This window comes from Perca flavescens, chromosome 12, assembly GCF_004354835.1.
Source record: "Perca flavescens isolate YP-PL-M2 chromosome 12, PFLA_1.0, whole genome shotgun sequence".
Lineage (NCBI taxonomy): Eukaryota > Metazoa > Chordata > Actinopteri > Perciformes > Percidae > Perca > Perca flavescens.
Genome location: NC_041342.1, coordinates 12,147,068 through 12,289,571, shown reverse-complemented (window position 1 = coordinate 12,289,571; position 142,504 = coordinate 12,147,068). Strand labels below are relative to the sequence as shown.

General features: G+C 40.8%; 10 protein-coding genes and 1 long non-coding RNA gene across 22 annotated transcripts in view; 9 read left to right on the top strand and 2 right to left on the bottom strand.

Moving 5' to 3' along the window:
* The window catches only part of gdf15 (Growth differentiation factor-15), a 15,970-nt gene extending 5,021 nt beyond the window's left edge, over positions 1-10,949 (top strand). For 2 of the 5 annotated variants that reach the window (XM_028594028.1, XM_028594027.1), the window contains exons 4-5: positions 8,934-9,214; positions 9,728-10,949. In XM_028594028.1, coding sequence (XP_028449829.1) covers positions 9,052-9,214; positions 9,728-10,515 — 951 coding nt within the window. In that variant the 5' untranslated portion in view covers positions 8,934-9,051 and the 3' untranslated portion in view covers positions 10,516-10,949. Of the gene's footprint in view, positions 1-5,489; positions 5,612-8,865; positions 9,215-9,727 lie in introns of those variants that run through there. The other 3 variants (XM_028594029.1, XM_028594026.1, XM_028594025.1) reach the window with 3 other exon arrangements.
* Positions 10,950-19,158: 8,209 nt separating this feature from the next.
* On the top strand, positions 19,159-37,226 carry crtc1a (CREB regulated transcription coactivator 1a). 5 transcript variants are annotated; one of them, XM_028592700.1, is made up of 15 exons: positions 19,159-19,351; positions 21,954-22,070; positions 24,398-24,523; positions 24,824-24,885; positions 25,893-25,987; positions 27,350-27,435; positions 27,538-27,578; positions 28,031-28,221; positions 28,414-28,559; positions 28,894-28,956; positions 30,151-30,249; positions 31,609-31,713; positions 33,936-34,019; positions 34,130-34,307; positions 35,209-37,226. In XM_028592700.1, exons 1-15 carry the CDS (start codon positions 19,226-19,228, stop codon positions 35,412-35,414), a joined length of 1,725 nt encoding a protein of 574 aa, XP_028448501.1. In that variant the 5' UTR covers positions 19,159-19,225; the 3' UTR covers positions 35,415-37,226. The 5 variants fall into 5 exon arrangements, with proteins under 5 accessions (XP_028448501.1, XP_028448500.1, XP_028448499.1 ...); XM_028592699.1 differs by having other exon boundaries at positions 28,864-28,956; positions 30,154-30,249; XM_028592698.1 differs by having other exon boundaries at positions 28,864-28,956.
* Positions 37,227-43,440: 6,214 nt separating this feature from the next.
* On the top strand, positions 43,441-47,697 carry crsp7 (cofactor required for Sp1 transcriptional activation, subunit 7). The gene is made up of 3 exons (XM_028592697.1): positions 43,441-43,844; positions 45,202-45,276; positions 45,366-47,697. The coding sequence occupies exons 1-3, from the start codon at positions 43,773-43,775 to the stop codon at positions 47,055-47,057; spliced, it is 1,839 nt and encodes a 612-aa protein (XP_028448498.1). The 5' UTR covers positions 43,441-43,772; the 3' UTR covers positions 47,058-47,697.
* Positions 47,698-52,507: 4,810 nt separating this feature from the next.
* cnn2 (calponin 2) lies at positions 52,508-59,367 on the top strand. Its single transcript, XM_028594000.1, has 7 exons — positions 52,508-52,755; positions 55,326-55,447; positions 55,563-55,629; positions 56,296-56,433; positions 56,533-56,649; positions 57,422-57,568; positions 57,970-59,367. The coding sequence occupies exons 1-7, from the start codon at positions 52,702-52,704 to the stop codon at positions 58,270-58,272; spliced, it is 948 nt and encodes a 315-aa protein (XP_028449801.1). The 5' UTR covers positions 52,508-52,701; the 3' UTR covers positions 58,273-59,367.
* Positions 59,368-61,083: 1,716 nt separating this feature from the next.
* On the top strand, positions 61,084-64,491 carry rps15 (ribosomal protein S15). Its single transcript, XM_028592960.1, has 4 exons — positions 61,084-61,192; positions 61,583-61,668; positions 63,062-63,296; positions 64,328-64,491. Exons 1-4 carry the CDS (start codon positions 61,190-61,192, stop codon positions 64,439-64,441), a joined length of 438 nt encoding a protein of 145 aa, XP_028448761.1. The 5' UTR covers positions 61,084-61,189; the 3' UTR covers positions 64,442-64,491.
* A 532-nt stretch (positions 64,492-65,023) lies between these two features.
* LOC114565050 (dipeptidyl peptidase 9) lies at positions 65,024-85,611 on the top strand. The gene is made up of 21 exons (XM_028592864.1): positions 65,024-65,251; positions 66,816-66,906; positions 67,069-67,307; positions 67,560-67,672; positions 68,123-68,296; positions 71,343-71,514; positions 71,757-71,867; positions 72,025-72,153; positions 72,261-72,322; positions 72,409-72,509; positions 76,405-76,582; positions 76,718-76,877; positions 77,005-77,084; positions 78,414-78,566; positions 79,268-79,406; positions 81,146-81,291; positions 81,414-81,560; positions 81,980-82,132; positions 83,003-83,145; positions 84,062-84,173; positions 84,521-85,611. Exons 2-21 carry the CDS (start codon positions 66,851-66,853, stop codon positions 84,611-84,613), a joined length of 2,661 nt encoding a protein of 886 aa, XP_028448665.1. The 5' UTR covers positions 65,024-65,251; positions 66,816-66,850; the 3' UTR covers positions 84,614-85,611.
* Positions 85,612-86,969: 1,358 nt separating this feature from the next.
* angptl4 (angiopoietin-like 4) lies at positions 86,970-93,898 on the bottom strand. Its single transcript, XM_028594266.1, has 7 exons — positions 93,260-93,898; positions 92,006-92,116; positions 91,791-91,878; positions 89,176-89,289; positions 88,932-89,027; positions 88,397-88,681; positions 86,970-88,276 (listed from the first exon to the last, which is right to left on the bottom strand). Exons 1-7 carry the CDS (start codon positions 93,791-93,793, stop codon positions 88,092-88,094), a joined length of 1,413 nt encoding a protein of 470 aa, XP_028450067.1. The 5' UTR covers positions 93,794-93,898; the 3' UTR covers positions 86,970-88,091.
* Positions 93,899-105,783: 11,885 nt separating this feature from the next.
* On the top strand, positions 105,784-107,669 carry LOC114565924 (uncharacterized). Its single transcript, XR_003694004.1, has 2 exons — positions 105,784-105,854; positions 107,391-107,669. It is a non-coding gene; the product is annotated as an uncharacterized LOC114565924 (long non-coding RNA).
* An 8,582-nt stretch (positions 107,670-116,251) lies between these two features.
* Positions 116,252-120,107, bottom strand: rps28 (ribosomal protein S28). Its single transcript, XM_028593243.1, has 4 exons — positions 120,016-120,107; positions 119,684-119,731; positions 118,149-118,271; positions 116,252-116,376 (listed from the first exon to the last, which is right to left on the bottom strand). Exons 1-3 carry the CDS (start codon positions 120,052-120,054, stop codon positions 118,149-118,151), a joined length of 210 nt encoding a protein of 69 aa, XP_028449044.1. The 5' UTR covers positions 120,055-120,107; the 3' UTR covers positions 116,252-116,376.
* A 1,401-nt stretch (positions 120,108-121,508) lies between these two features.
* On the top strand, positions 121,509-125,925 carry si:rp71-39b20.4 (potassium voltage-gated channel subfamily V member 2). Its single transcript, XM_028593196.1, has 4 exons — positions 121,509-121,891; positions 122,024-122,657; positions 123,403-123,528; positions 125,596-125,925. Exons 1-4 carry the CDS (start codon positions 121,509-121,511, stop codon positions 125,923-125,925), a joined length of 1,473 nt encoding a protein of 490 aa, XP_028448997.1.
* A 3,026-nt stretch (positions 125,926-128,951) lies between these two features.
* On the top strand, positions 128,952-132,619 carry insl3 (insulin-like 3 (Leydig cell)). 4 transcript variants are annotated; one of them, XM_028593935.1, is made up of 3 exons: positions 128,952-129,062; positions 131,304-131,526; positions 132,158-132,619. In XM_028593935.1, exons 1-3 carry the CDS (start codon positions 128,979-128,981, stop codon positions 132,358-132,360), a joined length of 510 nt encoding a protein of 169 aa, XP_028449736.1. In that variant the 5' UTR covers positions 128,952-128,978; the 3' UTR covers positions 132,361-132,619. The 4 variants fall into 4 exon arrangements, with proteins under 4 accessions (XP_028449736.1, XP_028449737.1, XP_028449739.1 ...); XM_028593936.1 differs by having other exon boundaries at positions 132,136-132,373; XM_028593938.1 differs by having other exon boundaries at positions 128,976-129,062; positions 131,348-131,526.
* The last annotated feature ends 9,885 nt before the right edge of the window (positions 132,620-142,504 follow it).

Genomic DNA, 142,504 nt, shown 5'->3' with positions numbered 1-142,504 from the left:
ACAGACACAGAACGCGCCTCTTACCTGAGGTAACCATGCAGAAACAGTAATGTAGTAATGAATTAGGTGTGGAAGGTCACATCATTTCTACATGTTATCTCGCAAAGCTGTTTAGATTTTTGTTTGTTTTTGTGAGATTAAAGTGAGAAAGAAACTGAAAGCATGATGAACCCTCACTTGTTGCTCTGTGTCTGATTTCACTGGTTAGTGCGGATTAGGTTGTTTAGCTGAGAGGAAAGCCGAAAATTCAGAACTGAAATGACTATTTCTCTGATTTGAGAACTGACATGCATGTTGAAAAACAAGATGGAAAAAGACAAGTTAACCCTATATTAAACTTTTGAGAGTGTATTTTTTTACGTAAGCTGTTTTATCGTGGTTACTTATTCCTTATATATAAAGTTCCCTTTCATGAATTCCGAGTTTGGTGATTTCTGCCACAGTGGCATAATGAGCAGGCCCAAACAAGAAGCTTAGTTATGCTGAATATGATTTGGATTCTGACTGAGTTTGAGAGCGTTACATCTTCTAAGGATCAGATTCCAGACACATAGACACCATACTAAGTACAGTACAGGCCAAAAGTTTGGACACACCTTCTCATTCAATGTGTTTCTTTATTTTCATGACTATTTACATTGTAGATTCTCACTGAAGGCATCAAAGCTATGAATGAACACATATGGAATTATGTACATAACAAAAAAGTGTGAAATAACTGAAAACATGGCTTATATTTTAGATTCTTCAAAGTAGCCACCTTTGCTTTTTTTGATAACTCTGCAAACCCTTGGTGTTCTCTCAATGAGCTTCATGAGGTAGTCACCTGAAATGGTTTTCACTTCACAGGTGGGCTTTGTCAGGGTTAATTAGTGGAAGTTTTTCCCTTATTATTAAAAAAGCAAAGGGTGGCTACTTTAAAGAATCTAAAATATAAGTCATCAGTTATTTCACACTTTTTTGTTAAGTACATAATTCCGTATGTGTTCATTCATAGTTTTGATGCCTTCAGTGAGAATCTACAATGTAAATAGTCATGAAAATAAAAAGGAAACGCATTGAATGAGAAAGTGTGTCCAAACTTTTGGCCTGTACTATATGTCGGAGGTTTATAATACATACATTTGTTCCAGGTGTTTGTGTTCATTGACAGTTAAAAATAATTTGTCTGTCTAATTTAACTGTGCTATTTGTTATCGTGCTTTCCAGAATGTGACATATACAGTGTTGCCCACATACATTCTCAATCTAACACTTTAAATTTCAAATCCACATGAAGCACTCTTCACATTGGCATGAATTGGATCCGGTGCACAGCACTTGTTGACAAAGAAATATACGTCCCTTTTAAAGCTGGTTCTCCCGTTATTTCCTTACAAGTGATGTAAAATGTAAAAGGCTCTTTGTTTTAAACGGTAATGCTTACTCCACATAAAACCCTACGTTACATCACTTCCAGCCAACTTGACGGAGCAATATGAGCATCATTGAGAACGGCATCATCCAACTGTTTAAACCAGATATTCTCTAGGCCAGCTCAGCTGACTACACATACACCAAATCCGTCAGCATGCTAGCGTGTCGTTCATTACAGAGCCTGTTTGTAGCAGTTAGGCTACCGACAACGTTATCTTTGCTTCACCTGTTCTATCTACTGACTTTAGCATTTTGGACATGCTAGCTGTTACAGACGTGAACTAATCACAGACTGTTGCCCCGCTCATGGACTCATGGCAGTGTGTCGCTGCATAGTGGATACAATGGATATTTTCCATTATTTGTGGCATTAAAAAAAGACGTATAATTTTAGTCGCATTTTAATTTGAATATAAATCTTTTTTTTCCTCCCTTTCATAAGATGAATAAACGCACCTAACTTCTCTCTGTATTATTGTAGATTTTTGACAAAGAGGATCTTTGTGAAGGCAGTCTAATTAGCCTTGCATTTGTGAATGTCCAGCAATATTCCCAGACTGCTTGTACTTGACTCATACACAAGCATGTACTGTCTGCATTTCACATTATTTTCAAGTAAGCAAGTAATAATACTATTATATAATACTAATTAGTTGAATAAGTGGTTAGATGAACACCAACTACTCAACATCCAGCATAGTTAAACAATTGTTTATTATGGTCCAGTCTGTAGTAACCCATTTATAAAAAGGAGATACTAATTGATAAATACGTGATATAGTGGAGAGCCATTTAAACTGACGTTCACTTACTGTGCCCTACAAAGAACGGCAAAGTGCAACCACGGGCTGGGGGTGTGTAACAACTGCACCTACACACCGATACTGTGTGTGTTGGTGTGAGTTTGTGTCTGTGCATTTAATGCGGTCAAAGCAGAGTGAATGGTATGCATGGGTAGCAAGCTGTTATATACCAACCGGTCTGACCATGTCTGGGCTGTTTAGTAAACATAAATCCTTCCTGAGCACTTTTTCTTGTCACTATCTTCAGTGGTGCCCTCATGCTGCATTAGTGGGTAGAACTAAAAAGTCAAACCAACTGTCCACTTTACTGCCTGTCCCATTAAACCAAACTCCACTTCTCCCTATAACTAATAGCTCTTTGGGTTCCACATAAGACCGACCACTCACTGTCTAATGTCCTCTACATCCTTTTTCAAAAAGGACATTTTATCATATGACAATATTTGATTGCAGATGTATATCAGTATTCTTAAACTCTCCCCTTAAATGTTACTGTTGTAAATTAGGGACCAGCTCAGATGACCATGACTACAGTACTATACCTATGATATCACTTTAAAGTTGGTGATCCACAGATTAAAGCTTGATGGCAGCAGGGCTGCAGGAGGAGAGCTGTATTTTCAAATTCTGGCTTTGAAAAGTCTGGTTTGCCTTTTCCAGAAAACTGCCTACCCCAGCTATAATGTCTACATATGAGCCATTAGAAAAATACTACAACTACCACAACTTCTACTAAATTATATATTAATTTATTTATTTAAATTAATTTATAAAAACGTGCTTTTCTAATTAAAAGACCAAAACTTACAATATGGGATTATAACAAATTGACAAATACATACAGTACAGGCCAAAAGTTTGGACACACCTTCTCATTCAATGTGTTTCTTTATTTTCATGACTATTTACATTGTAGATTCTCACTGAAGGCATCAAAACTATGAATGAACACATATGGAATTATCTACTTAACAAAAAAGTGTGAAATAACTGAAAACATGTCTTATATTTTAGATTCTTCAAAGTAGCCACCCTTTTTTTTTTTTTTTTTGATAACTCTGCAAACCCTTGGTGTTCTCTCAATGAGCTTCATGAGGTAGTCACCTGAAATGGTTTTCACTTCACAGGTGTGCTTTGTCAGGGTTAATTAGTGGAATTTTTTCCCTTATTATTAAAAAAGCAAAGGGTGGCTACTTTAAAGAATCTAAAATATAAGACATGTTTTCAGTTATTTCACACATTTTTGTTAAGTACATAATTCCATATGTGTTCATTCATAGTTTTGATGCCTTCAGTGAGAATCTACAATGTAAATAGTCATGAAAATAAAGAAACACATTGAATGAGAAAGTGTGTCCAAACTTTTGGCCTGTACTGTATTTAGAGATTAATGATGACTGATACATCTTTAATATTAAGATTGTGTCCAGTTCAAGAATAAGGATGTGACAAAAATATCAGCATAACAAATGAATAAACGAGGTTTCAACTTGAGCATAAAAGAATTATTTGACAAAAAGAAAACTAGTCAATGTCCACGGTCTTTCACCCTCAGCAGTCTGTGCTCGCTCAGTTGTCATGGAGCTGCTTATCACCGTGATAGATTGACATGGGGTTGATTAGCTGTGGAGATACAGTAGCGATCTCTATGATAAGTGAGCAAACTTCATTTTCTGAGGAAGACCATCCAGATGCAGTCGAAGGCTCCAAAAAAAGCTACTAAATGAAACCTTAAATTGAGAGTACTTTTTGTCAAAAGTTATACCTCCTCCCCCACAGGAGAAACCAAACAATGTAGTTTAGAAGTATGGTTTAAAAATCACAACAACATTTTACTCTTTCATGGCATTTCATGTTGTAACTGATATTCACAAGTCTAATAATAATATTACACAATACTAATTAGTTGAGTGGTGGTTAGATGAACACCAACTACTCAACATCCAGCATAGTTAAACAATTGTTTATTATGGTCCAGTCTGTAACCCATTTATAAAAAGGAGATACTAATTGATAAATACGTGATATAGTGGAGAGCCATTTAAACTGACGTTCACTTACTGTGCCCTACAAAGAACGACAAAAGTGCAACCACGGGCTGGGGTGTGTAACAACTGCACCTACACACCGATACTGTGTGTGTTGGTGTGAGTTTGTGTCTGTGCATTTAATGCGGTCAAAGCAGAGTGAATGGTATGCATGGGTAGCAATCTGTTATATACCAACCGGTCTGACCATGTCTGGGCTGTTTAGTAAACATAAATCCTTCCTGAGCACTTTTTCTTGTCACTATCTTCAGTGGTGCCCTCATGCTGCATTAGTGGGTAGAACTAAAAAGTCAAACCAACTGTCCACTTTACTGCCTGTCCCATTAAACCAAACTCCACTTCTCCCTATAACTAATAGCTCTTTGGGTTCCACATAAGACCGACCACTCACTGTCTAATGTCCTCTACATCCTTTTTCAAAAAGGACATTTTATCATATGACAATATTTCATTGCAGATGTATATCAGTATTCTTAAACTCTCCCCTTAAATGTTACTGTTATAAATTAGGGACCAGCTCATATGACCATGACTACTGTACTATACCTATGATATCACTTTAAAGTTGGTGATCCACAGATTAAAGCTTGATGGCAGCAGGGCTGCAGGAGGAGAGCTGTATTTTCAAATTCTGGCTTTGAAAAGTCTGGTTTGCCTTTTCCAGAAAACTGCCTACCCCAGCTATAATGTCTACATATGAGCCATTAGAAAAATACTACAACTACCACAACTTCTACTAAATTATATATTAATTTATTTATTTAAATTAATTTATAAAAACGTGCTTTTCTAATTTGTCTGCTGGTAGGACTTTCTTAGTCGGCTCTCTTGTAGAATCTCTGCAGAGCGCCGCCTCTCAAGGAACACAGACAGCAGTCCTGAGGAAGAGGAAGAATTTCTAAATCCTGATGTTTGAATATATGATGGGATACCCCAGTCTCCTCTACTTGATAACATGGATAAGCATTAGCAATTAAAGCTCAATCTATTGCTAATCCTTTGTTTCTCTCAAATCCACAGTGTACCTGGTGTGGCAGCTTTCTTAAAACCTTCCAACGTACAACACTGCAGATCAGCGAACTGCCGAGTGGCACTAATATATAAAGAGAAGCTGACAGGTTCAATGAGGAGGACACTGTCAGGGAGTGAAGTGAAGAGACCACGTGTCTCATTTATAAACGTGGCGTACGCACAAAACAGGGCTGAAAATGTGCGTACGCCACTTCCCACGCAAAGGTTGTAAAAAACTAATTTGACGAGAGAATGTGCGGCACTCCACGCAAACTCTGACCCATGCGGACGCACGTCTTGGAGACAATGGGAGTTGGCGACGCAGATGGTGAGGTGGTGAACTGAAGTCAAGACGGCAGAAAGTAAATGTGGGAAGAACGATTACTAGTAATATGTTCAAGTATTGATGCCTCACCCACATTTCTTCACCCCGTATCATCCACGTTCCAGCAGTGTTTTTTGCGCTTGTACTGAGTGATACTTGTTCCATAACACCTTGTAAAATCAAACTCAAATCTTTAAGAAATATTTGGCACTGTCTCACCATAACTTTGTCCGCTACGGAGCGCAGGAAGAGGAGACTGCTTGACTGCATGGAATACAGGATAGCATCAAATACCCTAGCATTAGATAACTGCAGAACACAGTGTAAATAACTAAATATATGTCTTTAAAACTGTGCATATATCATCAAATGTCTGGAAAGTCTGGAAACACAGCCGTTAAGTTCTGGCGCAATCGTTACACTTAATGTCCTCGTTATCGGTCCGAGCTTTAATACTGTTTGTGACAAAATCTGCATGAAGAAAAGTGTGTTTGCCTATTAGACTTTCTTTTGTCTTCAGACTGTATCTCGGGGTGGGGGATACCACTAGTTGATGCTGTTATTTTGGCAAGGTGTTAACGATCACAAATTGTTGTAAACATATAAATACTGTGGGGACCCCCCGTGCGTAATGCTGCATGATGGCACTGCTGGCCCTGCAGGAGGACTACGCCAATGGAAGAATCAGGAGAGAAAGAGACTTCAGGGACCATGACGATGACTGGCTAATATGGCGATTTAGATTCCCTAAAGCTGAGCTCTTGGATCTATGTACTGAATTGGGTCCAGTAGAGAGGGCAACGTGCCGGAACCGTGCCATCTTATCATATAGGTCTGGTATATCGAAGCTGTCCCCGAGTGCCGTAATGCCTGCCGTTTTGGACGGTATTATTAATAGAGGTAGTCTATACATCAGGTTTACCTACACTATGCGAGAACAGGCTGCAATTATAATTCAATTTGCCTCAATTCCTGAACGTCTGAGAAGTTTTTTGCTTTTTCCCCGCCAGTCGTCATGATTCAGCGTAACGAAAGAACAACTGCCAGGGTCATTAACATACTGATCAGCATTCGTGAGGTGTTTTGCATTGACTATTTATGGTTAAAAATGGTTGGTAAAGCCATTTTTGGCTTTTGGGCATTCGTACACTTTTAGTAAGGATCCTAGTACACGCAGTTTTATAAATGAGACCCCTGGTTTTGACTTGTCACCCTTTGTTTTACCCATTATGTAATGAAGGTCCTCTTCATAACTAATATTTGTCAGCATTCGTATGCTGTAGCTCATTATGTTGCTGGTAAATTAAAAAAGGCAAAAACGCAAAGTTGTGAATGTTTATTAAAATATATTAACAATCTGTCTTGTGGATGTCACAGCTGTGTTGATTGGAGGCCGGCCCTGTTTAAGGCTTTCCATTTAGGACATTATTCTTCATGTGACAGGTGCAAGACCCTATAAAGTTCTGGTTTTTAACCATTTATGCTTGTGACCCTTTGTTTTACCCCCTATCACATGTTACTTATACAGTCTGTCTGAGCTGTGAGAGGTTCCACCAAAGAGTGATGTTCCCTTCTCAGTTTGTTTCATCTGAATACCTAAAGAGGAAGTCTGGCATTTCACATGTAAAGAGAGAAAAGTCTGTAAAAAAAAGCAGTCATTTTGTGCAACAGAACTGTCACATCTATCTTGAAACCCGACCCTACATATATTACAGGAGCTTGGAATTACGACAGTATCGGTAATGTCATTCAAATTTGCAGAAGCCATCGCATAGTAAGTTTTACGGTTATGTGGTAATCATTTTTATTGTTTTATTATATTATGATGTACATGTTATCATTTAATTACATTTGTATTACTGTAACCCTCTTATGGCTTAACAGTTTTACTATCTGGTTGCTGAAAGGTTATGTTATACTTCCAAGCTCATAATTTGGCATGAATGCACTTTCATGGACATTTTCCATAAAATCTAATCTTCATCAGTCAGCAATCGCTTCTGTGGTCAGGGAATGCCCTCATGTGGAAAGAATAGGGTCAATGACACAGACGCCCATGAAACTATTACAGTAAGCGGTGTGCTAACCCTATTTACTGATAGAAGCGAGGGACTTTCACGTGCTGATAACGCTCCACAGTGCAGACACAGCCGTAGCCTATCTTTAGCTCTTTAGTCCGTCCCAACAATTCTCTTGTTTTTCAGTCTATTTTAGTCATAAAGAGAGCGCTCCTTACGTCAGTGGTTTTCAAAGTGGGGTGGTCCTTAAAGTTTGGGAATAACTGCCTTCCATCACATGATGATGCTTCTGCAATAAAAGACTGAAATAATTGACTTTGAAGTTGAAGTTCCCTCTTTCAACAGACAACTTCCTTATCTATTCTTTTTTTGTTTTTTTTTTGTTTACCTTGAAGCATTTCCTCTGTGGGCTTGTCTACGGAGGGAGGGGTAACACACAGATACTTTACTCTTTCCACATTTTCCTGTCTTTGTTTATTGTATGTTGTCACAGACAGCTGATAGAAATGTACATGGCAAGGCTGGACTGTTCTCATAGTGTCTTGCAGTCTGTGGCAGGAAGGTAGTCTATGGGCCTTCCCAGCTTTCAGCGTCTAGTCAGCGAGTGAACAAGACTCTAAATGCCTCTTTGGTCTGTACCTGTTCCTGACCTCTGACCATACTTGGCACAGATTTGCAAGGGAACCGAGAGACAGCCTTATATGGCTCAATAAACTATCACATTATCATTATTAACCCCGGCAGGAGCTAATGTAATTCCCCATTGTCTGCCTCCTTAGAACTAGTAACTGTAAGCCATATGGCCATTTATTTGATTAAGTGACGCATAACTGGACAATCATGGTGACGTAGAACGCTGAGGTACACACCATGTACTTGTGACGAAACCAAATCTCATCCAGAAATCCCTTTATTTTATGTCTCTCCTATCTCTGATGTGTCTACCTTCTAATTGATGCGCTAATAAAACTGGAAAAAAAGCTGTAAATGTTGACATTAATGGCACAGATTTCTAATTTCATAAGTCACGTGCTGTAAACACATAATACTATGCTGCAAAATGTTGCTACATCATGACATATGGCCTTAGCTGAGCCCATCAAAGGCTCACCTGACTAACCAGGGGTGTGGCAACACAGAAGCTCTATAAATAAAAGCATGTCAAGAATTTCATTCATTACGTGGACAAACCCCATCCACTGAGCTGCAGCACTTTTAAACCAGTTCTACCTGGCAGGCTCACCATGCTCATACCACGCACACTTCAGCAGCTCATCTCCTACATGCTGTTGCTCCTTGCCTCCCTCTCCAGATCAGGGGAGAGCCGGCCTCACGTGGCCCACCAAGGCACACCTGATGTGGACAGGACGGACAGCCACAGGGTCCTGCTTCTGGAGGCGGTGAAGACGGGGATCCTCGGCTCGTTGGGTATGGACAGGGAGCCCAGGCTAACCCAAAAAGCCTCTGAGGAAGAGCTGAGAAAGATGTATCAGCTCTACAGGGAAAAACAGAGAGAGATGAGAGGAAATTCCAGCCAGCCGATGAGGGAAACCCGGCAATCCACCATGTCTACTGTGCTCTTTCCAGCTACAGGTGAGATATTTGTTAGCCAGGGAGACATCAGGAAGACACTTAGGCCTAATTTAATCATTGTCACGCCTAAATGACTGATGTGAATAGCCAATTTGGAAAGTTTGAGTGGGAGTAGGAAAGAACGTTACATGACGAGATCTGCAGATGCAGACAAAAGCTTTTGTGCCGTTGTGGTTGTAAATAACTTTGAACTTGCAGAGTTTGAACCTATGCGAATGGTTGGAAATAGAATCAAACAGTCGTGTAAACAAAGCAAACACATTCCTACAAGCTTTTAGAAATCATGAGCGTGACAGACACACCTTGTACTTGATGTTACACTTTAAAAGTGTTTGTATCTGTCAATGTCATCAATGATAAGCCAAATGATGACTTTGAGAGCATTGGAATTCAAATTTAAAAAACGTTATCTTTGTTTTCCCGCACCCAGTCGTTCCAGATGTTCCCTACTCGGTCAAATCATTGTAGGATGTTGCCAACTTTGGTTCTAATTCTCTTCTTTTCCCGTTTTAGTGGAGCCAATGAAAGTGGTTGGGAGGGGAGCGCACCCACAACGCATGTATTGGTACAGAGCTGTTTTCCACAAGAACCCCAATATCCAGAGTGAACTGACACTAGCTCGGGCCGAGCTCAAGATTTCCAGGCAGATTTTAAATAAACCCACCTCAGTTCAGCCTGAGGTAAGACGAGAAATTAAAGTTAAAGTCAACCGGATGAAGCCGACGAACTCTGCTGCATGGACACATGGAGACTTGGCGAGTGCCAATGCGTCACGCACTCAGGACGTGGAGCTGGACGTCAGCCCTGAGGTGGAGAGGTGGATGAGGACTAATGATGGAGAGGCACTGTTAGTGGATGTTGGGACAGTTGTGGGTGACAAAGATGCCGTCAAGGCAAATCCAAGCATTTTTCTAGAGTTAGGCCTCACGCAGCCCAAACCAGCCGGGAAGACGAGGCTGCCTCGCTCCAACAAGGAGGACGTCTGCGACGAGCGAGGATGGTGCTGCCGGAAGTCTGTCACCGTGTCCTTTAGAGACATTGGCTGGACGGACTGGGTGGTGGCCCCAACTGAGTACACCATGCATTTCTGCGACGGCACCTGCCCCCACAACTACAAGCCTGCAAGCATGCACACGCAGGTGAAGTCTCGGCTGCATCAGATTACCAAAGGAGGGTCACCACGCCCCTGCTGCGTGCCGGCCGCCTATGAGCCCATGGTCCTCATGCACTATGACAGTAAGGGAAAGTTGAAGCTGACTGCTTTCGACGACTTGATTGTCACTAAATGTCACTGTGCCTGAGGAACTAGGCTTTTTTTTTTTTAACCTTTGGGTGAGCCACTAAAAAATAAATGCTACATGCTGATTATGTACTCAAAGAATCGTGTATCACAGCTGCATAAATTAGTGTTTTTCACTGGTTAACTAAATTAAAATTGCAACTTTATTGTGAAGAAAAACACATTACTGCGGCACAGAGTTTTGTATTGCATTGCGGATCAAGCAGTGGATCTGTTCATTCATAGTTGTATTTATTTAAAGTTCTATTTATGGTCCTAAAGTTATAATTGTTTTGGTTTTATTATTGTTGTTTTATGTTACAGCATGTTTTAGTACCATTCAATGTCATTGTCGCTTGTTTATTTAAAGCACTGTATTGTTTTAAGAGGCACATGGTTTAGATATATTTTGTTTGTCGTCTTACACATTTCAATGATTATATGAAGACCTAAATAAATGTTCTGATGTATTCACACTGAACTGTTGCACTTGAATATATCAACATGTACAGTACATTTCATATTAAACACAACAGCATAACGTTTTCTCATTTGTGTCATTCATCCAAAGAGATACTATCAACCGCTGTAGATCACAAAGGTCACAGTGTGCCAGATGAATCAGCTTATAAAGATATGATAATTTCTATCTCCCCTTATTTAAAAAGGCAAACGAGTCAAAAAGCAGCTTGCTGTGTAAACTGCTCAGATTGCATATCAACGACGATACTGTAAATGAATTTTCATTATAGATTATCAACGCTTGTGATATTTACTTTCAAGTGCTCTTGAGATAAGTTATTAGAAAAAAGAACAAATGATTATGTGAGATATCCTATGATAAGTACTGTATATGATTGCCAAGACAAGAAAAAGTTATTCAAATTAGAAAAAGCGTGTGGAACTTAAAACATGCCAAAGTGCAATTTAAGGGTTTGGTAATAAACAGTGCACTATGTTGTAGTGTGATATTAGGATATAAAGTGTGATATTAGGATATAAGGTGCGATATTACGATATTAAGTGTGATATTACAGTAAGTGAGTCAGCTGAAGTGACCTGAAATTGATAGTAAGTTCTTCTAAAATGTTTATAGTGCAGTGATACCACCACCCCTAATGAGTTCTTAATATATATATATATATATATATATATATATATATATATATATATATATATATATATATATATATATATATATATATTTTATCTTTGCATGGATAAAGGTCACCTGAATATGAGCATGTGTTGTTGTACAATTAATAAAGTAGATGTATTAAAGAGTGGGGCGTATTGAGTGACCCTGGGCGACTGAATAAATAGGCAGATGAATAAATAGGCGATTAATCAGATCTGCAGACACAATTGCTAACTGTAATTACTTTTCTTAAGGTATACATTCAGACCTGTGCCCAGTAACAGCTCACTCGCCCCTTTGTTTTTATCCTGTTACTCTTTGTTTCAGGGATGACATCCTCGGGTTGATACGCAACTGCGGGTGGATGTAAAGGTCTTCAATCTTAGATTCTGAAAGGTCCTGACTTGCAGTACCACCCAAAGTATACACGTATAAAAGAATTAGGGACAGTATTTATCAAGGACATTCTGTGTGTATAGTCTAAGATAGACAGCATGAACTCATTAACCTCTGGTATTTGGCTTTCTCCTGGTTTTAATTCTCACGAACAGTATAGCCTTCCCGGAAAATGATTACTGAATTTAATTCCAGGATGACCAAAATGTTAGCAAAGAGTGAGTCCCGGTCTGTAAACCTCCCTGCCAGTCTCTTGAACACTAGACGCCCAGAGAAGCACGAATCACACCTCTACAGACAAAGCTTGGTTTTCACATCCTCTCCGTGTGTCTCTTCTGAAAAAACAAATGGACCACAAAACCCATAAAGTGCTGACCTTTGCATGTTTTGCAAGTCTTTTAGTATCCTCTAGTATTTTATGGCTAATCGAGCAATTATTTTTGTCTATTCTCAAATTCTTTTCTAAAACGTAAGACACAGAACAGGCGGCTATTAGCTCAAGACTATTATTAAGGAAACATCATAGTTCAAATTAAAATACAACTGCAAAATGTTCTAAATATTGGGTTATGTGTTTCATCTTCATAAACTTAATAATATGGCCCAAACCCAGATAATAAAACACTTTACATTTTTTAAATGTAATAAAAATGTATCAAACATTTCTATGGTGACCATACAGAGCAGAAATCAGTGATGCAGCTGTTGTAAACCGAGGCATCCTATGACAACATTTGAGGCTGATAAATATTCAAAATGTGTTAATGGTAAAAAGTTTATTAGCACACATAAATGCGATCTTTACCAACTTGCACCTTAACCAAACAAGTGTGAAGAAATGGTCCACACTTCTGCTCGCTAAAGGTCAAAATGGAAAGTGATTCAACGGAAATTCCAGACGTATCAAGAGAAAACCGTGAAACAAACAAAAATTGATTAACTTGGATTGTTGTCAAAAATGTGATAATTTGCAGTACAAAGTGTCCAATATGATCTTAAATGAACTGTGCCACAACAGATTATAACAGAATACAGAACAGCTTATAATTCCATTCCTGACTTGATAGATGATGTACACCAAGATATATGTATAAAATACACTGTATGTGGGTGTACTTATATCCAGACATGGCAGTATTTGTTTTTGTTCACAGGTCGGCTGGAAAATGTATATGGTGAGCAATGAATGTCCTATAATGAATCTGGCACAATATACACGTCTTCTTCCTGGCATTCTGGGAGGATGGAGAGGTTGCACGCCGGATCATTGCAGTATATTGCATCATCTTGTGTATCACACTGCAAGTACACATCCTCTTCAGGTTCAGGGGGCGACCTGCACAGAAACAATAACAACATATAAAGTGTAGCAGATGATGAAAGCACTTTTTTTTCTGATGTAAAAACCAGTGTGACACAAGGTACATATTATGTAAACTGTGTGGATTTCTCTTTCCCAGTTTCTATTCTTGCTCGGAGAAAAAAAAACTCCCGCACTGAGTCATCAGCTGGCACGTTTGATTAATAGACTTTAAACCGTAGGAAACAACAGAAGAAGAGATCACCACCACCAGACACCGGCCAAATTGTGTGCCAATATTTAACAAGGAGTGTGCAAAATGGGGAAATTTAAACCACACACACACACACACACACACACACACACACACACACACACACACACACACACACACACACACACAGTTTCCGTTCTGGTTTCTTTCTGGACAGATGCTGAAAGTAGGAAATTAAAGTAGTACAAAGTACAGCTTACTTTCTCTTGTTTACTGCAGGCCTGTTGTGTCCAGTAGTCCGAGCTGTGAAGTTTTCATAAATAGGCGCCTCTCCTGTTGACTGTTCTCTGTTCATATCAGTGTACTGATTGGAATCCTCTTGTGATGTCTCTCTATAGTCCTCATTTTTCTGGCTTCTTGTTTGTACAAACTGCAGCATATTCCTCATTTGACTGTGGTATTTGTACACGATTACACCAGCTACGATCACGAGCAGAAGGAAGAAGAATGTCAGCCCAACAGCCAGACCTACTGGGGAGCTGGGGGCCGAACATACGGCCGTGTCATTTCCACAATTGTTATCGTCAATCATGATCTGAAAGTATGAAAGGTACAGAATGAAAGCGAGCGAGTGCATGGCATCGCTCAAGCTACTATAGGCCATATCGTCGTTGGTAACAATTCCCATTTCTGGATTATTTATTCAAAGGTTTTTAGTTGTGTAGTATTGCTTATTCTTATTCAAAAAGGTTTCTTAATAAATAAAACATATACAGTTTGCTTCATGATAACAGTTATCCATTAAGTCTTATCATATATAAAAATAGAAAAAAGGTTAAAATAAGTTAAAAAAAAGTTAAGTTAAAAAAAGGTTCAAAGAAATAGGTTTAAAATAATCAAATTGAATTTAAAAAAATGATTAAACTTCACAAATAGCTTTCTGTCAAAGTGTAGGTCAATAAAAACACCGTACATACCATGCAAGGCTCCAGCGTTGTTAGAGTCGAGGTCTGAGTCGTGAGTGAAGTCATATAGTTTGTCTTTCACAACTCACACTTGCAACAGAAGTTCCCTTTTTATTGAAATCATGGAACTGGACAATGAATATGCTGAAACTAGAAGATTTCCTGTAAAAAAAGCTCTTCCTGAAAATAGACAGTTGCTGATAGAAGCTAAATTAATGTTATATTAAACCATGTGACTCAATAGACACATTTCCAATCAGAGCACTGGAATAGTTCTAAGTTTAGCTTGAGTCAAGTCAAGTGGGTTTTATTGTCATTTCAACCATGTACACTGTATATAGTGAGACGAAACAACCTTTCACCATGGATCAAGAGATGTTGCACATTTAAAAATATATAAAAACATTATATACAAACGACATTCGAGACATACATTTAGTGCACACACAAACAAATACACATAAAGTGCAAATTACTACTTAAAGTAGAGCATTTAAGACAGACTTTTGAGTGGATGTTTATGATCAAATAGTTGATTGTGAACAGTAAAAACTAGTTTTTGGCAAAATTAGTATTTCTTACTTGTTTCCCCCCTTCGGTTCAAACGTCTCAAATTGACCCAAAACGGAGTTACTTTATTAAGAGGTGTGTAATTATATTCATTGTGTGTGTATGTGTGTGTGTCATAGTTTCTTGCTTTATTATTGGATGCGATGTTAATGCCGTAAACGTCGCAGAGTTTGTGTTGTTTCTTTATCCCAATAAACGCACGTGGATTAAAACAAGCTCAAGTTCATCCAAAGTTTAAGTAGTGCTATATCTCATCTGCATGCCAATCAAGCTACATTAATAAATGATACGAGATAGAACGTCATGACACTGATAAAGTGAAACTGTGCCACCAACAACCCCCATCACGCACGCACGCACACACACACACACACACACACACACACACACACACACACACACACACACACACACAACAAACACTGATTCAACAGGACTTTTACCTCCCCCTGTTGTTACTTTCACTCCCCACATGCAGACTATAAGATAATATTGTTACATTACTTTTGGACTATAATTCCCATCAAACAGTATATGATCTGCAGAATTTGAACTGTAAACTAATGGTTGAATTGGTGACTTGAACCGTCGGCGTCTGGTCGTTTACTCACTGTTGGTTAACAAAAGTCACACACATGAGGGTGTCAGGTGGTGTAGGAGACACTTTTGATCTTGTATCTCACCCCGCACAACAGTAATAAAGAAGCAGGATAGATAGGGGTCCTATGGTTGGTCCGTCTGTCACCTGAACTCCACACTGAACCTTCATATCAAGCCAGTACTATGACAGAGGTCCCTGCTCTATTGCTTTATGTTTTTGACTGGATCCTTGGGTGTTCAAATGCCTGTTGTGCAAAAAAAAAAGGGCTATATTTATTTATTCAGAAGATAATTCGTATCTGGGTCTCGTACTGTATATTTTAGTTCTAGACTTAGGGTTGACATTTTGATTTGGGACAGAGAACAAATTCGACTAATGTCAGTGACACAGAAATGTTGCTATGTTTAGGAGAAAAGCGTGCATTTGGGTTTTCTGAACACAGAAAAAAGTATATAAGTTGGATACACATGAAGATGGAAATGGTAACATTATGGGCTCACAGTGAAGAATAGTCAACAATGAGCTTTGTACTCTCGGCTTTTGGCTGGCTCAAATGCGCAATACATCCATTTTTTGTTCCAACAACCTCCTGTACAACCACAAATAAGGTTTTATGAAAACCAAAGTGGCTGAAAATTGTGGTTCAGTGCACAAAAAGAAAAAACAAACCAAAAGGAGAGACTTTCAGGTTTAACTGAGAAAGTGAAGTGAAAGTTTCCCTCTCCGCTGCTGCTAACTCAAGCCTCCGAGATGTTGCTGCTAATGTTAGTGAAGCGTGTTTGAATAGAAGATACGGTTATGGGCAGCTGCATAACACATGGTTTTCCCCACACACACACACACACACACACACACACACACACACACACACACACACACACACACACACACACACACACACACACACACACACACACACACACACACACACACACACCTTCCCTCCACCTGCCCTGAAGTCGCTCCCTTTTCTATGTTGCCATGGTTACTTTACAACCAGATTACACTCGCCTGGCAGGTGAAACAGCTCCACTGCACCTTCTGTGCCTGTAAAACAAAAGCAGAAAAAAAGAAACAATCATGTTAGGTGTGGCGTTTGGACTCAGCAAAGCAAAAACCTCGGGATGTTGTGTGTGTTGTCAGGAATTTGAATATGCGTGTTTTGTTTATTACTGAGCCTGCTATAGTATCACAGCCATATTAAAGCTCGCAGGCCTCTTGCTGTTGTACGGCAGACAGTCTTCTGCTGCTGCTAAGAGTGAAACTCCCACTGCAGTGAGGAAACAAGAACGCACACGCACACGTCTTCATGATTAATTTATCATCTAAATCCTTGGAAGAAAGGCTTAACAGATATGTGACAGAAATACCTCTTTCTCTCTAACCTAAGAGCTCATTTGTCTCCACATGAGTAAGTCTATTCATCCTTTTGAATCTATTCATCTGTAAAGTGTATGTGTGTGTGTGTGTGGGGGGATGCTGTTGTGACAGTTTTTATCTTCAGTCAGCAGGGGTGCACATACAACTCTAGAGGAGGCAGACATTGCCACTTTCTGGCCTAAGACTTTCATGTCACAAACATTTAGGCGAACCCAGACAAAGGAAGGTAAATTCTGTTCCACAAATAAAAAGGCAAGTAAGCTGAATTTAGGTTTATAATTAAACACATCCCCCCCCCCTCGCATCCCTAGGTGGATAAAAAGTTGACAGAATACACTATCTGGTGCCACTAATAATCGTGTTCTAACAGACACTGGGTGAGATTATCACCTTCAGTGACAAAAAAAAAAGAAAAAGTGAAATTTGCGGTTGTTCCGCAGTCCAGATGTGCGGTGTGCCTCCACTACACCCCCGCGCAGCGACGTGAGCACGTAAAAAGCTTCACCGAGGCAGCTGCGTCAAGTCGGCCAGAGACAACCGTGTAGATACCGGAAACTAGATATTGGCTTCAAAATAAAAGTATGCCTTTTGACAAAAAAAAAAGAAGATAATTCAGTTTTAGCTTTAGTCAGGCACAAAAATGCTATAAGCTATTGATTGACTAAATAATAACATATTCAACAGACAACTGGTCAGTTGCAGTGTTGATAGGCATATTTCAATCTTTTACCAATACTTGTATTTGCTAGGCACATTTTAAACTCTGGTGGATTTATGAGAAATTGGTATTGGTATGGCAAATCCAGACAGCTAGCTAGACTATCTGTCCAATCCGAATTTTCTGTTGCACGACTAAAACAACTTTTGAACGTACACGTTCCACCAAAACAAGTTCCTTCCAGCGGCTATTTTGCAGCAGCACCGTGCTTAGCTCTGCCCTAAATGTGATTGGTTTAAAAAAATGCCATTTTACAAGACTTTTAAAAGACATTTTACCCAAGTAAAAGTACTTGTGTACAAATGAACTTAAATAAAAGGTAAAAAGTAGGTCAGTTAAAGGTGCAGTAGGTAAGACTTATAAAATTAACTTTCTGTCATGTTTGCTGAAACTGACCCTATGTTCCAGTAGAACTACACAAAGCAGGTCAATTAAAAAATAATCCAGCTCCTCTGGCACCAACTACAGCCTGTAGTGCGATTTGCAAAAATCCACCGCTCCCTGTTCAGATACACCAATCAGGGCCAGGGAGGGGGTGTCTAACTACGTGTCAATCACTGCTCATGCACACACATTCATTCACCCTTGTGGGGGGAGGGGCTTAGGAGACAGCGTTAGCAGAAAAGGGGGGAGGGACTGACAAGTTGTCGATGTTCAAATTTTTCTCCTGGATATTCACACAATCCTACCTACAGCACCTTTAAAATGTAGCCTACATATCCATTCATTTTAACTATGCCGAGGTACAACAATGCTAATCGTAACCCATAAGGACGTGATCCTTAATTTGATTGCATTGTTGTGCTAAATACTAGGCACATGCGGCTACTCACTCAGCTGGTGAACTTAAACATTAAGGCTACAAGGTATATATCTCTTCTGCAGACATTCCTGCAGCTTCTTCTCGGCTGCAGCTGACTTACAACTTTACATTTTCCCTCTGTGTAGAAGATGTGACTTGAAATGTAGCAAAGTACCGTACTTGTGATAAAAAGTAGGCTACTTAAGTAAAAGTAAAATCACAGATTTAAAAAAAACAAAAAAATTTGTTACAGTAACGAGAGTGAATGCAATTTATTCCTTCCACCTCTAACATCGAGCAAGTTAAAAAATATATATTTGTCAGGAGTTGAAGAAGACCAAAAAAAGAGCTAGCAAAATGGCTAAATGTTTGGTTTGGTAGCATGTTAGCTACAACAACCTGATTATGGTTGGTATCATAGACTGTAAATATTAACAGTCCATGGTTGGTGTATCGGGCAAGGGATTCTGTGACCACAACTTGTTCCGTGGTGCTCAAAAACCTCTTAACACAACTTTAAAATTGTACGTACTTACTCAGTGCCGTTTTGTTTTACTCATTTCAACCCCTCTAACCGGAAGTTGTGTGTCCTCACTTCGTGTCTCTTGACACTGACCATTGAAGGAAAACGGAGCAGAAGAGCGAAACATGGCGACTTCGAACAATCCGCGGAAATTCAGCGAGAAAATCGCTTTGCATAACCAGAAGCAGGCTGAGGAGACAGCGGCGTTTGAAGAAGTGATGAAAGACCTCAGCATTACCAGGGCAGCGAGGGTAACGACACCACTTCTTGTTCCCCCCCCCCCTTCTACCTCTTTGGCGAGCTGTCAAATGTGCATTTGTAGCTCGAGCCGCACGCAGCCAGGGCAGCGTAGGTAAACAATAACAAACGACGCTTCGTGCAAGCTGTAGCCTTTTTCTACCACGACTGACAACCAACAGAGCTGGCAGGAGGTAACAGTCCTGTAATGTGGATATGAATGACAGGGACACTCGTCCAAAGAAAAAGTTATTAACGTTAAATTTTTTTTGTCCCACGCAAGTGGAAGGCAAAGGGGCGTGCATGCGTATTTGACAGCGCGCGCCCAACTGCAGCGATGATTTTCTCCTCGTCTCGTGCTTTCTGAGAAGAGGCGATTAGACAAAACGATGCTATGAGACCTACTATTTTCGAAATATACATGTATTTAGTAATGTTACATAATTCGTAGCGTATGTGTTATGTATGGTAGTGACATATGGTGATGTGTGTGTGTGTGTGCGCGCTCCGTGGCTTTGTAAACTTGTCTGACAGGTCTTCAGGCCCGTGTGCACTGCAACATGACATACATTTACACCATAGATGAAGGCTCGCAGATTGTGTGGAAATGTAAGCCACATGCAGCACAGGCCTCCAAAATAAATCCTTGGGAGGCAGGGCTGCTGCTGGGTGAAAGCACGATGGGTAGACAGACATCAAAACATGCAGCCGCTGCATTGCGTGTATATGCTTAAACTGTCATAGACAGACTATACAGCGAAACAGCAGCTACTGCAGTGTGTTTGTGTTGCTCGTATTTCACCTCTGTCTTAAAACTGCAAATTTACTCTGGCCAACAAGCTAAAAACAAACAAAAAAACCCTCTTCCATAGGTCTTTTTGTTTTTCCACAAAAGACATTTTGACATGTCACAGTAGGAAAAGCACAGGTGTAATTAATAAAATGAATGTTTTTTTTTGCTTTGGTTTCAGGGTCCTGGAATTGTGCATGACAGTTAGTTCATGTTATTAGCAGCACATGTGCTTGCCCAACTATGACAAGTAAAAATGTCTGCTGTGAAAAAGGCCTGTTTAATGAAGCTTTAGCAGATGTGTGGATTCTTACTATTTTTACAACTACCGTGACTTATTGAAACTGCAAAAATGCAATTTATTTGTTGAATTTTTCTGCAGACTAATTGATGTCTCAGTTGCATCAAAACTAGCATGTTATCAGAATCCAAATCAGATTTGAAGGCCAAGTATACTTACATACACAAGGAATTTGACTTCGGTAGGTGTTAACTCTCTATACATTCAACAAATAGACATGTAGTAGTAACATACTGTAAAATAGAGACAACAATATGCATATAAGCATATCAACATAATATATACAAATAAGACATAATATCAAGACAAGTACACATGGAGTGGGATGTAAAGTGCAAAAAGTAGTGTGCAAGATGCATATTGGAATGATAAGCATGTAATGTGTAGATAAGTGGGTGAGTGGCCAAAGTGGGGATGACCCCACTTATCAAGTGTTCAGTAGAGTGATAGCAGTGGGAAAGAAGCTGTTTTCTGGTTGTTTTTGTGCGCAGGGATCTGTAGCGCCTGCCATATATTATACATATGTATTTCAGAATACATGTCTAGACATGTTAGTCAGAGAGCTTAGGTGATATTGTCGTAGATCATGTTTTCATTGAATGCGTTGACAAATGGTAGGAAGCTCTTGTCTCAGCCAAAGTTAGACGTGTGGAAAGTGGGCCCCCTGGTTTAGAGTTTCATCCCTTTTCACCCTGTCCCCTCCCTCTCCCCTTCAGCCTCTCTTCTCTTTGTACCTGTCTTGCGGTGGTTGAAAGATTTTGGATTGTACTCTTCCTGATCCTGAAATGTTACAACAAGTAATCCTTTTGTCAACAGAGTAGATATGATTGTGGGTAAAGAGATGCACTCTGAGGTCAGAGGCTTATCAAAATACACCAGTGATGCAGGCGTAGTAATTGTTATTATTAGATTTTCTGCCCTGCCAACAGTGAGCAGTGGGCTTGCATGAGACAATGTAATTGAGCGGTCACGGGTTCTCTAATGGGAAATGGAACTGGAGGTTGTTTGGAAATAAACAGTTGTAAGACTTTAAGGAGTCTGCTTTTTGTAATTTCAACCATCTCTGACATGCATTACTTGCCACTAAAATTTTCACATGTAAAAGTCATGAAATTCACGTTGCACTGCTGTGATGACTACTGGAAATGTAGCAGCCTGTGTCAAACTTTGGCAGAAGACATCCAGTGTTTATCTCCGACTGGTGGTTGATAAAGAAAACATCAATGAGCATGGTGGTTTCAGTGTTGCCGTCTGTAGAACGCAACCACACAATTAATATGTACTTAGATGGGAAAAATTTTGGATTACCATAACGGTGCAGTATTTTGCATTTGTTTTTGCAGTCATTAGTAATGATTTTATTGACTCCATCTTGTTGTTGTAGTCTTATGGTGTGTTTTATAGCCACTTTATTGTTTTTTTCTGTCGCTGGAGCCTGTACTTTCCATGTCTGAGAAACAGCCATATGTATTCCTTTGTTCACATGATGGCGTCTTGTCTTAACATGGTGTTGTTCTGCTTCCAGTTACAGTTGCAGAAAACTCAGTACTTGCAGCTGGGACCCAACCGTGGGCAGTACTATGGAGGTTCTTTGCCAAATGTCAATCAGCTTGGAAACAGCGCTATGGATATGTCTTTCCAGGTGAGGGATTATTTGTGTTTTCTTAATTATTTTGCAGCTTTTCAGCAACAATTGAAATACTGTGTAGATGAAGAGTGCATTTGCATTCAATGTTGGCGAATGAACATTTTATTTGTTTTACAGTAATCCTCCCACAGCTGTTTCATATCAATTAATATCCACTGCGCCCATCTCTGTGGCTGAGTAATATCCTGCAATATTTATTCAACCCGTGGCCGCACTATAAAAATGTTTCTATTTGATTTGCTTTTTTAAACAGCTGGTTAATGAGATCCTTGTTTCCCAAGATAAATACTCTGCTACACAGGGAGTGACATACTTACTGTTTACATATGGACGCAACAAGAGCACTTTGCATAGAATAAACATCAGAAGGCAGAGTAAATATATCAACCCACAGTCTACAGTAGGTGTTGGTTGGTGGACCACACTCTCCTCTACATAGCTCCATGTCAAAATAACAGTGCATCTTTTAACTAATTAACACGGTGTCCAAAGTCTTGAGAAAGACAATTCAACCATAACTTTATACATTGCTGATATTGCTATTTCTGAGATAAGGCAACGATGTGCCGTGTTACAGCAAAAGTAAATAGGCTATATTTTCTGTGGAAGGAGCCACAGGTTTGTGTTCCTCGTCTCTAAAGGCCCTGACACACCAACCCGATTATCGGCCCTCGGACAGTCTGGCGAGGTCAGTGACTCGAGTCTGTTCGGTGTGTTCCGTGCCGGCGTCAGTCGGAGGAGCCGTTGGCCTTCATTTGGGCCGATTTGACATGTTGAATCGGAAGGCGGGCAGTCGGACTTCAATGGCCAATCTGATTGGTGGAGCGATAACCCTGAAATGACGAGCGGAATGTGCGTGACTTAACGCCTCTCAAAATCTGACGAAAAGACCAATTCAGCAACTGCATGGCCTATTTCTCGCTTAAAATTAAATTACTTAAAACTATCTTCATAAAATACGAGATCGTATTACGAACTAGTCGCCATTATGCCCGGTTGTAAAATCCGGGAGCAGCCAGACCCACGTGACGCGTTCGTCCAATCAGCTGCTGGTTTTAATTTTTTGGGCAACAATACAGATTAGCGCCGCCTGCTGTCATGGAGACGTATTACGTCTCACGCACGCGCAGAGCGTACGGTCAAGTCGCCGTCGCTTTGGTGTGTTCCGAGGCACTCGGGGAGGCAGTCAGTCCGACTTTCTGCCGAAGGTCGGCCGTCGGGTTGGTGTGTCAGAGCCTTAAGACACATTCAATGAAAATGGCAGGGAAGTTAGCAGAAACACAGTTTTTTAAATGAATTATTTCCGATAGTTGTTTCAAAGACAGAAGCAACTGTCAGCAAAATATTTGAAGTGAAAATAATAAGCTTATGAAGTTAAAATGACACATTATTATTGGCATTTTCTAAATGTGGGGGGAACTTTGAAATTGCGTAATAATGAATATTTTAAAAATGAAAAGAAGGAAGATTTGAAGCTTGTGACAATTACAGGTCCTATTTCAACCGGCTTTCCTTCATTAAAAAAATATCATCCTTGTTATAGCGTATCTGCATAATGGCCATAACACATGTTATGTCCAACCTAAATTGTGGAAAAAGTGGTTGAGCCAGTTGAAATCAAGCTATTCTATTCACATTCCACATGGTATTTCCAATGCTGGAAACTAACACACTAAGTTTTATTTATCCTTTATTTTAGTTTTTATTGTTCCTTGTGTAGCAGGAATGCTCATCTAGCACTGCAGTGCACTAGGGCAGAAAACCTTTGTCCTACATGTCTTTATGTTTCCATTGCCATCCTTTGGTAAAATAAATGTATACATATATTGTCTTTGAGATGCATGTGTGGAAAGAGACAAAGTAAAATCGAATGACATCAATATATTGACATCAGCTTGATAAGCCCTTTTATTTTACTCGTGTAGAAGAAATATGATTCTGTGGGGACAGAGATATAAAGTTAAATCTCACTGAGAGCCTCCCATTGACAACCTAAAACAAAATCAACTAAGGGACTTATTTGGATTTTTCTGCAGTCAGAGGATGGTGGGAGTTAGGACTATTGTTTCCCTGTCAAGGCTCATTTCCTCCATGAATCAGCTGATGAGTAATGGCCAGTGCACTTCTTACTCAAGAACATACTCATATAAACAGAATGAAATGGGCACATGCCAGATCTTCATTTTTAGTTTCACATGCATTTTCCAATTTTCTATAGTCACTTTTGCCCTGAGCGCCAGGGAATGATGTGTCACCTTTTTCAGCCCTTCTGAGTTTGCAGGTATGAGTTAATAATATTGTTTTCTGTCTTTGTTTGTCAGAATTCAGGACTGGACACGAACAGATCGACGCGACACCATGGGCTGGTGGACAGAGTCTACCGGGACCGGAGCCGCATCACATCCCCCAACCAAAAACCCCTGTCTTTTGACAAACATGGACGCCAGATATCCTTTAATACTGTCTGTTTATTACGCTGTTCATTAGGGTTGGGACTCGCCAGAGGACCCACAATGCGATATTGTCACGTTACGGTATTATTGCGATTTTAAACATATTGCGATATTCTGCAATAAATTGCGATTTATTACCTTTTTTCCAAATTCAAATTATGTCCCCAGAGAAAAAACGTTGTCAACATCTGTTTTATCTAAACAATTTTCATCTCACTTTACATTTTATTATTCTAGTAGCGAAATGTGCAGATTTCCAGTCTCCAGCTGTATTTTCTTAACCTGCGATCTCACATTGACAGCTGTCCATATGGTTCAGTGTATCTGTCACCACCACCCGATACCAGCTGGAGGAGGTATGACAGCCCCTCAAGATGAAACCCCGTCCCTGCATGGCTGGTTATCTTTAGTGTTTACTCTTTTAATTATGATCCTAATAAAGCCCTCACACCGCCTGCCCTGATAATTCTGACTTGTACCACACTGCTATGCACTGAATTGCGTTATTGTCTCGATGATAGAATTATCGATTGTATTTGGGATATTTAATTTACAAAACCAATTTTGCTTGGATATGAAAGAGATTCTCAGACTAATGCTGTATCCTAACCTGGTACAATAATAAAAAAAATATTAAAGTTTACATTAAGAATTAATCCCAAAGCAGTTACATAAATGTACTTCTATTTAACATGAATACACTACAGCAGTCAACACAAAGAGTTGAGTTTTGAGTGATCAGAATTTTTTTTATTTTAGGGTATGGTTCAGAGACTGTATATACTGTACCTAAACCTAATCATCCTGCCATGCTAGTGCCTTGCTTTGGAGCATTAGTTAGCCCCCTCCCCATCTAGTTTAATATGATACAAAAATGTCTACACTCGCTTTAAAACAGAACGTCTCAAAGACAGCAATGTTGGCCGAGGTCGCCAGCGGTCACGCGGGTTAAATGATCCATTTTGAGATTTTTATGAATCTGTATCAGCTCATTCAAATGGAGGTTGATTTGAATCTGAAAATCGATTTGTTTTAAACCCAGCCCTACACAAGACAGTTTAAATTCTTGCTGATTTATGAAAACATATTGCATAATCATAAACAGTTAGTGACCTACTTTTACAGATTTAAACGCTGCATTTCGATTTTAATCATAATCTATTATAAAATACCGGATCGCATTCAGATTATTCCGGATTCTTGTGTTAAAATTAAACATTTGATACAGTTGTGTGATAGCTGCACATTACATTATCTTAAAAATCTGTCAGCATGACTAAATATACAGTATTTGTTAGTAAGATATTACAATACAAAATATACACTGTGATTTTTTTTTTAAATTTAAATTCTTGTGCTGCAGGGCAAACTCTGACTCAGCACTGCACCAGAGCACATTGACTCCTGTCCAGCAGGTCTCTTTCATCGGAGGATCACAGGAGCTCCAGTCAAAAAGAGGTAGCCATTAACTTAATGGGTTTTCATTTTAAAGTTGTTCATTTATAACCTTCATGAAGTCAGGATATGTAAGAACATGTTCAGTAATATGATATTCATTAAATATAGCCCTGTGGGTTGAGATACGTAAGTGTTAAACTGTATTACAATAAGCTCATTTTGTAGAAACTGAGCTGTTAAACAGGTCTGCTTTTAATGAGTCAGCTCTGAACCAGACTGCTCAGGTGTTTTTCCCATTTATTATCTGTGGGTGGGACTGTTTTGTTGTCAGCCTTTTTCTTTTTCGGGGTATTTTGCTGCTGTCTCCTGGCGGTCCAGTCGAGTGCCCTCCAGTCTGTGATGAAAGGGTCTGAATGTGCCTTTGAAGGCAGAGGAGGAAAATCACTGCAGAGAAGACAAAGTTCATCCAAGTGTCCGGTGAATTTTACTGTTAATGGCTGATTATTTCTAATTCAGGAGCACTTTGATTGAATTTGTATCTCACTTTTTTTTCTTCTTTTTTAACCAAGTATTTTTTAACTTTCTTAAAGCGCCCATATTATACTCATTTTCAGGTTCATAATTGTATTTTAAGGTTGTACCAGAATAGGTTTACATGTTTTAATTTTCAAAAAACACCATATTTTTGTTGTACTGCACAGCTCTCTCTCACTGCTGCAGCTCCTCTTTTCACCTTGTGTTCAGGTCTCTGTTTTAGCTACAGAGTGAGACCTCTTCTCTTCTGTACTATCTTTGATTGCACTCGCACATGTGCAGTAGCTGAGATCGTAGACTAAAAGAAAGGCTGTTTCACCAACTTCGGTCAGTTACAAGGCAGTATTAGTCGGGACATATAAGTAGTTCTTTTGTAGATTATGGTGAACTTGTGTGTGTTGTAGCAGTGCTTTGCCACTGAGAACGAGGTAGCATGCTAGCGCTAGCATGCTAACGGTTGCGGTTAGCCAGCTCGTTTCGGCTAGTGATGTAAAAAGCTGTGCAGATTTTGACCAGTTCACCCAGAGACTGAAGGCAGGACACATTCAGAAACCGTATCTCACTAAAAACAGCATGGATGGATTTCTTTCAAAGTTTGTATTGCGTGTGGACGCACCAGAGACACAAAATAACACCCCAAATCCCAGAAAAAGTGATTTTTTTTTTGATAATATGGCCACTTTAATGTCACATTTATTGTGTCCTTTTTTCCTTCCTTCCTATTTTCTTCTTTATCCTTTTTGTTTTGCATTCGAATACGACTTGGTCACATTAACCGAGGACATGCGGGCTGTGATTATTATAAGCTCAAACGGTCTGGACATCTGTAAACCCAAGAGACTAAGGAGATTATTTGTTGTTGTTGTTGTTATTTCTCCATCTCTCCAGTTCTCCTGCTCACTGTACCAGGGGCTGAAGCAATTAAACAAGAGGTTGATGAAGATGGACAAAACCAGAACTGGGATTGCAAAAAGGTGGAACTCCTACACATGCATACATGTTTTTTCTATCAGTTTTTATCCGTTGTTTGCACAATACTCTAGTTGTAAAATCTTTTTTTTTTTTCTTCTCTATAGAACATTTCAAGGTCCAAGCTCTGCAAAGTTCCAGGGATCCAGTAAGTATTTTACTGGTTTTCCTGTGTGAAACTGGTGTGAGGAAATGTTTTTTAAGTTCCGATCTTGGATGGTGAAGTGATAAATGGCAATTAAGTCTGCACAGGCACCTTCAAACTAAGTGCATATTTACTCACATCAGATGAACAAGTATGAATACAACATAGCTTTAAATTAAAGCCATCTGTAATTAAACATAATTTTCATTTACTTTGACAAAGTAATAAGAGAGCGGAGCCAAAGCATTTGCAAAAGTACCACTGGCCAAATACACAATGTCCAAATAAAGCTGTTGTTTGTATTGGACAACATTTCCTTGTGTAGTTTAGTGAATCACATAAGCTACTCAGTGTTTAGGCTTCTGTTCTTCCGTTTCGCCATTGACATTAGCCAGCTGAGTGTATTAAAGCTTGTCGTCGTTAATGAGTTCACTGCGGCCGTCTGCTTTCTGCAGCATATTCCCGTCTCCGGAGCAGCAGTTGACCACTTCACTAAAGCCAGCAGCCCACAACACTGGCGGTTCTCTTCCTGACCTGACCAACATCCAGTTTCCTCCTCCGCTTCCCACCCCGCTCGACTCAGATGATGCAGTGGCCGCCTCGTTCAGCTCTTCCAACAGCACGCACGCCCTGGCTAACACGCAAGGTAACACCACCGACAGTGGTCTGCTCACATTTAATTTAGAAAACCTCAGATTTTCCCATAGCTATGTGCAGGATATTAATGACTTTTCGTTTCGACATTAGGTACTCTCTGGTGCCAATATCTCTAAGACTCTGTATGTGTTTTTATAAAAAAAAAACTCTTTCCTCGTGCCGTTTTCTGTGTGCTGGGTAGGAGTGAACACCTCTCAGCCCACAGTAACCATGGAAATGCAGCCTGAGCAGGACGACATGGTTCCTCTTATCCTGAATGCAGGAGACTCCCACCAGCACCAGAACCTGCAGCTCTCCCCAACATCTCCACCTCTCACCCTCACTCAGGTACAGCCTGGTCTCCGACCTGACCTGAGTCAACGAATCAATCATTCACGCTTACTTGATTATTGAATGTTTGATTGAATTTATCTGAGACAATTCCTAGCGAGTTAGGGTTATGAGGTTAAGTTCCTGGTGTAGAAAAATGCCCAGAAAAAGCCATTTCTCATTAGGTAGGTATCAAATAATTGATTTTAAAGATTGATGTGTAGCATATAGAGGGGAACTCACTCAACTGTGCAGGAATACATGCATTTGACCAGAGAGCATCGGAACCTCATGTCTTGTATGTTGCTGTGCTCCGCCCCAGGCGGCCATCAACGCCATGAACCTTGAGCAGCAGCTGTCCCAGTATGCCTTCTTCAACCAGCAGCCGTCGTCCCAGACCCACCAGAGCCAGCAAGTGAGTTTCCCAGCAGCACTCTATTCATCACTTCCTTAATTCTCACATTCACAATTCTACTGTTTAACTACTGCGTGAATTACATGCAGTTTTCTTTTTAATTTGTCCAATTATTGCAGTATTTATGCAAAACCAAAGTGGTTACATTTGAAAGCTCGATTTTACCAGTCACTGCAAACAATAGTCCAATTGGAAACCAATGTTTTAAACATGAAAAAATGTCCTATTAATGGGGGTTTATTACCCCCAACACTGTGCATTGCAATTTTGCTGTTAATCTGCTTCATTTCAGTCATTCATGAACTACCAGAGTAAGAACATCCAGGTTGAATAAATGAGTAAAATAAACATCATCTGATATAAATGTTGTTGTTTTTTAAAACAGGCTCCCTGCTGTTAATGAAGATGATGTGTCCTGACCCTAATAATACTTTTATTAATCCAAAGAAAGGGCAGAAAAGTCTTTTACTATAAAATACTTTAAATATTAAATGTTAAATTTAGTTTCAAACATAACAAATTATGTTTCTTGTCGAGTTTCGGTTGAACCTGAGCAGACACTACTCTGTGTTACATTCACGTGCAGAGTTGCCACCAGAAAACATTTTTGTAAAAAATGAAAAGCAGATAGGATTCTGCAAATCCATTAATTTGCCTCGGTGCTGTGGAAACTCTAAAGAACCCCCCCCTTCCCCCCCGATTAGGATTTGCTCTGATGTACAGCAACAGTTCATAAATGAATAATTCAAACATGATTTGTTGAGTAAAAATAAGGCCTCTATGATGTCTTATTGTGAGTAATGTTATGTTTTCTTAATACAGTTATCGGCATTTGAGCGTAATACAAATTCTAATATGTTATTTAATATTTGTTTTGGCATAAACACATAATGTGAACACTGATGAACATCATTGTCAGCAACGATATGAAGAATACATATAAGATTACAGTAGAATTTGAACAGTAAACCACTGGAAAATGAATTAAGCTGTAAGGTCCTAATATACTGTACAGTACATTGCATAATAATGCAGCCATTTATGTATTGTTAATTAGTTCTACATATCAACAGACTATAAAAGCAGATACTGGTGTACTTAATCTGTGATAAGCCAGCATTAAAACGTATAAAGTGATACTTGATGACTGCACGATGTCTGTATCCATTAACAACTCTGCTCTTTATTTCCCAGCAGACAGGTCTGGTCCAGCTGCAGTCCTCCGTGAACTGCTGCTCCACGTCAGACAATCAGACGTCGTCACAACATGACATGACCATGGACATGAACACGGTGAGCATTGGGCGCGTCTGTTCACATCAGTGTATCACAGTGATGACTGGTTCTTCCTGGCTGCTTCTCGTGTCTTTCCTGAAAATGCGTCTTCAGGTGGCTTCAACATGTGTGTTGATCTCGATGATACACGCAAGTCCCCCCTCCCCCCCCTCCAAAGTGCAGTCATTGTGGACAATGTAAGTTGTATAAACTAAACAAAACTGTACTGTATACTTAAACACAAAACGTTACCGTTTTTAAATTATGATCTTTTTTTACTTTGCAAAAACTCCTGAATTAATGAAATAAAAGCACACTCTCTTGGTCCCAGTGTGTGGAGTCAAGTGACACATTGCAAGGTTAGATCTAACTTTCTGTTAATGTAACCACGAATACCAGACTCACGGAACAGTTCTCTAGCCTATATAGAGATGGTTTAGATGTTTGCCTCCATCCCTGAGCTGTAGACTTGAGGTCTAAAGCAAAAACACGCATAGCAAGATAATGGAAAATACTCCATAAAGTTTCTTGAGAGTCTGAGAATCTGTGTCCTTGAACTGCTTTATCACTTCTCTATTTCATGATACCAATATTTTGATATCTTATCTATCTATGAATAGATTAGGAATGTGGTGGTTTGAACTCCTGTTGGCTTTGGAGTGATAAGAGATTAGCAGTCTCGTTTGATACACCTCTACATCTGAGTGACTTGATAGTTTATCTGTTATTTACTATGATAGTAACCTTGCTAATTTTATCCCACAGTTATGGTCGTGGATCGCTCAAGTCAAGTTGATATTGTGATCAGAATATACACTGCTGGTTTTGTATTAGTGTGTGCAAATATTCTTCGATTGATTTTGTTGGCTGAGCAGATTGAAAAGAGCAGATATGACAGAACAGAACAAAAAGGGAGACGCTTCTCTCTGATCCTCGAGTGTTACAGTATTGAGTAGCTTAGCTTGGATTGCTGGCAACATTTTTCCTCTCCTAATTAATCTCCTGTAGTTTTCTCTGTTTCTCCCAGATCTCTTTCAGTATTATTAATGCATTGATGTGACATGCTGTGGTACATGGTGTGCACTACTGTAATGTATTTTTCAATGGTATTGCAGCATTAGATGCTAGTATGCTGGCCATTAAAAACAGTGAATCAATATTTTAGTGATTCCTCAGTCAGGGTACCTGCTGTTTATGACTTCCAGCTGATCTGATGCCGCTGGTAAACTGGCTAACCCACAGAATACAAGCACCAGGCATACAAATAGCAAAGCTCCATATCCAGAAGGAGCAGATTGAAACACACACACACACACACACACACGCCAATAAAGAACGAGAGAATGTGAATAACTCCAACGTATCCTCTTGTATCAGGCCTCCTCCCTCCAACAGTACCGCAGTAGGGTCGGATCCTCTGCCAATCAGTCTCCAACCTCCCCCGTCTCCAATCAAGGCTTCTCACCTGGAGGCTCGCCTCAAGTAAGGGCGTGTGAGCCAGCGAGCTGCTGGCTCGCTCTGTTTAAACGTCCCCGTCCCCTGCATCGTAGTCCTGTGGTAATCTTTGCTGAGTAGGACTCTGTGGCTGCACCCACACCCCCATCCCTCCTACAGCTGCTTGTATTGTGTTGACATTAGCAGATCTGGGCAAAGAAAAATAAAAAAAATGAAATATGTATGTCAGTTTATCTCAGGCACTTGAGCAACACATATCAAAACAGGTTATACGATAGTTCTTTACCTCAGTGGAAGTTAATAACACGCCACCATAATCATTTAGTTCAGTTATTGATTACACTTGTAAGTAAATAACATGTGTTTACTTGTTCATGGTCTTTAACTGATTGTGGTTTTCATGCTATGACAAGATAAAAGGAAGTCAAGCTTAACATTGTCAAGTCTTTCAGGAAATTTTCTTGAAGATAAGATAAAACTAAATAGGAAAATAGCATTTCACAATTTATATATATATTTTAAAACCATGGAATGTATGCAATATGATTACAGTAATAGATGGTAACATAAAGTAGCGCCTCTTTGCCCAGATCTGACCAGCAGTCTCTTTAAACACGCCGTGTCGTTGATGTGTTGTTATGTAGCTGTGTCCCTGACCTTCCTTCTCTGCTGCTTTTGTGGTATTTGCGTCGCATCTCCACTGTTACCTCCCCAGTCTTGCTATATCAGACTCTGTATCGGAGTTTGTTTGTTTTTTATGTTCATCAGATCTCTGTTTATTGTGGTGCCACACCAGCATGGGCATTTAGGAAGGGGAGATGGTAATCTTACCCCAGAGCTGCTAATCACTCCCACGGTTGAATCTCAACAAACTGAACCTTGCTTGCAGGGTTGTGCTTTATAAACTAAACACACCCTAGGTAAACACGGATCAGGGTTGTTAATCTGCGTCGGACACGGCATAAGCATTTGAGATTTGAAACCCTGGTAAGGCAGCGGTACTGGAAGTCGTTAACTGCTAAAGTGCTTTTGGAAAACACATTTAAATGTACACTATGTTATTTTGGATTCAGTACTCAAGCAAAGGGTAAGGTAGCATTTTAAATAAGCATTTGCTTCTACTGAATTGTAAATGTGACTTAGTGTGTTTTTGAGATGCAGAGGTGTGTGTGTGTGTGTGTGTGTGTGTGTGTGTGTGTGTGTGTGTGTGTGTGTGTGTGTGTGTGTGTGTGTGTGTGTGTGTGTGTGTGTGTGTGTGTGTGTGTGTGTGTGTGTGTGTGTGTGTGTGTGTGTGTGTGTGTGTGTATGCGTTATATTTTGACATGTCTGTCCTACTGTTTGCTTACTCAGTTTTGTGTCCTGAGCTGAAGGGGCTCACTCGTAGTGCCAAGGTTATCCACGGGCTAAAACACAACTGACAGGCTGTGTGCTCTATTATGCTGCTCTGCCCTGTGGGGACATGTGCAGTGCACACAGATAATTTGGTTTTGAACTAGGAGGAGCACGGGCTGAGAATATGATCCAATTACTTATACATTAAGAGGCCACAATGAAATAGGAGAATTTCTGTCGCTGGTTCAGTGAGGACACTCAACTGAAAATCTCAGAAGAGAATTAGCTTGCACTAGATGAGTCAGTGGAGGGAAAATAAAGTCACAAAGGGGATTATATTTTCAGCGATTCCCTTTTATTTCATGTGAATTTCATTCCATTTGGTTCGTGTTAATTAAAACACCAAGGCCAGAAGGCAGCAGAGGAAGCTCCTATGGAAGGAGCTGCCTTTTGTTATGGAATTGTACTTATTCCTGTAATTAAAACTAAAATCCCTTTTTTTGTTTTCATTTGTTTGCTGACAGCAGGATTACAGAAAAACCACAGGCCTGAATTTCACAAAGCTTGGTGGAAGGGTGTAACATGGGCCAAGACAGAACCCATTACATTTTTAAGCAGATCCAAATCACGGGCGGATACACTAATTCTTTTTCACTTTGGTTAACTTTGTGAGATAGGGCATTTTAAATTAGCAAACTCATCACAAAAAAATAGACATTTACAGATGTTATGAGGTGATCTTAAGCACTTTGTTGTTCCAGCACTGTAGCCGCTTTTGACTGTGTCTTTTTCACATTTCACATTTTATGTTAAATGTATACCTTCTGCAGCCTGGATTGATTATGTTCATAGTTGATGGTCGTTTTTTTTTTTTAGCAGAATCTTAATAAACAGATGTGGCCTGTTTGTTGTTGCAGCATAACTCCATACTGGGCAGCGTGTTTGCAGACTTCTACGACCAGCAGCTCCCGTCGATTCAGGCCAGTGCTCTCTCACAACAGGTACAGACTAAATGTCCATGTTTAGTTCTGCTCTCAACCTGATCTTGCTTTGGAGCCTTTATGTGTTAGATGCAGCAGTTGTGATGTATCTTTTCTGTTGTGATTGCCAGTTGGAACAGTTCAACATGATGGAAATCCCCATCAGCTCTGACAGCCTGTATAACCAGACCTCCACCCTCAACTACTCCCAGGCACTTATGATGGGTTTGACTGGCCATTGCAACCTTCAGGACTCGCAGCAGCTGGGCTACAGTAGCCATGGCAACATCCCTAACATCATTCTCACAGGTGGTGCTTCCACATATCATGTAGCTCACTTTAAAAGTTGCCGTAGGTAGGATTGCAAAGATCCAGCACTTAGCCAAAAAATGTGAACATCGACAACTTCTCAGTCCCTCCCCCTTTTCTGCTAAAGCCCAAAACGGTCTCCTAAGCCCCTCCCCCTGCAAGGGAGAATGGATGCGTGTGTATGAGCAGTTAGACCCCCCCCCCCGGCCCTGATTGGTGGCCCTACAGGCTGTAGGAACTAAACCTTATAACATATGATTCACCATCCTGACAGAGCTTTCAACAGTCCACAGTTGTCTTCCCAAGAAGCCGGAAAAGAAGACGCAGTATAAAAAGAAATTTGGTGGGGGGGGAATCTATACGAGTGGGACTATCAAATGTATCGTCCGTGAGAGTTACAGCAACAACGAAAAAGTCAACCAATTCAATTCAGTTGTTTGTGACAATTAGCAGTGTCTGTTGTTAGTGGAAATGTGACATTAAGATGTCAAGCGTCCTGCATAATCAAATCATAACCCAGACATGTCAGCATTCTGTCTCCTCTCGCTGCCGTACCGTACCGGCCCCGTAAAAAAACCTCACAGAGATAAACTCCAGCTGATTTCTGAGGACTATGGTTAACTGCTCCTCAGATCTCTGCAGGGTCAATCCAGACAGCAGACAGTTTTCTGTTGCACGACTAAAACGCGCTTAGCACCGCCCAAGATGATTGTTATTGGTTTAAAGAAATGCCAATACACCAGAGCACGTTTTATTTTCTCCCATCCCGGAATGCTGTGTGGACTCGCCAGACCCTCCTCCGCAGCGCTGTGGAGGAAGGTCTGGCAATGCGAGACTAGTATTTGCCTACTAATGCCTTTTTAACTACTACTTTTTGAATTGCTGTCTTACTTCTGCTCAGTGAGCGGAGAGTCTCCACCCAGCCTGCCCAAGGACCTGACTGGCTCGCTGTCCACAGATGTCAGCTTCGATGTCGACTCTCCGTTCCCGCTGGACGATCTGAAATTCGACCCGCTGACGCTCGATGGCCTGCACATGCTCAACGACCCGGACATGATCCTCGCTGACGCCGCCACAGAGGACGCGTTCCGCCTTGACCGGCTCTAACCACACCACCACCACATGCTCATGCACAGGTGTGTGAATGCTGCTGCCCTGGAGGGGGGGGGAGGGGTTCGCACTAGAGAGGATAAAACCCAAACGGAGCAGATTTCTGCAGTGTGCTGGTCGAGACCTCGTCTGGGCAGAGCATCGCCTCCACACCAACCAACCCAATCAAAACCCCACAAGAGAGCTTTTAAAAGAAACATGCGATGTAATGTTTTTAAAACCGGAAAGATGGTTTACGACAGATGACACTCCCGTTATGGTATGAATGATGTTCGTGTTTCTGTCACTGCTTTTTGCGTGCGCAAATGGCACATTCGATTTTGATTTATTTAGATGCTTAGTTTTCATTTCGAGGGAGCTTGATGGAAATATCATGAGGGCGGTCTCTTATTCTCCATCGGTGACTGACTAAACCAAGTCTGCAGAGCAAACCCATAACAATCTACCTGTCACACCCCTGTTAATACAGAGTAGCTATATGAATCAGAGGAAACACCTGTCAAGTTTGACCTCCCTCTGTGCCAAGCTGGTTGCTCTCAGTAAAACATATAGTTTGGATATTTATGTAGTGCTATTCCCTGTGTAGTGTGTCATAGAAGCCAAAGTCAGGCCTGGTTTGATTATGCCCAAATTTCCTTTAAAGTCCTGAGTGACGGTCACTATTTTGCCACCTAAGTTATTTTCAGGAGATGCAGATTTTTTTGTTTTTTTTTACCGTGGTAAATAGCAGTCATCAGTTATGCATGAAATCACAAATCACTGTGCATACTTGTTTTGCCTTAGTAGCTTGACATTTTGGTTTTCATGCAAAGATGACTAATATGTAAATGAGAAGAAGAAAAAAGTTAATTGTCAAGAGTCATTTTTACTGTTTCACAGGTGGTTTGGCCTACGTGATTCAACGTTGCATTACTGTAGTTGTACTTTTGGGGTGCGCTGATCTTTATTCATTACTTCATCCATCATGACCATGTCATTTTGTCATTCACTCAGTCAAATCTAAATGGATATATGAGTCCTCTGTTATGAAATAGGTGTTAACAGGCTTGTTTTGTTTTATATTTTAAATGTACAGAATGTGATTAGATTTTGCGTAAATGGTATCTATGCAAAACTACAGCGATTGGCTGAGGACTGTAAAATAAAACGGATAAAATGAACCCTTACTAAAGGAAGCCAGTGTGCACGGTTCTTATAGAATGCACAGTGCCATCTGATATTTCTTTTTACTACTTTTTGCATTTTCCTTTCAGACTAGAGAATAAAACCTCAGTTCGTGTGTCATACAGTAGAAACTCTCCTGGATTACTCCCAAAGATGTGACCTCAGTGTAGTTGAAACATATATATATTTTTCCAGACAATTGAACTGCCTCTATACTACATAGAACAGCATTGTTGATGCAATGAGAATGTATTTAGGTCACATCTGTAAAGTTGTGTTGTTGCCATCTTGTCATCCTCATTGCCTCTCATATCTAGCCTTCATGGACTGTAGGACCAAAATAGTTGTCACCTGTTTGTTTTGTTTTTCTCCCTGCAAAGGAAATGGGGCGTACTGTTTTACGTTTTATATATTATTACTTTGGTTTCCTTGGCACTCTAGTGACACTAATATATCCGTTCCTCGTCACGCTGGTGTGTCTGTGCCCCTTGTCAATTTGTTCAATGTCTCTCCGGGCTCTGGTTCTGCTTTTATATGGCTTTGTGTATTTGCTGTTTCAAAAAAAAAAAATCAGTGAATCAATTATAACTGTGTCCCATCTCTCATATTGCACTTTATGCATTTATTTAAAACAGATTTATGAGAGTTTATATACCCCCCGTGACTGTTATGTGCACTGGACTTGTTTGCCATGTTTTTGATTAAAATTGCCTTCTTGTAAAAAAAAGAAATATGAAAAAAAGCTAAATTAAATTATAGTTATTTTTTCATATACAGATGGTCTATTTAAAAGAGCTGTTTTTATGTAATTAAAGTGAGTGAGTATTTTGTTAGCTATCTACTGTTACACAGTTTTCCCAAACACTTTGGAAAACATTTGTATTTTGAAAGCAGGTTTGAGAAAATGAAACTAAATCAACTAAAAAAAGTGTAATTAAATACTGATTAGCAAATTCAAAAAGTTTATTATTAACACATTTAAAGAAGCAGGTACAGTGTGATTTCTCATTTGAAATTTGCATATTACAAAAATATTGTGCTAGATGGGATCAACCAGTCCCTGAAAACTATTTTAAGAAATTTATATTGTAATTTCAGTCCAGGTATATTTATTATTAAAATGACCATAAAATGAAATATAAGTTCATATCTAGGAAACTATATATATATATATATATATATATATATATATATATATATATATATATATATATATATATATATATATATATATATATATATATATATATGACATTTTTTTTATAAATATTCCACACTACGAAAAAGACTATTCTGTAACTGCAACATTATTTCTGTTGATGAGGTCCTCATGTGTCAGCATATTCCACCATCATTTCTAACATAATGTCAATCAAAAAATGTTCTGACAAATGTGGATCGAATCAGTTAACATTAAGTTAAGCTTGAAGATTTTTTTTTTTTTAAATACTCTAATTGTTTTGGATGCATTTGGTTTCAGATAGTGTTTTTTTTTTTGCTTTCCCACCTATTTTAGTAATGTTGTGACCGCATGAATATGTGGACATGTTTTCCCCCTTTTACGGCTTGGGTTTTATTTCCTTTAAAAGGGGGGAGTCTGCTTTGTTTGTCAAGTGTTTTGTTTTGGTAATTTGTCCCTTTGTCTCTTTTTAATTCAGCGTCATGTGTCGGCTAATGTATCTTCTACGTGAAGCCTAAAAGCATCGGAAATATGGTAATCGGCCTTTTATGCACATGTACGAGCCGTTTGGTACTATGTTTTACACTGCGATATACTGTGTGTGCTTATTTTCTGTGCAAGGCCCACAGAGTTTTACTATGTCATGGACAATCTAGACTAGCTTTGTATATTGCTGTATGGTAGGAACAATGTTTTTCGTGCTTTATGTGATATGATGTCAAAGTGAGAAAATGCACTGAGAAATACTGTGCTGCAGTATGTCATTGTGGGCTCAATGTTCTCTGCTGGACCTCAGACTTTAGAGTGAGCCTGACATCTTTGTCGGTCCGTTTTGTGATTCCTTTGAACTTTTTGTCGTGCTCTTGTAGATAGCTCTGAGTGATGTGTCGCCTGTTACTCCCACCTTTTTTATGCATCAGCGTTGAGGTATGCATTGGTATGATACCAGTGTTTACAGAGATAAGAGTTTACAACAGAGCAATGTTTGTTTTTCTCTTCATAGAACATGTCTCTTATATACTGCGTCTGGAATAACGGACTACATATGAACTTGCGGTGTAGAATAGCAAAAGGACTTTGCTTTTAAAATTTTACAGTGAAACTGTAATGCAATTTCAATACGATGACCATATTAATATATCCTATTTCATGAGGTTTTGAAGTTATGACTGAATTCTAATTTATTTGGCTTAATGTGCATTTCAAAGCACTTTTTATTTAATTTATAAATTACTTTAGTCTGCAGAAATTGCCCTTCCTATGTACTTGCTATGAGCAGCTACATGCTGTCAATTTTTTTTTTTACAGAGTAGGTACTATTTAGATTTTATGAATTTAATCTTATAGTAAATCTGTCATCAGCGCTGTATATTCCTCTCTTTTTTAGTGTCACATCAACAGTTGAACCAGAAAGCCAAAGTTCAAAACAGCCATACGTGTGAGAATACTTAGACATTTTAGACTTCTGTTGAAACACATCCTCTCCCTTTTTGTTTCCAAAATATTGTGTTGGGATACGAATTATTTCATATATATATATATATGAACGTATCAATGCATTGTTTACATTGAACATAATAACAGAAATTCTCGCAGCATAACTTCAAGAGATGCGACTGACCTATTCTCTCCGCTACCTGGGGAATCTCTTTTCTGCATGATGCTGCATTTCAAAATATCTCAGAAAATACCTTGACATATTGTATTTTGCTTTAAATTAAGTATTTAAGTATGCCTTGTTTTATAAATATGCTGTCAAGCACTATTTTGTAGTGAATATTACTATATACATCTTGTCTGAGAAACAACCTAAGAAATAGCAAATACAAATACTGTACAGTCAGGCTATATCTCTCTCTCTCATATATATATATATATATATATATATATATATATATATATATATATATATATATATATATATATATATATATATATATATATATAAAAAATTCTGAATCAGGAAGATGAAACTGAGTCATGGTCATGTTCTGTCACTGAGTGGGTTACCCACGTCTATGAATCCTTTGTGTGCATTTTGAGAACAGCCTGCTGCTGGTTCAAGCCTCATACAATGGCAGCTAAATTGTTATACGACGTATTTTGTTTCTGAGTTACAGTGATACTATTCTAAACAATGCACATGCATTTTACTGCCGTGAAGGGGTGCACTATGCTCCTATAGTACACTCGCAGCAACAGAATAGAATATGCAAAATCTAGCATTCTGCAGCACAGCTTGGCAAGTTGGTACGTTTTTTTTTTGTTTTTTTTTAGCTAACCCTTTAAAAATGACTGGATTCAAAACCTTGTTCTTCAAAAATGTGTGTTTTCTATTTTAACTGTCAAATCGGACCAAAAGAATCCAAGTTGACTGTAAGTGTGTGCTATATTAAAGATGTAATGCGCTTCTGTTTGAACTGTACCTGATGTATCTTTCTTGTGTGAAGGCTTCTGTCTTTGTATCTTTGCATTATTATTTGTAAATGAAATGAAAATAAATATATATCTGACTAAGCAACGACATGTCTTTAATCTTATTTTTTATCATTGGTTGGACTACAAAAAAAGCACTATTGAGTTTTTAACTCAAACGGCAGTTACATGATGATTACAGCCCCCATAACTGGCATAACTTAGGCTTTCCCACCCACTCCACAGCTTCACACCCAGCATTTGCCCTGCCTCTCCCACTCTGTCCACACTAACAGTTTTATTGAGCTGACACTGACATTTTGCATGTGGGATGGGTTTGACAAAAGTAATGACCAAGATGACTGGTGGAAAGATTTCTGTACTTTCTACACTGACTATGTAAGGTTCATGATTATGTTGTCATGTGTATGTCTTTCCCCTTTTTGCTTCCCCAATACTAATACTAATACAGACAATGACTCTTAGCTTAGGAAACAGCTGGCAGACACCGTCACCACATTTAAGAGTAAACGTAAAACTCTCCTCTTCGATAAAGCTTATAGTTAGGGAGTGAGGAGTTGCAGCGTTCAGCCAGACCGGCAGGGGAGGGTGTGTTCTTGCAGATGCGGCACCCCTTCTCTTCTCTGATCTCTTCAAAGTCGTCAGATTCCTCTACCATATAATCAATGATATAATTAAAGCAGAGGGAAGCAGGCCAGTACAGATCGATCCGGCGGGGGAGAGATTCTAGCCCGACCGGGCTCCTCTCCTTAACCTGTCTCTCTTAATTGTGCTGTTATAGTTTTAGACTGCCGGGGGACTTCCTTTGACACACTGAGCTCCTCTCTCCTCTCTCTTTCCATCTGTGTGCACCCATGTCCCAGAAATGCTTGTTACTCCCCTAGCTCTGGGGAGCTTATTCCCCGGGGTCCCTATGTTGTTGTTTTTTCACCCAGCATGTTTCCTTGGTGGCACCTAAATCATGGTTGCAGCTGTCGCCGTGGTCCTGCTGCACGCCCTGCTATGCCCTGTTGCACCCTGCTATGCTCCGCAGTGCCCTGCTACGTCCTGCTACGCCCTGCTATGCTCTGCTGTGCCCTGCTAGGTCCTGTAACGCCCTGCAGTGCCCTGCTATGTCATGAACTACTACAACCACTATTTGTAGTCACTGTTCCATTATCTTTACTGTGACTATTATTGCCACTGTTCATCACACCCCCAACCGGCACCGTCAGACACCGTCTACCAAGAGCCTGGGTCTGTCCGAGGTGGACTTTTTGTCAGAATACTAGGGCTGTTACCTCTTAGTCGATTAGTCGACTAATCGGTCGTTTTGGTCTTAGTCGACTTAGATTTCTTTAGTCGATTAGTCATTTGTTATGCTTATGCTTATTCATGCTTAATTACTCATTTCCAAGAAACTTATGAGCACATTTATGGTAAACACAAGATTTAAAGTGGTGCTTTTGCCGGATTAATTGTGGAGAAACTCAGTTTTACAGATTGTTAATTAACTACATTTATATTGTGCTTTTCTAGTCTTAACCACCTCTCAAAGCGCACAGCTCTGTCAATTAAATCAACTAATCGATTAGTCGACATAATTGTATAAGTGTTAGTCGACTAAGAATTTCTTTAGTCGAGTACAGCCCTACAGAATACAGTATAGAAAGTCTGCTTGGAATTATAGGAAATATTGGATAGGATAGAACAGCACAATGTGATTCTGCTAAATAAAACATTCATTATTAATTTCACTTGTTTTCATTTAAAAAAAAGTCTTACAACCAATCTGGGTCAGTGATACAGCTTCTGCTCTTTAGGAAACGGAAGGACTCCATCTACTGGTGGAATGCTGCAATATAAAGTTCACAATATTGATCATTCATAATAACTTGCATGTTTTGGTAAAATCATCTAAATCATATATATTTGAATATCTGCCTCGAGGGTGATCTTTTGTATGTAAGTATCTATGTTCTAAATGTACTAGGGATGTCTGATAGCTGAGAGATTGTGCAAGCTGTGTGTGGTTACTGATACAATAATGGGGGAACCTTTGGCCAAAGTTGATCTAATAACTGACAATAATTCAACATACTTTAATATGATTTTCTCCTCTAGGAATAGGGAAAGTGAAACCTGTAGACTTCTAACTGAGAGATGATTGAAAATGAGTAATGTACTTTCTTTTGTACGGTTTCTCTCGAGGTTGGCATGTGGCATTATGTGTTTTCTATTTTTTTTGTCTGTGGTTCAGTTTAGAGCCAAAATGATTAGTCTATTCAGCGATTAGCTGATCGACAGATAATGAAGTACCAACAATTTGGATTACTGAAGAATTGTTTAAGTCGTTAATCAAGGAATAATGCCATCAAACGTTATCTGGTCCCAGCTTGTAAATTGTGAGAATTTTTCCTCTACTTTATATCCCTGTAAATGAAATACCTTTGGGTTTTGGATTCTTGGTCAGACTAAATAAGTAATTTGAAAACATCACTTGGGCTCTGGGAGACTGTGATGGACCTTTTCAATGACATTTGCCATTTTATATATACTGTATGTATACATAAGACTAAGTGATAATCTAATAGTTAAATAAAACCACAAATGAACTGCTACAATGAAATTGTCCTTATATTTGAATTAATTGTTTGAAATTCGGTAACATACGACCGATATATGATATAATGTATATGATAACAGATCAGGAGGAAATTAACCGAGAAGTACCTGTTCATTTTTTTTTTACTTATGTATATATTCTTGAGGCTATTATTTAACCATAGTCATATTATTCTAGTTTGTTATGGTACTTGTCTTTGTTCCAATACCCCATTGTGAGTCACCTCTGAGTGTAAAGATCTCTGAATTATAATTAAAAAATGTACATTATCTGCGTAATTTGGATAATTGTGTTCAGAAATAGGCTATCCTACAATTTATAACCGAGTTGAAATTATTTCAAAAACATTGTTTAATCCAATCAGTTATCTAAAACTTCGAAAGTCGAGTCAAAAGCCGTCAAAATCGGTCCAAATGCATTTTGAATTTAACATTTTGTTAACATCCAATTTTGTCCAAATCAGCCAAGCAGTTGCAGAAATCTTGTCCATATACGATTATGCTCATTCATTGCTAATTGTGCTAATGTCCTGCAATTTAGCATCCGGCAGTTTCTTATGCTGGGGACCCATTTTGTACATTTCCAGCATAAAACTTTTGGGGTACTCAACACAAATAGACTAATGGGTAAACCCATGAGTGTAGGTGGACAGCAGGGATGTTTACTTGGTTACGTGCAGACGTCAAAGCGCATTCATCATATCCCAGCATGCAGCAGGAGGCCGTCGAGAGATCCAGCAGCTGGTAGTGAGTTGCTAGAGCGCCCAGCAGGCAGCAACCAACGGTCAACATAGCACACACATTTTCCACTAGATGAGAGAAAAACTGAGCCGTCTACCTTACAGGCGACAGAAAAACATGCTGTTCGGACGCCTGTCGTGTTACCGCAGCGGCTTTTGAGTCATCATTGTCACCCGGTTTTCATTTTGGAGGATTCCTCCCTCCATCCTCCGGATCGCACCGAACGGGCAATGACAACGGTCTCAGCAACCCCGCAGCATTTGAGGGACCGGCTGCTGCAGGCCATCGACACCAACAGCAATGTGAGTGAAGCTAGTAGGCTAGGAAGCTAACGCTAGCTTGTTTACCTGCACTCTGGCAAACTCAACAAGGCAGTTCACACAACAGTTGTACATTTACTATGTCATTGTCATTTTAAATGCGTGGTATACGATTTGGGCTGGCACCGACCTGTCGAGTAACTGCCAAAGATGGAGAGACGCTGAGCTCTTGATTTGACAGCTTGCAAGCTAGCTAGGTAACTTAGCAGAAGCGCTATACCTTGGTTAGACGGTTTATGTAGATAGCTTGCTAGCTGCTAGCCTAGCCGTAATGCTAAAGCGGGTTTAGAGTATTACACGGCTTGAGGGAATATAATACATAACGTTACATGTGCCCGGGAAATACGCATTTAACTCTTAAATGAACAGTGTGTTCTACCAATTGGCCTCCTTGTAGACAGTTTCACGCCAATAATCCCTCGTTACCGAAGTGTGGGAGGTAGCCAGCTAGATAACTCTTAGCTTGAATAGCTACGTTTTAGGAAATAGTCGGACCCTTCCTTCTCAAGTTTGTTAAATGCTAACCGTAGCCAAATGAGCTAACACGGGTTTGCTAAGTCTGCCGAGACTCAAACGCTTATTGACTTCCACGACAGGATAAAAACCTCGCTCAAATCAAAGTTTATCGCCTTTTACCTCCAATTTTTGATCCAGTGCTACACTTGTTAAAACGTTTACAATGAGGAAGTTTTTTTGAGTTGACACTTTGCCATTGTTACTTTTCAACGTCGATCTGAAGCGTACAGTTAAGCTATGTTTCAGAAGCTAGCTAACTTGCCCCCCTACTCACACACGTTGCACTATTGCCACGATTCAATAGCGTTTCTAGCTATAAGATTAATATGAGTATCCGTCATTTGCATTGTCTATGCTTGCTCCAACTAATACTGTTTTTAAAGCACCTAACACTAGATTCTGTACTGTATTCTGTATATTTCATCTATGGATGCATGTGATGTTTTATGGGGTGGACGTTATGTATTAAGTGTTTTATTTTTATTATTTTTTTTTTTTATTATTATTCTTATGCGTCTTGCGATTGTCTGGTATTTTGTCATAAGCAGCACACTAAGGCAAATTCCTAACAACTAAGTTGTATGGCAATAAATGATTTAATCTTAATGTTTATTGTTTACTCTATGCACCTACTACAGTCTTTGCAAATCTGCTTGGTCATAAATCTGATTCTGATATATGTATCTTTTAATATATCAGGACTGTCATTACAATTTTCATTTAACAGTGACTTCTGCTGTTAATAGTGGCTACTGCTAAATATTTGCACACCGGTGCAGGTGAAATAGCCTAATACAAAATGTTTGTTTGTCCTCCCCTGCAGATAAGCAATATGGTGGCTGTATTGGAGGTAATTTCCTGTCTTGAAAAATATCCTATCACCAAAGAAGCACTTGAGGTAAGACAGTTGATTTTATGTGAACTAATACTTCATGTAGAAATTGTGTTGCTTAATTTGTTTCTAACTCTCACACGTTATTTATGTAGGAAACTCGACTAGGAAAATTGATCAATGATGTAAGGAAGAAGACCAAGAATGAAGACCTTGCTAAGCGTGCTAAAAAACTCTTAAGGGCCTGGCAAAAGCTGATCGAACCTGGGCCAGCTGTGGCTGCCAGTGCCCCTGGGTCTACCAATGGCAGTTCTCATCCCTGCAGAACGGATGCCTCCCCTCTTGACATTTCAGTGTCAGGGAAGGGTGTCCCTGAAGTCAAAATCCGAAACGATGTTCACAACACATACTCGCCAAAAGCTGAGAAATCAAGCAGCCGCAAACGCCGAGCAGAGCACAGAGACAGTGGGGTGCACTTGCCAGAAAAAATCTCCAAGATGTCTTCGTTTGATAACTCTGTTTCCCCACCACTCACCAATGGGATTACAGGCAGTCCTGGTGCCCAGCCTGACCAGCAAGTCGTCCCGTCTCCTGACAGATCCCGGATAGAGCACCTTGATAATGATAAAATCAACAGAATTCCGGTTAATGCTGTCAAGCCTCGCCCCAGCTCCCCTGGAGTTGCCAAACTACCTAGCACTTCCTCTATGATCAAGGTTGCTGTGATGCAGCAACAGGCCAGATTGGATGAAGGAGGTGGAGGAGCGGGGTTTTATCAAGCCAAAAGTCCCCGTGGCCTCACCACCAGTCCAAGGAGCCTGAAGCAAGACACAGTGACCAAGCGCTCTTCAGCATATGCACCTAAAGGAACACCTATCCCAAGCCCTTCCTCTAGGGACTCTACCTTTTCTTTGGCCCAGCCTGTATCCTCCCCAGCTCAAGCATCTTACGCTGACAAGCTGCCACATTCTTCTCATAGGTCTTCAATGCACTGGGTCAGTTCGTCAGAAGTCCCCTCTCATTGCCCGCCACAAGACCTATCCGCAACACTGGAATCCCCATCAGTCTCCCCCTCACCCTCTCAACCCCAACACAACTCAGAACTACAAAGACCGACATCTGAGGGAGCCATGTCTGCGTCTGATGACACAGAAGGGACAGCATTTCCCAACTCTGAGCATAAAAGGAGGAAGTACAGGTCAAGAGACTACTCAGTCAACCTAGATGGCCAGAAAATAGAGGACACAACTAAACCTGTACGGTTAAAAGAACGCAGATTAACATTTGACCCGGTCACAGGTCAGATTAAACACCTGGTACATAAAGAACCTTCTCAAACAGAGGAAGCACCCACTCCTGACCCTGCTGAGTCTAGGCAGAGAACTGAAAGCACTGTACAACAGCCCGCTGTCCCTACCCCGGCCCCAGCCCCAGCCCCCGGCCCCAGCCCTAACCCTTTCTATCAAACAAACTGGAAGGAGCTGTCCAGAAATGAAATCATCCAGTCCTACTTGAACCTTCAGAGTAATGTGCTCACCTCCTCTGGTGTCCAGGCCCCTAGTGCACACTCCTTCATGTCAGAGTATCTGAAAAGAGAAGAACAGGAGATCAAGGACTCACGGAAGAGACACGTTCTGCAGAAAGATAGCTCAGTAGGGGATTTACCGGGCTTGAGCCGGGAGGTGACGGACGGAGACCTGGACAGGGTACACACACAGCACTGGCCGGGGGTCAACGGTTGTTATGACACAGAGGGTACCTGGTATGATTGGACAGAGTGCATATCATTGGACCCTCATGGGGATGAAAGCAAATTGAACATCCTGCCATATATTTGCCTAGACTGAGGGGTTTGGGAAGGTTGCTGTCCTCTTCCACTCCTTTCTTCGTCTTCCCACAGAGACGAGATACTTTTGTGATTTTGTTTGTCCACTGTGAGTTCGGCAAAAGCCAGGCCTGCTAAACTCCCTCACCCCCCCCGCCTCCTACTCTCTTTCTGTGTTATTCTAATGAGATGTTGGTAAGAGTAAAGATTAAAAGAATAGTTGAGTTTGTAATACCAAGGGCGGTTTCTGTTTTATTTTTCAAACTGAAAGCCACAGGAATGATGAGGCCCTAGTTGCAGAATGCTGCTACTAACACGGAAGGCTAGAAGTAGAGGACGGACTTATCCCAGACAACCAGAAATGGTGTAATGTCAATTTATGATGTTCTGAATTGTACCTCATATTTCAGGCTCACTGGGATGATACCGTTTTTCTTTTCTTATCTTCTAGTTTCAAATGAGGAATTCCAATCTAGGGTTCCATTTGAGGGAAGGCTGGGGTTTAGCGGTCCTGTCCAGGCCGCCACGTTGGTGCCCAGAAAGGTGTTGATAAATCTAGCACAGTTAGAGCCGAACATGTCCAGATTAAGAAATACTGGATCGTATTAGGTCGTTGCAAGAAGCTTTATGTGAGATATAAAGAGTAAATTATAAATTTCTTATCATGTATACATCTTATTTATTTTGACCAGTTCATTATGGGACGTTCGGAAACTGATCTGGTTGTTATTTTTCTTTTTTTCTTTTCACTGTTTACATCACAATGCTGTCGGCCTAATCTTCAATATTGAAGGGGCATACAAATGTTTTTGCATGGTCTTTCTCCAAGACTGGCCAATGCGTTTGGTCATTGACATTCCATACTCCATCCTTCACCCTCGTAGGCTCTTTCTGTCTCATCACACAGCTCCTGTATGCCCATCCCATCGCAACTCTCAAGATTTATTTTTTTTTTTCTTCAGAAAAATCATTTGGCTTTAAAAATGGTTTCATCAAAAATAGTGTGGTGCTAATTTAAAGTTAATTCACCTAAAGTTAAAAAAAAAAAAAAAATTTGATCATCACACTAATTCTCTACCAAGCGTAACATTGGAAACAAAAAAAGTCAAATCAGATGATGCTGACCAATAGCATTTTCAGAGACAAAAACAATGAAATGTTTGAATACTGGGACTCCCTTTTTGTTTCCTTTTCCTTACATAATGTTGGCCTTCCTCTTCATCACCAATATTTTTCGGAGTTAAACAGCCTTAGTGAATGTACAGGATTGAGACCTCTAATGCACTTGTTCATAAATTGACAACTTGTTGGTCATTTAATCACTGACTTAATTCAAATGTGAATAGTGACTGATGCTCTCACAATCTATGTGCCCACAGTTTACTCAGAGTTTAAGATGCATTAATAGTTTTTTGCAGCTGCTTTTGAGAGTTTAGAAAGTATTTAGTTTGAGGAGCATCTATTTTGCTTCCGTTTTTTTTTCAATACAGCAAAGGGGGGAGAGAGAGAGAGAGAGAAAGCTGTGTGCATCAGATATTTTTGGCATTTTCCATGTGACATCTAATACTTAAAATGTATTTCCCTTTTATACTCACAAATCACTACCGCTTTTTCTCCCAACTTAAATTGAGATTGGCTTCTGCGCAGCCTCTTTCCATTCGTACTTTCAGTCATTCATCCCTACCAATGTGCCTTGGTAAATGGTTAATCTGGATTTGCTTCAGAATAAAAAAAAAAATTAAAAAAAAATAAAAACACGCCTGTCCGTGGAGCTGGGTGTATGTACGAGAATTGCAAATCCCATGATCAATATGACGCTGGTATATGCACCGTTTGTTGCTTTTTGTACACTGATCTAGAGAGACTGAAGCTGCAGACAATGAGAAACTGCACAACGCAGCTGGCAATAAAGGAAAAGTGCTACAACTGGTTGATAAGAATCTGTTTTCTGGAGTTTTGACTGGGGGCTCTTTATTTGTTCAGTGTTTAACATCCCTCAATTGTTTGAAAAATAAAAATGATCTAAATCTTCAGCTCCGTCGACTGACTCGTGGGTCTTTTACGGTGCCATTGTGTTCATCAACCTTGGATATTTTGCCCTGTGGAAACTGCATGGTCAGTCGGGAGCGCTGTATACTTGTGCCTATTTGTTGTGTGCTCCACTGTTGAAGTTGCATTATGCTGTAAGTTTGTTGTACTGGCGCAGTTCGTCCATGTGGGGGTGCACTTGTCCTTTTTGCCTTATTTTGTCTGCATCCGTGTGGGCTCGTTGGTTACGGTTCACTGGGAATGAATTGGTCAGACTTGTCGATATCAAGGCCAACAAAGAATATATTGCCCCCCTATTTTATTTTATTTTTTAAATCAAATAATCCTACTCAAGATTTAGTTCTCTGTCAGGGGAAGCCTGGAATTGACAACACTAACAGTAAAGAAATAGCCTTGTGTGTGTGTGTGTACAAAAGTGATTTTTATGGGTCCCTTGTTTGATAGACTCGGATGAATCGTAACTACGTCACTCTGTGCTGACGTAGTCTGATTACACATATCAGGATGAGACACTGCCCCCCCCCCCCTCGGGTGTGTTCTCTCAGACTCTGAATCAGTCCTCTGCACACCTGTATGATGTAATCACCTGCCACATGCAGCCTCAGAAATACAGCTGTTTTTTATGACGAGAGACAGAGGAGAGACACCTGGGCTTACGTCACTATTAGTTTCCCAGATTTGACATCCTATCTCGTCTCGTCAGAATCTGTTGGGACAGGCGCCGCTGAAGCTGTGCAATTCCATGAAATCAAAATGATGATGTCATTGGTTATTAGAGCTTATTTTTGTTATGTATTAATGTGGTGATGATTTTCTCACTAACTCCATTTCATTGTTTTGTCTATAAAATGTCCTCTTGCTTGTTTTTTTCTTCTTCATCCGAACAACAATACAAAATCCAAATGTACTATCACGTGATAAAGAAAAGCACCAAAAGCTCACGTTTGAGAAGCTAGACCCAGCAAATGTGTGACTTCTTTGCTTGGAAAAAATGGCTGAAAAGATTGATTATCCAAATAATTGTTGATGCATTTTCTGTCAATCAATTAATCTTTTCAGCTCTAGTAATATGCAGCACACTTCTGGTAGATTGACCACAAAAAAATGCTTTTGATCATTCTCTAGATCAGCACTTTGCAGATGGTACAATATATGTGTGTGTGTATATACAGTATCTCACAGAAGTGAGTACACCCCTCACATTTTAGTAAATATTTCATTATATCTTTTAATGGGACAACACTGAAGAAATTACACTTTGCTACAATGTAAAGTATTAAGTGTACAGCTTGTATAAAATAATAAGCTTGTCAAAATAACTCAACATACAGCCATTAATGTCTAAACCGCTGGCAACAAAAGTCAGTACACCCCTATGTTAAATTCCCATAGAGGCAGGCGGTGTTTTATTTTTAAAGGCCAGTTATTTCATGGATCCAGGATACTATGCATCCTGATAAAGTTCCCTTGGCCTTTGGAATTAAAATAGCCCCCACATCATCGCATTCCCTTCACCATACCTACAGATTGGCATGGGGTACTTTCCATAAGATCATCTCTCAATGCAAATCAAACCAGCTAGTAGGCTAACTGAAATAAAACTATGCCAATTTACACTGTTATACAAGCTGTACACTTAATACTTTACATTGTAGCAAAGTGTAATTTATTCAGTGCTGTCCCATTCAAAGATATAATGAAATATTTACTAAAATGTGAGGGGTGTACTCACTTTTGTGAGACACTGTGTGTGTGTGTGTGTGTGTGTGTGTGTGTGTGTGTGTGTGTGTGTGTGTGTGTGTGTGTGTGTGTGTGTGTGTGTGTGTGTGTGTGTGTGTGTGTGTGTGTGTGTGTGTGTGTGTGTGTGTGTATATATCTTAAATATATATATCTCAGTGTTTAATCTAGATTTATTTTCAGTATGAAACCTCTCCATCAGAAGCTCCTTAAACTCAAACATGCTTTTGTTCCTGATGACATCCAACTCCATGTCCAACATGGAAAAGGAAATGCACCGTGGAACCAGACTAGCTGAAACAAATGTCAGTTTTTAAGGTAACTAGTTGAATTTTTGGCCAATTTAATTTTCCTGACTGGCCAATTATAGTCAATAGCTCTATCTTAACAAATAGCCCTATTGTCCATAACTAGATTATGCCTGGTCTGGTGAAACAACTGGCTATGTGTCAGAGTCAGTAGGCTCCCTTTTAGAAAATATATATGTATATGTTGGTGTGTAACTCTTTATTATGGGATTCATGTTTTCTCCAGATGTTATACATAATGTTACACTGTAATGTAGCGTACTTCGAATAGTAGTCTTGAATAAGTCTGATTGCATTCATGCTGAGGTGCAACTTGCAACTTCTTAACAACTAAGTTACTTTTTTGTCTATAAAAAGTGATCTGTTGAGATCAGACATTTGTTTCCGTTTCTGGCGTGTGAAGGGAAGCTGCATCTGTTATCTAACACCCCATAGCCCCGACATTACGTCACCTCAGTAGCTAAATAGTGCTTAGTTTAGTTCCTCAAAACTTTTTTTTTTTCTTTTCGACAGTGACTCAAAAGAGTGCGACAGTTTTGGTATAGCTGCGAGTCTTGTTACGGTATGCAGGGTGGGACCGGTGGATCACTCCCACCATTCAGGAATTTGGGAAGTTTCCTTCCATATAAGGAGTTTTTGATGTCAATCGCGATCTAAAGAAGAGGAGGAGAAAGGTGGAGTCTATCGATTAACGAAGCGTATAACCAAAGAGTATACAGGAGAAGCGAGAGAAGTCCTGTCGCCGTACCACCGTGATTTCTAAAACCGTTCTCTGCAATTGAATACTGGGGAGGAATGGGTAGTTTTTTGATTTGAGTGTAGACTTATAAACCCTGTAATATATGGTATTACTCTATGCGCTACGGGCATACATTCATGGAACAAGTGATACAACTTGTCATAATGCAGCTGGTGTGTGTTGCACTTGTTTAGCCTAATTAAAAAAATAGACATATTCATATAGCCTATGCTTTGTATTTTCCAAAAGAAAGTGTCTAACTACTGTTTCAAAGCCTTCTCTAACAACCCTGCCAGGATTAAAAATATGAGGGTGAGAAATAGCCTAGGCTACTAAAGCCTTTTTTTCTATCCGTTTCTATTTTGTTGGACAAAAAAAATGGTCTGATATAAACGCATTGTGTTTTAAATAATGAAAATGTGTTCCCATAGTACGCTATGTCATTAAATAATTAACTTCTGATGTCATTTCAATCCGGGGTGTTTCTTTAAGAGTTTGTTCCATTCAATAGCCTATACCATTGATAATTTCCTCCTGATTCCTCTCTGCTGGAGAGAGACGTCCGGTCTCAACTACGTTTTTCGCGCCCTCGTATGGCTCCGTTCTGTGACACATCGGCGGCGAACTATCTTGACTCCTGAATCGAAGGCTCTTTGGGAGAAACTTTGAGCTCGCTCTAATTGGCGGCCGTAAAAGAGAAAGGAAGTATTTAGTTCACTCCGAGGTTTCATTGGAAGAGAAAGTCGAAGATTGTTTAGCTACATCAGGGTTTATTCTCAAGTAGCTGTCTTTTTATTTTTTAACCCAAACACAAGAACCTCAACTCTTTGACAATGGCTTTTACCAAGGGTCCTTCCTACGGATTATCAGCGGAAGTCAAAAACAAGGTAGGTGTTAATAGATTTTTATCATATCATATAAAGTTGTCGTTTAAACTTTTCTTCCCATCATCCACTCGTTGTGCTTTCCTCGGACCGCGAGCATCGGAGTCACCTGGCCTCCATTTTGATATGCGTGCTCAGGTCAGGTTAGCGTAATTCAGAGGTCGATAGAAACACGCGTGTCTAGAGAGATTTAAACGTTTTTATATTGAAGGATGAGCGGAATCTAGAACGTTCGCAAAACTTTGAGTGGGAACTTTGCAAAGTGTAGCCTATATTAATCTTTTGAGTTGTATATCTCAAATTTAAAACAGAATACGTAGCTATGTTCCCACGCAGGAGACAAAGTTAAAACAAAACAAAACAAAAACAGACTACATGGGCGTTGTCCCCTCTGGCAAAGAAGTGTCGTTGTGGCAAAACTGTTATACCCGTTTCCAGCATGTTGTATTCCCCCCGAGCAGCTTCCGGCGTTGTGACCCACATTATCAGATAATGTAATTCATCTATTACTCCCGGGACTGGATGTCATCCATCCTCATTATTCCCTGTGTCTTTTATTTTGTATTGCTGAATTCTTTCAAACAACAAGAATAGTTTCCTAACGTTACTTCCCCCCCTCCCCTCTTGCGGTAAGCTGTCCTGCCGCTTCTCGTGAACTTTTCTTCGCTCAAATCAAGACCGATCAGGAAGTTGTATTTAATTTTTTTCCTCCTTTTTTTAGTTTTCACTCTGCACACTGAAGTCACATAAACCAAACTGTCTCTAAAATGACACACTTAATGGTAGCCTAATATGTAGGGCTACAACTTGTTGAGTGCGGCCTTGATGGGGAAAGCACCTTATGTTTATTTGGACCTGCCTGCGCAGACCTCTGCACACCCGGATCCACTTAGAACCCCGCAGCTGATGCCGGGGAGGACTTTTCTGGCCGTGTGTATCACACTGAGCTGTAACTGGACGACCGTGGAAACTTTCCTTGCAATTGGGTTGTTACCGCGTAATACTGTTCAGTCCTCCTAATACTATTACTAGTGAACCACAAGGTGATTGGCTTTTTTTTTTTTTTTTTTTTTATAAATCTTGGCCGTCATTTTCTTGCCTGCATGGTTTACCCTTTGTTACTAAAACGGGGGGAAAATAGTATGGGTTGCAGCTATAACCATACATATAGACAAAGGTTTTGCTCACTCAGCTCTCCGGCCTCACACCTACCCTTGAACTCACTTTTTTTCTTTCTTTTTTTTTTCTTTTTTTAGCTGATTATTATTATTTTTTTTATTCTATGTATCTGCATTCCTTGGCTGTGCCCTTGTATGGAAGAGAAAGCATCAAGTCTCCTCCTCAAATCTCTACACAACAACATGGGCTGGACATAAAGAAAACCCATGGATTTCCTCTGTCTGTTACCACTGTCCTTGAAGGGGAGTGTGTGGGGGGGGGGGATAAAGAGATGCGGACTTGAGTGATGTTTCCTGTCAGTGGTGACGTAGCCTCTGTGAAATGTGAGGCATTTAAAGGATTTGCACTCCTCCTAGCTGCCCCCCCTTATATATCTAGAAGACCATGAACTCAAAGTTGACCAGCTGCAATAAGCAGTGGTCTATATTCATTCATTGGATCAACACACAGTTGGGCTCCCTCTCTGCTTTAGCCAGCTCTTTCATTCAACCACTGTGGGGTAAATTCTTTTGCGTTCAGCTTGTCTTTCTAAATTACATCTGTAGGATTCTTTGTGGATTTATTTTTTTTTTTAATATGGGGATAACTGAATGAAGGAAATGTAATTAGAGGACAGGCATTCCTTAAGAGTACAACCAGCTGTGAGCCAAGTGCGGCCAGCTTCTATGTAAATGGTAGGTTAAACTCTGTGGTTCAGCGTCCCATTGCCCTCGACACACACACACACACACACACACACACACACACACACACACACACACACACACACACACACACACACACACACACACACACACAAATGCATGCAGGTTTGCACGAAGCGTGGTGAACACCTTACCCTTGACTAGAAGGGAAGAACTCTAAACCTCTTTTCAGTAGTCACTAATTTAACGACAAACGACTCGTTGTTTACGTGGTCATGGTGCTCTTCCTGAATGGCCTCTCTCATAGCCAGCATGGCGTGTCTCTCACACTTAGGTCATCAGTCAAAAAACAAACCTTGTAAACCAAAGTAACACCTCAATGTGTCAGCCTTACAAGAAAGTCAATCTTTGTGCCATGTTAATGCCCTTAACACCCCCCTTCTACTTTCAGCCACTGCCTTCCTGTGTTTCAGGGGAGAATTTAGCAGTTTACCAATGTGTGTGTGTGTACACAAAACCCCTCTGTAGATGTAGCGTACTACACTGAGGCAGAGTACAAATCAGGGGTGACCCTGAAACATGATAACCTAGTCATAATAAAGTGTGTGTGTGTGTGTGTGTCTCTCTTTGTAACAAAGAGGAAGTCTGTGATGAACTATGAATGCCTTTACTGTTTTAAAAAAAAATTAAAATCCCCTAGTAACTGCTAACCGAACACACATGTGACCTTTGACCTCTCCGCCCAACCAGATCGCACTAAAGTACGACAACCAGAAAGAGGAGGAGCTGAGGGTGTGGATCGAAGACACCACCGGCGCTTCTATCGGCCCCGACTTCCAAAAAGGCCTGAAGAGTGGTGTTATTCTGTGCGAGTAAGCGGACGTCAAATCTTGTCTGTTGCACCATGAATGCTTTGATCATCTGATTTTTAGGATGTACAGTGGTTGGGGGAAATCTTTAAAGTATTTGCCTCTTTTTCTCTCCCAGCCTTATCAACAAACTTGCCCCAGGCTCTGTGAAAAAGGTCAACCAGTCAGCGCTGAACTGGCATCAGGTGAGTTAGTTGATGAAACATGCTTAATTCAGGGGGGGGGTGCAAAACTAGTGTCTTTTGGCAGCACCAGTTAATTTACTTTTATTTATTTATTTATTTATTTATTTATTTATTTATTTCAGGTTTATTTATCAGGGACAATGCACACTCATAATACATACAATTAAAACGTGCCAGAATTAGAGCTCACCCTAAAAAAAGAAAGGGATTTAGCTATAAAATAATACATACCGGTACAGATTTGGCCCTAAACAATAAAAGTTGACTACACTAATTAGCAAGGACTTTTCATGCAGTTAGAGACTTGCTTTTTTTTTTTTTATTATTTTTTTTTTTTTTTTTTAACATAGTTTACATTAAAATGTGCTTTGAGTGTTTCCTAGCAGTTAGGATGTCAGTACCCTGAATCATGCTAGGTCATGTTGATAGGCAGTGACAGCTTCTTTTGCCTCGAGGCATTTCTGAAACTGGTTCCTTTTTTACCGAGTCGCAGCCAGTCCCCGTAAACAAATCCACTCCCTTATTTGAGACTGGCGGACAAAGGACTGCTCCTTGTTTAAAAAGGATATTTAAGATGATGTGCAAACAGAAAAACTAATCACACCTCTGGCATTCTAAATTGTGCACACGTTGTCGTTGATCTTGTGTAAATTGGTGTGGTCTTAGCTGGAGAACCTGACGAACTTCATCAAAGCCACCACGGCGTATGGCCTCAAGCCTCATGATCTCTTCGAGGCCAACGACCTGTTTGAGAACGGCAACATGACGCAGGTCCAGACAACGCTGCTCGCGCTCGCTAGCATGGTGAGTCTTTTTAAAATCCGACACTAAGTGGCGGAAGTAATGTTAAATTATTACGGTGAGTGATTGTCCCACCATGACCAAATGTCTTTTTCTCTCAAGGCCAAAACCAAGGGCTGCCAGCCACGGGTGGACATTGGGGTGAAGTACGCTGACAAGCAGGAGAGGATGTTTGATGATGAGAAGATGAAGGCTGGACAGTGCGTCATTGGCCTACAGGTACTGTGTTTTGTGTTGTGTGTTTTTATTTTTTTTGGGGGGGGAGATTCCTGGGTGAGCTGCCTGCAGGGTTTAACATGTGAAGAGTCAGCAGCAGTTAGTTTTAGACCTACAACTGTGATCAAACCAGCAAAAAACGTAACTCTGCGTACACTCGCTCCAGCTATGTACACACAGCCAGCCACACCTCTCCATACCTGGCACATTCTACATTGAGACTACTTATTTATTTGTAGTTTCCAAAGGAAAAACTGTGAAATATTACTCCATAAAATCAGTTGCGGCTTATTAATTTGATACTTTTGGCTACATCTGACAGAGGTGAGGGACTGCACCTGCTTGGAAAGCTGAGCTCAGCAGTGCATGTGTCGAACCCAGACGTTGTCACGATGCCACGTCAAGCTTGGCATACTTCAGTATAAATGCTGCCCATTGTTCTCACGGCCTCCGCGGCTTGTGTTTTTGTTGACCTTTCCGTTGCCAAGATGTGTCAGGTAGACATGAGGGCTGCCAACACGGTGATAAGAACTTGCAATAGGACTTACTGTCTTCATTTTGAGTATAGGGCAGTCATTTCTGCCAGCTGACTGAAACTTCAAAGTATTGTTTGCGTAAGTGTCATGACTCGCAATCACTCCACTCACATTCTTGTTGATATTATGCAACGTGTTACCACTGTTTTGGTATGGCGTAAGTGCAACATGGGGTTTAAAGAAAACTTCAGTTTAGTATGTCTTACGTCCATGTATTGTGGCTCTCTGTCTTTTTCTAGATGGGGACCAACAAGTGCGCCAGTCAGAGTGGTATGAACGCATATGGCACCAGGAGGCACTTATATGACCCCAAAGTTCAAATCCAGCCCCCAATGGACAACACTACCATCAGCCTGCAAATGGGAACCAACAAGGGAGCGAGCCAGGTAATGCAACGCATTGCCGACTTCATGAAATCCTAAATAAGATAAGACTTTTTTTTTTTTTTTTTTTTTTTTTTTTTTAAATCAGCCTTAGCCGATAACTGATACGGGCAACCGATATTTGGAACTGATACTGCTTTTGTTTCCTCAATTAACGAAATCAAACGCCACAGTGCTGGAAGCCTGCCAGGCACTCTGCTAGTGGGGGAGGGGCAGTGCATGGTCTGCGCGTGAAAGATGGGACAAAGCAGCTCCTCTTCCTACCACTGTACAAAATTGAAGCCAAAGCCCCTTACCTGGTTTAATTCCTATACTAGGAAGAAATAAATGTTAATGGCGTCACAAAATGTTTGTCTTTTTATTTATTTTGTCTTCATTTATTTTGTCTCCCGTCTCTGCTACAGGCTGGGATGACTGCTCCAGGGACAAGGCGTGCCATTTACGACCAGAAGCTGGGCACAGACAAGTGTGACAACAGCACCATGTCCCTACAGATGGGCTACAGCCAAGGAGCCACCCAGAAAGGCCAGAACTTTGGCCTGGGGCGGCAGATCTATGACGCCAAGTACTGTCCTAAAGCTGGAGAGGTTGCAGATGATCAAAACGGGGCAGGCATCGCCCGCGACTTCCCAGATTTCCACGACGAGGGTTACCAAGGTTACCACGAGGAAGAGCAGGTGTACCAAGACGATGGAACCGATTACTAGAAGGAAGGAAGGAAGGAAGGAAGGAGGGAGGGAGCTGAGGAAGGGAAAGAGAGATTGTCTAAAGGAGGCATGTTCTGCAGAAAGCTGAAACTCCTTAAGGGCTTATTTTTTATATCCACAGGATGTTGCACCTTTTTTGTTTTGGTCATATCCTTTTTGTAGTATTGTTTTCTTAGCCCTGTTTGTGCGAAACCGATGTTAGACATATCATGATGAACTGCATTCCTGTGATTTTTGTATTTAAAGTGACCACAAAAGCCAATCTATTTGGCTTATCTAGTTTTTTTTTATCTAGGGATTTTCTTTTAATGTGCCAAAGCCCTACTATTCTTTCTTTTGTCAGTGTTTCTTTTGCTCACTCGTTAGTTACATTAAGGGAGGTTCCTATTTTTTGGTAAGGGCAACATGAAACTAAAAGTGGAACCTTTAGGGAGTTTTTTTAAGAAACTGTTCTTTTGTATCTGTAATTCTGGAATCCTCTGTATAAACAATGTAATTCCTGTGAATGAGACTGTACATTTGTTTGATACTTCAGCATCCTCTTCATCCCCTCAGTATTGGTCAGTAACTGACAATAGTTACACTTGTGGTTGTTCGGACAGACGACCATTTTAGAACAAACTAGTCTTACCTTTTTCATATTCTGGCTTTTCTCATTCATTTCACTATTTTTTGGTTTCTTTTTAAGAGAAAATATTCCCTTTGTTTGCATAACCAGTCCAACTAGAGTTAAGCTTGTTTTCTTTGGAGTAAAGATGGTGGGGGAAGTGGATCCAATAGCACAGGTTAAGTTTTTAACATTCCAAGCAAGAATACTGGACTCCTTTTTTTTTTTATTGTCATTGTGTAAGTGAATCAGTTTGAAATATTGATTGATATGCAAACCAATCATGCAATTATATTTGATCATTCCAAGATTATTATTTATACATATTTGTGATTTGAATGGGGGTTGTTTTGTACCTTGACTGAATAACATTTGGTATTGACTAAACATTTTCCTGTGGTATAATCCTTATGCCAGTGGAATATTTCTTTTTTTTATTGAGAACTAAGTTTGTGTGAATACGGTGTAATAAAGATGTGTATTCCTTATCATGTGTTGATTTGCAAAAAGTACCGATGTAATGTTTGGCACAAAGGACGGGAATTATTTAATTGATCTGCAGTAGTCGATCATTGGTTATTAAAGGTCCTGCACAACCATCAGTTAGTATTGGCTTAGTGCAGTCCACAAGTTTCACTATTACTGCACACATCTGTGTAATACTTATGAAACATACAGTATATTTTTAAAGGAGGGGGGGGGACTTCTTGTGGTATTCACCCATACACTTATGGTGCTTTTCCATTACGTGGTACCTGCTTGACTCGCCTCAACTCTACTCTCTTTTTTTTGGTTTTCCATTACGAAAAAAAAAAAGTACCTGGTACCACCTCAGTCAAAGCTCCAAGCGATACCAAAAGGTGACGTGAAGGTGCCAGAGGGGGGTGTCCTGGACAAACCCGTCATTTTTAAATGGTTTAGCCAGCTGTGGGTTTTTTTTCTTTCTGCTGCCTCCAGCTTCATTTGAAACAAAATGTGTCTTCTGGCTGTGGCAACAACACACCTTCGACATTCTGTGTTTGTGTGTGTCGCATTCGGTCACGGCAGTTTACTGCGGCGCCGCTATGATGACCAGCCACGCTGAGGCGCTACTAAAATCTGCAATGGAAAACGGACGCGCAGTGCGTCAAGTCAAGGCGAGCAGGTACCACGTAATGGAAAAACGCCAATAGTTTGGGTATAAATTGTCCAGGTTTTGCGATGTGTATCTCTGAGATTAGATATCTCAAAACCAAAGCATTAAATGGCTAGATACTGATTCGAGGAAGTAAGAAAATACTGTGTTTTTGCGATTGGGTGAACGGACCCTTTAAAGTTGCAGTAGGTAAGACTTATACAACTAACTTTTATTCATGATATATACAAACTGACCCTATGTTCCAGTAGAACTACATGAAGCAGGTCATTTAAAAAAAAAAAATCCAGCTCCTCTGGCAATTTGCAAAAATCCACCGCTCCCTGTTCAGATGCACCAATCAGGGCCAGGGGGTGTCTAACTGCGTGTCAATCACTGCTCATGCACACACATTCATTCTCCCTTAACTTAAGCAAAAGTTAAGAACTTATCAGCAATATGTACATAACGTATCAAAAGTAAAAGTACTCAGTGTGTAAATTGCATTTTAATGTAACTTGATAAAGTGGAGATGAAGTGGAGATAGTTTTAATTACTTACGGTAGTTTAGTAAAACTGCTAATGGGAAGGTAAAGGGTTACGTGTAAGGTGTTTCCCACCAGTTTAATCTCAATGTATTGTATTTTATCATCATATGCTTTTATGTCAAATTTGAATCTGACAAATAAATCCAGTGCAGTAAAAAGTACATATATATCTATATTTATACATATTTTTCCCTTAAATGTAGTTGAGTAGGTATCATCAAATACTAAATCAAAGTACAACTACATCAAAATTGTGAGCTACAGTACTTTACAAGTATAGTACTTGAGAAAATGTAAAAAAAAACAACAAAAAAAAACATTACCATACAGTAAGTTTTTCTTCCTTCTGATATGTAGAACTAACACTGTGCTACATGACAAAAAGGGACCGTAAAAATACATTTTAAATAAATTTTTCAAAGTCTATGGTTGGTAAGAGAGTTGACCCTCAGCAGAAATTGGAGTTATTAGCGCCCCTTATATATAAAGGGCACTACGAGTTATTAGTAGATATTGTACAACACTACCGCCTGCTGTTCAAAGCGGGACCTACCGACGGAAGACACCACCGGATGTTTGCCTTAAATCGCGCGATATCAGGCCTAACGAGACTTCTGCCCGTTCTTTTCTCCCGGAACTTCAGGCAAGATGGTAGGTGCTCAACAGATTGTGAAGCTTGTCAAAATACAATCTACATGCATCCGAACTCTAAAATAATTAATTAGGATAGCAAGCTATGTCCTCCGACAGTTTCACGCGTTTGCTGACCATTCAGTAGAAAATCGTTGCTCAGAGTCTCAGATAAATGTCTTTTTTTAAAGGCACTGTATTAGCCTTAGCTATGGCTAAGCTAACCCGGTGGTTCAACGTAGTCTGTACCAATAGCTACAACATAATTGTAATGCCATTGTACGCCCGAACAGTTGTTAAGTAGCTAGATGTTTACCAGTGACATTGAATTTTTTGTTGTTGTGTTTAAGCACTTGCCCGACAGTGTAAGTGTACAAGCTACATACTGAGGTGGGATAATGTCTCTTTCAGGCAGACACCGAGATCAAGAAGAAGCGTACCTTCAGGAAGTTCACCTACAGAGGTGTGGACCTGGATCAGCTTCTGGACATGTCCTAGTAAGTTTTAACACTACCGAGGTTAAACAGCTGATGCTGCATGGTGGGCAGCTGGAGCCACTGTAACGTTATTACCTTTTCTCAGTTTGATTGACTTGTACGTGAACATACACCCTGCTTAACAGTCTTAATTCTTAGCTTTCCATCCAATGATAGTCCCACCCTCAGCCCCCAAAAAGGATGTTGCTCCAATAGGAGTCATTTCGAGAGATTTACATCCAGTCCATCACATGGATCAGTGGGAACCAAACCTCTCGCGTCAAATAAGGTTACCTCTAAACTAATACAAATTAGACCATTGCCCCCCATAAGATCTTGTCCCAGGGTCCTCCATCTCATAGGATTTTAGTCTTTTTAGTTGTTTCATTACAGAAAGTATATGAAACTCATGACCAAATTAGTCATACTTGCTGTCATGTTACTTTTGGATGGATGATGTACAAATTCTGAGATCAAAGTTTTAAAGGTCCCATCTTATACTCATTTTCAGGTTCATATTTAGGCTCTCTACCAGAGCGTGTTTACATGCTTTAATGTTAAAATATTTTCATATTGTCTTAAATGCTCCGTTTTGGCGGCAGTCTCTTTAATTTGTAAAAAGGCTGCAAGATACAGTGATAATGCGACACATTTATACAAAAATATGAAAATTCTGTCCTTGGTTTTAATTTATTAATAATCCAAATGTAAAATCACTAAAACACTTAGGCTAAAGGTCATGAAAATTCATCCTCAATTATTAAAAAAAAAAAAAAAAAAAAATCTGTATCGGTGACATTGACCCTGTATTTACTTGGTATCAGATCTATACCAAAATATTGTAGAATCGCACACCACTAACAAGCGGCACTTTCTACCTGTTGTTGTTGTTATTATTATTATTATTATTATTATTATTATTATTATTATTATTATTATAGTTGTGACATCACAACCGTATGGAGGGCCTGGCGGCTCGTTTAAGCATAGACTGTATGAAGTATGGACGTAGTCTCCGTGACCTCACCCATAGGTTTCTGAGGAGTGAAAATGAGGTGCTAAGGGGCCCGCTCCCATTGGCTTTTCTGAATACGGGCTGTGTCATTAAACTGTGGACTGAGCGTTTTGATACTTTAACAGTATTTATATAGCACCTCGACCTGCTTTATAATCAAAAGAAATGGAAGTCTTACTTTTTACAATATGGTACCTATAAAAGAGATGCTGGCACTGAGTGGACTGAAACGGGAAAGTTGTTACTTCATCAGTTGAACGGGTTCCAAATGAGTGAACTTGAGGTGACCAAATTCAACATACAATTGCCACTTTGCTGTTGTGCTTATTACAAAACATGTAAAGGATTTTGGAGATGGCCAGGGGCCTCATTGATGATGATGCTGTCCTTTCTTTATAGTGAGCAGCTGATGCAGCTGTACTGTGCCCGCCAGAGGAGAAGGCTGAACCGCGGCCTGCGTCGCAAGCAGCAGTCCCTCCTGAAGCGTCTGCGCAAGGCAAAGAAAGAGGCTCCCCCCATGGAGAAACCAGAGGTGGTGAAGACCCATCTGAGGGACATGGTGATCCTGCCTGAGATGGTCGGGTCCATGGTTGGAGTGTACAACGGCAAGACTTTCAACCAGGTTGAAATCAAGGTGAGGTGCTATCAAACAGGTGGGAGGCAGAGCATATGTGTACATGTTGGAACCCCAGCTTTCTTGGACCTCCTATCGTTGCTTTGCCCAATTACTTTGAAGGAATGTCACCGCAGTTTGAAGAAAGTTGACATTGGGCGCTAATGTAAAATATTGACAAAAGGTTGGTATTGCTTTTGTGTACCCAGAGCAGGCTGTCAGAAGTCAATGCACAAGTGCCTGCAGTTGGTCTTATTTTGAAGCGGTTTGTCAGTGTGGTTCTGCACCCTGTCCACAAAGCCATTGTCTCCCATGTATTAATATCAGGGCAGTAGGCATAAAGTTAAAGCTGTGAAACTATTTTAATCTTGATGTGTAAGAATGCTTTACTGGGCACCATTTTGATGAAGATTGAGAATTAGTACAGTGTGACAGGCCAAGTATTATCTTACGATGGTTCCGGTATACATGCACAACCGTGGTTGAGTTGCTGCAAATGACCGGAAAATTGATGCATCGCATACAGCATCATCGATGTGCAACTCAAGTTTACATAGCTCTGGAAAATGTTTTTAGGTAGTAGTCCTGCCACTGTATGTGTAACTTGGTGTTCTGCAAAGTTTCCCAGTTATACGTACTTTGAGTTATCCACTACCTAAAGAAAACATGGAAGAAAATGCCACACAGTACAAGTCTGAAATCTCTACCAATGAATTGCAGTGTGTGTAAAATGTGTACAACCTTATAATATACCTGATTACATACATTTGTTATGAAGGAGGCAGGGTGTTACAAGACCATCTAACGGCAGTGTAGCGTTGGCAACTGGCACTACTACCAGAGTACACAGACCCCTACCTTCTCCAGTCAGAAGCAGTGATATACTTCTAGTTATAGATATTACTTTTTTGGTAGAGCTGCATTAAGTGTACATTTAGCTGTAAATCTTGTACCTTTTTAGATTATGATCAGCAGCTAATACATTGCTGTCCACGCAGCTATAGGTGCACCTAAGTGATCTTGTTACTAACGTGTTTCTTCTCTCTCCACAGCCTGAGATGTGTGGTCACTACTTGGGCGAGTTCTCCATCACCTACAAGCCAGTCAAGCACGGTCGCCCTGGTATTGGAGCTACGCACTCTTCTCGGTTCATCCCTCTGAAGTAGACTGGCTGTATTCTTTGTATAAATAAAACAAAACTGTCTGCTCCACAAAACTTGTCTGCTTTGCTTCCTTTAGCACAATATTTCAAAAATAATTGTACATTTCTTGGGTACAGGGTATAAGCTTCAGGTTTGAGCTTTTGACCATTAGGGTGCCTTGATAAAGTGTGGTTAGCTTTAAGATAATTCAAAGAATACACAATGTTTTGCTCAGTTGGTAATGTCAGCTGTTTACTACCAGGGAAACTACATTACATCAAACGTGTTTTAACTCATGTGACATCAAGAGCAATTCAGAAAATTATTTTACTTCATAAAGAACATGTAACTCAAGTGTGGTACAAATGCACACAAGGGTAGCTATAATTGGGAAAATACAAGTCTGTAATGGCCGAGTACCCTATTGGAACCCTACCAGTCGTGCTTCCCAACTTGTTTTCCTTGACTGTCTCAATGGTTAATCCGGGTGGAATTTTACATGTCAAACATATTTGCCATAAGTCGTCATAAATTAATGCACAGTCCAAAGTAATACATTTCTGAGGAATAATCTGGATAATGAACCCTTCTGCCACATTCCGCGCAGCACTGACCATCACTGAACGCCTCCTGTGAGCGGCAGTGCGGCCCTGAAAAAGTACCGGTGTGCACTCCGCCAAGGATAAGGTTCCTCTTCTTTCCGATCTGAACGCCAGCTAAATTTTGTGTGGCCGCTCTGGGCCATGGATACAACCTCTAGCAGTTGCACAATCTGTTTATTGTCACCAAGCTAATACAATCTAGAACTTGGTCAGAGAAACAGTCGCCATATCGGTAAGTGTTTTTGTTCATTTCAGCTTGTTTCGTAGGGACAGTCGACTAAGCGTCTGTTTTTACAGAATCCAAGCCACCGATAGTTAGCGGCTCGCTAGCTAGCTAGAAGCTAGCTAGCTAACGATAGCTTCAGAGCGAAAATGACAGAGATCTGTCATTTCAGAATGTAGAAGTAAGAGGTTTTAAACATAGACACGGTTCGTTGACTGTCATTTTCTAACAACTTGCGGTTTTGTCATTCACTGCCAAACGTAACTAACGTTAATACCGTTTAAAATGTTTACACAAATTAATTTGCCGGTGTTTTTCCCAGTGTGACTGAGGAAGGTTAGTTGAAATTCGAGAACAAAGATCTATTGTAACGTTCGGCTAGCTAACTGTTCATATTAACGTTGATTCAATTCAATTTTTTTTTTTTAATTCAAAGTGGCTTTATTGGCATTAGTTTCAATAGCAATGTTGTCCAAAGCTTTAAAATACAATTTTCCAAATATTCGGATAGTAATATGAACATTAACACAACATTAAGATTGATTTATGTTCATGATATATACACTATATCTTGTGTGTGTGTGTGTGTGTGTGTGTATATAGCTATTGCATAGAGTGTGTGTGTGTTTGTGTCGATCATTCCCAGTCCCTCAGGTTGTGGCATGTTGATACATATTCATGGGAAGCATGCTATGCATATACACATTAACGGTATTAACGACTCCAATATTTTATTATTATTTAACTCGACTGGTTTCCCAGTCTTGAAATTAGATTGCAATGAACTATCAAGTAACCCGCTGAGCCAAATAGGGCCTTTCCATGTATAAAATTACAAGTTACAATGTAATTATTTCCATTTTAACATATTTTACATAATAAGTCAGCCAGTAGTACAAGCACACAAATAGTCATCTCTAAGTTACATTTTGGTTAATCTCCATTCATAAATACACTTCTGTCAGTACACTCCTCTTAAGATATCCCCAGTAGGTATCAGCAGGTGACAGCTCAATCTGTGATACAGGATATTGTTGAATTGACTCTTTAGCTGGTGACTCAAGATGAGGAATTATATTGGTTGGATATTATATTATTATATTTGTTGTAAGCTCAGTGTTTCTTAACATAGATCTAAGGTGCCTCGTCACAGTATGAGACCAGCCTGTCACATCTTCTTAACACTAACATAATATTTATACCAATTCCTTACCCAACACAGAAGGATAAAGGAAGGAATGTGGGGTATTCACTGTTCCCTGTACTTCACCTGAAGCAGAGTCAGAGAAATGTCTGTCCAGTGCATTAGAGACTTAATAGGAATTATACTTCTTTAGTGTCACTCTGGTCTGTAGTTATGGCTATATGGCTACATGTTTCTGAGTCAAAATACTTCATGAATGATTTATGTTTTTCCCTCTTCTCATTGATGTACATTGTGTTGCATGTATGTCTTCTCAGACAAAAGTATGTTCATATCTAGCTGTCATAATGAGGCTGTGCCCCTGTGTAGTCTGTTTGTTATTTTCTGTTTTGATTTTGAATGATTCTTAGTACCATACTTTGTTCATAGGTTACAGAATTGGAGTGAGGTGTGTTGACCTGTGAATGCCTAGAGTCAAGAAGGTCAAACTTTGTGACAATAAAGAGGGTATCTGGAAAAGGTACAGTATAAGGTCCATGTTATATCTCCTTTAACTGCTTTAATGCTTAAGAAGATGGATAAATAAACAATTTAACCAATTCCATTAAAAAAAGAATGCATAAGCGCAGTTTCGTCTGGATTTCGGCACCTCTTACCATTTCTTTCTAATGTCAACGTCCAGCTGTGTGACAGTGAGCATGACGGCTGTGGACGGCCTTTCGGACAGCACCGAGGTGGTGGAAATGGAGGATGTCCCATCTCAGTTCTTTGTGGAGAAACACTCTTGGGAGGGCCTGCGTGACATTATCCACTGTAGCAGGAAGTACTCTGGCATGATCGCCAACAAGGCTCCCCATGACTTCCAGTTTGTGCAGAAGAAGGACGAGAATGGACCCCACTCCCACCGGTTGTACTACCTTGGTAAGCGATTGATGCTTGATGATGGGGCACAAAATCCCCTGCATCAGCTTTTGAGCGTATTTTCTGTATACTCCTCCTTTGTACTCCTTACACTAGACCTCAGTCATGTTTGACTGCTGTAGGCAGGCTAATTGCCTTGTGACATTAAAACAATCACTGTGTCAAATTTCTCCTTTAGCACATTTCTCCTTTTTTTTTTTTTTTTTTTTCTTGTTGAAATTGCCTTTTATTTCTTTTCTGTGTGTTTCCCAGGAATGCCTTATGGAAGCAGAGAGAACTCATTGCTCTACTCAGAAATCCCCAAGAAGATCCGGAAAGAGGCCCTCTTAGTGTTGTCATGGAAACAAATGCTGGATCACTTCCAGGTGAATTCCTCCTCTCTTCCCGTTCTTGCAGAGCCAGAACCAAACAGCACAGCGCGATGTGTCTCACAATGTGTTGTTATGCAGTATTTCATTATTTGACTACAGCTTTTTACTTTGAGATAAGTAGTCCCTGGAGGTGTGGCAGTATCTCTTCTAGCAACCTGAGATATGTTCCTTAACTTACTTTAAAAAATATTAAGAAACTATTGTATAAACTATGAGAGGAATGTTTGCACTGAACAACCATTGAGTAATTATTTGACCTGGGGGATGGGGGATTAGATTAGAAAACGTGTGTGTGTGTGTGTATGTATATATATATATATATATATATATATATATATATATATATATATATATATATATATATATATATATATATATATATATATATATATAAAAAACCCTCTTCCGTTTATTTAATGTTGTGCATACTGTTGGTTCTCTAAGGCTACACCACACCAGGGGGCCTACTCTCGAGAGGAGGAGTTGCTGAGAGAGCGTAAACGTCTGGGAGCGTTTGGTATCACCTCTTATGATTACCATGCCCAGACGGGCCTGTTCCTCTTCCAGGCCAGCAATAGCCTCTTCTACTGTCAGGATGGTGGCAGCAATGGCTTCATCGTGAGTACACTGCTGTTTTCTTCTTCAATTTAGAATTCTTAGATACTCAAGACAAATGTCATTCAGAGCAATGGTAAAGGTCTGCAAGTACACCGTTCCACAGTGCAACTAAGTGGTGTGCGCTGGGCAGTGTTGGGCAAGTTACTTCCAAAATGTAATACATTATAGATTACTAGTTACTGTCATTTGAGAGTAATTAGTTATATTACAATATTACTCTCTCTGAATTGCAATGCTTTACACTACTTTTGCGTTACCTTTGAATTACTTTCACCAAAATAACAGCGGAGGTAGGCTATGACTTGGCAGCTACCTTGTGAATTTCACCACAAGATCAACAAAGTCTCATCTTTATCCACTTTAATACATCATCATTTATTCATAATATGTTGTATTATTAATCTGAATCTGCATTGTAACTAAAACTTTAAAATAAATAGTGAAGTAAAACGTATAATAGGCCTACTTGACTCTAGAAGTATAAAGTAGGAGAAAATAAAAATACTCCATTAAAAGTAGCCTACCATACAATTGTATTGAAGTACGGTATAGTTATACTTTCCACCGCTGATAAAATGCAATGCTAATCTTTACATGTAGCAAACCTAGACATTAATTCCCTACATCTTTATATCTGTCAGCTGCTCGCTGAAGTACTGTCACCTGTTGTTGGGACACAGATGTTGTCCGTACCGTCTCTGTTTCTGTCTCTGACCACGGGAACAGTGAGAAGATGAGCTCAAACTAACAAGACTAACCTGTGTCCTTATACATTTAAAACAGTGTTAGGGAAAGGAACCTTTGCCTATATGGGGGCACTTCAGTGGAACAAGTTAGATCGTCATATTAAAGTCATTTCCAGTCTGAACTCTTTTTAAAAGAGCATCAAGGTCTGGTTACTAGAGAGGGTTGCGGAATAGATTAAAGGGCAAGTTACTATTTTTATTTATTCAAGAAAAATGTTTTTATGATTATGTCATTGAGTATCTTGTCTTGTCCTGATGTGTGTCAATGGAAATAAGTCTTGGACTTTATTGTGTTTTTATCCTCGATTGTATTTGATGTCCTTTTATCATGTGTAAGGCACTCTCTTACATTTAAATCAATCAAATCAAATCAAAAAGACCAGATCTGCGGCCATCTCATGACTACAAGTCATGGAATCCGGGATGCAGAATTTTTTGATTTTAAACAAATACAAAAAATGAAACACATAATGTTAAAGGCCGTTTTACAGTCGCCGTAATCCGAGCTTGTGTGCGCCAATGTGACGTCAAAATGACGTAGATCTCGCTGGCGCGCCAGGATTTTGAGTGCTCGACCAGAGGGTAGCCACTCTATTTCTTTCAGCAGCACGCGACAAAGCGGAAACGGGAAGCATGGACAAGCTCGAGGGCAACCGGATGCCAGGACTCTCAGAGTGACTGCAGGTCTCTCTTGTAAACTTACTGGGTTAAGATGAGTTCTTGTATGGTGAATGAAAGGCTCGATCCGACGAAGTAGGTCATCCAATCAAATCGAAGCATTGACGTCAATGCTGCTGCCAGTTCTGCCGTAGTTTACCTTGTCTTCTTCTAGTTCGTAGAAATAGCAAAGTCGGTAGTCTTTCCTAATTAGCGTCACCTCTGTTCAGGAGAAGACTGCAACTAGTGTGGCGACCACTATAAACCGCTACGGCGTTCCCATGACATCACACTGGCGCTCGACAGCTCGGCTGCGGCGAGTATACCCCACGTTTAACACATCTCCACCCCAAGCAGAAAAACAGTCCGCTGAATTCTGCAGATGTTCCTTCTGGATCACCGGTGAAAATTGTAAAAAAAAAAAAAAAAAAGGAACACGAGGTAAAGGTGGGTATCCGCTACGACCTATAGTTACGATCCCGACTTTGTGGACGGGCGGGACCATTTCTGTTCGTCTATACAAATGACAGCTCTGCTGTCAACCCTAGCTCTAAGAAGCACATTACACACATTACACTGTATATGATTCAGAGTTTAAGGGATTTGCGTGTGTGTGTGTTCTCGTGTCTGTGTGTGTGTGATGTTGTTTGCATGTTTGTGTGTCACAGGCAGGCAGGCAACAGGTCGTTAGCGTCCATTGTTCATAACCCTGATTGCCTGATGAAAAAAAGCTGGTCCAGAGCATGCTGGTCGGGGCCTTGAGGCCGCGCTACCGGTTGCCAGACGGCAGCAGCCGGAGCCGTCCGTAGTTGGGGTGGCTGGGGTCTCTGATAATCCTGCGGGCTTTACTGACACAACGTTCGTTGTAAGTCTGTCCATTTGTACTGTCCTTTCCATGGTTGTACATTTGAACAAACACAACTCTTATTTCAAAACATCAAAGGGGGAGCTGTTTATGATCACACTCAAGCAGGAATCGATGCAGAACGAATGCCCCCTGATGGAACGAGGTCCACCTCACCACACCTAAAGCGTGATTTAGCCTACGTAAGCGGCCTGAAGTTTATACTTGTGTGTTGGTGTGTGCGCCGATCTCTTTAAGAGAATAGCAGGGCTGGCGTGTGTGTGTGGGGGGAGTGTGTGGTAGAGCGAGCTAGAGAGTGACGGTGATTAGCTTTGGAGAGAGTACTGACTCTAGAGGCGTAGTGGGAGAAACAAAGTGTCTCCCCTGTGCTTTCTGGCCACGGTGGGAAATCTGTAGCAGGAAAAGTTAACCCTCTCCCTGATTTCATGTTGTTTATGGAGAAGGAGAACCAGGAAATGAGTCGTGGGGGGGAGGGATACTAGCAGGAAATGCAATGCTACCAAACCACGGCCAAGGAACGTGAGTCCCCACAACGTGTAGTTACATTTTCCGTGAGGTGCACCTCAGGCTACGGCGTAGGGTCAGTATCTCCACCTACCCACTTACGTAGCCACGGTGTAGATTTAACGCAGAAGCATAAATCACGCTTAACTGTGCTCATTGCACATTTCATGTCTGTAAAACTGTCTTATGCTTGGATCAGGTCTCTCCTATATCTTTTAATCCAAAAGTCACTCTTCTGTTTGCCTTGGACTAAGCTTGTGTATGTTGGTTTTAGCAGTCTGCTCCTGTAAAGCCCGTGGAGATCAAGACCCAGTGCTCAGGGACCCGCATGGACCCCAAGATCTGCCCTGGAGACCCTGACCTCATAGCCTTCATCAACAATAACGACTTGTGGATCGCCCACATTAAGACCGGCGAGGAAAGGAGACTCACTTACTGCCACAAAGGTCCGAAGGCAATAAATTGGCATGCAATAAGTAGCCTCCCATGCTTAAATATCCTCTTTTAACATACCATAGATCTGTGAATTAAAGAAAAGATTGTTTTGATTTTGATACTAGATGACAATAGATTTTTCATATTTTTTCGATTATCTTCTCTTAGTCCAACATGGAGAGAAAATACCGTTCATATTACCGTATCATATTTTTTATTACCAAAATACACAGTTTATTACATTCTTTTCCAGGTGTGGATAATGTTAAGGAGGACCCCAAGTCTGCAGGAGTAGCAACATTTGTCATCCAAGAAGAGTTTGACCGTTTCACCGGCTACTGGTGGAGTCCCTCAGCAACGGAAGGTAGTTGTTATGCCTTTTGATGATTACCTGACATTTTTAAACATGCAGATTTTTTTTAACCATATAGTTTTACCTCCGTCCATAAAGGTGGTTATTTTTGAGTTTGCATACGCTATTTTCTGTATACGCTAATGATTTTTTTGTCTCCCACTGTCAGACCCTAATGGAGGTAAAACAGTGTACCTGCTGTATGAAGAAGTCGATGAGACCGATGTAGAGATTATTCACGTTCCATCTCCAGCACTGGAGGAGCGGAAAGCAGACGCATACAGATATCCCCGTACAGGTCAGTGTAGCCCAGTGCTACTCACACTCACACACTCGCTTCTAGATCAGTGCATTATTTTGGATCAGTGAATTGTTGTCTATTTTACATTTTCCTTTTATTTATAGGTAGCAAAAATCCCAAGGCTACTCTTAAAATGGCAGAGATCAAGACAGACCATCAAGGAAGAGTAAGTCTTTTGCTGTCTTTGTTAGTCTTTTCCTCTTCTCCAAAATTATAATGAAGTGTTCCTAATGCGTGTTTATGGTTGTACAGATTGTGAGCATGCAAGATAAAGAACTGGTCGTCCCCTTCACCTCCTTGTTTCCTGGGACAGAATACATTGCCAGAGTAGGATGGACGACAGACGGAAAATAGTGAGTGTTACTCTCAAATTCTTGACTCTGTTGCCTTAATGATGCTGTCATTCTCAAAATAAAACCACCCCAACGAAGGTATACAGCCTGGTATTGGCACTAATATTGTGACATGAATTAGGATACATTTGGACACAGATAATATTCTCTTTTGCAGTTTAAAAAAAAGTTTTGTAAATGGAATGGCTGTAACAGTAAGGCTGAGCAATTTTATCGATTCTGCGATATAAATCGATATTTTTTTCCCCAAGAAAGTATTGATTTTTATGCCGCGAGTATCGATACATAAGTCCCATTCAAATCCCCCGTGTTTACCCCCGTTCACGTTGCAGGAAGAGCGATTTGGTCAGCCAGCCGCTAGTGTCGCTGCAGAGCAGCCAACGTCAAAGCTTTTAGTCTGGCCCCCAGAATAATCATGAATTCGCTAAATGTAAAGAGGAAAAAATGCGTTCTGTTATTTATCATTTCAAGCATTTAGAGCAAAAACCCAGCCCCCTGTATTTACAGCCGGGATTCTGTAGCCTACAGCGACGCCCGAGCTCCACACACACAGCTGAGCCGAGATGTGTGTGCGTTAAAACACACCCACAGCATGAGCCGAGATGTGTGTGCGTTAAAACACACACACACCGCTGAGCCGAGATGTGTGTGTGTGTGTGTGTGTGTGTTAAAGGTTAAAACACGCAGCACCTGACTGGGAACGATACAGAGTTACCAACGGCCGCTGGGGCAGATGAACTCACGCTGTCTCTTTTCTGTAAATAGGCTACAATTAAACCTTTGTGATTAGAAAGTCAATACTTATCAATGCACTCACCTGTGTAGACCGGCATAAACATGTAGAAAGTGATATTTCAATCTGCTCGGTCCACCGCGCTGTTTTACGCAAACACAGCTCTACTCTGCAAATAGCGAATTTTAATAAACAAGCTAAAACAAAAGCTGTCGGTTTTTAGTCTAACTGTTTATCTTAGGTTGCCGGGAATCTGGAAATTTTGACAAATTCTTGTAAACCTCACTGCTGGCTGAACAAACCAAACTCTCCGCTAGAGCAGACAATCTGGAGCCACTTAATATGCACGTGAATGACGCGATTGTTATGATCCAGTGATGATGATGATGATGATGATGATGATGATGGTTGTATTATTTTGCAACAACATCGTTTCATTGCAAATGAGGCATACATGACGAGTGCATAGCCTGCTTATCAGTCCATTCATCATTAATTTCAAAGCTTTTGGCTTTTCCACGTCAACCTTTCGCTTCAGCCTCTTTGACAGTGACATGTTTACCTGACAACAGCCTTTCTTTCTGCAAGCATTTTCCACCAATCGGGATGCTGCATACTAGAATAATGTTTCCATAATCACAGACTTTAACCATCACTCCTCAGTGAACTGCCTCCTAGTCTGAGATCTTTTTCTAGTTAAAGAGCCAGTTATCATTATGGAGTTTCCATGTTTTTTTAGGAGTTTGCTCACACTAATACATGTTAAAAAATAGTAACATTAATTCAGTAAGAAAATGAAAATTTCGAACAAGAATAGGCGTATTAGGTATAAATTCATTTTATTTTCTTTATTTGAAAGTTCGGCCGCCAGAGTGCTTAAAAACCCTGCTGTAGACTCTCTGTCCAAGACATATATTGTGTAATTGATATTTTCAGTTCAATTAATTAAATCCAAGTAAATGGAACACTCACAAGATGTCACCAAAATCACTCGGTCCCCTTTAAATCTTTCAGAAAATGATGTAAGTGTATCGAAATATATCGAATCGTATCATTGGCTGAATATCGTGATATATATCGTATCGTGAGCTCAATATCGTGTATCGTATCATGAGATTAGTGTATCGCTACAGCCCTATGTAACAGTTTGTGTATTCGTGCGAGCGATCATCACGGCAGGGGTAGGCATGTAGATTGATGCGCATAATGTGGAACCAAAATTCACAAGCTCGAGTTCCGCCCCGAAAACTTGAATGGAAACACACGAGGGTGTCACCCAGATGTGCAATCATCGGGATGATAAATGTGTAGGTGCTTTGAATGTTTGAATATAGCCATGGTGGAACTAATTGAAACAATCCTCCTAATGCACAAGAAGACACAAAAGCGTTCCTTATTTTTTATAATAAAAATAGTTTACCAAAGTTGCCAGTGGGCAAAATGCTACCTCAGCCCGCAGCAAGAGGATTGTGTCTGTCTTTGACACCTGTACTACTGTTCAAAATAAATGAAAAGAAACGTATCCTTATGCATTTTATTTTTTCCCGTTGTACCGAACTCACACCAAACCGGGACTCCTAGTGACCCGGTTTCCATCCAAGTCTACGAGTACCTGGGAGTGTACATTGACCATAAACTAGACTTAAAAAACGCCTCTATTTTCTGAGGAGGTTGAGGTCCTTCTAACATCTGCCAGACAATGCTAAGGATGTTCTATGAGTCTGTGGTGGCCAGTGCTGTCCTTGCTGTTGTGTTCTGGGGAAACAGACTTAGGCTGCAGACACACCGACCAGACGGCTGACCCTCGGCAGAAAAGGCAGTCGGACTGATCAGTCTCCCCAAGTTTGTCAAAAAAGTGCCTCGGAGCACACCAAAGTGACGAGACGTAATACGTCTCCATAACAGCAGGCTGCGCTAATCTGTATTGTCGCCCAAAAAATGAAAACCGGCAGCTGATTGGACCAAGGCGTCACATGGGTCTGGTTTATCCAGAAATTCAAAGCCAGACTGTCATGCCGGCTTGTTCAGAATACGATCTCCTATTGTACTAAAGTAGTTTAGTAGTGTTTCGTGTAAACATTTTAAGCGAGAAATAGGCCATGCAATTGCTGAATCTTACTTCATTTCAGATCGGCAAAGTTTAAAGGATTTTCGTCTCTAGTCACGCTCATTCCGCTCCCCGTTCAGGGTTAGTTCTCTACCAATCAGATGGGTCATTTTAGGCAGTGACCGCCCCGCCTATTTATACATGTCAAATCGGCCAAAATGAAGGCCGGCGGTCCCTCAGACAGACGACGGCACGGAACACACCGAACAGACTCGAGTCACTGACCTCGCCAGACTGTCCAATGGCCGATTATCGACTCGGTGTGTCTCGGGCTTAGGTTAGCAGACGCCAACAGACAAACTGATCCGCGAGGCCAGGGACGTTGTGGGGGTGGAGCTGGACTCTATGGTGTCCCATCCACTCCGTGACACAACAGTCAAACACTGGAGTACATTCAGTGCAAGACTCATTCCACCTAGATGCACCACAGGAAGTCATTCCTGCCTGTGGCCATCAGACTTTTCAACTCCCCCCCCCCTCAGAGTGTCAGACACTGGGAGGCCCTGGGGTAATTCATAAATATTTATGTCTTTAACTGTGCAATATTGACTGTGTGCAATACTTAATGTCAATACTGCAATAACAATTCAACTGTGCAATGCTCCGGTTTACTTGCATTAATAGTGCATTTGTTTACACCGCACAACAGATCCCATTTCTCAGCACCATTATTATTTACATTATGATTTTCACCATTATAATATTCATACATTTGACATATTTCATATTTCTATTTTTACTTAAATATTGATGCTCTACATTTTAGTATAATGCACATATTTCTTACTTCTATTTTGTTTACATATTTCGTATTCAATTTTATTTCTTATTTCTATTTGTTATGATAATTTCTCTATATATTTCTACTCGAGAAGGGGTCATGTAACGAACTGAATTGCCCCCGGGAATCTTTGAAGTATATTGATTGATTGATTGATAAACAGAACCCTGACTTTTGTGTACCGTTCCACCCCTAGTCAATGGGCAATTATGCTTATGTTTATGGTTTTGCATAATGCAATCTTTTGAGTTCTGTCTGCTCTGTGTCCCCCTAGTGGCTGTGCAGTGCTTCTGGACCGCAGCCAGAGAAAACTACAGCTGGTCCTGCTGCCTCCAGCCCTCTTCATCCCTGTCACGGATGACCCAGCTCAGAGGCAGGAAAGTGTGGAGGCCGTGTCCAAAAACACACAGCCATACATAATCTATGAAGAGACCACAGACGTCTGGATTAATGTAGGTCTTTCCACGTGGCACGCCCGTTGGCTACTTTAAACCTAATGTCTTTCCTCTTTCTAATGAACTAATAGTTACGCTTGTGAATGCTGTAGGTGTTTCTATCAGTAACTGACTGTTCTTCTCTTCCCGCAGGTTCATGATATATTCTATCCCTTTATTCAAACAACAGAAGATGAATTTACTTTCATTTGGGTAAATGAGTCTAAAACAGGTTTCAGCCATCTGTATAAAATCACATCGCTGTTACAACCGGGCTGCTACCATTGGACGGAGGACTACCAACACGTAGAGGGTAAGAGGCTAAGACGTGCTTCTGCGTTTATTTAAAAATGATCCTATCAAATAATCCTGGTTTACGTCATAGTGCTCGGTATGTCAGGGAGCATGTTGATTATCTTATTGTTATCTGTTTTTGGCAGGAAACTTCAAGTGTGCAATCAAGGAGGAGGTTACATTGACCAATGGAGAATGGGAAGTGCTGGCAAGACATGGTTCCAAGGTTAGACAACGTCCATCAGTGTTGACTATATACTGTAGATTCATACCTATAAAAGATATACAGGTGTTTAGGCTGCATTCAGAAAGTATTTAGACATTTACATATATTTTGTTGTGGTGACTCTGTACCTCAACTCATTGACTTTGACATTTAACAATGATTATGAGCTTAAGGTCCTAACTCAGCTTTAATTTAAGGGTATTTACATCTACATCAAATGAAGGGATTGTGCGTATTATTATGCTGCTGCACTGTCCTAAAATTGGGGCACTAGGTATTATTAAAAAGAAGTCCTAAAAATGCTACATTGCTCATCCAGTGTGGATATGAACACCCTCAAAAACTGAAAGACACCAGGTTAACCTCTGGTATAAGAGTTTTCTGTACCTCACAGTTGCACAGTTTCACAGATGCACATCTTCACCTGCACTTGCTTTGTTTTTGCACACCTTTATCCCATTATATCCCATTATCTCTGTCATGCCCCATTGCACAGTTTCACAGATGTACGTCTTCACCTGCACATGCTCTGTTTTTGCACAACCTTATCCCATTATCTCTGTCATGCCCCATTGCACAGATGCACATCTTCACCTGCACTGCTTTCATATCTGTTTACGCTCTTTTGCACTATTCATCTGCCCTGGCATCCTCAACTGTTCTCCCCACCTTTGTTGTCATACAATTTTTGTACATCTACTGATCTACTTCACCATCTTAGACCACAACCTGCACCAACTGTATACTGACTCCTTACCACATTCAGCATATAGTCTGTCTATTCATGTATATCGTGTTATTACTGATCTACATCACTATTTAGACCACACTATGCACTAATTGTACATTGACTATCTACTAAATCTCAGCATTTATATAGACTATTTGCACTAACTGTATATTGACTCTTTACTACATTCAGCATCTACATAGACTGTCTATTCATATATATTGCGTTATAACTGATCTACATCATTAAATAGACCACAATTTGCACTTACTGTAATTTTGACTCTTTATTACATCTCAGCAGTGATATTGGCGGTCTATTCACGTTTATCGTGTTACTATTATATCCATCGACTTAGTTACACCTCACTTTGTGCCGGCTTTGTAATGCCCACTTATTCTGTACTTTATGTAGCCTATTGTATTCTGTATTCTTGTATTGTATTGAATGTGAAACTGTATGTTGTCTTGCACGCGTATGCTTTTCTTGGCCAGGTCTCCGTTTCAAATGAGAACCTGTTCTCAACGGCCTACCTGGTTAAATACAAAAATAAAAAACATGCCTCTGCCTTGCTGCTACTGTCTTTTCTCCTTTGTTAGATCTGGGTGAACGAGGCATCAAAGTTGGTGTACTTCCAGGGCACCAGAGACACTCCTCTGGAGCACCACCTCTACGTGGTCAGCTATGACTCGCCTGGAGATGTGGTCAGACTAACCAAGCCTGGCTTCTCTCATAGCTGCTCTGTTAGTCAGGTAAAACCATTCATTTTGTTGACTGCTCGGCCAAATACATACATGCACATTTCAATAATCCATTCATTTATTTTCTCATCCAGCTGTTCATCTATCCATATTGCAGCTCACCCAACAAACAATGGGGTTTATAGATATTCCTCTCTTTAACTGTTTTGACTGCTAGTGATAGTCATGTTTCAAAAAGCAAATGTAAAATAAAAGGAAATGGAAAACATATTTTCCCACAACATGGTTAAAACAGATGCTGTCCAAGTGTGAATTTAAGGGCTATATGCCAAGTTTTATGTGAACTTAAAATAGAACTAAATTAGAACAGTGACTTAAAGCTGACAGACTACTGGGTTAACACAAACGGTGCAGATTGGGATTTAGTGTGAGTGCAGCAAATGGAAGACGTAAAATAGTTTTAGGCATATTAGAGAGACAACTTTATCTGAAAGTTAAAGCTACTGTAAAACCTGAGGAAAGCTGCCAGGGATTGTTTGGATAGTCTGCATAATATGGGATAAATGTTCTCTGGCCGTCGGCAGTATTTTACACAGACAGTAGCTCAAGTTGGGCTTTTTAACACAGAACCTGGTATACACTTGCATCCCCTCCTCCCTCAGTCTTTGGGTTCCTTCCTTGTCAGTTCTATTTTGTACATAATTCTTTATATTTATATTATTTGCACCTCCCTCCCCTCTTTCATTCTGCAGAACTTTGACTTTTTTGTCAGCCACTACAGTAACGTGAGTACGCCTCCATGTGTTCACGTCTACAAACTGACCAGCTCGGAAGGTGAGCCACTACTACACGTGGTCCCTGAGTTCTGGGCCAGCATGATGGAATCACCAGGTAAGTGGGATGTGATGCATACAGTAGTTTCCTGATTGATTCAATATGCACTGTTTGCATTTACATCATTGGGCTCGCTAAGTTTCTCTTAGATAGCAGTCTGACCAAGTGTGAGGGTTGCCCAACTATCTGTGGTTTTATTTTCGGAACAATCAACAGAATGGAGTCTTTAGGGGAAAGTTGAGGTCTGGCTTTGATTAGATCAAGGATGGTCAGTTCAATCCACAGCGGTGTCCTCCAGACAATCCTGACAGCAATCAGATAATATGGTGCTCAAACATCCCGAGCAATTTGTGTCAGAGTTGATTGTCGTTTATGATTCATTAAAAGTGCCAGGAGTGAGATTGCAATTCTTTACTGTGGGTGGCTGTGGCTCAGGAGGTAGAGCAGTCCTCTACCAATCAGAAGGTCAGTGGATCCCTGGCCCCTGCAGTCTACATTAGGGCTGGGCAATATATCAACATTATATCGATATCGTATTATGAGACTAGATATTGTCTTAGATTTTGGATATCGTAAAATCATAATATATTAAGTCTGGTTTTTTCCTGGTTTTAAAGGCTGCATTAGAGTAAAGTGATGTCATTTTCTGAACTCAAGAGACTGTTTTAGCTGTTCTATTATTTGCCTTTACACACTTTGTCATTAAATCGACATTTCGGATGATTCTTTATCAAAAATCTCATTGTGTAAATAATATTTTGTTAAAGCACCCATTGTCAATCCTACAATATCGTCATCAAGGTATTTGGTCAAAAATATTGTGATATTTGATTTTCTCCATATCGCCCAGCCCTAGTTTACTACTATGTCCAACTGTCCTTGGGCAAGATACTAAACCCCAAATTGGCTGTGCCATCGGTGTGTGAATGTGTGTGAATGTTTATCTGATGAGCAGGTGGCACCTTGTATGGTAGCCTCGGCCACTGGTGTATGATTGGTGCCTGTACTGCAACATGACACATTGCACAATAGGGGTGCATGATATATCGACTCAATATCGTTATCGCAATATCACATTGCGCAGTATTATATTGAAAGGGGTTGCAATATTTGCAGTATTTTGTTTATATTGTGGAGCACTGCGTCCTGTCCGTTGGCTGTGTGGCTTAGTTGTGTTTGATTTAGAGCCCGCTTGAAACGCTATAATGATCATCATTTCATTGGCGAGTTACCGTGCCACTTGCACATGCTAATACACGTTAACGCACGGGTCCACTACGTGACAAACCCTATGGAGCGTACTACGCGTGTGCATATTTGGACAGAGTGACCTTGTGAGTGAAGAAATAGAGAGAGACAACAAAACGGAATGAATCAGAGAAGTTGTGTCCTATTCTCTTTTATTTATATATTTTATACTGTCCAACCAGTAAAACATGTCCTGTTCTGTAGACATGGTCCTTGTTTATTTATTCATGTTGGACCAGTCTAATATGACTGTCAGTTGAAATAAACCTTGTGTTGTAAGAAAACTTTTGATGCATTTTCCCATAACTTTTGTAATTTTACATATCTTTAAAATTTCGAAATTACTATCTATATCGCAATATTCCTAATCGATATTGCAAAATATGACATTTTGTCAATATCGTGCAACCCTATTTCACAATTAGTGTGCCTTAGTGTATGGTTTTGCAGATCCATTGCTTTCAAGTTCCACTAGAAGTTGACCCACAATCCCTGATAGTTTTAGAACATGCTAACCTGATGACCACATGTGTTAATATGTCTTCCAGGTTGCCCGGGAGATTACAACCCGCCTGAGATTTTTGACTTTCCAGGGAAGTCGGGCTTCCAGCTTTATGGGATGGTGTACAAGCCTCACAACATGCAGCCTGGCAGGAAACACCCGACTGTTCTCTTTGTGTATGGAGGCCCACAGGTTCGTGGATATATATTGAGTTTGAATTGGGTCTGTGTTCACAAAATGTTGCTCTGAACTTATATTACTGTGTAAATAAGAAAAAAAAACATTTAGGACAACATTTTTGCGTGTCGATCCAGGTGCAGCTGGTAAACAACTCCTTCAAAGGCATGAAGTACCTCCGCCTGAACACACTGGCCTCTCTGGGCTACGCCGTGGTCGTCATTGATGGGAGGGGTTCCTGTCAGAGGGGCCTTGAATTTGAAGGAGCACTGAAAAACAAAATGGTAAAGTAAGAGTCAGATGATTAAATTACCGTAATTCAGTAGGAGAATCTAATTCTAATGACTAAATGAATAATGAATACATCCTAATATGATCCGATACAACGTTATTGTCAGTTTACACTGAAATGAATTTGCCCCCGAGCTGCCCCGCTAAAAAAAGAAAAGAAAAATACAGACATGAAACCTGTTTCATGATATCCTCAGATCCAGATTTTGGATAGACCGATGGTTAAATGAGTTCTTGAGCCTGTTGTATCTAAATGAAAGGACTCTAAATCGCCTGTTAGAAGGCAGAAGTTGGTATCCATGAGTTGATATTCATAAATAACATGATTAAATGCCATTTAAAAAAAAAAAAAAAAAAAAAAAAAAAAAAATGACACTCTAATGTACACTCTAATCTGCCTTTGTCTCTTCAGGGTCAGGTGGAGATCGAAGACCAGGTGGAGGGGCTGCAGTATGTGGCGGAGAAGTTTAACTTTGTGGACCTGAGTCGTGTTGCCATTCACGGCTGGTCCTATGGAGGTTTCCTCTCTCTCATGGGACTCATTCAGCGACCCAATATCTTCAAGGTTAGGACGGTTTATCACCCTTCAGCCCTTCTTTTATCCTTAAACCATGTACTCACTTTCTGTAAGTGAGCATTCTCTGCTGTCTCCTTTAGCAAGTAATAAGAAAGTATACCATCACTATGTGATGGTATACTTTCGGGCAGCACGGTGGCCCAGTGGTTAGTGCAAGAAGGTTCTGGGTTCAAATCCAGGCCTTTCTGTGTGGAGTTTGCATGTTCTCCCCGTGTCTGCGTGGGTTTTCTCCGGGTTCTCCGGTTTCCCCCACCACTAAAAATATGTTCCCCTCCCCCTCCCTAACTAGCTGATGTGTGGTGAGCGTTCTGGCGTCGTAAGGCGTTGTATGGCTGCCGTGCATCACCCAGGTGGGTGCTACACATTAGTGGTGTTAGAGAGCAGTCCCCACCCCCCCTCCCCCCAAATGCGCTTTGAGTGTCTATGATAAAGCGCTATATAAATGTAATAAAATAAATAAATAAAATATGTAATTCACTTTAAATAGAATGTATAGCTTCATTCCAGTCACAAAACTGGACATGTAGTTGCCACTTACATCCACATGGTGTCTGTGTTGTCCAATGTGTTGGTAAATATCCATCATTCAGTAAGGATATCTGCACATACATCCCTGTGCTAGAGGGATTGAAAGTTAATTTTTATACCATCTCTTCCCAAATGTATATCCAACTGAGCCATAGCACACAGAGAATGTACTATATAGTTATACAGTACATCTAAGGCATTACCTTCCTCCTGTACCATATTTTTGAGTTGCTCTCTGTGCAAAATTACACTTTTCCACAGTAAGATACTATTTTTGTATTCTTTATTTTACTTTCTTTTCCATCTGACTACACTGTGCTTCCCTGCCAGTTGGCTATTGCAGGCGCCCCGGTGACTGTGTGGATGGCCTACGACACAGGCTACACAGAGCGTTACATGGATGTGCCTGAGAACAACCAGCAGGGCTATGAGGAAGGCTCTGTGGCACTGCACGTGGACAAGCTGCCCAGCGAGTCAGTACACACACTTTTACAGACACTTATACCACTTTTTTTGAGTTTAGTGCTTAAAACTTCTAAATATTTCAGTTATTATTGCAACCAATTCAACCACACTGCATATCCTGTGTAATTGCATAGCTATTTGTACTAGTTTCGTCGTGACTGCTGGGTACTTCTTATTTCCTGTCAAGTCAGGCTTCATATTCTTTGAAAGTCCCTGACGTGCAATTGACAATTTGGTCATTCTGTTTAACACGTGTCCTTTACCAAATATTCTCATCTTTGTTCTAAAATGTGACTTGTGAGTTTGAACCTTTTGAACTGAAAGCAATACTTTAAGAAAACGTGTTCATGCCTGTGTGGCATTTTTATGCACTCTGAGGTACTGTATGTGCATGTTGGTGTATTGTTCTTTCCATTGCTACTTGATAATATATTTTTTTTTAATCATCACAGTTATTTAAATCTGGAGAGGTGAAATTAAGATTTGAAATGGGCAGGCTGAGTTAGCCTCAGTTTTTAGGGACTCAGAAATCCCAAGGGCCTGACAAACAGCATCTTGGATGCTGAAGTCAAACTAAAGAGTTCTCTGAAGACCTGCAGCTGTAGTATTTCACCTTTCTATAAATATAAAGGCATTCCCTGTTTCTAAATCATAAAGAAATGGGTGGTCTTTCACTATTGGCTCATATGTGTTGTGTATATCTTTATTATTGAATTTTATTTATAGTGTCAAGTCATAACAGAAGTTATTTCAGGACACAGAAAAGATTAGGTCTAGACCAAACTATCATTTACAAAGACCCAACAATTCCACCAGGAGCATGCATTTGGTGTGATAGTGGCATGGAAATAAACCTTCTATTGTATGGAACCCTATCAATTTGTAACCATGTAATCATAGAACATGTGATCCTTGTCATTCCAGGCCCAACCGTTTGCTGATTCTCCATGGATTTCTAGATGAGAATGTGCACTTTTTCCACACCAATTTCCTAGTGTCACAGATAATCCGTGCTGGGAAGCCTTACCAGCTTCAGGTTAGTATCCCAAGCCTTATTCCACCCACCTCTTTCTGAAGTAGCCATATGAAATGTCTCCATAGTAGGTTGACATAATTTCCATGCCTTTTCATCATACATGTCTATGTGATCGTGTGAGTCTGCACTACAAAAAATGTACAAAGCCAACAGCAAATGTGTTTTAAGATATTGGCTTAGACCACTGTAATGTTAAGTGGTAGTAAAATACAACAGATGAATCAATGTCAGGATTCAATATGAAGAATTACATTTGTTGTAAGGTATTTTCCAAAGAAGATTTGACAGGATACAGACCTGTAGTACACTTCAGTCTGTAATTTGGTTGCCCTGTTTCAATTTTCCAGGTATACCCCAACGAGCGACACAGTATTCGCTGCCCCGAGTCTGGCGAGCACTACGAGATAATGCTGCTGCACTTTCTACAACAATACCTCTGAAATAAGACAACAAGGGAGAAGTGAAGTCTTGTTTCCCCATCTGTCCTCTTTTACCCCCCCCCAGCTCACTGCCCATCTTTACTCTCCCTGACCTCTGCACCCCAACCCTAGTCCCTAACTGTTCACCCTGTCTGTCTTCGAGAGACTATCAGACACACTGCAGCCGCAAGCCACTCTCTCCTTTTGAACTAGTCATACTTTCCTCTTTCGCGCTCTCTGTCTCTCGTTCTGTTACTCGCTGTGTATCCTTCGCGCCCTCCCCCCTAACCCTATGTACAGTCTGGGGTATGGTTTACGAGCACAGAGATTTGGTGTCTCACCCTGAGAGCTGAACAAAGACAAGGACATAAGGAGAAACATTTGCAGGCTGTGTCCATCGTCCTCATCTCTGCAACCATGATGTTTTTTTGTTTTTTTTTGCCAAATGTTTTTCTCCCCTGCTCCACCCGTTTTATTAACTTGAGTCAGTGGTAGGAACAGGGTTACAGTTCACAGATATGAAAATGGGAATATATACGCATATTCGCAGACATGAGCTCACTTAAATACAGTTTGTCTCATACACTCACTCATAAGCACACTCGCATAGAATTGCAATATCCATACATACCGGGAGTCCGTACCTTGCAGTTTGTGTAAACGATGAAGAAAGGAAGAAAACCGAGATTCTTCCTCTGTCCACTTGTTTTAAGTGTGTGTTTAAAATAAAATATTTTATGGATTTTTATTCTTTTTTTAATGAGTGCTGACAGAAGCCGCTCATTGATACTCGTGCGCCGTTCTTTCCCCTCACGTTACATTTGCTTGAGATGTCTGCTTGCCTTCTCAACACATAATTTATATTTGCCAAAGTACCTCTTGACTCTTGATCATGCTGGTATTTCCTTTTTTACTGCAATAAAGACAACAGGAGGGTGAGCACTGGAGTCTTACAACAGCTTTGTACCACCGGAATACAATTTGTACATGGTAATGAATAAATGTATGAATCAATCACATGCTCCCTTTCACTGCATTCGTCTTATTCAAGCGGTTCCAAGTTATGCATGTTCTCTAGTTGTGGCATGTGTCGTTCTTCTGTCAAATGTTTTGCAGGGTGCAACCAGGCTATCTTACTAAGAAAATGCACTCATCCACACTGTGTTTTTTCTTATACTGATATTCCACTCCTCTAACCCTTAAAGTATACCCCTGGCCTCCTGTTCCATTCACATCTGCAGCACCTAACCAAAGCTCCACCACTGCTGCAACAACAAGGGCTTACCAGCACTCCACCCCTTGCACAAGTGAAGCAGCAGATGCTTGGCGGCAGTCCTGTCCCCTTCCTTTGTGGATTGCACAATTGCCACGGTAATTTATTAATAGGGTACTCCTCGTAGGTGTTCAACACAAGCAACACGTTTCAGTTTTAATACACGTTTTGTCAGAGATAGTCAGAGCAATTTTGTGGTGGTTGTGGTTTGTTCAGTCAGTAAAGTGTTACGCATCTTTCTCGGCAGGTAACAAGGGAATTCACCTATTGTGTGGCAGCCAGCCAGGCATTGACTTTAACCGGCTACACCGATACGCTGAAGGGAGAGGTCAGTTCAGAGCACGCTCCCATCAGATCAGCTGTTACGCAGGTTGATCCCGAGTGATCAGTGCCCGCGGGATCAGTAGGGTTGGAAGCACCTTAACAGTAAGCCCGACAAGGATGCAGAAAGTGGTACGGTGAAAAATTAAAGCTGACATCTTAAAGCTCCTGAAGTATGCTTCCACATTATATGACTAAGCTGATAAAGAGATAGCAGAGATCTGCCACGTGTGGCTCAATGAAATGGATTAGTTCTACTGTATGTGTTTGGGCCTGCAGGTGGTTTCCAAATAAAGTCTTACTACCCAGACAGGTTTGGTTACATAAGGTCAAAATGACATTGATTGATTGGACAAATGAAAACCACAGACAAATCTGGATTGTTTTACATGGAAAGCAACAATCTGTGGACAATTTGAAATGTCCTCTCAAGTAAACCACAAACTAATAATTTTTGATTTTTTTTTTTTTTTTCCCACCAGCAGAACCAATTTTTCCATTTAAGGGGAGGGCTTGCATTAGCTATTGACAAAATGTATTCTTAAAAAAAAAAAAAAGCCACTAGTATCCTATTCCATTTCTCTGACAAAATATTATGTAAGGGATAATGTAGAACAAGCCTGTCGGGATTCAAGTTATGGTATTTGCTTCTGTGAATTTTTATTTAGGTTCTGTTGTCAGTTGACTGTTTTATGCCAGAATACTACCTTACGTTTTATTTGTTGCAAACTTGTGGATACTCTCAAAGTGACACATACAGTAATACACAGACAAAAGGCAATGTTAGTTTCAATCAATTTTATTGGCTCACTATGGCCCCCAAAATGGTTTAAAGTCTCTTAAAAACCATTTAACATCTGGCAAACATGACAAAGACAATATAAATCACAAACAGGCAGCACCAGAAACATATAGATTGATTCTTTAGCATTTAAATAAGGAAGGGAAATATCTACAACAACAAACTCTCGAGTCTCGAGGACAACAGATAATGTCACAACAAATCAGTTCTATTTCTGAAAAGACCGACGACATTCCTTCATACGCTATGTTCAAAACCGCGCCTCTGGTTTTAAAATAAGTCAATATGACTTAACATCATCAAAATCCCCACAGAAAACTTAGTCAGTGAAGAATATGCCTAATTTGATTCACAATTGCAGACGGAAAATGTATTCTACAAAAGGCTCGAATGGTTTTTTCAGTGTATCGTCAGTCTTAACGCAGTTTCTGCATTATAATCCTAGTTTACAGTGATTTATAATTTGACCTAATGCCTGCCATAAGGCAGTAACACAAATATTATCATGCTCATGTGGAAAATGATGTTATGATGTTTTTTACTAAGTCATTATTTGGTCCGCACCACTGGGTTTAAAAGGCCTTCTTAATTGGCCTGCACTTCAATCCTACATGCGTCCTTTACAAAATAGGAGCAGTTCTTAATCTGTTTTTAGCTGACAGTGTTGATTACTTGCTACAAAACCACATTTAAACTCAACCACAGCCCACATGCCCAGAGTTGACACCACGTGTCTGGTGATGCGTCTCTACTTGTTGGAAATCCTTCATGGCTCACAGCACCGTGGACTGGCCTGGACTCGCTCTGGGATGTTCTCCTGACTAGGGGCCCCCGCTTTCATGCCAACAGAAGGAATCAATTGCAATGGTACACCACGTGAAAAAACTTTCCACTGCACGGTGGGTTTTTTTGGGTCTCTTTTTTTTCCATCTGTTGCTCTAGGTGCAGGGAAGGAATCTGCTCGTCTCGTCTCTCCGAGAACAGAGCATTGGAAACCTGGGACTCCATTTAATGCACCAAGAAAAGAAAGAATAGTCCAAAATCTACGTCTTTCTCCCCCATTCTCTTTGTCTCGACTTTTACATTCTGTCTCTTTCTAGTCTTTAGGCCTTTTTTAGGATTGCAGCAGGGGCGATCATCATCCTGCTGGACTTCAGAGGGTAGTAGCGGCCCCTCCAGGTCTTCCAGAAAATGCTCTGCTTCCTCTGATGCCGCTGCTTGGGAGGGGGGGTCTGGAAGTATCTACCGTTTAGGTTGGAGTGACCGCAGTTACTGAACCACCAGCCACCTAGCAAGACAAAGGACAATATCAGGTTAGGTGCTGCCTTTGAGCCATATCCCATATTGGAAACTTGAAAAACAACAACAAAAAAGGCATTCATTGTTGGGTTTGTCAATTACAACTTACCAGAGAGGTGACTGGCACAGTTGGTGTCGTTTTTCTGGTCGTTGTCTTGGTCACGGGTGGAAAAAGGCAGGCCGGAGGTGGCGTCAGTCCCCAGGGAACTCTCCAAGAGGCTGAGCGTGTCGGCCTTCTGAATCTTAAGCGAGTACTTGGTTTCCTCTCCGCCCAGATGGAAGGGGAGGAGGATAGACGCTGAGTCGTCACTCCAGTCAGAGAGCTTGATGTCGAGGATGTAGCCACCATCTTTAGCAATGGAGTGGATCTTTTCTAGACCCAACCAGAACTCTCCTAGAGACGAAAAAGCAAAAGAGGAAAGGTGAAAAAACTGACACTGACATCTGCTGCTGTCTTGACTTCTGTTTGCCTTTGATCCATTGTAAGCGTATCAGCGATAAGATGCTTTTGGGGGACAGATTCTGCCCTCTAATGCAGTGGTTATAAAGGACAGTAATGCTGTGTGAACTAATCTGGCCCTGGCCAGGCAGGCTAGCACCTGTCCAGTCAGTGAGAGTGCGATCAAAGTCAAAAGAGCATTTACCATCTAGGGCGCCAAAGCCTTTCTCGTAGGCCTGCCATAGCTGGTCAAAGTCGACTGAGCCATCTTGGCGCCTTTGGATCACTGTCCATCCGCCATCTGGACAAAAAGACAGAAACAGATTGATCAGGAAAAGTTGCATCAACCAGTTTGGAGACTTTTGAACAGTTTGAAGTCGGTGACTGATTGTCTAGTAGTTATCAAAAGACACAAAGGGCAAAATGGGGGAAATTTTCTCTCCGCTTACCAGCAGTCATCTCACAGAAGACTTTAAAGGGCTCTGCATTCATGGGCTGTATGGTGTAGACCCCACTTGTTGTCTCTCCTCTCAGGAACAGCTCATGACAGTCTGTTGCCATTTCTAGAAAAAAAAAAAGAAATTCCAAATGTTAAGACAACCAGCTCTGTACAGTATCACTGCAATCCAAACAGTGTGATCACTTTTCATCTACACCGCTGTTCTATGCTATTTATTATGCATGACACATTTGCGTTTTTCTTTTTCTTTACTCCCTTTAACTCTGTTATTGTGATGGAGGTAAAACATGTTCTTTGTAAAATTGAGGCGGAAGGTTCGCTGGGCAGCTTGCCAAATTCCAACTGAAATCTAAACTTGTTTACTCAACCCAGAATTGATAAGTAGGACATTTTGCTTAGGGAACCTCTCAGTGACATGTTTCTCTGCACTGCGAGCGTCGAGTTTCTGCAGATACGACTATCGTTCCGAGTGAGCCTATCAGTAAGTCTGGAGATATAAATGTGTACCCGATAAAAGCCTTTGACCTAGCCCCAACAACAGAGAGAGAAAGAGAGTGAGAACCTGTGTCTCGGTTATAAATATGACCTTTCTCCCAGTTCTCAAGCAGCCTTCCCTTTTTACGGCTGCTTTGGCTTTCCAGCCTATTGAGCTTGCACACACCACTACCCTTTACATTCCTCAACCCCCTTCCCCCTGTCATTGATTCCCCCCCCCCCCACCTCCCCTCTGGTCTGTCACAACTCCTTCACGTGCACAGCAGCCAGTCGGTAATGCAGGAGTGCATGGCTGGTGCATGCATGGGGAGTGATCAGCGCGTGGTAAGGAGGGGGGATATGGGCTGTTGCTGCAAAAAGAAATCGGAGAAGGCAGTAACATAAAGCAGGGGACCCAGGAACCAATCGGAGCTGTCATGTGCCTAATGATGCATGATGCAACCAATAGCACTTCTCCAGTAATCCTTGTTTTTATCATGGATGACATCATCACGTGATGCTATTTAATATCTTTAAACGACAAAAAAAAATATTGTCATATTGTTTGAGCACGCCAGCTGACCGCGGGAACACAAAACCTCGTTTGTGTGCGATAACCTTTCCCCTAAAAGACATGAACTCTCGGTGGTCAGTTGTGGCTGTGGTCGGGCCACGGGCTTAAGGGGTTCTCCTGAACTTTGGCACACTTCTTATTCATTACAATGGGAGAAAGAGAGAGGATGGAGGTTGGGGGGTTTGTGTGTAGGGATGGGGGGAGGAGAGGAGAAGATGACTGAAGAGGAGGAGGAGGGATGTCTGACTCCCTGACAGATCTAGGGGAAAGGTTGCTCATTCTTGAGGGACGTACAGGTTTGTTTTACACAGAAAGGTGGGACATCTTAAAAAGGGGGGAGGAGGCGAGTGTCTTCAAAACAGTGGGGGATATCTGTAACTGTGAACATTGCATGCTAGATTTGTACAAAGCCTTCCCTCCTCACTTCCAGGTTCTCCTCATCTATCCCCCCACACACAAACACACTACAGAAACGAACAGTGTGAGTAATCCTGTTGAGCTGCGTAAACCTGACTGAACTCTCTCGGAGACCAGCGAACTTTCCCCCAGTTGAAACCTTGCCAGAGAAACTTCTTTCTTCTTTCCTGATTCCTAAAATCCTACTGATGTCACAGCTCGGAGGCGTTATTGTAATATGTACTGGCTGACTGTTACCTCAGCCATGTTCACCTTTCACCTACTTCTCATCTATGGCCGTCAGACACAGAGGTTGGCCTTTAAATGTATTCCAATTTATTTGAATCTATCTTAATTCAAATCTACCATTGGAATGTGCATTAGAATAGGCATTTTTTATACAAGCATTTCTTCCAATCATCCCTTTCGTCCTCTTTGAAGGCTAAACAGTCCTTAAGTAGGACCAAAGTGTGGTGGGTAAGAAAGCTCAAAGTGTTGGTGTGGAGTTGCTGTATATACAGTCGAGTGCAGTCTGGATGAAAGCATCCATTAGAACTGCTGCTCCAATCACAGTTCAGCTCAGGGAGCAACAGCTGCTTGGCGTGGCTGCTCACCGAGGGCATCATTTACTGCCTTTACAATTGCGAATTACAACAGTGAGCCACAGTATGAGGGTCACTGAATAAACTGAGCCTCATTCTGACAATGTTAATTTCCCCTTTTTCTCTCCACCAGTACAGGCTGAGTACTTTGTATCCTGATGATTGAAATACGTTCCAAATAAGGCTATAAACTAAAAATATAATATAAAATGTATTCTAGTTCATAGATCTGAAAAGTAGGATGGCTAAGTTATAGTTTTAAATAACTTCCTTTTAATTGTGTTCATGTTGCACTGTATTAGTTGAACAATGCCATTAGGAGTTTACAGACTAAAGAGCACAGCTTGGGCAAAAAGTCCACCAGTTGATATGTTTGGCGTCACACTGAGAGAGTAGCGTGCCCAAATTGATTAGAGTCCTTGATTTTAATTGCTAGTGATTTAAGCTTCTTTAGAGCCTTGCTAAGCAGATGGCCTGCTACATTTGGCGTCAGATTTTGTCCAGTCGACTTAAGACAGTGTCGGGAGGGGATTTCTGGCGCTTTCTGCCTTTACTTACCGACTGGTGAGTCGCTTTGCTCGGAAAGGCCACTTTGCACGTCAGTGTTGCTGCTCCGCGGGGGCGCTCTCTGTCGAGACTGTTGGACCTGAAAAAAAGGGGGTACGGACCATGATTGATGAGAGTGCAGACAATATGACAACGTGATCAAATTCTTCACAACAAGTCCTCTGATGTGGAACGAGTGTTTGCGAAACTGTAAAACGCGTCCTCACCTGAGTCTGCAGGGTCCTGATGCGCACGTTCTGCTTGTCAAGCTTCTCCTGCTGGAGTCTGATCCGCTCCATCAGGTCGTCAACGCGTTTGCTTTGAGCCTCCATCATCAGCTGAAACACAATATATAACACACATTTAATTTTTGTTTCGGCTTTTGATTAACTTTTATTCTGCGCAACAGTGCCTGTGCGTAAAAGGTGGTGCTTTAGAACTTCAGAAGACATCGCCAGAGAAGCACCAGCATGAACCAAAGGCTGTATATACAACTAGGAATGAACCCAACAATCGGGCCATTGTAGAGTTTCATTTGAAACCCCCGCGACATAGACACTATATAACATTTTCAACTCTCAATGACGAGCGTGTGTCCTTTTCCTACAGGCTGTGGTGTGGTTGTGTAACTCGCTCACAGCGCGGGATTTCCATCCCACTGTAAAAAGCCGTTCAGGCTCACGTACTGAAGACCTGCAACTCCCATAAGCCCCCCTTCCGCTGTGTGTGTGTGTGTGTGTGTGTGTGTGTGTGTGTGTGTGTGTCATATGGCCAAACACTCCACAGGTTATGAAATGTCCCCAGCTGTGGAGAATTATTCACACATTCTTGCAGCTGATGCGTGCAGATCCCTTTGTCTGGCAGCCATTAGTATTTCCCTGCACGTACTGCACGCTCTTTCTCCATGCCTCTACCCCCACCCACCCCACCCCCCAACCACCCACTGCTTGCCCTTTGTGCATTTTGATTTAGTGCCTTTGAGCTCAAGGGAAAAAGCCCCACCATGAAAGCCAATGGTCCATGCAATACTGTACATCCACTATCATGACTTATTTAACCATCTGCTGCTGTGCAACATGTTGTACTTTGTTGGGCTTTTTAATTGGTAATATCTTGAAGTTGAGATGAGATCATAATGTAAAAAAAAAAAAACGTTTTGTTAACGCTACTGTAGAAATGATATCTCTGGAATTATCATTTGGGGATAAGGTTAAGAATGAATGAAGTCAGTGAGTCTGTGGATCATGTCAGGAGTGGAACATCCGTACAGTTTGGTCTGAGGTGTTCCTCGGCAGAGATATGCCACTGGGGGTAATGACTAGGAATTATGTTTTGCATACAGTTGAAAGCCTCATTTAGCCTCACTTTCCTCCCAAACTAGCTAACGTCACTCCCACTAAATTTTTTTTTTTACATGTTTCTGCCTTCCCAAACAAATGATCATCATCAAAGACCAAACTCAGAACCTTGCGCATTCTCACCTGGATGTTGCGAGCATCACTATTGTTCTTGGCACCGGCACCGGCACCGGCGCTGGCGTCCCCCTGCAGAATGCTGTCCACCCTCTGCTCCAGCAGGCTCATCCTCTCGCTCATCGTCCTCCTCTCCTGCTGCATCTCCTCCGCCTTCTCCCTCAGCTCGGCCGTGACGTTGAGCAGCTGCCCCTCTCTGTCCTCCAGTCCGTGGGCTCGAGCCTTCAGGGCCTCCCCCTCCACTCGCAGCTTCTGGCTTTCCTTCCCCAGCTCGGCCACTGTGCGGTTGAAGACCTTCAGCTTGGTGGAAATGTCCCTCACCTGGACTTTGGTTTTGTCCACGTGCTCCTTCAGCCCCTGGCCCAGCTGCAGCAGGCCATGAGCGATGACATTCACATCATCCCACCCTGCGTACTGTACACGCTTCTCCTTGCCGGCGCCGCCCGAGGATGAGCCCCCTTTCTTCTCCAAAGGGAAACCTGTGGCCGTGAGCACCACCAGGCACAGAGTCACAGTTGCAAGCGTTGTCTTCATTGCTGTCATCCTTAACTGTTTGAATCTTTCTTTGAATGGTGTATATTTTCCGGTTGCAGAAGTGTAAGTTGTCCTTGTCCTGTAGTTGATTTTTGAGAGCTCAGGCTCCTGGCTGAGCAGTCAGAGCACTACTGTTTTATAGTTTCACAGCCCTCAATTCTAAACTGTAAGCTGCCTGCCATTGGCCAGCCGAGGAGAGGGAGGGGGGCAGTTACTCTCAAGTTTCTGTCCCTCCTCCACCTCTCTGTTAACTATTCATGTGAGAGGCGGAGGAGGAACATAATACAACGAAAAGATTGGCTTTCATCTCTGCACTGTGACTGACAGCGATTCCATTATCTACTGGAGCTGTTATCCCCTGCAGTGAAACAAGTGTAATCCTTTTTACCCTAACCCTATTAACACTAAGTGGAATATTTGTAGTGGTTGAGAATATTTGAGGTGATCTTTTCATCAGCACAGGAACTGAAATCGGTTGATAGTGATATTAGAACCCCCATTAAACTCATAAAATAGACAGTGTGCCTGTTCGGAGAGTTACAAATAATAACATATCACAATACAAGTCTTCCAACCTTATTTAATGGGCCATTTGTGTTCACATAATTACGATAGTGAAAGTGGGAAATGCCATGATGAGCTGTGCTATAAGTGTGCACCACACACACTGATGCCAATGAAAGATGCCTTTCATTGGCAGCCCTTTATAGAGCTGACTAATCTGAGCCAGCTTCTTTATGTCATTCATTTACACAGCCATGAAGTGAGGATTTCTATTTATTCCACTTCCTGTAACATCACTTAATTTGCCATTCAGTCCGTGGAATTAGGTAGATAAGCTGTTTCTTTGTTTGTTGGTGTGATTCAAATCTGTATTGTCAAGGAAACTGCACATTCAATCTGAGATATTTAACTCACACGACTGAGAAAGAATTCAGGCAAAGTTAGGGAACACACATTGATCTGCACTAGAGCTGCGATGATTAATCGATTAGTTGTCAACTATTAAATTGATCGGCAACTATTTTGATAATCGATTCATCGGTTTGAATCATATTTAATTTAAAAAAGATAGAAATTCTCAGATTCCTGTTTCTTAAATGTGAATATGTTCTAGTTTCTTCACTCCTCTGTGACAGTAAACTGGATATCTTTGAGTTGTGGACTAAACAAGACATTTGAGGACGTCGTCTCGGGCTTTTTGGGAAACACCGATCCACATTTTTCACCATTTTCTGACCTTTTATATAGACCAAACAACTAACCCATTAAGCGAGAAAGAAAATAACCGACAGATTATTGGACAATGAAAATAACCGTTGGTTGCAGCCCTAATCTGCACATCAGGAAAGAAATACTAGTCAATTTTTTTCACAGTATTAAATGCCAACATAAATTATATAGCTGTCATGGAAAGGAATCATTTCCTTATTCCTTATTTTCTCTTACTTAGCCTGATTACGTAAGCCTTCACAATACAAATTGTACTGTTTTTAGACTGATATAGATAAAATGAGATTATAATGTAAAAAAACCAACAACACATTTTTTAACAGCTATTGTAGAAACAATATATCTGGATTTCTTTATCATTTGGGTATAAGGTTAAGGATGAATGAAGTCAGTGACTCTGTGTATAGGAACATCCGTACAGTTTGGTCTGAGGTGTTCCTCGCCAGAGATACAGTATGCCACTGGGAAGCTGTCAGGACTGTGAGAAGTAGGGGAAAGTTCACAGCACAGAGGATGCTCACATTGCAGGGCTGTGATTCTTTTTTTCTTTTCTTTTTTTTACAACCTCCGCTGGACAGATTGTAGGCCTCGCAAGATCCAGAGCAGACCAGAAGAAGCTGGTTTAACCCTCTCCCGTCAGCGGCCGAGACTAAGTAGGTGAAAGGTAACTGTGCGATTGCTGACGGTGCTGAGAGGGGAAACTCAGTGCATGGGGATTACAGGGCTCCCACTCATGTGGAATCTGGTCTGGAATGTAACAAACAAAACATGCATTATTTCCCTCAAAGTCCTGCTGTGTTCTAGTTAAAAATAGGTTCCTCTCTTTCAATCTTTCCTTTTTAGTAGGGAGCACCTAGGTCAATGCAGACGGATTTGCGTTTTGTTTTTTCAAACTGACTTGTCTATCAACTGCAGTGATGATTCATAGCCTCTGATTTACAGTACTAAGGTGGTACAGGCTAAGTGGTTGAAAGGTATTTGTCTGAAGCAGGTACAAGCAGGGACATGCCCTCTCAGAAAGACGCCCGTTTTTTTTTAAAGAAATACAGTTAACAGTTCAATTCGATGCCCGTCTGGTACGCGATCATGGTTGTAAATGTAAAGAACATGTACAAGAATGCCTTGTTCTTCTGGGACATTACAGAACTCGGCACATATGTGAACGTGGTGTACAGTAGTGTTGAAAGAAGAACTGCAGGCCTTTGTTTTTAGCTTTCTGTGCGGATGTCTGCATCATATCAGGCAAATGGAGAATTCATCTTTTTTATCTGTGGGGGTTGAGCTGAATTACAGCTGTGTTGTCAGGAGCTGGTTGTTCAGAAGCCTGAAGAAGTACGATGTAGGTTTATAAAATGGCCTGAATTGATCAGGAAAGTTGTGATCCAGATTTCGTGCGTTGCAGTTGGCTGTCAACACTGTCTGGGAGAAATCCAGTTTTGCTTGATGTTGTAATCTTAATGTAATCGTGGGATGACTCATGCTTGGTACACCATCACCTTATAAAGTCATGATGTCAGTGTTTCCAACCCTTGTTGTGTCAGTGGTGGAAGAAGTATTCAGATCTTTTAATTACATCACAGTGTAAAAAAACTCCATTACAAGCAAAAGTCCTGCATTGAAATTGTTACTTAAAGGTCCCATATTGTAAAAAATGAGATTTCCATGTCTTTTTGATTATAAATAAGGGTTGAGGGGCTATATAAATACTGCCAACGTATCAACACGCTTAATTCACACAGCCTGTATTCAGAAACTGTGCCTTTAATAAACCAAGTGGCAACCTCTGTTGCTGAAAAATGAAGCCACCGCGGAAGTGCCAAAAACGGTGAGTGGAGTGGCCACTTGAGACTGGCTCCAAAAGAGGAGTCAATCTAAAATAACAGCATAATTAAACATGTTTACAGTCTGGTACAAAAACTGGTTTTGGTCTGTAAAGCTAAGTTCACCGTTCAAGACAACTAATTATATTAAGTGTTAAAGTTGTGCATAATAAGGGGCGTTCCTCTTTGAATGACAGTTGGGCTGTTGGCACATGAGGCGAGCGTAGACTGTAGGCTTAATTCCCGCCTCAGCTCCTTCCACGCTCCACCTTTTTGCCTATTTTTCAATTAGCCGACGTCAGGCACTGCCAAAATGGCAACGACCGGAGCCATCAGGAGCCGCCCACTTTAAGCTTCATTTTGGCTCTTCAAAAACCTATTGGTTGACATCACGGAGACTACATCCATGTTGTATACTGTCTATGCTTTAAATGAGCCGTCAGAACCTCGGTACGGTTGTCATGTCACAACTATACTATATATGAGTACAAAGTGCCGTTACAGTCATTCCCTGTCTGCAATGACGGTTCAGAGACTCCTAGAGCGTAAATGCAGAAGACGTGGAAAGGCCTGAAAAGTATTTTCTTTCAAATGTCGTGGAGTTGAAGTATGAAGTATCATCAAATGGAAATAAGTCATACCTCAAAATAGAACTTAAGTAGTATTCAAGTAAATGTAGTTAGTTACTTTCCACCACTGGATTTCATCCAGCAAGGAATCAACTGACAGTCAGTAGACAATATATTTACTTGAGCACAGACTAAACAAATAGATTCAAGAAACATTTTATTTTGTGTAATGTCTACAATAATTTTTTACATTCAATGTGTGCGTCTTGCAGGAATCTGTTTCCTCCGTATCCTCTCATTCGAACTCTCAAGCCATACAGTCATATGTTACCGATCATCACTGGATCCACACCTCCCCACAGCTGCTTGTTCAATTTCCACAAATTGCCGCTCCCATCTCTAGCCGGCATGGTGAACTTTTACCCAGATTCCAAACACAGAACATCTGTAAATCCCAGTGCAGGCCCCAGCCTTAGTCATGTTAAGGGGATGGAAAGAGGGAGGAATCAGAAAAAAAAGAAAAAATGTCGGAGCCTGTTAGAACTGTAAACCTCTGGTTCCCATGGATAGACTGTGATCTGTGATCTTTTCCATTTGGGACTATTTGATGAGATTTGGGGGTTTTATATTTTTCCGCTTTTATTTGTCAGAAATACATATCTGAATATATTCCAATTTTGAAGAGGAAATTCTGTGGGGGAAAAAAAACCTATACACTTTTACCTTGCATGCTCCTGTTCACTTAGAGACCTTACCATATGAATATCCAAGCGGTGCTTAATATTATAACTCATTATCACACATAAAGCATGTCTTGGGATGTGTCACCTGCCCGCCTCACTTCTCTTGGAGTCAGCCAATAGTCACCTGGCCCATGTTCCTCTATTTCTGATATCATGAGACATTCATGCCTTTTTAGTTGGGTGCACGGCCATTGAGGTTTTCGGGGCTAGTAAATGGAGCTCATGACTGCCTTGTGATAGAGTAGAAAAATCAGTCCGGATGGACTGGACAAGTTAAAATAGAAGAGCTTCAGGGAGGGACACGAGCGGATGCTGCTTTCTAGACGTGTCATAACCATAACTGAGAAGAAAGAGGCAATAAAATATTTATGGGTTTTTGGTGGGGGTGCGGTCATGAATGTGAAGCGTGTTAGATTTTTTTTCTCGAGGCCGGATTTATAGGCAGGCGTTTTGACTTTCTTATCATGAAAAGCACAGGTGTAACTGATTAACGATGGCTCTGTTCCGTTAAGTGTCCCAGTAAGCCACCCAGTGAGTCAGCATGGAATGCAGCCATAATCGATTATTAGTTACACCTGTGCCTGTCCCCCTGCTATTTTAGGGATTTAGGGATTTTGCAGAATACATTTTTAGTATTTCCATTTAAGTCAAGTCAAGTCAAATGTATTGTCAATTCTCTCAAAATATGGGCCTGACATACAGAGGAGTCGTAAATACGTTTCCCCTCCGACCCACGGTGCAATAAGTACAAAATACATACGATACGATATATGTCAATTCTAAATAGTGCAAAAGAGAGGCACAACCATAGACTGTAAATTAGTGGACAGAGCAAGTGTGACGTCACCCATTGGTTTGTGGAGATCTGCTGTGAGTCGTCGAGTTTGCCGTTACGGGGGCAGCCATCCTGGTCGCGGATGTGACGATTTTAGACGAGAGGGAGGAGTGAGGAGCTGCTTACACTCTACGTTACACACTTTCACTAGCAATCGCATCATAGCCACGCCCTAAAACGCTATGCTTTATCGCCGATTTTAAAATCAACGAGACCATAATTTAAAAAAATTAACACCATGTGATTAAGACCATAAACTCATGATGAAAATGTTTACTGAGGTAATAAATCAAGTGAGAAGTGCGTCCCTTTCTCATACACTTCTACAGAAACCGACCTCCTTTTGCAACCACACGTGTCGCCCCCTGCTGGAACTTAGATAGAATGCAGGTTTAAGGCACTTCCGCATTTGCAGCACTTCACCGAACCGGATGCGCTGTCCTTTAATATTAAAACCCTATGGGCAAAACCAAACAGTATAGAAAACTAAAGAAATTGGAAATGTGCAATATAAAGGAAAAATATAAAAATGAAAGTGAAAAAGTGTATTTTTTAAGTCTTTTATAAAGTGACCGTTGCTATTCCTGATGGTGGTTATCACAAGCTTAAAGGGAATCACATTGTATTTAGAGCCAAACGACAATTTGAATCAGTGTACATATGGAAAACGTTTGCCTCAAACCAATTCCCATTCTACAGTATGTTGAGAACATCAGCCAGCCAGGTAAAACGCACTACTGCCTCCCAGTGGTGCAAAGCGAGAGCATATTGTTAGTATTTGTTCAGCCTTGAACCCCCTGGCCATTTTACCACTGGGGCCCCTTTGGTAACTGTTCTGCAGTCGTTGCTCCAGGACCTGCATACTGAATGTGACATGGCACCGAAGCGAATGAAAACCTTCAGTTTCTATTTCAGCTTCCAGCGGCCCCGAGAGACGAGGTGTGATTGATTTCAACTATGGTTTGGGTCAGAGCAGCAAACAGGCGGGGAGGGAGAGCAGGCTGAGAGGATATGAGAGAGTTCCTGGGAGGACTCCAGCATGCTGTCCTCTCGAGACGATGCATCAGTATCGAGAAACTTCTTTGGTTCTTGCACAAAATGTTTGACTTCTGATTTTTAATGACGCCTAAAATATCGGCATGGGCTTAGCTTTTGTAACATCCTGTAAAGTTTGCAAGCGGAAGCACAAAGCAGTTATAAGACAACACATACACACACATAGTCGTCTCCCTTTACATTCCTTACGCTGCAGCTCACACGTGCACAGACATGTTACACGATACAGATAAGTGTGTTGTGTTATTGCTTCTGCTTGACTGGCTCAGTATTTGTTTGCCATGAGATACTTTTACTCCTGCTGATGGAAGACCCACATACTTCTCCAGACTCTGCTGCACTTTCACTGTCCACGGACTGAATGAGTGTCCCAGCTGGCAGGAAGCAGAAAAGTACAGAATGTACTCATATCCTAATTTGGAAATGGTAAATACGTATAGACTGTCTTTGACCACAGCATCTGTGTTTGCTATCAGTTCTTTATGTTGCTGGAAATCTACCCTGGTTTACAGTATTTTTGGGTTAGGCCTACCCCTATACACTGAGCAAACAAATTCTGCCCATGTACGACTGCAAACACTATTAGACTTAATCCTCAGGCTAAATGCAGCGAGAAAATATGCATTTTATTGAATACACAGACTTTTCATATCAGGGCTGTTGAGTGGTAGATTGCTATGATAGATTCCAGCCTTGATCTGTCTTTATTTCCAGACAGGAAATCCAGATTACTAACTGCTGTAAAAAAAAAAAACTAACTGGACTTGCTGAGTCTGTTTGTCAAGACACCATAGAAACTGATAGAATAAACTGTACTGAAGAACCCTTTTGGGAAGTACTAGGGGCGATTCCAGGATTTTTTAAGTGGGGTTTTTCTCCAACAGTGAAAAACCTTGCTGGGTTTTCAGATAGTAGGAAACAGAACAGAAATAAAGTGCAATACACAATTTATTTCTTACGACAACAAGTGCCAATCATGCCCCCCCAGACCCACCCCTGGGAAGTACACTTTCGCCTATTGCTTTTTTCTCACAAGTTCGATGAGAAGATCAATTCCTGCACGAGAGTGGCATCGATATTCTCATCTAACTCTAGAAACCAACAGGCATATTTCCCAAAATATCAAAGTATTCCTTCTTGATGAGAGTTTGGTGAAAAGATCAATAATCATTTCGGAGTGTCTATTTGCAGCCCCGGTACGATTAGCCTCGGCCACACAGCTGAGCTATTTACACCCTGTGACGTAACAACAAAAAAACGTTGCTCGCGTGCACCGAAATCATGGCGGACGTTCATCTTCCATGACCGCAGAAACTGGCATATTAGGAAAGTTTTGTCTCTAAAGTTTATAACAATTGAATTTCTAGCGGAAAATGGATACTACAGTTGCGCTTTCTGTCTTCAGTGAAAGCATACAACCGTTGGTTTGTTAGTTAGTACCTATTTAATTGTATACAGTATGGTTACCTAGCAACCGAGGCTTGAAGAAACCAAGTGGTAAACAGTTGCTTAATGTCCTGAAAGATTTGCTAGGTGAGTGATTAGTACGCTTACCTTTGGTATGGGAGTTTGGAGTCCGATTCCCCTGTGTGGTGATCTTATTTTTTTAAATTTGGATTGGATAATTTGCATGCAATTGCGCAAGTCAGGACCCGCGAACGCGAATTATTATTATTTGTTTTTTGCAGGGTGGTAGGGGAAGACTCATGAATATGCCTGCTCTGGTTGGGTTGGTTAGGTTTAGGCAAGAGGAGTGGGATTGGTTATGGTTAGGGTAAGAATGTCAGGGCGATAATATTCCAAAAAGGTGTAATACATGAGTAGTATGGATAACTGTGTGTAAATATATGCCAAGGTACTGTAAATGCACAGGGGTGCAAATAGCATACATTGATATGTGTACCAGATAGGGTGTTAATAGAACACATTGCTGTGTTCACCGGCGGGGTACTAATAGCATTCATTTCTAATTGCACCAGGGTACAAATAGCATACACTGCTAATTGTACCAGGGGTGCAAATAGCATACACTTCTAATTGCACCAGGGTACAAATAGCATACACTTCTAATTGCACCAGGGTACAAATAGCATACACTGCTAATTGTACCAGGGGTGCAAATAGCACAAGTGATTCGTATCGGCTCCAAAATATTTTGGGTTCTTCCTTGGCCCATGATGCAAGTTTCATGAAAATGGGACCAGGGGTTGTTCTGTAATCCTGCTGACAGACAGACAAACCAGCAAGCAAACGGACAAACCAACATCTCCTTGGTTATTGGTTTATTGTTAATAAATATGTAGCAGCAGCCATAAATGTTAGGCTTAGCTTAGCTTAGCATAAAGACTGTAAATGGGGAAACAGCTAGCCTGGCTCTGTCCAGCACCTCTAAAGCCCTTTAATTGACATGTTATATATCTCGTTTGTTTGATACAAAAACTGACGTTGGGTTGGCTGCCTAGCTGTCTCACTATTTCCAGGCATTATGCTAAGCTAAGCTAACACACGGGTTGGACAGTGGTATCGATCATCTCATCTAACTCTGCCAGAAAATGAATGTGATTACTTCTGAAAATGTCAAAAAAGAATCCTTTAACAGTGTACTAATGATTAGAAATACAATAAAATACTTAATTATCTTTTGGCATAACAACATCAAAAGCATGTATTTATGTACATAAATAGGACTCCTGTTGTAGTATACGGTTTCCTCAAAAGAAATCCCTCTGGAGACCAAAACAAGTTACCAAGGCCAAGGAGGAATTTCATGCTAAATTTAGTCGCTGCAAATAACTCCCACACATATTTACACTGTCTGGGGATTCTGCTTAAATGAGGCAGCTGTGGGTGCTCAACGAGCTCTCCAGAACCAATCTTTCACATTTCATGGACCCAAAGTCTCAGATGTAATACGCAGTAGCTGTTCAGTCTCCCCAGAGTTTCAGAGGACACATTCTTTCCCCTGTTTGTCCCCAAAAATGAGCCCCTCGGTGGTGTGTACCCCGGTTATCAAGTCCAATTCCCATGAACTAATTGGCCTCCTGTGGATCATTCAAACACGCATCCTGTGTTTACCACAGAGTTACGAGCACTCGAGGCCGATGGGTGTAGGTTACTGATCACAATGATACTAATTCATCGCCCCGTTCGTTCTAATCAACAGGAGTAGAGGTGGAAGCAGGTCGGATGGAGGGGACACTTGAACTGAAGAGGCATCTGGCTGTGAGTGTGGCCTGTTATGGGAAAAATGTGGGTATCTGACAGAAAGGCTCTCTCTGTCAAGTGCTAAGCAGCTGGTGGTTTGGAGAAGGGAAATGAAAGATGGCTTGGATTACAAAGTGTTCTTCCAGAACGGTAGGGGTTCTGGCCTATAACTGCACCACAGCAGCTGTGCACTCTTCAGACATTTCTGCAGAAATTCTACATGTACGTTTCGCTTCTAAAGGACAATGCACCCACCATCTGGAAGTCCTGTAGTGCATTGTACACTATCAAAAAGCTTTTGTATTGCAGAGGCAGGTCCTCCTGCTTCTATTATTTCTTAGGTTCAGTTATTTAAACGAACACTTCTACATTTTGGGAAATGCTCTCTTGCTGAGAATTAGATAAGAAGAATGATATCAATGCAATAAATACAAAGCTGCCACCAGCATCCAGTTAGCTTAGCTCAGTAGACAGACGGGAAACAGGGAAACAGCTAGCCCAGCTCTGGCAAAAGGTAATCTGCCTACCTGAACTGCCAAAGTTCACTAACACATATCTCGTTAGTTAAAACAGTAGAAAAACTGAGGTGTAAAAAACGACACACAAAAAAATACCCATAAATCTGAGCATACACCACAAAAGATTAAACAAATAAGATATAACATGTTATGAGTGAGATTTAAAGGGTGATTGTTAGATTGTCTTACCTTCAGACAGAGTCAGGTTAGCCGTTTCCAGTCTTTGAGCTAAGCTAAGCTAACCGACTGCTGGCGGTAGCTTCATTTTTACCATGCAAAGTGGTATCTTTTTTTTTTTAACCTTTATTTATCCAGGTAAGTCGATTGAGAACAAATTCTCATTTGCCTCTACGACCTGTCACATTCACACAGTTCCACATTCATACCTGGATGCTGCCCAGTACAACCACAGTCTGATCTGCTGGCCACTGAGCAGTAAATAACTCTAGGTGATAACCTCAGTGGTGATAATGAGGTCTCAGTTTGCTTCTTTAACCATTAGGTCACCACTGCCCTTCTCATTTAACGCGAAAAAGTGTATATATCTCATGTGGAGGGCTCACTGCATGAGTGGAAACTGATCTCAATTCCAAATTTTGTAAAAATGCATGTCTCCTTCAGAAATACTCCAAGGCTCTGCATAGGTCTTGTGCAAAATTAAAATGCATTTATTTAGCATGTCAATGTATTTAAAATGACCTCTTTTTAAATACGTTGCCATGTAAAATAAAGGGATTTTAATTTTTGCACAGATGTTAAAATTTTTGCACATAACCTACAGAGTGCCTTGGAGTATTTTCGAAGGAGACATGCATTTTTACAAATATTCCACTCATGCAATAAGCCCTTCACATGAGATATAAACAGTGCACCCGGAATATCCAAAGAGCAGCTGTAGTCGAATCCAAGAAAGACCCAGCAGCGCTTCCACTCCTTTGTCTGCATGTTCAGCGAAAAAGTGTTTCCCAAATTGTCAAACTGTTCTTTTAATGTTACCTTTAGTGGAAGGCGTTGTACTGTGTCTGGTTTGCCTACATGAGACTAGGACTAGAAAGTAGAAACTTCAACTAAGACATTTAATGACAATGCCACCTATGCACTTCAAGAATGATCAGATGTCACATTGAGTTAATGACCTCTGACCATCTGTTCTCTGCTGAGTCTCTAATGACTGTCCTGATCCATGTTAATCTCAAATCCCAAATCCTAATTGACATTGAATGGCCTCACTAAATTCTTTCAGCTTTGTGTTTTTCTGTATTTTGGACAAGTAAGGTTGGCAACAAGATGTTTTGGAAGTGTAGCAGCCGGCCAGAATGGAATTACCAGAAGCAGTCTTGTGATTGCAGTTATTACGTTAGCAGTGTAGCAGTGTGATGCAGTTTTAGTCCAACTAAAAGGACCTGTTGTTGTATTATGTGATATTTTGTTTCACTCCGGAGCCTTCATTTATGATGATATCTTCTGTGCATGTGTTGCAACATGCAAAATAACTAACTAGAGTTTCCCAGCAGTCCTGACACAAATCCTGTCCCCCATTTGTCCCATTGACTCATTTAGTAGATATTTAAACACTGGCATATACTGTATGACAGGTCAAAGCAAACTTCCATAGCTAAAAGGTTAAGAGTAACCTGTCATGGAAAGATTATGTCAAAAAAAATGTCAAAAATTGGATTTTAACTTGTCAATTCCATCGACGTTTGTTCTTATTAAATATTGACACAGCTGGGCGTCCAGAGCGTAGCCTGCATGAGCTCTCATTGACGCGTGAACAGCTCAGGGTTTCCGTAAAAGTGTCAAATTCTTCCAGGATCATTAAATATAAGCAACGCCAATTCAACTCAGGTGTGACACCAATACAAACGTAACCCTGCAGAGAGTTCTTTAAGATTTTAGCACATGCTACTGTTACTGTACGTTATGCTTCAAAATGACACAATATGCCCTTTGCTAACACTTAGTAAACAAAGCAAACTGAACATTTTTGTTGTTGTTAGGCATTTTAGCCTTTTAATAGACAGGTCGGACACAAACCCTGAGCCGCTGCGTCGAGAACTGAGCCTCTGCGTATGGCGACCTGCTCTACCAGGTGAGCTACCCAGGCGCCCGAAACAAAATGAACATTACACACCTTTACACAATCATTTTTAAAGTGTTCAAGTAAGATCAGTACAATAGATTACACTGTAGGCAGAGTAACAGTTGAATAACAGTGGACTGTTTCATAAGCTGAATATATAATAAGTGTTTCTCACCCACTATTTGCATTTACAGTTAACTACTGACTCATTACAACCTGACAACAGACAGCACAGATACATTAATTTAGAACAAAACCAAGAATACTTTAACACCATGTTAAAGGAATACTTCAACATTTTGGGAAATGTGCTATCTTGCTAAGAATTCATCAAAACTTTGTGATAAGTCTATAATGTAAATTACGAAGCTGTGGCCAGCAGCCGCTTATAGTACTGCACTGCAACTTAACAAAGCACGTACAAATAGACCACAGCACAACACATTAAGAAAACGCACGCAAATAGATCACAACACATTTAAGGTCCAATGTGTGGGAATTTCTTCCATCTAACGTTGAGATCATATATCGCAATCAACTCTCTCGCTGTTCAAAGTACGTATTACAGCTACGGTAGCCTCTTGCTCTTTTCAATATCCTTTTTCCTTTTCTGGGCGAAAACTCCTGTTGCTGAAATTTTGATTTGGAATACGTTTGGTCCTCCACGTTTCCGTCTTCAAACTTGCCGGGGGCCGGGAAGCTACAATACCCATTAGCAGCATTAGCAGCACCTGGGAGTTTATCATGTGACAGCGAAAACGCGGAAGGCGGAGCAGTATGTCCTGTATGTCCCTTACCGGCTAACGTATTTCTAGATGGCGCAAGAATATGGAGCATCTACCCCAGTTCATGCAAATGCAAATGTAACATTCCAAGCCAAAAGGAGTACTTGGAATTGATGGTGGTGGTAAATATTCATGAAAAAGGATAAGTTTGTGAACAGGCAACACCGATTTTGATAATGAACTACAAACTACACACTGGACCTTTAAGAAAACCAACTGCCACTTTGCTTGTTTGAAAGCCATGAAGTCTCTCTCTTTCTCATGGGTGGGCCAAATTCTCTGGGCGGGCAAAGCAGAGAAAGGGGAGGTAACCTTGCTCCTTATGACCTCATAAGGAGAAGATTCCAGATCGGCCAATCTGAGCTTTCATTTTCGCAAAGGCAGAGCAGGATACCCAGGGCTCGGTTTACACCTATCACCATTTCTAGCCACTGGGGGACCATAGACAGGCTGGGGCAACGCATAGTAATGTTAAAAGAAAACTCATAAAGTGAAATTTTCATGCCATGGGACCTTTTAAGGTGTTGTGGTCTATTTGCGTGTGTTTTCTTAATGCGTTGTGGTCTTTTTGCATGTGCTTGCAGTGCAGTGGTGTCTCAGGGCCACCGTAGCTTAGCTTAGCTTAGCATACAGACTGGAAATGACAGCTAGCATGGCACTGTCCAAAGGCATCAAAATCCTCCTGCTAGCGCTTCTAAAGCTCACTAATGAACACGTTGTTTGCGTCCATTATTCATCCACAAAGCTTTGTGTTTCACAGTGTTTACTTAAGGACATGTGCTGCGGGGCTTCACCCTGCCTCGACACCGCCATGCCTCCACAACAGGCCTCATCACCAGCCAAGCATCTGACCCTGTGTTACACCTGCTGTTTGTGCTGTGACATTGTTGTCCAGAGAATTGTGGGAAAAGATATTTTACAAGTCACATGCATTGCAGGGCCTTCGAAAAAATAAATGGATGGCTTGTTTTTCTGACCTTCGCACAATGGAGTCCTCCCCCTTTTGCACTTTTGCTTGCATAAAAGTAAATCAAGAACATCCAAGCTGTGTTTGGCGTCTTTTTTTGGTCATCCTTCAAGTTGTCTTCATTTTACTTTTTTGGTTATGCATTTATTTTTTAGTTTCTGCTGTAGTCTACATTGCTCTTGCTCACCCAAATATACAAGTTTTTTTTTATTATTGTATGCCTACATCCAAATCTGTTTGTTTCATAATGCACCTCTTTCAAGGTGTTCTATGTTGTTTGAGCACCCTGGAATCTGATTTACTGTTATTTCCTGGACAGCAGTGAATTAAAGCACTGTGCCCTTGCAAACAGGTAAACATAATTAGCAGAGTATTTTCTTTTCTTTCTAAAGCTCCCCTCAATGCTGCGAGCTGTGAAAACGTGGCTTGTTTTGCCTGTTGCCTAATTGCTTCACCCTCTACAATTAATGGCAGGAAACAAGGATAATCTGTAGAGAGGCCGGGTGTACTAAAGTTCAGTGTTCAGAGGGTCTGGAGGGGGAGAGAGGGTCAAAAAACGTTTGAGAGGCTTGTGAGAACGAGAAGGACAGAGAGGCAGGGAATGTCTTCTAGTTACCTCTGGGGTGATTATCTTCTTGGCATCCCCTCTGCGTCCTTTGGGCCCCATTTGAAAATTTGAGGGCCTTGACCCAGGTCGTAGCAGGGTTCAGAGTGTGTAAATCAGAGGCCTCTCTCCCCCCACCTTGGATGCTCCGTGACCTCCCTGCTGCACATCCTGTTAACCAGCATGGGAGAAACAAAGCCCACAGCCTCCTGTCAAGTTCCTCCCCCTCTCACACCGACACGACAAGATGATGTGTGACAAGTGCATTTACTCAGTTACTCTACTTTTCAATACAGTTTTGAGGTATTTGTACTTTACTGTTTCATGCTACTTTATACTTCTACTCTGTGAATATTGTACTTTTTACTCCACTAAAATGATTTGACAGCTACAGTTACTACATTTATTTTATGGATGCAAAAGGGAGCATTCAAAAGATAAGCAGTTTATAAAACATTGTGCACTGTTACAGATTAAAGTACCAAACATAAAGTAGTTAAAAGAAGCTCCATGTGGCCGGGTTAGCTCAGTTGGTAGAGCAGGCGCACATATATAGAGGTTTACTGCTCGACGCAGCGCAAGTCGTTCCCCCTCTCTATCCCCTTTCATGTCTTCATCTGTCCTATGGCAATAAAGGCCTAAAAATGCCCAAAAACCACCTGCCACCTTCACCGGCTACAGCATATGTGTCAAGCTCAAGGCCCGCGGGCCAAATCCGGCCCCTTGCAGATTTATATCCGGCCCGTATATCAATTTGGGTTCACAATAAATTTTGGCCTGCCTAGTTTGTGCGCCAAACCAAAAACTCAGGAAAGTGCTTTTTAAACTGCAATTACCTGACATTCAAAGCAGAATTTGGCAACTCTGAGACTCAGAAATTCCCCCAGAAGCAGAGAGGGAGAGTTTTCATATTCAGACAGGTTGTTGTTTAAAAAAAAAGCATAGAAAAAATGTTGAAAAAGGTGACAAATGTCTGAGAAAGCCACAAAAATTAAGAAAAAAGCTACCAAAATGTAAAAAGAAAAAAAGTGAGATGCAGTAACAAAAGCATGTCAATAAACTCTCAATGACTGGCCCTTGGTGTGATTCTCTTCTTCCAGTGTGGCCCTCTGGGAAAATGAGTTTTACTTTGATAATTTAAGTACATTTCGCTAGTAATACTTTTGTTTGTTTTTACTTAGGAGAGACTTTGAATGCAGGATTTTTGCTCATCATTTAGCATTTTTAGATTGTTGTATTGTTGCTCATACTTGAATCTGCGACAAAAATATTCCACAATGCCACTTCGGGGCAGCGGACACAAGCTGTAAACACAGCACTGACATGTTATCAACTTAGCAGTTGCCTAACACATCCAGCAGATATGGAGCAACTTTGGCATTTGGAGTCGTCTTTCACTCTTTGGTCTCCACCAACTCATCTCTTTAGCTGCTAAATGCTCCGCCATGTTCACCAGCTGAGCGCTAACTTTGTCTGTCTGCCGTTTAGTGCTGGGCAGGTACCGTACCGTGGGTTGTAGGAGCTTTTGGAGCTGCCTGCTGTGGCTGACAATGATGCCGATGAGGAGCAGTGAGAGTGAACCAAAGCTGTGAGCTGAGACACCCTGAAATGCTCCGTAGAGCTGAGAGGAACGGCAAAGATGGGTGATAACTCTCTTTGGATTTCTCACTATGAGTGACCACCCATAAAACATAGATTATACCGGCTTTAAGTATGGCTCGGAATACTTACTTAAGTACTTTCATTGCTGTCATTTACAGCAAATGCAGACGGGCACTAAGTTCACGAACACCTAACTTCTAACATTTCCTGTCAAAGGAATCCACTGTCTGCACTTTTCAGTACTGATCATGAAGGCAAATTAAGAAAAGGGTGACCCCGAGACAAGAAAACATTTCTAATTTGATTTATTTCTTAATCTCTTTATAGATATCAGAAGAATGATTTTGAGATTTAGACATCGGTGATGTATATTTTTGGGCAAAAAAAACAAAACAAAATCTATAACAACCTTTTCGCATATTGTAATCCAAGTGGTCTGAGAGAAATAAAGACCTCTGCACCTCTGCTCGGCTGTGCATTCAAGCTTTAGAAAATCTAGTCCGTGACTGGAGACTTGGGCCAATCACAGGTCATGTCAGAGAGAGAGGGCGTTCCTATTGGCTGTTCTACACATGCTGACAGGGAGAGGAGAGGGACAGCTGCAGGAAGATGTCTTACTCCACTTACTCTACTTGAAATTCTGGTGTCTTTTTTTTTTGCTTTCTACCTACTGCAGCTTTAAGCAAAATAGATTTAATGACTCAAATATGAGCCATGATTGGTCGCTTTCTGAGCTGCTGTTCAGTTCAAAAGCTAACATCCTAAGTGAACTCTGTTGCATGTTCATGGTTGCATTCTTTTCCCAGCATTATGAGAGTAAATGAAAAACAGACACACAGGACTATTTTTGTGCACCGATGTCTAATTCTGGAAAGCAGTAAACACCCTTTCATACCAACAGTGTTGGAGGCCCAGCGTCCTTGTTCTGATTGATGTTTGGGTGTCTGGCATAATGTTGCAGATCCCTGATACTGCCTGCAGACAGACAGACAGACAGACAGACAGACAGACAGACATGTCCACTGCTGGTGTTTTCTCCTGGCTGAGTTAGACCTTGGTGGCATGCAAACAATGAGTGGCCTTGGGATAGATGTGTCTCTGACCTGGTTTGCTTCGGTTTCAGAGAGAGAGAGAGAGAGAGAGAGAGAGAGACGGGGAGAGGGAAGAGGAGACGTGGTAAACATGCCACCCGTAAGTCTAAATGGATGGGTGAGGCACAGAGATGGAGAGGTGCGGAATGATGATGACACGGGATGTAAGGGAACACCAAGTTTTTTATGCGCGGAGCTGTTGTTGACTGTGAAGCCTGCTGAAAAACGTAGTTGGAATCCCCCTCTCCTTCACTTTAAATCCCTTTCTGTTGTTCCCCCCTCTCCGTCTGTTTCACTCTGAGGTCAACGTGCAGTCAGAGAATGAAGCAGGTTCAGGTTTTTGAAAAACCTTCCGGCTTTGTGAATAGTAGTCTGATCCAGGGTGTGGGATCTGTTGATCTGTTTTCTGAAGTCGCCTCGGGGTGCAGCACGTCGCCCACAGACAGCTGCACGGCAACTTGTTTACGCTCACACGGGCCACTGCATGGGGGGTGCACTCTCCTGTAGGCGAACGTTGACATGAGGGGTGTTTTCTGTAAGATAAACGCTGTTGATCCAGATTTGTAATCTCATTTCTGGCTAGATTTGTAAAAAATGAATGCATCACACAGTGTTGTTTTTCTGCCTCTCTATCACTGTAAATCTGTTTCAAGTGCCAGCATGCTTCTTTTGGTTTTACATGATGAATCGCTGCCGAGAATGAATTTGTGGCTCGGTATCACTTTCACCTTTCTTGTTGTTGGTCTCTACAAACCCTCCGGAATGCTTAGATCGTCAGACGCTGGTCTCCTAACTGCACCCACGATCAGTAGTACATCTGGCGGAGGTTATAACGGGCCTACTCTCTGGATCAAACTGCCTGATGATATATGATGTATCACTACTGGGTTGTCTCTCAAAAGCAATTAGCTCGAGACGTACCTGTTCTCTCAGGCCTATAGCGAGCTTACCTCCATCTATCCCGGTCTGTCTGTCTCTTTCCCTCCCTCTCTCTTTAGGTGATGTGTGGGCGGGTGTTTATGTTGGTGGGTGGACAGGGGATGACTTATTTTTCTAGATGTACTTAAATACGTTTTCATTTTATTTTCTTCATAGTAGTTTTGTGTGAAGCACGCACGCCACAGTTATTCTTCGGAGTCTTTAAGCCTGGAGAACTGCAGCTGCTGTAGGCTACTGTATGCAGTGGCACGTGTGATGGTAAATAACCTGCACTCTGAGAAGAAAACGGGTACTGGGCACTGATATGCAGACGTATTGGCTAAGCCACAGGTATCACACGCTGACCTTGGTAAAAACTGGTCTGATGCCTTACATACCACTGGGAACAGAAGGCAATCGGTTAGGATTCACTGTGTCTTTGAACCTGCAAACGATGGTACCGTCTGCAAACCAAAGCAAGCAAGCGTTTCTTTTTAAGATTATATTTTGGACTTTTCCGCCTTTAATCGATAGGACAGCTAGTAGAGCTGGGCAATATATCAATATTATATCGATATCGTGATATGAGACTAGATATCGTCTTAGATTTTGGATATCGTCATATCGTGATATGGCATAACCTGGTTTTAAAGGCTGCTTTACAGTAAAGTGATGTCATTTTCTGAACTTACCAGACTGTTGTAACTGTTCTGTTATTTGCCTTTTACCCACTTAGTCATTATATCCACATTATTGATGATGATAATTTATCAAAAATCTCATTGTGTAAATATTTTGTGAAAGCACCAATAGTCAACCCTACAATATCGTTGCGGTATCGATATCAAGGTATTAGGTCAAAAATATTGTGATATTTGATTTTTTCCATATCGCTCAGCCCTAACAGCGAGGTGAGAAGGGGGAAGACATGTAGGAAATCGTCACGGGTCAGATTTGAACCCTGGACTTCTGCATTGAGGTATAAACTGTGCACCTGCAACCCGGCTCCGACTGCAAAATGCTGCGAAACAAATAAATGAACTACCTAATCCAAGCACTGTTTATATCAAAGAAGTATGTATAGTACAGCAGTATAGTATAGTAGAATAAATTCCCTTTACTCCACTCGCAGGTCGATCCAAAGCTCTGTGCAAAGTAGGTCAAAGTCAGATGGAAACTATACGGTCATTAAGCCTACAGAATACATAGCGCTATCCCTCTGATTAAGCAGAACATGGGGCCTTTGTCATCTGCGCTCCGGCCTAGTCTGAGGAACCTTGGGGGTGACATTTGACAAATCCCTGTCTGTTGAAACTCACATCAAATCACTGAGCAAATCCTGTTTTTTTTTTTCACTTACGCAACTCTCAGTCAGAACTGGACATGCTCATCCATGCCTTCGTTTCCACCCGTATTGACTATTGCAATTCACTCTTTTTCTCACTCAACAAATCTGTCCTTCACTGCCTGCAGTCCATTCAAAACGCTGCTGCTAGGCTACTTAGTAGATCAAACAGGCGCACCCATATCACCCCTCTACTCTGCTCCCTTCACTGGCTTCCTGTAACCTACAGAATACAAAATTCTCACCATAACCTACAGGGTCAGGCCCCTGCTTACCTTGCCACTATGGCACCCAGACTCTGGAATGCTCTGCCAAACAAGCATTAGGTTTGCTGGGGCTGTTTTAAGAGACAAGTGAAGACGCACTTGTTCAGGCTAGCTTTTGGGTAACCTCTGTCTTTTATCTATTGATAATTGTATCTGTTGTATTTTTACTTTATTTTATTCTTAGACTATTTTCTACTATGTTTCATGGTCTATGCAGAAGTAAAGCACTTTGTGACCCTGTCTGTGAAAAGCGGTGTATGAATACATTTTACTTACATACAGCAGCCAAAAAAACCTCACCACAAGACATAAATCAGTCCCACTTTCCCCTTCAAACACTGGGCTCCTTCGTGAACCTCAAGCTGGAATTCACCCAAATAACTTTATGTTGAAAAAACATCAGCAACTAAAATTTTGAAATATATAACTGTGATATATATATATATATATATATATATATATATATATATATATATATATATATATATATATATATATATATATATATATGTATGTATGTATATGTAAATATATGTGCTATATATGTATTAAAAGCAATGCCAGACCAGAATCATCTGGATCAGATTTGGCCTCATATACTCTATTGTCAGAAGGAAAAGTAGATTTAGTAGACAGAGGAAAGGTAAAACTGCATGGAATATGGTAGGAAAAACACACTTTTACACATCTTAGTTATAACCAACACCTTGAAATAACAATTCACGTGTCCATGCATGAGAATGGGTCTTGCTTCAGTCCCAACCTTTGATTCTGACGCCATGAACCCGTGCAGCCAACAGATAAGTGGTTTCAGACGTCAAGTCGTTGTCTCGCACTGTGAAAAAGGATGGAAAGTTCAGAAATGCAGTCCAGATTGGCATCAGATAGGATTTTCCGTTCATTGTGATGAGTGAACGTAAACTCTAAAATCAACTAAAGAGTAATGCTGCCCTCTGTTGGTCAGAACGTAAACTGCAAAACCTGGTAATAAAAAATGTCCTTTTTTTCTAGATATACTCCGCAAAAAAAAAAGAAACGTCCTGTCACTTTCAACTGCTTTTTGTATTTTAAGCAAACTTAACATATGCTAATATTTGCATGCACATTAAAAGTTTTGTTTGAACAATTTTAATGTGGACAAAACAAAAATCAAAAGTAGCCCTCAGTATCTGGTGTGGCCACCAGCTGCATTACGTACTGCAGTGCATCTCCTCCTCATGGACTGCCCCAGACTGGCCAGTTCTAGCGGTTGTTTTTGCCGTCCTGTCAGGGGCGTCGGACAAGGGGGGTGGGGGGGCTGAGTACCCAGGGCTCCTCATGTGAGGAGGGCCCAAAAAGATGCTAGAATGAATAGCTGTGGATACAGGGGAGGGGCCCATGGAAGATGCCTTTCTACAGGGCCCAGAATTTTGTGCTACGCCCCTGCATCCTGTACCTGTCCCGCAGGTGTGACATTCGGTTGTACCGATCCTATGCGATCAGCCGTGCTCCCTGTCTCCCTGTAGCGCTGTCTCAGGCGTCTCACAGTAGGGACATCCCATTGCGATGTATTGCCCTGGCCACATCTGCTGTCCTCATGCCACCTTGCACCATGCCTAAAGGCACGTTCACGCAGATTAGCGGAGACCCTGGGCATCTTTATTTTGGTGTTTTTCAGTCAGTAGAAAGGTCATTGTCTAAACCCTTTACAATGAAGATCTCTAAAGTTATTTAGATTTTTACAAAAGTATCTTTAAAATACAGTGTCCTGACAAAGGGGCGTTTCTTTTTTTGCTGAGTATATTGTATATATTGAACCATATTAAGATAAACAGGAATAACATCAAACAACCTAACTTGTACTCACAACACTGCAGCAGAGTTGCTTCATCGCTGGACACTAGTGATTTGACCTTGTGGCATTTGGTCACTTAAAAATAAATCTAGTCTAGTTTCAGTGGGCAGAGAAGTTTGGGTCACTTCTACAGAGATGCTCGTGAGAAAACTATACTATAGTTGGGGAAGAAGTATTCAGTTCTTTTATTTAAGCACAATACAGTGTAAAAATAACCTCTTACAAGTAAAAGTCCTGCATTCAAAGTCTGACTTAAGTACTAAAGTATTAGTATCAAAATAAAAGCACTGTTCACGCAGAACAGCCCAGTTCTGTACGTTTATGTTATTGGATTATAATTGATGTATTAATGTGAAAGAATCAATAAATGTTGCAGCTGCTAAAGGTGGCGCTTTCAATTACTCAATATACCTCTGAAAAGTTTAATCTATAATAATTTATTAGTTGATTTATATTTTGTATTAATGTAACTAGCATTTAAAGCAGTTTAACATGCACAATTTGTTGTGGAGTAGAAGCAGAACATTGCATAAAATAGAAATATTAAAAGTACCTCAAATTCTTTACTTAAGTACAGTAATTGAGTTACATTACACAAACTAATATCAACTTTCTTTGTGGTACTTTAAAAACAAACTAACTCAGATTGCTTCCTTTCAGATATTTTAAATGTTCTGACAGACACTAGGACTTCACCAAAGTAACGCATCTGTTGAAATAGGCTGTCATTTATGCAATGTGGCACTTTGCAGTAACCTCAGAATATTTAGTACCATGAATGAATAAGTCCACAGTGTATTTACGTGTGTGTGTGAGAGAGACTGCCTCTATACTTAGACCACACCTGATAAACCAATAACCAGGAGAAAACTAACTCGGCTAAATTGACCATCTGTGTCTTCACTGTTGCAGCCTCAGGAAATGTCCGGTAATCATGATCAAAACCATTCACATCTATTTAACTATATGCATTAAAAACACACGACATCCACGCTCATCTTAATAACCACATTTATTTCAAAAGCATCTGAAAAGTGAAATCGTAGGCCATTTAAAGTGAAACTGATGGGGTCCTTCTGCTTCACAGTATGGACTCGCACCTCAAAGCTTCAGCGGGCCCTGTAAAGACAAGAATCAGTCACACACACGCACACAATTAAAAAAACAAAAAACACATTCAACTCCATCAGCAAAAAAAACAATACCTCTATCAACATGATACTTGCAGGGTTCTAGTTCAGGTGATATTATCAAGTCTCATTTATTACATTTGAAATTGTCCTGGTTATTTTGATTAAGTACTGTCATGTTTTTTTTGTTTTTATTATAAACTCAGCCCCGTGTCCTGCATTTATCTGGTGTTCCAGGAGGAAATTCTGAGAGAATTGCATGCAATCCTGATAACCAGATCCAAGAACCACAGAACTAAACCCATGCATGGACACAGCTTAAATGCACGGTAAACTGCAAGTCACTTAATTACAGTTTTGTTTTGGGGTGGGCCATGATTAGTTAGTTGCATCACTGCCAGGTTTAAATTTGTAGCTGCAAACAGCAACACAAGTGAAAGCATGCAACAACAAGGATGAGTTCTCCCCCCCCCCCCCACCCATATGAGTGGTTGACAGTTAAAACTTCAACATAGTTGGGTCAGAAATACAGTTACTAATAGAAATATAACCCTGTTACATAACAATACAGCTCAAAATGTTGTGCAATAATCCTCCATTTGAGAAGCTTAAGTGTTCAGCTTTGTAGACACTGTGTCAAAAAGCTCTAGATTAAGTTCAGTGGTAATTGTGAGGCCACAGACTGGTGTTTTTGTATTTAACTGTACTGAAAGATGTTTCCCAAAGGGTTGTCCACCCCCATTTACGTACAGAGGACAGGACACCGAAACACCTTCCAATACAACCCAAAACACTGGGATTTTAGTCTGAAATGAAGACTTCTTTCATTAGAGAGAACACTTACTGCGGGGGTTGCAATATTACATTTTGCTTTACAATGTGCTGGGGTTCAACTTCTTTCTGGTCACTGACTACTACACTAGTGCAACACTAGTGTAGATGAGGTACAACTTATTTCCATTATCTAAAAATATAAATGTATATAAAACCTTTGTTCATTCTATTAAATTAATAGACAAGTGCCCATATGAAATGACCAGCCCTAACTGATGTCTTCAAATTGCCGATAGGCGTCTCTAATGCAGACTGTACGGGTGATGCCAACTTAGTTTAGATTCTCTGCCCGAGCTTGACCCGGGCCCTTGATCAAGCATTTTTTTTTTATCATTACTTTATTAGCATAATTGGGTGGGGGGAAAGCTATACCTCTCCAGCGTCTCCCGTAGCTCTGGGTAGTGCGGCCAGTGCGTTGGCATGCAGACCGTGCCGAAGGACAGTAGCCTATTAATTAGGTGATCGAGACAAGAAAGTCTCCTATATGGTTCCAGGGCTTTGATTATGTTGCTAGCTTGATCGGTTACCCACACTATTCAACTGAGGGAGAAAGCTAGGGTCAAATTTTTTATTTTATTTTTTTTAACATTTCTTCATTCAGATCCATTCCATTCTGAACAAACAACGCAGTTTACATGCTTTGTCCTTGTTGCATTATTCAATAAGAGAATTCTAAACTGATTTCTGCTGTTCAAATTTGGAATTGTAGTTGAGAACGTGAGTATAACGGCCCACGTATTAAAAAAAGTGTTGGGTTTAAATCGGGCTCAGGTTCATAATTACAGTTAATGCATCGGGCCGGGCTCGGACACAACGTGCACGGGTAGGGCTCGATTTTTTGGGTCCGATCTAAGCTCTATGCCAGCTGTTCAACAATTATCACTTAACAGGCTAAAAGACCTGGCTGGGTTTATACCCCCCCCTTACCTATCGCAGCCTCCTGGCTTCTCTTTCAGACTCCAGAAGTGTCAGCACATCTCCTTCTCTGACTGGGCCCTTCACGTTCCTGATGATGGAGCGGTTGCTGTCGTCCATGAACTCAACACGGACCTGAAAGAAGATCAGATGAAGTGACAGGATTAGACTGAAATACAAGTCGAGCCTTCAACATGTTAACAGGTAAATCTGACATGAAGTTAGTGATCCACTCTAAAGTTTACGTCTGTATTAAAAATCAAACAAATAAGCTCATGGACACATTTATACAGCAGTCACATTTAGGGCTGGGCGATAAAACGATAACGATATGTATTGCGATAGACACATAATCAATATCAATAGAAAATGCGGTCGATAAAACGTTCGATAACTTGTTTTTCTTCATCAGAAGAAACCAGAGGTTGTGGGCAAGTTTGGTTGCATGAACAAAGGCCCTCACTCTCTGGCAACCTAGCAACGTGGGGAGTGACACTCTAACAGCCAATCATGTAACAGTATCATGTTTGGTATCAACGTCTAACAACATCTGCAGCTGCAACACGGCACAAGCAGCAGACCGCCATGGAGAGGTACTCTGCATCAGCACCTTACTAAACACTACAAAGAAATAACGGAGGCAGACATGCTGAGCACTGTCCAGAAGCCAGGTTACCAACCTAGCACTAAACCTGCAGAAAATAGTTCCTTCTCAGGTTTCTTATATTTAGCTAACACTTTGCACTATTTTATGACACGTTGACACTTGACATTTCTTACTTATTCTTTAATTTTGCACCTTAATGTTAAGCGATAATAATTGTTTATTGTGATTTTAGACCAGTTTACATTTTAATTATGAGTGTTTTCCATGGTTGTGTTGACATTTCTGCTTTTATAACTGAGAGGATTATAATCAGAGCAGGGTTAAGTTTAAAATAAAAATGTTTAAAATTTAATATATTTTTCTCCTGGTCCTTATTTTAAATAGGTCATAAAAAATATCAATATTATCGATATCGACCGATATAAAAAACTTATATCGTGATACAGTTTTCAACCATATCCCCCAGCCTTAGTCACATTTGATAGAATCTACCTGAGTGACTAACACTTAGGACCTTTAGTAGAGCTCAACTACCAATTTTAAAACATTGCTCTAAAAGTGAAAAGTCATATTATACATACTTTGAACATCCCCTGATCAATATATATATTTTTTTAAACCGTACAACTTTCCCAGTTTCCTTATAGTGTATACATTTGTTATTGCGTCTTTTTATTGAAACATATCTATTCAGTATTAATGTTGTTGACTGCCTTATAAATAAATGATGATTCTGATTGTCTTGCATTTAAGTGAGACAGAAAACACGCAGACCTGAATTTAAGATATGTAAAATCAACCGCATTAATCTATAAAGTAAAAATATTTCCGGATCTACAATTTTAATTTTGTAGGTATTTGATAAATTCGGGATCAAAGAGAAGCCCGTGTATTTCGCGGTGTAAGATGCTAACTCCGAGACATTCTAAGCACAAGTTACCTGTGTACACTGTCCCTGGGAACCAGTTCTTCCGAGCACCTTGGTGACCTGAAACAACAACAAAATATAAGTGAGATTGACGATAGAGGCTTCCGAACTAAAATAAGTCCAGAACAGTTCACAGCAGGCCAACAGTAAACTAGCTATCTGGCAGACTGTAGCATGGACGGGCCTCCATGATGGATGCACGAGAGCCGACGTGCCGTACGCTAAATAACGTTTAAAAGTAAATACAGCTTCAATGTTTTGGGACCGTATAATACATTAGTTGTTAATGTAGCCATATATCCGTTCGGATAGGATTATTTCCACCATAATATACATTTTCTTACTCTTGCGAGCTTGATCGGCTGCACGCGGCTGGCGTCCATGTTGTCAGGTTAGACCGGAAAGGAAGTCACGTGGTGCACGACAGTCCTATATGGCAACTGTACTTCTTGTTTGTTTTTTAAATTCACAATTTTATATTAACTGTACTTAAATCAAGAAACGATTGACCAAACGATTTAAAAAAAAACACCTTACAATTATTGTTTTTAATCGAAATTTCATTTAAGAATCCCACTTCCTTTTCCGGCGAATGGCCAATACCATTCACGCAAATTGTCATGGGTGGAACCCTGGACCGTACCATTAGTCGTTGTGTTGTCTCTGATATTCCACATTGTAAAGTTTAAATCAGTGATATGGCAAAAAAGGATACAACTACGGCAATTGTCTCTGTTGTTTAACACCTATTTTGTACATGCATGCTAATGTTAATTGCTTCCTGTTGTATATTGAATTCTTTCAGAGACTACAACTATTTTACAGTTTTTTTGATTGGGATGTCTGTAACACCCTATGGTAACACCAGAGTGTGTCCAACAGGCTAAAGGCACATTAGGCTAATACTGTGTAGCCACCTGAGCATACACATATTTATTTTTGTGGCATGTTCACATTATTACAGTGCATGTACTTTCATTTCAAACTATTGATTTAATAAACTGAATAATAGTTTGATCTATACACTCGGTCATTATTATCATGTCATATAACCAAAATTGGATTTTTTTTTTTTTTGCTTGACTATGTTTTGACAAACTAATATTCTAGTAATTTATTATAAAGGGATCTATGCCAAATTGGGATTTTATTACTAAGAAAAAAACAAGGAAACAATTTTACCATACATTCATTTCTGGGGATGGAAATTTTAAAATCAAGTTAAGAAGGACAATAGCTGCTAGCCAGTGTAATCTAGCTGCAGCATTAATGTGAACTTGCCATGCTAAAGCTCTCCATAGCCTCGTTAACAATGCAACACCAGTCATCACACCACTCTCTCCGCCTTTCCCCCTCTCTCAGAACTCAAGCCTTAAATCACCACACTAATCCTCTTGAACAGTATTTTTAACTTGCGTTTAGATAGAAAGAACAGCAATGGGATTAGAGAATCAGTAAAGAGCCTGAATCCCTAACACATGCAGTTGATCTTCTTGCACGGCGAGAGACGAGCACGGTAGTTGTTTCTTTTCTTTTCTTTATTTTAACCTGAGAGCAGTTTTTTAGAGGACAATATTCAGCCTAAATGGAGATCTTGTGGAATACTGTTGTTGTTGTTTTTCCCTGACTTGATTGGCACAAAACATTTTTTTATTGGTTTGTCTTCTGACGAGCTGTCACAATGGCACATGCACTGCCAAAGTTGAAAGTGCTGAAAAAGCGTCGCTCCAGTCTTTTTTCAACCATAAAACGGGAGATAAGTTTTTCACAAAGCAATGAAGAACAGGAGGGTGAATTCCCCTTTTCACAGGACAGCTCTGTGAAAGCATGGACATCTATGGACAACCTTGATGCACCTGATGAGAAAAAAAGTGCAAAAAAAGATCAGAAAAAACCTGCACCAAACCCAAGGAAATCAAACATTGTTAAGCTCAACGTAGGTGGAAAGTTGTTTCACATCCCAAAGCATTTGGTCCTCAAACACCCAAAAACCAGGATTGGAGTCCTAGCCTTCTGTGATGATCCGGTCAAGCGGCTGACGCTCTGTGACGATTACAATGTTCAGAACGACGAATTCTTTTTTGACAGGGACCCCATGTTTTTCCACTACATCTTCCACTTTTATTGCAGTAATGTGCTGTGGGTGATGGATAGTCTCTGCCCTGTCAACTTTGAGGAAGAGATGAAATTCTGGGGGTTGAAACTGAAGGACACTCCAAGGTATGCTGTAGATATTTAATACTCACTAAGTGTATTGTGTAGTTTGGTCTGTTGCTATTTGTTTATGTCAAGCATGATGAGCTTGTAAAAATTCTTGTAAAATCAGACAATAAATGATCTTCTTCTTCTCAGGTGCTGCCGCATTCTGTTTGAGGAGAAAGTGGACGACATCAGAGACCAACTGAAGGTGAACCAGGAGTTGATTGATGAGATTAAGCCTCACGAGGATGGCGAGGGATACAGCAATATGTTTCTTGGAAGCTTTCGGAAGATCCTTTGGGACTTGATGGAGAATCCTTACTCCTCACTGTCAGCCAAAGCCTTTGCTGTGTTTTCCAGTCTCTTTGTGCTTATCTCTATTGTTGCCATGACAATGAACACAGTACAGGAGCTCAGGCAGTACAAACTTGGTGACAAAACCTACATGGAGTGGATAGAGGTATCTTCCATACTTTTCTTTGCATTGGAGTACTTTTTGCGTTTACTCACCACATCCAACATCAGAAATTTTTTGAAGAGTGCTCTCAACTTTGTGGATGTGGTGGCTGTTATGCCATACTTCCTGCAGATCGTTTTTGAGACATTTGTTATGGATACAGAAGACGTAGGTGCAAAGGAAGATTTGAAGACCATGGCAAGGGTCAGTAAAGTCAGCAAGGTGCTGAAGGTTGTCAAGTTGATGCGCATCTTCCGTATCTTGAAGCTTGCCCGTCACTCCACAGGCATGAGGGCGTTTGGTTTCACCATCCGACAGTGCTCTGAGCAGGTATGGAGGAGTATCAAACAAGACAAATACATATAACATACATTTACTGTGGGGACATGCAGAGATAAAACAATGGAACACAGAGTTTAAGCAGTTATAATCAGTATATGACTATGGTTGCTCGTAGTGATAAACTTCCACATAAGTATCACCCAGTTTAGCTTCTTTGAGCTCATTGTTTCTGTTTTCAGGCCTGCAACTTTAATGTTCTGGTCTCACCACTCTTATCAGAGTTGTTTCCAGCTGCAGCAGGCAGCTGTTTTCAGCTTTGCATAACTGCCCAGCACCAAACTGCAGACAGACAAAGTAAGCTGCTAGCTGGTGAACACATAGTGGGGAATTGAGCAGCTAAAAAGGCAGATATTTCCCTAAGGAGGTGGTGGAGACCAAAAACAGAGCTGAAAGCAGAGTGAATGTTGGACTTTTATTAGCCCTTAGAGCTGTCGCATGTGGTGAGACAAATCTAACACATATGACACATCGATAAAGGAAAGCTTGTGTGTCATTCTCGGCTCAGTTGTTCCTGGCAACTACTGTATATTGGCCATTCATGTTCAAAATACTGTAGGTATAGTGTACATTATGTGGTAATACATGCAGCATAACATGTATGTATTCTAGATGAGTCACAATAAAGCTTAAAACTATCATGTGATCAGATGGGTGGTCCCAAATGTATAAATATATTGATTACCAAATATGAATAGGCACTGCTGTTGACATGTACTCTTCTGTCATTATTTAGGTGTGCTGTCTGTTTCTGTTCATTGCCATGGGCATCTTCACCTTCTCTGCTCTGATGCACTCTGTGGAGGTGGATCAGCCTGGGACACCATTCAGCAGCATACCAGATGCCTGGTGGTGGGCTGCGGTGAGTAGGATCAACGTCAACGTCTAATTCACTGAGATTTCTTTTTGGTGACTTTGCCTTGATCTTGGCTGGATCCAAGTAGTGTAAAGTTAGTTAGTTTTCCCCTTTCTTACTATTTCACTCGAACTGGACGGAAACATCATGAATAAACATATTCACATTAACAGGCAGCGTCAGATGGCCACCCACCAAGAATCAGGTTCTGTCTGAGGTTTATGCCTAAAAGGAAGTTTTTCCTTGCCCACTGTGGCACCAAATGCTTGCTCTTGGGGGGAATTGTTAGGTCTTTGTAAATGATAGAGTGTGGTCTAGACCTACTCTCTCTGTGAAGTGTCCTGAGATAACTTCTCTTATGAATTGACACTATACAAAAAAATTGAATTGAATACCAGGCAACACCTTGTATTCAATTCAAGCTAAGTATTCAAGCTATTAGTATTAATGGAACAAAGGATGGTGCACAGCATTAAGAGGATTCAACCAGCTCTTATGGTTGCCGGTTCTTCCGGATCAATTAGCTTGGTTATGAACTGTGCCAAACTCTTCCTCTTGACTGTGCTGAAAAGTAAGAGGAGGAGATTACTATGGGGAGGGGTCATTATGATTCAGCAGTGTGGTGGCCTACCGTGATATGTGCTCCCTGCTTAGTCAGACCAAGACAAAAGTACACGGTACCAGGTAGAGGCATCTTTTGTGCTGTTTCTGTGGCTTGTCCAAGCAATGAACACGTGACAAGATGGTATTTAACTGAAGGCCACCAAACTAGCCTGTGCTTAAGCACCAACCATTGACAAAAAATAATTCTTACCTGCACTAGGCAGCAGATGTCCTGCAACTAAAAAAAACATGGTAACCAAATGTGTTCTCTCCTCCCAAGCTTATTATTTAGGGGCTATCTTGGTAACTTTCTGCTCAACAACATCAGTTTCCTCTTGTGAGTGGCCTTTGTGGCAAAGCCTGTGATTTAATTACCCCATGAGTGTGTCCAGCCTCTACCTCGAACCAAGATGTAACAGTATGTTCTCACTGTAAAATCATGACTTGTTGTTTCTACATTTCTGTTTGTGTCCTTGTTTCCAGTCCTTGTGCTAAGCTAAGCTAACCCACTGCTGGTTGTAGCTTCATACATAACAGACATAAGAGTGGAATCAATCTTCTCATTTAACTCTCTGCAGGAACATAAATAAGCAACATAAATAAGCAAGATATTTCCCAGAAGGTCAAACTTTTCCTTTAATTATTGGGAAAGGTTGTAATGGTGAGTAAGATCGCAAATTGGTCTACTAAAAAAACTGCCTGAGTTGGCAGATACCTTTTTAATTCTAGTTTCTAGAATTGTGTCAAACCCATTTGGCAATTGACGATGTAAATATAGAACAATAGGGTGCAGTATATTTAGCTAATCATCTATTTAATTTTGCAGGCATTGTGCAGGAATACATATTAAAAGGCTCCACTACTTAGGATCCTGTTTTCTATATCCTGTTTCTGTTGCATAGCTTAATTTAACATGGCAAACTATGGTAAGAAATAAGATGTAGTATTCCTTTCCTCTGTTGCTGTTCCTTGTTGTTCAGTGTAATAGTGACAATGTCCTCAAATTTTACTTGATCTTTTTAATTTGCTAGTGTACTTGTCATCAGCCTGGTTCTCTGTGTTGTGTAAATTAGTTTTATTTATCTGGTGGCAGCTGTTCTTATATGTGTCTAATCCCCTCTAATTCGGTGTAATGCGTCTTGTTTGTGGCCAGACACAGTGATTGCATTCGAGAGATGGAAGGTGTTGCAATGCAGTCTTGGAGGTTTTATTTGATTTAGCAACATGTCAACTGATCAGGAAACATGTACATTATTGGACTCTTCCATGATCATGGGGTGGTTTTAGGCAGACTGAAAGGCACCATGAGGATGAGCCCTTCCTCTTTGGGACAAATAAAGAAATCACAATATTTCATTTTCCTGCCATGCTCTAAATGTCTTCATGTTAAATGTAAAAAAAAACAAAAAAAAAAACAGAATACAAATCATGCATGTAAGCTGACTCACTTTACTCTTTTCTTCCCTACAGGTGAGCATCTCTACTGTGGGCTATGGAGACGTCGTACCTATCTCCTATCTCGGCCGCTGTGTGGCGTTTGGCTGCATCTCTTTTGGCATCATCCTCAATGGCATGCCCATCTCCATCCTGTTCAACAAGTTTTCCGACTATTACGCCAAACTGAAGGAACAGGAATACACAATTTCAAACACAGAGCGCAGCTTCCAGCTGAAGAAACGTATGAGGCGCAAGTTTGACAACTGCTTCGCGCCCCAGCCGGAGGAGTCTGATGACGACATACACTATCGGCCCTATGTTAGTCAAACTGTCCATCAGAGGGAGGATTTAGCTGCCCACTAGTTGCAACCTCGCTCACCCTAAATGGCCTTATCACTCATGGGTCCAGAAATTGTAAGACCCCATCTGCCTCCAACTCTGAGCCTATGTGATTTAAGATAAACAATCTAGGGGAGGGGGGAATGGGGGCAGAAGCAAGTTGAGATAAGCTTAAAGCATCAGCTTTACAGTAAGTGCTGTTTGCACGCTAAGTCCTATCTGTCAAATGTACAAGATGCTTCCACTGGACAGCTTGTTGTCTGTTTCCAAGAATAGCACCTAAGCACGGAAACTTAATCTAGCTAAACTGAAATAGATGTTTGACACAAAGAGGTCAAGTAGTATCAATATTAATGGGAGTGTGATACTTGTGAAGAACTCTTCTCATCGGAAGTGCTGTTAATGAATTATTGTGGACAACAACATGGTCTCTTACATTTAACTTTACATTCTTAATACTTCGCACAACAGACAGTATAACTTTGATTTGAATGGCAATGATTTAAATACCAACCGGATCAAACACCATGGTGTAGTCATTGTCTTCCACTTTTTAGACTATACATTGTAGAAAATACAAGTCATCCCCTGTGCAAAGCTCTTCCATGTGCCATGCTTCATGTTTCGGCAAAATGGTATTCTCTGTCCAGTCACTCTTGATGCCACCTTCATGGGAAGAGAGGTTCAGCACGTGGGGTGTCAGTAGCCATCAAGAGCATGAGTGTAATTTTGTCGTCAAGGATTACTGGGATTTGCACTTGCGCCTCCTGTCTGGTCACTCAAGGGCAAAAGTCGGAAACATTAGAGCCACTGTTTCTCAAGCTAGTTACTCGGGCAATGGTGCATATAAACGTTATCCAACATGTCGGTTTTTGACATGATCACAGGAAAGAGGATTTACTGAGCTAAGAACAGGTTCTTGGCCTATAGATGGAAGGATCAAGCATGACCCTTTCCTGTAGTCAAACCCTTTCTGTTTCTGGCTGGCTGTGCTAGCTCATCTAAGATCATTAAACAAATTCCTGTTCTGGGTACCATAGAGCTATTAATAGTCAGCACATGTATTATCTCATCCAGACATATTTAAAGGTGCAGTAGGTAAGACTTATAAAACTAACTTTCTGTCATATTTGCTGAAACTGACCCTATGTTCGAGTAGAACTACATGAAGCAGGTAAATAAAAAGGCACCACCTACAGCCTGTAGTGTGATTTGCAAAAATCCACAACTTCTTGTTCAGATGCACCAATCAGGGCCAGGGGGGGTCTAACTGCGTGTCAATCACTGCTCATGCACACGCATTCATTCTCCCTTGTGGGGGAGGGGCTTAGGAGACCGTTTTGGGTTTTAGTGGAAAGTGGGGAGGGACTGAGAAGTTGTCAATGTTTACATTTTTTGGCTCAGTCCTGGATCTTCACAATCCTACCTACGACACCTTTAACACGACGTATTGGCTACTTATGTACTAACTCAATGCAATGTTTTTTTTTGTAGTAGTAGTAGATCTGTTCAAGATTTTGTTTGGCTCACTGGTTTTAAGAGACAGATTTGAGAGAACAAAAATATGTTCTTTGTTTGGTCATGACTAATACCAGCACTGACTGATTCACACCATCTTTCCAACTTTACTGAAGATGTGTTGTGTCTCTGGTCATGACAAAACACCCTGTACCTGCCACAGCCCCCCCACCTCCTGATTTACAAAAGCAGCGGCCTGTGAAGCATTAGACCTTGACTTTACCCATGTGGAACATATTTAATTGTATTGTACTGTATGTTCAGTGTAATCAGGGGCAAATCATCAGAACAACATACCTAATGCTTCTGTGTTTTCCAAGTTTTCCACACATACAAAACTCCTTGAGGGATAAAGATTTACTTTATTGTCATTGTCATGTGTACTTCCGCACATACAAAAGTGAAATATTGTTCCCCCAGCTAGTGTCAGTATAAAACAAGTAAATAAATAGGATACAAACACATAAAATACAGCATATAGGCATATAAGAGGAGGTTGGGCACAGAATATTAAAGTGCAGTGGAGAGTAGCAGCTTGTGCAGAATAGCAGCACAGTATGTAAAGTGCAAGTGCAATGCAGTCATGCGTTTAGTCCAAACAAAGTGCAGTTCAGGCAGGTAGCTGCAACATGGCAGTGGGAGAGGGCACTAACCAGCCAGTGGAAAGTAGCTGTTCAGCATCCTGCTAGTTCTGGAGCGGAGGCTCCTGTATCTTTTCCCAGACGGAAGGAGGGAGAAAAGGCCGTGGGAAGGGTGGGAATGGTCTTTTATGATGTTGATGGCCCTGCAAGCACACCGCTGGTTGTATGTCTCCAAGCTGATGATCTTGCTGGCTGTGTTCAATTTCTGTTTGTATTTTTCTGTAATGACACAATGGTTTCAAAGGTTTTTGATTGGAGTCAATGGTTGAAATCTGTTGAGCAATTTGACAGCTCTTGTGCAAGAACATGTATAACTGTATGAAGGTGGTACATACTGCATAGGTAAAACAGTGCAAACAAAAGTTGACAAAAGAAGGGCATGCTATGTATTTCACTTAACGGGGATTTCTAGTCATTTCATTCATTTTCAGTTACAGTAATATACATGTATTCCCTTTTCAGTAATGAGAGCAGTCTCTGAGCAAATTCTGTTAAATGTGTCAATATTATTTTGTGTCATCATTTTTCTTAGTTGTGCTTAAAAACGCGACAAAATAACCACAAAACCAACAACATGCTGGAACAAATGAACACAGCTTTTATTATGTATCATAATGTATACATGTTCTCAAGACCCTGAGAATGAAAAATGAGTATAGTATCTTGCTCAATAAAAGAATCTGTTCTTCTGCATCAAAACTATTATCATGACCATCCACATTCCCTTTAGATGGACTTGAAGACCATTGCTACTACAGTAGCACTTTATAATAGCACAGCTCATTCATTTGATGGACGATGCTGCCTGTCTAATAGTATTACAGGATAAGCCAATGGTTTACTAGTCCCGTCAGCGTCAATAAAAACTCAATAGTACTAAGAGATCCTGGCTGTCTCACATGACTCAGCCAGGACTGAATGGACAGGAATAGATGCAGCCAAGAGGGACATCGGGCAAAGGACAGTACTGTAATATCTGGCTGCACTGACTCATTTGAAAATGTAAATGAACATCAACTTTAACACATTCGACAAGAAATACAGATTAAGGGCGCTTTCACACCTGTGGTTGGGTAGACTCGGTGCGATTCGGGGGTGAAGTTGCAACATTTTTCACGTGGTTCTGTTAGCTTTCAGACTGCACTTTTTCCAACGCACCAAACCTTGTAAACAATTGTCACACAGTCGAAACAGTCGCCAGTCTATTGAACAGAATATCGGAGTGAAATTGGAAAAAACACTTCTGGTCTCAGAAATAATGGAGCAACATTAAATTTAAAACGTCTTGGGTTGCGAGTCAAGGAGAGGGCGGCCCTGATGAGATGATGTGTTGTCACAGTGAAGACCAGCGATGTGGGGTCATGATTAGTTATGGATCTGAAAGTTATCAATCTTTAAATCATATATAAGTCTGTATATTGTGTGCAAGGTTGAAATTGCAGGCTATGCACTGTTTTTTTTGGTTCACAATTTGGGTCAGATTGCATTCTCACCTAAAGTCAGTCAAACTCTAGTGCACCGCTTGCAAGTGGCTCGGAGTTCGGTTGTTTGGTCGGCACCAGAGGACTATCAGATGAAACGCTCCAGGGTTCGGTTCAAACGGACCGTACAGCTCAGGTGTGAAAGCAACCCAAGAGACAGTGAGGTTAAAAGAATAAACAACTAAAGTCTGGTATTTTCAATTCACTATCCTGGGTAATAAACTAATCACTGGTTACCAATGAAGGATATCGTCATCAGAGGTTAAAATGCCATGCATAGCCAGATTAATACATAAAAGTGCCATCTTTCACATTTTTCATCAGTGCTGGGAAATGTAAAAGTTATCTCTGGCATGATTGTGCCAATTACGTGTGTGAATTGCTGCGTCAATATCCTTGACATTTTTTTGCCAGTTGCACTGTGTTCCAATTAGCTCTTATCCCTCAAGATATGTCAAGATAAGGTGCAAAGGCAACTCATATTCAAGGAAAATAGTTCACTGTAAGAACATAAATTATGATCTTTTGACAATTTCCAAACAAACATATGTAAATGTTGTGAGCAAAACAGCAGTTCATGTAATTTGTTGGAGAAAATGTATTGCAAGACACAAGACCAAACATTAACAGAGCAAAAAAACCCAGAACAAGTGTATCTGTGTGCATTTTGCATTTATGTATTCAAACAGTCGTCGTGTGAGTGTGTGTGTGTGTGTGTGTGTGTGTGTGTGTGTGTGTGTGTGCATCCAAATCCAATCCAACAAGCAACAACTTTGCATTTAATAATCAGATACACACAGTACAATGTAGTGACATGTTATTTCTGCATTCTTAACCCATCCAAGTATTAGGAGCAGTGGACAGCTACTTGTAAAGCATCCGGGGACCAACGTTGGGGGGAGGGGGGGGTTCAGTGTCTTGCTCAGGGACACGTTGACATGTGGCCAGAGCCACCTAGGATTGAACCGCCAACCTTGTGTTACTACTCTACCTCCGAGCCATAAAGAACATTCAAAAACATGAAAAGTTGACCAGAATGACAATAATAGTATAAAGATTTGTATTAAGACGGGGTTTAAAAACAGCCAATGTAGGGGCCAGCCGAACATGTAGGGGACCCTCATTCCACAGCCTCCCCTTTGCTTCAGCCTCGATCTCGGGACCGCAATGAAGAGATAGGTTGGAGCTATCCCATTTAGCAGAGGTGGAAGAAATATTCAGAGCCGTTGCTTGAGTAAAAGCACTGATACCACACTGTCAAAATACTCTGTTCCAAGTAAAATCCTGCATTGAAAAATATTAATTAAGTAAAAGTATGTACGTATCGTCAGGAAAATATACTCAAACAATTAAAAGTAAAAGACTTAAGTAAATGTACCTTACATTCCGCCACTGCCATTTAGTAATTTTTAGGTAAACAATAAAATCTTAAAATCAAGCCTAAAACGTTTGTGTGCATGTGTGTGCATGTGCAACAACATTTCTAACTTAATGCCTCTGATGTTTCTAAGCGGTAGATCACTGTCACACGACACGTTTGTTATCTTGACGAGAGCTTATAGCCTTGAGGTGACTTGCATCATCACTCTCATGATGAGCGCTAGATCAGGACATGCTTATGCTTCAACAAGGCTGAATACATCTGTTGGAGAACTCTGACCTCAGCACCGCTGCTGGTAACACACATTGACTATATAAACCCCTGCTCTCCACAGACCTAACCTTAACGCTCAACTCCGCTCCCAACCTGTTCCTTTCTCAGACTCTGACCAACAGTAATAACCACCGTACAATGACTGCTGCTAGGTCTTTGGTGCCTCTGATGGTGGTGCTGGTGGCTGCAGTGGGTGAGGCCCGTGCACAGGACAGGATTAAGATTTGTGGGAGAGATCTGATACGTCTGGCTGTGACGTCCTGTGGCAACTCTCGGGTGAGGAGAAGCATCCTGGACGCAGACCTGGCCCAGCGGCAATACGCCTCTCACTGTAAGTACCTCAGCATCCATTTTCAAACATCAGGTGCATTGACCCGAGAGTCATTCCTGCTGGACTATATGTGAATATCTGACCACTGATCCAGCAAGATATGGGACGCATAATAGCCTTCACTTTTTAAATTAGAAGAAAAAAACAAGTTCTATATACCTGTCTTTATGGTGTCTTATTGACTTCTCTCTGTACATTTATCCTGTACTGATGTCTTGCTGTTTCCTGTTGCTCTGGTCTCAAAACATCGCGCCAAAGGACTACAGTTGAAAATATGCCGGCTGGCTAACACTGGCACATTCACAGAAATGTTAATTAATGTGCGTTGTACTTTATAAATAATAATAAAACATTTTTTTTATATATATATATTTCTCAACGTTTTGAGAAAAAACGTTTTTTTCAACATTGACATTCATGATTTATTTCTCTCTTATATACTCATGACCTTTCAGCCTTCATTGCTTTATTGTTTATTAACTGCATACCCTTGGATCATTGGGTTAACTCCAAAATTGTACAATCTATGTCTTCCCTGAGTGACTGGGGTTTCACAAGAAGTTCCAAGCACAAAACTACACATTTTCAGGGACGGCTTTAAAATCCCAGGTGTCCACCTCCCTCTGCACAGGGGGCCAGGATGCCTTCGCAGAGGAGCACCAGGCTACGGAGGCAGCCCCCATCCCTCCAGAATCCGACGGGGAGAAGGGTGTCTTCTCCTTGGCTCCTCACTGGTACACCCTGCCCTCTCGGATTAGACGAGCTGCCGGAACGATGTCTGATATCTGCTGCGAGAAGGGATGCAGCATGAAGGAGTTGATCCAGTTTTGCTAGATGTAGCATCCTACTTGTCATACAATAAATGACTGTTAAAATGTCCCTTAAAATGTTCTGATCTGTGCTGCAACGTTGTTTAAGGGAGCCTTTGTTACTTATTTTATTTTATATTGTATTTACCAAAACAATATACATCAGTAGAAACATGATCATATTTAATACATTATGCCATACTGCAGGCTAACATCACAGTGTTTGTTTATAAAACATTCAAATTGATATAATTTATTCTCTGTATCATTGTAGAAGACGTTTATTTGCAACCCTCAAACTACCCTGCAATAAAGCTTTTGATGATTATGAGGGTTTATTTGTTATATTACAAAGTTGGGAGGCTTGCAAGATATATTTATATACTATATATATTTATGTATATAAAAAAAAATCCAATGATCAAAATTGATGCAGCAGAGGCTGAGATATTCTGACATTTTAGTCACTAGTACGGGCTAGCCAAGCTATAAAAACTCTGGATCCTACACTTCAAAAGCATTTTTTCAAATGTTTGAAATGTGGCATTTCTATGACTGTACAAGGCTTAAACCCCACATTGGATAAGTTAGGGGCAGACTAGTCTATATCCACAATGTTCCACTTCTGGGATTGCTCCATTGCCGATGGAAATTCCCCTGGATGTTCTTCTTTTCGACCGGATGTTCTAATTTTCGGCCGGATGTCCGTAACCTTGCACAGGGCAGTTCGTGAAATGGTCATGTTATTTTTAATCTATTGATTTGTGTACACGGACACGTTTATGCCGTTTTTTTCATGGTGGTCAGTGGGTTTAGGAAAAGAAGAACGGGGAAAGGACACGTCACATGTGGGCCACGATCACTGGTCTCCTGGGTGAAAGTCCTCCCCAATCAACCGCAGATTTTCGGCATTTAATAGGCTACTACTCGCTACCGTAGTCGTGCTGTGATCACGAAAGATGCTTCCCATTAACGTGTCCGTGGACACAAATCAATAGATTAAATAACGTGACCATTTCACAAACTGCCGTGGGACTGGCATTCTAAACTGCGATGGACTATGGTAAACTGCTCCTCAGATCTCTGCAGGGTAAATCCAGACAGCTAGCTAGACTATCTGTCCACTCTGAGTTTTCTCTCGCACGACTAAAACAACCTTTGAACGGACACATGTTCCACCAAAACAAGTTCCTGGGGGCTGTTTTGCAGCGGCACCGTTGCTCCGTCTGGCGCTTAGCACCGTCCATGACGATTGTGATCGGTTTAAAGAAATGCCAATGAACGCTGGTACATCTTGAATGAATAAACTAACCAGCAACACCCCAATCAACACTAAGTAACACTGTCTTTTTCCAACGTTGATTGAAATAATTAAACATGCAGAGAAATTAACCTTGAAATTGCTATTGGGTTAATTAAACTAGATTGCAAGTATACTCACATGAAGGAATGCGCACACGCACGCAAACACACACACACACACACACACACACACAACCACACACATTTGAGTAATCTGACAGTGTGAGCGCAATTTACAACGGCGTTGTCCTCTCCGATAGTGCTAAATCAGATTGAGGCCTTTGGCTGAGCAATTCAGCTCCATGATAACAGAAATAATCTCTGTAAAGCGGCCAGTTCCTTACACTGAGGAGTGAATAATTCTCTTAACGGATAATCAAATGTGGTGCTGATTATCTGCCACTCTATACCGCAGCTTTCACTAAATGACTCTTAATAGCAAATGAAATCGGCCCACAGTGACCGATTAATTGGTTTTATTTGGGGAGGGATGGATTGCGTTGTGAGTACAATTGTTTGTTTTTTTCTTTTCTGTGTAATTGGTTTTATACTTGTACTTCAGATACTTGGACAATACAGCACTTTGATAATGTTTATAACAATTGGCTACATCTAGCAAAGTGCTTCTGGTCATGGAATAGATTCTACATTCATAAACAATATTAATATTTTAAACAACAAACCAATTTTTACTAAGACAGTCCTTTAGTCAGCTGACCATGAACAAATGTGCACTACAAACAAATAATTCAACATATGGAAAATAAAGTTTTCAACAACAAAAGAATAATTAATATTTTAATATTTACTTGTGTTCAAAAATGGAGAAATTTCCCCCATAATTAGACCAAATAAAGTCATTAAAATCATAAGGAAATTACTGGCTTGTAAAATAAAGTGTAACCAAAAACCTCAATCTCAAATAGCCTATATATTATGCATGCATGCACTTTTATGTAGAGCACATGCAGGAGAGAGTGCAATGTGATTTAATAGAGATTTTATGCAGTGCTTCATGTTAACCAGCAGAGAGCGACAGATATCTGATTAAAAAACTATTTACTTTCTGCACTGCTTTTCCTCATCTGACAGTAACACTTATATTACCTCTCACAGTTGACACTGGTGAAGAACGGGTTCAGTCTGCCAACTCAGGGGGTGGTACCGTTGAATTTCAACGTTACCGTATCAAGTTCAGTTATTACTGCCACATTTCCCCTCCTGCTGTAATGATCAGTCTCTCAGAGCTCATTATTGTAAAATGCTTAATCACTTCAAGTGATCCTTTATCTCCTTGTGACAAGAGGAGAAATCTGATCAGAGGACACTTGTAGGCCTCAGCCCATCGTTACTCAGTGCCAACAGGAGATGACAAACATCCAGGCTGCATGGGGGCCTCTTTGATGGGCTCTGGTTAATGTTTTTTTCCGCTGGAAAGCTGCTAAACCTGAAATGGGAAATGAAATCAGAGCCTTTATCTCTTTTTTTTCTATCTCTCTACCTCTTTGGGTCTAGTTTCAGGGAGCAGCAAAAGCAGCAGGACAGAATAGCACCTTCGCTGAGTGCCAGCAGAGCTACACTGCTCACACACAGGCATGCACGCGCACACGCACACACGCACACACACGCACGCACACACACACACACACGCCGTGCAGGACACTGTGTGGTGGACCGGTGGGTGTCAATTTGCATGTAAATGAAATGGCTCTCAGTGCTCTTATTTTCAACAGTAGTGTTAGGGCTAAAGATGCTATATTTGGTATATGTGTGTATATTCATGTTTTGATGTGCATACTTTGCATGTGTCATTGTTTGGACATAATGGTGTGTGTGTGTGTGTGTGTGTGTGTGTGTGTGTGGAACCCCATTGAAGTCTATTTCTATACTTATAAAGCACATTTTGGTGTGTTTTATTTTGGGTGTGGGAGCAGAAGTGCGATGACTGACATATCCGTTTTTTTAAATTTTTATTTTGTGTGTTTGTTATTATTAGTGCTCCAGGCATTCTTCTGCGTGACACGATCTGTCAAATGTTGTGTCAAACTAATCCTCAGCAACAGGGTCTTTGTCTTGTATTACATGCAGTGTTTCAATCTTAACTGAGACTTGAAACTCTAAAATTAGATTAACACTGCAAGCAAGTTATATCCAACCCATTTGACAAACAGCAGACCTGATCCACTGTGCTTAAGAGAGAAATAAATGAAGCGACAGCACCAAATTGCATTAAGTCTGAAATAAAATCGGATTTTATTTGGTAGGGGATAGGCCGACATTTACTTGCACTGATAAATTCCAGTCCTCCAAAAACCTCTGTCAGTTTTTCAGCATCGTTTTGAGACAGGATATTCCTAATTTTGGCAATGTTACAAAGATGGAAAAAGGCTATTCTTGAGGTTTGTTTTAAGTGGGCGTTGAAGGATATATCCTGATCAAAAATAACTCCTAGATTTCTGACAGAAGTGCTGGAGGCCAGGGTAATACCATCCAGAGTAACTATATCTTTCGAAAACGAAGTTCGGCGGTGCGTTGGTCCTATCACAATAACTTCAGTTTTGTTTGAGTTTAACATCAGGAAATTGTGGGTCATCCAGGATTTTATATCCTCAATACACGTTTGAAGTCTTGCTAACTGACCACTTTCATCTGGCTTAATTGACAGATATAATTGGGTATCGTCTGCGTAACAGTGATAGTTAATTGAGTGTTTCCTAATAATATTACCTAGAGGAAGCATATATAAGGAAAATAGAATTGGTCCAAGCACTGAGCCTTGAGGAACGCCATGGCTAACTTTAGCGTGCTTGGAGGGTTTATCATTAACATTAACAAATTGGGATCGTTCAGAGAAATAGGACTTAAACCAGCTTAGTGCAATTCCTTTAATGCCAACTAAGTGTTCCAATCTCTGTAACAGGATTGAATGGTCAATAGTGTCAAATGCAGCACTAAGATCTAGTAGAACAAGAATGGAGACAAATCCTTTGTCTGCAGCTGTTAGTAGGTTGTTAGTAATTTTCACCAGTGCCGTCTCTGTGCTATGATTCTTTCTAAATCCTGATTGAAAATCATCAAATAGACTGTTGCTATGTAGAAAATCACATAACTGATTAGCAACCACCTTCGCAAGGATCTTGGATAGAAAGGGAAGGTTAGATATAGGTCTATAGTTTGCTAAGACCTCAGGATCTAGGGTGGGTTTTTTCAGAAGAGGTTTTATCACAGCAATTTTAAATGACTGCGGTACATAACCTGTTAATAAGGACATATTGATCATATCTAGTAGAGAGGTGTTAACCACGGGTAACGCTTCTTTAAGTAGCCTCGTTGGGATGGGGTCTAAGAGACAGGTAGATGGCTTAGCTGAGGATATCGTTACCATTAGTTGTTGAAGGTCTATAGGACAAAAGCAGTCTAAGTATATGTCGGGACTCGTCGTTCTTTCTAGCGGTCCTGCATTTAAAGATGAATTGTTAGAAGTTAAGGGCAAAAGATGATGAATTTTATCTCTAATTGTTATAATTTTATCATTAAAGAAGCTCATGAAGTCATCACTACTCAGTGCTAGAGGAATAGATGGCTCAGTAGAGCTGTGACTATCTGTCAGCCTGGCTACAGTGCTGAAAAGAAACCTTGGGTTGTTCTTGTTTTCTTCTATTAATGATGAGTAATAGTCTGATCTGGCTTTTCTTAGGGCCTTCCTATAGGTTTTGAGACTTTCTTGCCATTCCAAACGGGATTCTTCCACTTTGGTGGAGCGCCACTTACTTTCGAGGTTTTGCGAGATTTGTTTTAATTTGCGAGTTTGGGAGTTATACCAAGGACCTATTTTCCTTTGCTTTATCGTCTTCTTTTTGAGAGGAGCGACAGAGTCTAAGGTCGTCCGTAGGCAAGTTGTAGCACCGTCTACAAATGTATCAATTTGAGAGGGACTGAGGTTAACATAGAGGTCCTCTGTTATGTTAAGGCACGACATAGACTGGAATGCTGTAGGAATATTTTCCTTAAATTTAGCTATAGCACTGTCAGATAGGCATCTAGTGTAGAAGCTATTATCTGGTTTAGTATGGTCAGGTAGTAAGTACTTTGTCTGATTTAAGTACTACACATGATAAAAACTCCGAGAATTCAGATAAGAATTCAGAATAACACAACAACGTGTGTTTATTTGTCAAACATAACATTTCAAATGCCAAAGCTTGAATCTTCATTCAACTTTGACATAACTTTATACACATACGGTACGCTGCCATCACTGCCAACTAGGACAAGGGCAGACTGCAGCGTGGCATTCAGTCTGCAGAGAAGGTGATTGGCTGCAATCTGCCACCGCTCCAGGACCTGTGCGCCACCAGGACTCTGAAGCGTGCTGGAAAGATTGTGGCTGATCCCTCCCACCCCGGCCACAAGCTATTTGAGTCACCCCCCTCTGGCAGGAGGCTTGGGTCCATCAGGACCAAAACCTCACGCCACAAGATCCGCCATAACCTTATCAACAAGGCCCGAAACCCACCCTGACACCCTCCACACTCTACATGCCACTTTACTTAATTTGCTGTACTGCTCTTTTTATTTTTAATACATACTGTGTATATATATATTTATACTTATATTGTTTATATTCTAATACTTGATTTTCTTAAAGGTCCCATGGCATAACAATTTCACTTTATGAGGGTTTTTTTAACATTAATATGAGTTCCCCCAGCCTGCCTATGGTCCCCCAGTGGCTAGAAATGGCGATAGGTGTAAACCGAGCCCTGGGTATCCTGCTCTGCCTTTGAGAAAATGAAAGCTCAGATGGACCGATCTGGAATCTTCTCCTTATGAGGTCATAAGGAGCAAGGTTACCTCCCCCTTCTCTGCTTTGCCCGCCCAGAGAATTTGGCCCACCCATGAGAGAGAGACATCATGGCTTTCAAACGAGCAAAGTGGCAGTTGGTCAAGGCCTGAAAATTAGGCCCTATGTTCCCACAGCCCTATGTTTCCACATTGCTAACATTTTTTTTCACTGAAAATTAGGCCCTATGTTCCCACAATTCCCACATTTCTAAGACTTTTTTTTCCAAAATTAGGCCTTATGTTCCCACATTTCCTTTTTCATACATTTGTATCAGATTTTAACCCTAACCCAGAAAAATCTACTGCATGGACCGGCGGAATTAACAAATCACTCTGGTAACATCTTGGCAACACATTTACGACTGTAACAAACACGTTTTTGTGTGCTTGTAGTTTATTTTTTATTTTTTTAAATAGCTAAAATAGGAGAAAGTCTAAGCTGTGTGAGAAGAAAAGCATCTCCAGCTGCAGCAGAGAAGAAGCTGCAGGAGTGTTTGCGGCCGCAGGACGGGCACCGCTCTTAAAAAAAGGTCGCATCTACCTTAATTACTGATTGATGATTGCACCACCCGGCGAGCATGCTAAGTGACCCAAATCAAACGCACCCCGTATCAACAGGTGCATGATGGATCTAGCAAACATGCTAAAAGCAAAAAATACGTGCGGTGGATCCTCCGGCAGAGATTTCTACGTTCGCTGAAGAACTTTTACCTTCAGTAAAGTGTGACAGCTGAGCACATTTTAGCTCAAAATGTTTGAAAACCCGCGAAGTGGGACAGAGAGACTGGAACTGGTTCTAGCCTACCGGGACAGAGAGGCTGGGTGGACTACTTTAGTGGACTTTTGCTTGAAGTTGAACATCGTCACCGGCGTTCAGACAGGTGAGTACACCTCATTTATTACCTAGGAACGTGTGTGTGTGTGTGTGTGTGTGTGTGTGTGTGTGTGTGTGTGTGTGTGTGTGTGTGTGTGTGTGTGTGTGTGTGTGTGTGTGTGTGTGTGTGTGTGTGTGTGTGTGTGTGTGTGTGTGTGTGTGTGTGTGTGTGTGTGTGTGTGTGTGTGTGTGTGTGTGTGTGTGGTCCATAAACCGGAGGATACAGTATACTTGTGGGGTCTGCACAGCCTTGTGGGGACCAAAATGCTGGACCCCACAAGGTTAAAGGGCTGTTTGAGGGTTAAGACTTGGTTATAGGGTTAGAATTTGGTTAGGGTGAGGGTAAGTGTTAAGGTTAGGCATTTAGTTGTGGTGGTTAGGGTAAGGGGCTAGGGAATGCATTTTGTCAATGATGGGTCCCCACAAAGATAGTAAAACAAACGTGTGTGTTTGCGCGCGCGCGCGCGGGGCAACAGGCTCTGCATTTTATATCTGTGTTGTCTGTTAAAGAAGTGTCAGGTTATTTCGTTTCTGAAGCCTTATTTTCGGTAATTTTAGTTTAATTATCTGAGTTTTTTCGTCTTTTCTGGGAAATGGGCCTACTGGTAAGGTCATACTGAGGAAGGCGGTTGTGTAATTGATAACCAGTATAAGCCTACACAAAGTCTGTAGAAATGGCATTTATTGTTGGTTTGGAGTTGGACATGGGTGCTGTGTGGTGTGATGGTGTTCCGCTAGTGTAGGCTATACGTTTACATTTAATGCAGTTTTATTTTGTAGCCTAAAATGTGATCTTTTTTTATTTTACAGCATTTTCTACTCAATGTCCTCTGTGTCCTTCTTTGGTGAGGACAGATTTGCCTTTAAGATTTCTTTTTTTTTCCAAAATTAGGCCCTATGTTCCCACATTTTCCTTTTCATAAATTTGTATCAGATTTTAACCCTAACCCAGAAAAATCTTAGAAATGTGGGAACATAGGGCTGTGGGAACATAGGGCTGACCCCCTAGCCTAAACGTGATCTTTTTTAATTTTACAGCATATCATAGTATAGCATCATATAACCCCCTATTTTAAATGTAGCAGTTAGTTTAACACAACTACTTTCACTTGACTATCATATCTTTTAAAGTAACTACTTTTACTTGAGTATGATCGTTTCCATCCTTGACATAAGGTAACATATTTTCTACTCCATGTCCTCTGTGTCCTTCTTTGGTTTTTTCACATATAGCAAGCTTTCACATCAAATCCTGGTTTTGTAGCCCTGCTCAATGCCTCCAGGGCACACCTTAATCACATTTGGAACACATGATGAGGCCATTTGGACTCCATAAAGCGATGAACACGCCATCAAGTGAATGTATGTGCTCCTGCCCCTGAACCTGAAAGCTCTTTTAATAAAAAAAAGAAAAGAAAAAAAGACAGAACGTCTTCCCCACTGCACACTCTCCAGTCAAGGCCCAATTCCTTAATCCATGTCTAGTAAACTGGCCCCCTAACATCATCCCATATGTTGTGCAACTTGGTTGTCTTTCTATCCGCACCGTCCACCATCTCCCACAGTAATGGGGCAGGTCTGTCTTGACAACATTTAGACGGCCTGACCAGCAGTGACAGCTTCAGGAGCATCGTGTGATTTAGATGACGCTCCCAGGGGGACGAGGGAGAGGAGAGGAAGACAGAACCACCGAAAAAGAGCTTTCTTTGTTGTCTCTGATCTCCTCTCATCTACAGTACCTAGCTGCATGCTTGGGGACAGTCTTGGACTATCTTTAGCATCGTTACTATGAGATACTGCAAATAAACAGGGAAATGGTTTTAAAGTAGTACATGTATATGGTTTTAGTACTTGATGAGAAATGCAGCTTCACATCTTAGCATCATATATTTCCAAACCTAACTCAGTTTCTGCAGATGATGCATATGCTTGCACTTTTTAATAGCCATGCCGGGATTTCAAATACTTCCATTATCATAAACACACAGTATATTATGCAATAAATCACATCCTGCCAGGAAAACCCTTAATTTTATGTAGACTAGTGCATTAAAATATTAAGATAAAGCTCCATTAGAGCTGTGTCAAAAACTCTGGGAGTGTATTAAAATGACTTACAATGTTTAACGCTCTGTGGTCCATAAGAGAGGTGATTTCTGGGGGCATTGGTGGTCTTCACATATCATCCTCATCTTCTTTTTAATTGTTCTTTCAGGATTTCTTTCCACATTCCATGACATTTGTACAGTCTGTGTATTGTCACATATTTAGCTTCTTTGTTGCCAGTTGGGGCTGGGCGATACGGAGAAAATCAAATATCACGATATTTTTGACCAAATACCTCTATCGATACCGCAACGATATTGTAGGGTTGACTATTGTTGCTTTCACAAAATATTTACAAAATGAGATTTTGATAAATAATCATCAGTAATGTGGGTAAAGGCAAATAATAGAACAGTTACAACAGTCTGGTAAGTTCAGAAAATGACATCCCTTTACTGTAATGCAGGCTTTAAAACCAGGAAAAGACACCAGTTATGCCATATTACGATATTACAATATCTAAACTCTAGATGATATCTAGTGTCATATCACGATATCGATTATAATATCGACCTATTGCCCAGCTCTAGTGCCAGTTGTCTGTTTTTATTCTTTTTACAACTTAAATGTCCCCAGATTCCCATAGCGGGTGGCCCTTGAACCAAAGCCAATTGTTACCTCAACTTCCTTAATTACTTTCTCGTCCTATACGGTTGTCCATATGCACGTCATTATTATATCCGCTTAATCTTTCCAGCGAAAGAACACACACACACACACACACACACACACACATTAACTACCACTTTGTCACCGCCGTAGGGCCACTGGAAGGTGGTGAAGCTGAACTAATGGAGCTGAGCTGGTAGAGGGCAGTGTGGCAGCAGCAGCCGCTTAACTGACTGTAGGGCAAGTTTTCTGCAGCTGCAGAGCTGAATGCCACCGCGCAGCACAGATAACTGCTGCTCACAGACAAATCTAATGGCATTACATGCTGAATAATTGAGAATCTAAAGTTTGCTTATAGCATCTGACATACTAAGCCGGAACTGTAGCAATTTCTTAAAACCTCTCTTTCGATATAATACCTAGTGTCAGTTTA

Bases quoted from the DNA above. Each gene is read 5' to 3' on its own strand.
- insl3 (XM_028593935.1), top strand. From the start codon at position 128,979: ATGGACAGGAATAGATGCAGCCAAGAGGGACATCGGGCAAAGGACAGT. The intron at 129,063-131,303 runs GTAAATGAACAT...TTCCTTTCTCAG, and splicing joins GCACTGACTCATTTGAAAAT to ACTCTGACCAACAGTAATAA. The intron at 131,527-132,157 runs GTAAGTACCTCA...CCCTCTGCACAG, and splicing joins GCGGCAATACGCCTCTCACT to GGGGCCAGGATGCCTTCGCA.
- rps15 (XM_028592960.1), top strand. The intron at 61,669-63,061 runs GTAAGTTTTAAC...CTTTCTTTATAG, and splicing joins CAGCTTCTGGACATGTCCTA to TGAGCAGCTGATGCAGCTGT. The intron at 63,297-64,327 runs GTGAGGTGCTAT...CTCTCTCCACAG, and splicing joins TCAACCAGGTTGAAATCAAG to CCTGAGATGTGTGGTCACTA.
- crsp7 (XM_028592697.1), top strand. From the start codon at position 43,773: ATGACAACGGTCTCAGCAACCCCGCAGCATTTGAGGGACCGGCTGCTG. The intron at 43,845-45,201 runs GTGAGTGAAGCT...CCTCCCCTGCAG, and splicing joins CCATCGACACCAACAGCAAT to ATAAGCAATATGGTGGCTGT. The intron at 45,277-45,365 runs GTAAGACAGTTG...TTATTTATGTAG, and splicing joins TCACCAAAGAAGCACTTGAG to GAAACTCGACTAGGAAAATT.
- angptl4 (XM_028594266.1), bottom strand. From the start codon at position 93,793: ATGACAGCAATGAAGACAACGCTTGCAACTGTGACTCTGTGCCTGGTG. The intron at 92,117-93,259 runs GTGAGAATGCGC...ATTGTGTTTCAG, and splicing joins GTGATGCTCGCAACATCCAG to CTGATGATGGAGGCTCAAAG. The intron at 89,290-91,790 runs GTAAGTAAAGGC...TTTTTTTTCTAG, and splicing joins GCAAAGCGACTCACCAGTCG to AAATGGCAACAGACTGTCAT.
- crtc1a (XM_028592698.1), top strand. From the start codon at position 19,226: ATGGCGACTTCGAACAATCCGCGGAAATTCAGCGAGAAAATCGCTTTG. The intron at 24,886-25,892 runs GTATGACAGCCC...CTTGTGCTGCAG, and splicing joins CCCGATACCAGCTGGAGGAG to GGCAAACTCTGACTCAGCAC. The intron at 28,222-28,413 runs GTAACACCACCG...TGTGCTGGGTAG, and splicing joins CGCCCTGGCTAACACGCAAG to GAGTGAACACCTCTCAGCCC.
- si:rp71-39b20.4 (XM_028593196.1), top strand. From the start codon at position 121,509: ATGGACAACCTTGATGCACCTGATGAGAAAAAAAGTGCAAAAAAAGAT. The intron at 121,892-122,023 runs GTATGCTGTAGA...TCTTCTTCTCAG, and splicing joins AAACTGAAGGACACTCCAAG to GTGCTGCCGCATTCTGTTTG. The intron at 122,658-123,402 runs GTATGGAGGAGT...GTCATTATTTAG, and splicing joins TCCGACAGTGCTCTGAGCAG to GTGTGCTGTCTGTTTCTGTT.
- LOC114565050 (XM_028592864.1), top strand. From the start codon at position 66,851: ATGCCTAGAGTCAAGAAGGTCAAACTTTGTGACAATAAAGAGGGTATC. The intron at 67,673-68,122 runs GTGAATTCCTCC...TGGTTCTCTAAG, and splicing joins AAATGCTGGATCACTTCCAG to GCTACACCACACCAGGGGGC. The intron at 84,174-84,520 runs GTTAGTATCCCA...TCAATTTTCCAG, and splicing joins GGAAGCCTTACCAGCTTCAG to GTATACCCCAACGAGCGACA.
- cnn2 (XM_028594000.1), top strand. From the start codon at position 52,702: ATGGCTTTTACCAAGGGTCCTTCCTACGGATTATCAGCGGAAGTCAAA. The intron at 52,756-55,325 runs GTAGGTGTTAAT...CCGCCCAACCAG, and splicing joins CAGCGGAAGTCAAAAACAAG to ATCGCACTAAAGTACGACAA. The intron at 56,650-57,421 runs GTACTGTGTTTT...GTCTTTTTCTAG, and splicing joins AGTGCGTCATTGGCCTACAG to ATGGGGACCAACAAGTGCGC.
- rps28 (XM_028593243.1), bottom strand. From the start codon at position 120,054: ATGGACGCCAGCCGCGTGCAGCCGATCAAGCTCGCAAGA. The intron at 119,732-120,015 runs GTAAGAAAATGT...TTGTTGTTTCAG, and splicing joins AGCCGATCAAGCTCGCAAGA to GTCACCAAGGTGCTCGGAAG. The intron at 118,272-119,683 runs GTAACTTGTGCT...ATCTTCTTTCAG, and splicing joins CCCAGGGACAGTGTACACAG to GTCCGTGTTGAGTTCATGGA.